General features: G+C 47.3%; 3 protein-coding genes across 10 annotated transcripts; 1 reads left to right on the top strand and 2 right to left on the bottom strand.

Moving 5' to 3' along the window:
- Positions 1-1116: 1116 nt before the first annotated feature.
- On the bottom strand, positions 1117-20505 carry PPOX (protoporphyrinogen oxidase). 8 transcript variants are annotated; one of them, XM_029580964.1, is made up of 13 exons: positions 20487-20505; positions 16401-16504; positions 13597-13731; positions 12077-12192; positions 11544-11676; positions 9084-9228; positions 8035-8228; positions 7791-7851; positions 6797-6915; positions 3966-4079; positions 3426-3575; positions 2414-2456; positions 1117-1787 (listed from the first exon to the last, which is right to left on the bottom strand). In XM_029580964.1, the coding sequence occupies exons 2-13, from the start codon at positions 16485-16487 to the stop codon at positions 1654-1656; spliced, it is 1431 nt and encodes a 476-aa protein (XP_029436824.1). In that variant the 5' UTR covers positions 16488-16504; positions 20487-20505; the 3' UTR covers positions 1117-1653. The 8 variants fall into 8 exon arrangements, with proteins under 8 accessions (XP_029436824.1, XP_029436819.1, XP_029436825.1 ...); XM_029580959.1 differs by lacking the exon at positions 20487-20505 and adding an exon at positions 19692-19750 and having other exon boundaries at positions 16401-16642; XM_029580965.1 differs by lacking the exon at positions 20487-20505 and adding an exon at positions 19692-19750 and having other exon boundaries at positions 8035-8225; positions 16401-16642.
- Positions 20506-22933: 2428 nt separating this feature from the next.
- On the top strand, positions 22934-57546 carry LOC115078194 (palmitoyltransferase ZDHHC3-like). The gene is made up of 9 exons (XM_029580938.1): positions 22934-23186; positions 30200-30288; positions 32785-32858; positions 47263-47375; positions 48089-48150; positions 50491-50599; positions 51054-51126; positions 51594-51723; positions 54993-57546. The coding sequence occupies exons 1-9, from the start codon at positions 22966-22968 to the stop codon at positions 55079-55081; spliced, it is 960 nt and encodes a 319-aa protein (XP_029436798.1). The 5' UTR covers positions 22934-22965; the 3' UTR covers positions 55082-57546.
- A 25741-nt stretch (positions 57547-83287) lies between these two features.
- LOC115078267 (A disintegrin and metalloproteinase with thrombospondin motifs 4-like) lies at positions 83288-93073 on the bottom strand. Its single transcript, XM_029581080.1, is given in 11 exon segments — positions 83288-85668; positions 86074-86249; positions 88030-88205; positions 88882-89028; positions 89031-89067; positions 89544-89830; positions 90231-90401; positions 91106-91238; positions 91697-91849; positions 91852-92034; positions 92993-93073. Coding segments are annotated over 11 exon segments (1980 nt in total). The 3' UTR covers positions 83288-85232.
- Positions 93074-121896: the final 28823 nt, after the last annotated feature.

Here is a 121896-nt window from a genome sequence, read left to right as displayed (position 1 = left end):
GAAGTAATGCCATCTCTAACATTATACGAAAGCACTGGTCGGCTTTGTCACTAAACACTGTCTCTAATACATCTCTCAGCTTTACAGATCGGAGGGGAAAAAACTTGAGAGGTAATGATTGTGCATTCAGGATACGATTCGAATATTACACAACCCCTCGTCATAAGTGGCCATGGACCTTGTGGCCATTGTTCCGGGTGCTCTTTAACAATGGCTATTTCAAAGTTTATACATCCGACCAGAAAGAGAACATTTATTTTGCACAGCTCTTCTGACTGCACATCCTCCGGGGTGGTGGATGTCATTAGTCGTCCCTGTCCGAAACTATATGTAGGCAAGACGTCAAGGATGATCAAAACCCATATTATTGAGCATCGTTCCAATATTAAAAATCATAGAGAAAATGCCCCCTAGTGGAATACTGGGTTCAGCATTCTCATACGGTATCTGATTTACAATTTTTTGTCATCAATGTGGTCCGACCTTCTACACGGGGAGGGAACTACCCCAAACAGTTGATTACAAGAGAACAAAAATGGATTTATTTATTGGACTCTATGGTACCTAATGGCTTGAATTGTGAGCTTGAATGGAGTTGGTTCACCTGAACGCATTCCGCTATGCTCTGATTGGCTACTCATTCCTGTATTCTGATTGGATAGTGTATTTCATGCCAAAACCTTGAAAGTTTACAGTTCCAGGCCTCTAAGTTTGGCGCACTTCCTGTAACCTGGCATCTTATATAGAGAAAGGTATGGGCGGCGATTGTTATATATATATATATATAAAATTTTTTTTAAATGTTGATATGTTTTGATGATACTGCCGGCCTTCTTCTGTTATGTTGGTCGTTTTCCTAAGCGGTTACTGTTTACATTTGTTTTTTACAGAATGATCTCTTAAATCGAGCTATCCCTCCCCACGCAGCCAGCTTGGCGAAACACGGGGTCCGTGTCGGGGGACCCTTGTATTTTCATTGAAACTTTTATATTCATCAGTGGAGTTGCCAGAATAAAGAATTGATTTTTTTGAATACAAAATCTGTGACCAACATGGAATCTGTCTGCTGTTATCGTATAATCAATCGACTTTTAGAGCGCAGCCTTAGCTTGTGTTTCGGTACCTTGTAACATATAACACCATAAACTCCAGCAGGAGGCTCTCTTTGGCACAATATTTGTATTAAGAAGAGCACACGCAGTACATTTGACATTGAGATAATCCCTACAATAGCCTGGCTTAGGACTGAGAATCATTCCTGTTGAGGTGTGCGCAAAACAAATGCATTTGGAGACAGTGCCCCCCCCCCCCCCCCCCAGCATAGTTACTTTTGCTCATTATTCCTCCAACTTCCTTCAACCGGCTCCACTGCCCTGAATGTAAGCAGACATCCTGGGAAAAATGGCTACTGCTGACATCACAGACAGAATGCATGCGCCTGTGTGTGTAATGTCATCGTAGGCTTGGGGAGTTTTTTGGCATCTGAGTATTAGTGTGGGAGAAATATCGACCATAGTGATGATCCTCAGCCATGGTGCTCCCTCCACCACCTCACACATTAAAATCTTCAATAATTGGAGACAGCAGGTCCTAGAGATGTCTATGGCATTTAACAGTCGAGAATGGATGGTAATGTGCTCGCCCCGTCTCTGCTCACTGCTGGCGGAGGAGCCGTCCCACCGCCTTCTGCGCGCTGGAGATACAGTCGTTCACAGAAACGCCCTCGTAGGATGCGCCCACAAGATTCAGAGGCAGCAGCTGGTATTCAAGGTACTTGGAAATATTCTCTGTCGAGACAAGGGAAGCTAGTGAGAAAAGCTTCAGTGAGGCATCAGTCCCTGGGGTGGAGAGGGGGAAAGCTTTATCTCCCTTCATGACTGAGGGAGCCGTACGGCCCAGGCGCTCTTATAGCAACTGGTTGCTCGGGACATGGTCCCATTGAAATCAGGGGTCCTGGGGCACTGTGGCCTCATCACAGCCAGGGGCCCCCTTCTGGTTAGGAGCGAGATATTCTCCACTGGACATAGAAGAGCAGAAGCGAAGAGAGAAGGTGAAGGACAAAGACCAGCAACAGAAAGACAGTGGGGGGGAGAGCAGTAAAGAAAGACAGAAGTGACGAGACAGTGAAAGATTTATTTTTTTTGACCTGGCAGTTTTGACCTGCTCCTCTTGTATTTCCAGCTCAACCGGAGCTGAGGCTGAGGTCCAGCTTTCTAGGAGACTTTACATGCAGCTGCCTGGATATTTTCTCCTAGTACATGTCCATCCCTCCCAGCCCCAACTCAACAGACCTAATCTGGCCATGTTATCAAAAGTGGGGAGTGGGGGGGGGGTGGGGGCCTTCTGCACGACAGCACGGCCTCTGCGCTACCAGCCGACTCATGCCCTTGAAGGGTTAATGGCGACTTTTTACCTATTCGTTTCCAGTGTCCAACGGTGTACTGCGGGAGGCAGTCCTAGAGGCAGAAAGGGAAGAGAAAAAGCAACTTGGGATCAGCTTTCCTATTTATAAATCCCTGTATCGGTTGTATTTACATAGAAATTAACTCTCTCCCATGCCCACAGCTGCGCACAAAGGGCTCTAGGTGGGCAGAGTGCGGCATTACGCCTGCAGAATGACCGAAAGCGCTAACGTCTATCAGGTGCCGAAAACTGTTCACGAGGACGAGTACATTTCCCACATTATAAAAAAAAACTACGTTGTTGAGGGGGAGGTTTTAAAGCGATTTGAAGCTACACACAACTTAAATTCTCAGAAAACATGCGCACGATCGGCAGGCCTATAACACGCATAGCTTATGCCGGCGTCCTGAAAAGACGAAAGTTCCCCGTGCACGTTTTGCGGCATTGCAATTCGATATTCGGACGCAGGCTCTCGCGGGGCCACTCACTTTTGCAAATCAGGTTGACTGTCAGCTTCTGCGCACATCAATAATCAGCCCCATAATCTGTAGGGTGTGTGCATCCTTCAGACAGCCCCCTCCCCATATCCTTCCTCACATGGCCCCAGGGGGACTCTTTTTCTCTCTGTGTACATTATATCCCATCGACCCCTTACGCCTTCAGCAGCCCCAATGGGCGAGGTAGTCTTACAGGAATAAGAGGATCTCGCTGCCCAGTCAGCCTTTAAAGTGCTGAAAGGACAAGCAGATATCCATTTTAGGCTCCTCGCCCCTCTCCCTCCCTTGCTGGAGTCCTGCTACAGGGAATGTGTCTCAGCTCAGTCCTAGTGCAGCTGGGAAAGGTTGCAGATGTTTTAAAAAGTATTCTAGAAGAAAATTCCCTCCCCCTCCAGCCATAGTGGAATACTCCAGCTGCTGATCCACTGTGCACAGGAATAGCTATACCAAAAGATAAAATTAGGGGGGCGACAACGTAAACAACGAACCAAGTAATACGATTGGCTGAGCAGCCCAGGACAATACCTTGTGCAGTTTAACGATAGCTCTTGTCGGCGTTGCGGACAAACCCAGGTGTGATGTCACTGCCTTGCTCGCCCTACGGAGCAACTGGTTGTGGGACACTTTATCTGGTTCTCCAATGCCTTTCTCAAACCAGGCTCCTCCCATCATCACCTGCAAAGAAGAGGACCCCACCCCCCCACAAAGAGAGATAACTATTAGCCAATGACCCAGGGGTCTGGGATTCCCGATTAAACACCGGATGCTATGTATGATGTGTCCCTGACAAGAGGCGGCGAGGACAGGGGAAGGAGAGTGAGTGCGCATTCCTCCCACACCTGGACGTCGAGTGGCAAGGAGAGTCAACCGGCAATGCGTGATGGTTCCCAGATAAGAGCTAGATGGGAAGGAGTAAGGAGACAGTCTGGGCATCACGGCTCCCTGATGAGAGATGGACAGACAGTCTGGGGCGTGATGGCGCCTCTCACAGCGATCTCCTGGCTGCCCGGTTCTGAGGCTCCTCTGGCTTCCTCTCTGTAAGTGGACGGGGTAAACGGTACTCACCGTCAGTCGGGTCGAGGGAGCGCCGTGACGGTTCTGATCCGGGAAGGCGACAGAGTCATACACAACACCTAAGATGGCGCTGTCCTCAGATGACGGGACCAGGTGGCCGAATCCCTGCAGTGAGACAGAACTGGAGGTCAGGGGGGGGGAGAGGAAAGATCTTGGATGCTGGTGTTCGGCCTCCCTGCGGGCACAGTATGCAGCCGGAGCAGGGCGAGGACGACTGATTTATCGGTGCCTGCCCACTGCAGAATGTGAATGACATCAGCTGAGTGTCTCCAGGTTGCACTGAGCGGCTACAGTCCTCTGGGTTTGCCCTCTGACACCCGGATCCCGTGGGCCGTTTTCTAGCGAGAATGAAGGGGTTAACCCTCTTGGTTCAGAGAAGGTCCTCGAGTGCCACAAACAGGCCAGGTTCTCAGGATATCCACAAGAATACGCACGAGATAGAACTGCAATCAATGGAGGCAGTGCCTGCAGATCTCTCTCCTGCATGTTCATTTAAATATCCTGAAAACTGCAACTGTTTGCAGCAGTCCAGGAACCAAATTCTCTGCCTCTGATTTAGAAAAAGCAGATTTCCCCCCCCCCGTTCATGATATTATCAATGGTTTGCTGATGTTAGAAGCAGAGAGAACCGGGGAGGGAGGAAGTCCCTTGTCCGTATGGAAGGACTGACAATGATCTGAAATGGCAAATTTGAGGAAGATGGTCTGGAAACCGCTGAGTGGGAACAGCAAGGCCCTGGTACGACCCAGCGGCCATTAGAAAGGTAAGGACACTGTGGCAGCTAATGGGCACAAAGGCGTCCCACTGAACAAGCATTCCTCATTTCCTGTTTGTACCCCAGATCAGTCCAGACCACTGGGCTTATGCGACCCTACCAGCAGATGAACAAAAACCTAGAGGCACTGCTACGCATCCGAGAGTGCCGCCTGCGGTCCCTCAGTATTTCTCTGACTCCAGCAGATGGGGGAGGTGCAAAACCTGCAGTCCTGAGGGAAAGGAGGGGATTCTGGGAAGGAAGATTCCTAGAGGTCGGCTCCCCCGAAGTGTTAGGTTCCTTCGTGGGCCATCCCTCAGGAAGAGCAGGGCAAGCAGGAGGTTGAATATCCCTGTCCTAGCTCGGCCCTTGTCTGCCCGGGGGGGGGGGGGGGGGGGGTGTCCCTAGTTCCCCCCTCTGGGTCCTTGCCCCTCGCAGTGATCAGCCAGAAGCAGGGAATTCATTTCTTTTATTCCCTTTTTGAAGTGCAGGAGGTACAGGCTGAAGCAGGGAAGTATTTTCTTTTATTCCCTTTTTGAAGTGCAGGAGGAGGTACAGGCCGAAGCAGGGAAGTATTTTCTTTTATTCCCTTTTTGAAGTGCAGGAGGAGGTACAGGCCGAAGCAGGGAAGTATTTTCTTTTATTCCCTTTTTGAAGTGCAGGAGGAGGTACAGGCTGAAGCAGGGAAGTATTTTCTTTTATTCCCTTTTTGAAGTGCAGGAGGAGGTACAGGCTGAAGCAGGGAAGTATTTTCTTTTATTCCCTTTTTGAAGTGCAGGAGGAGGTACAGGCTGAAGCAGGGAAGTATTTTCTTTTATTCCCTTTTTGAAGTGCAGGAGGAGGTACAGGCTGAAGCAGGGAAGTATTTTCTTTTATTCCCTTTTTGAAGTGCAGGAGGAGGTACAGGCCGAAGCAGGGAATTCATTTCTTTTATTCCCTTTTTGAAGTGCAGGAGGTACAGGCTGAAGCAGGGAAGTATTTTCTTTTATTCCCTTTTTGAAGTGCAGGAGGAGGTACAGGCTGAAGCAGGGAAGTATTTTCTTTTATTCCCTTTTTGAAGTGCAGGAGGAGGTACAGGCCGAAGCAGGGAAGTATTTTCTTTTATTCCCTTTTTGAAGTGCAGGAGATACAGGCTGAAGCAGGGAAGTATTTTCTTTTATTCCCTTTTTGAAGTGCAGGAGGAGGTACAGGCCGAAGCAGGGAAGTATTTTCTTTTATTCCCTTTTTGAAGTGCAGGAGATACAGGCTGAAGCAGGGCTCCGGCGGCTGGTCGCAGTGGGCCGTCAGGAGGCACTCTGAGGTGAGCGGGGCCAGATTGCCGGCGTGGTTGGGGCCGGGTATCAGAACCGGGACAGCGCCGCCGACCGCGTTGCAGGCGGGGGCTATTTTAGGCCCGATTTTTGCATCATGGCACCGCATGGCCACAGCATGGGAAAGTTTGCCGCGGCTGTGGGGAGAAGTGGGCGCGTCTCAGTGTAGATGCGTTTTGCTCCGAGTGTGTCTTCTTGGGGGGGGGGGGACACCTTCGAGGGGAATCGCTGGACAGTTGGCTGCCTCAGGAGTGATCGGTCCAGAGACCCCATCCCCTTCAATCGAAGACTTCCTCGCTTCTAGACATGGTTGAGGCAGTATACACTCATGTACAGGGTAATGAGAGCGTACCGATAGATGTATACGTTTATTCTTGGTGTTCATCAAGGGAGTCCTAGTTCTAGGAGCTCCAACTGGTTCTCTGCTGGCCCATTGTTTGTTGGGGTGTGTTAGTTTATTAGTTTGATCATCTTGGCTTGGGTGCAGATCAATGCTGAGGGTCTGCAGGTGGCACTCTTGGATATGAAGCAGGGTCTCAAAGTTTTGTTCTCTGCCTCCATCTGCTGGTAGGGATGCAAAACCCTACCAGCTGACCTGTGCTATTACAGGAGTGAAAATTAGCAGGTAAGAACCAATTTTCCTATATGGGACACTACCTCGTGAAGTAGGGGGGGTGGGGGACAGTTGGGCTTCTTGGTTCTCAACCAAACTTGCAGGAGGTGGCACGCGACGCGCCTCCGCCCAAACGGGCACTCACCGTGATGGGAAGCACTGCGCCATCATACTGCAGGTTCACCACGCCCACCGAGACAGCCTGAATCTGGCGCAGCTCTGCGGCCAACGGTTCCGCGGATGCCGGGAGAAGCCGCGAGAGAGCTGGAAGAAGCCACAAGGGCACTGAGATATTTCCCTCCTCGCGTCTGCCGGTGCGCCAAAGCATGAGCTGTGTCACCCCACCCCACCCCTCCTGCTCCTGAAAAGCAGAGACGAAGGCATGGAGGCTTACAGACCCCACAGAGTTCTGCAGGATAAAAATAACGTGCCCCCCGATCTCCCCACCCCCCCTTAACGCATGGGAAAACCAGCAGGGTGAGCGACCATAGAGCACGCTAGGCTTGGCTCTTCAGGAAGGGGGGGGATGGCATGTTGAAGGGTCTGGGATCCCAGGTCACGCGAGTCTGATCGCAAATCTCATCAGCCACAGGAAGCTGAAAGGGAAAAAGTAAAAAAAAAAAAAAAAAGACTGTCCTGTCTTAAAAGATCCTTACAGACCACATTTAAGGATCTGGCAGTAATGTAAACCCCCAAAACACATCTTCCACTGAACCGTGCCCTCTACCACCGCCCGTGGCCACCTCTGTGCCTCCCTCAGTTCCTCGGAAAGGACCCTGGCTAAAGCCAGCAAACAAATGCGGTCATAAATTCGTTAAATCAATGTTCCCGGCCAACTCCGAGGGTCTAATTTCCCACAGCGTCTCGGAGGAAGGAACCCCCCCCCCCCACACACACACACACAGAAATATTCTTGCGGGAAACAGCTTCCTGGGAATTATGAAGTGAGTAAACGCCCCCCACCAGCTTTGGCTGGCTCGAGTGGTCCTGAAGGGGCAGGGACTTAAAATCGCCGCTTGCCAGCCGCGCCATTTCAAAACTGAAGCCAGGGCGGGGGTTTGCAGGCGACTGATCAGAAGAAGAGCGCACTTACCCCCTCCCCCACCTCCCTTTGCCAAGGTGCCAGCTCCCCCGCCTACCTTGTGCTGGCACGGCGCTGATCAGGTGGTCGGCCACAACACTGCCCTCTGGAAGTGTGATCTCAAATAAAACAAAGATTTACACCATCACATTGTTTAAAATGAAAAAAAAGAAATCCCACCTATACATCTGCCTGCATGCACACCGTTCTCAATCTGTCTGTATCCGTAGCAACGTTCTGCGGGACTACGTTCCCCAGAATTCAGTGGGATTTCGTTTCCCGCCTGCCGCCTCTTGTCCTACCTTCCAGCAGTTGTCCACTGTCCTCTCCAGCCGCTGCAGAGGGGTGTCCCTGTGGATCTCCACCCCCCGGCCCCTCAGGAACTCCTCCATGGCCTCCGGTAGGGTCTCCATCCCCCTCCGCAGGGACCACTGGCTCCAGCGCTCCCTCTTTGCCCTGCGGGTCAGATCCGAATCGATGCGGGGTCCCTCGCCTTCTAGATACAAGGAAAAAAGGGGGGGGGGAGGGGGGGCCTGAGCAAGCTTCCTGCTAGACTTCGACCGATTTTCAGATCTGAATAACGCGAGGGAAGAGTTTATAAGCACCTGGTTGAGGGACACAATTTCATCCTTTTAGCCCAACGGTTCAGGCACGTTTTTGTCAGGCCCTCCAGCCTGGCATACAGGCAATCACTATGTACAGCAAAGGTTCATGACCTGGGTCCTCGAGGGCTCCACACAGGTCCAGGGAGCCAGCTTGCTTTTCACAGCACACCTACTACTAAAGGTGAAAAAAAAAAACCGCAGGGGCTGGTCTGGTCTGGTGGCTCGTGCGGAGGGAGCGGGGATCAATTTCTGGCTTGGGTTTTCTGCTCCCTGGGTCATTCAGCACTAGGGGTGCCGCAGAGGCAGCGTTCACAGTCCCCAGGGAGGGAGGGACTGATCGTGCAATGGCGACCTCTAGTTGTCAGATTTAGGAGCCCATGATTACAGGAATCCAGAAGGAGCTCTGGTGAATGCACCCCCCCTCCCCCCCAGCACCAGTGGTGGTAATGGCTGGACTAAGAGAGTTGGGGGCAGGACATAAAATAGGGCAAACCCCCCTCCCCCCCCCGAGTTGCAAATGAAGGCTCCTGGCTCCAACTGAGCTGGAAGCCCATATTTTGTAAAAAGGCAAAACCCCAGAAAATCCCAGTTTCATGCACGTACATAAAACTCTAAAAAAATAAACACTGAAATTCGTAACTTTATAAACACCCGCCCACACCCATTCTCGTTTTCAAAAGCTGTACTCTCAATCCAAAAAAGCAACCAAAGTACCTTCTCCCCTGTCCCCTCCCCCACTCTCTCACCTCCACCCAGGGCCAACCCCAGGATGATGGAGCGCCTCTTTCGCTCAGCTTCGTAAAGCGCGGGGAGGCAGGATCTCACGCTCAGCTGCCGGCAGTCTCCAGCAAACACGCCGCGGCACAGGCTGTCTATGGCGATGTCCGCTATCTGGGAAGTAAGGAGGCTGAGTTGGTGAAAGGCGCCCATCCCCTTTAAACAACAACAGTAACATAGCAGGTGACAGCAGAGAAGGACCTATTGGGACATCCAGCCTGCCCGGTTGTCTGGCCCTCTGGCTCTCTACCACTCTGGGGATTCTCATACTTAACCCAATACCAGGCTACCCCCTACCATGTCTTCACGCAACCTGATGAGTCCCAGGACTTAATCCAATACCCTGATCCCCTTCCATGTCTCAACAGCAAGCTTTGTAGTAATCGAAATCAGTCAGCAAAACTAGGGAAGCTGTTGTCTGACCATCCTCTGCCAGCCACCCTGTGCTTCTGGATGTTTGAGTTATAACCAAGGCAGATGCGTGCAGGTCACCCCAGCCTCACTGGATGCTCAGAGCGGCCATACCACAGCTTTTATTCTCCTCTCTTTGGTGCTCTTGTTCCACATGACCAGTGTCCCTAGCCTCCCTTGACTGTGTGAGGTGGGAGGGTGGAGGCACAATCCATATAATTAGCTTGTTGCTGCATAATTGACAACCTGCAGAAGAATCAACATTCCTTGAAGCTTTCCCACCTTTGAAGAAAGCTATTGGGTGCCTACCTGCCTGCCTTCAGTCTCAGCTCTCTCTCTCTGCTCCTGCCCCTCTCCTCACAAACAGCCTGTAGGGAACCCACTCCATCTGCGGTTCCCCATCCCCTTTCCTCCTCTTCTGAAGTGAACAGGAGGGCGGGCAGTGAAACTGGAGCAGATAGAGAAAGAAGTTAGAATGTTTGATCTCTCAAAGAGCTCTTAAATCCTTATCAAACCGAAATTGATTCTGATATAAATTCCTGGATGGAGTGATGCCCTTTTATACAAAGGTTCTTGCACCTGCATAGGTGGTCAACCATAAACCTATTACAAAGATCTGGATGCGCTTTTTGGAAGGCTGCAACTGCTGGTGTCCCACAGCTGGAGAAATGGGCATTGATTTGGATTCATAGAAGCCTTGATGACTGGCACTACTGCTGACAAGTTTCAAATGTGGACTAATTCAACGCCTTTTTGTGTCTGTTGCCCTGTGTCCAATATATGTATACATATTCCGTAGAGATGTGTATCGTTTGGGTTTTTTTGTTTGTTTCGTGGTTCGGTTCGGATCCCCTGTGGGTAATTTTGGTTTTTCTGCAGTTTGAGATTTTTTTTTTCATGGCTCACAAATCTCGTGTTAGCATGCACTAACACAAAATACAAATTTTTCCAAAATTTTGGAAAAATTTATTTCGTTTTAAAGCACTTCTGAACCATGACGAATTAGACAATTTCGTTGAAATTGTCTAATTCGTTTAAAACGAATGCACATCTCTAATATTCTGTATAATCAACAGCACCACAAACAGCTGATACTGAGGATATTTTCAGCACTATTTCGATTCAAAACAAAAGTGACATTTCAGTTAAAAGTTTGTAACTTGCATGTCTTTACTTGATAAATAGCTGAATTTGGTACTTGATAAATTTTGTATTTGTATATACTTTAAAAACAAACAACATGAAAGATTTTCAATTAAAAAAAATGACCTTTTTTTTTTTGCATAGTTGGGGGTGTGAATATGTATGCAAAATTATGCAAATCTGGCACAGAATCATGCAAATCTGGCACAGAATTATGCAAATCTGGCACAGAATTTGCTCACCCTTGCCGCAGAATCTTGAAAAATCTGCTGTGGGAAACAGAGGGCTCTGCATATGACTAAGCAAACGCTCAAGCCTCCTCCTTCCTTTCTTCTACCCATTTTCTCTCCTTGCCACCGCACTCTCTATCTGTCCTTGGCCTGTTTAAACTCTGCCACGTTTTGAGTTGCCTATCCCTCTGCTAGAGGCTATTCCACCACTTCTTGGCAAAGAAATACTTTCTCTGAACCTTCCCTTCCTGCAACGTCATATCGTGTCCCGCTCGTCTACGAACTGATTTTTTTTTCCTATGGAAAATTTTGCCTTTTTGTACTCCTTATTCAGATCATTTTGGTTCAAGTTAGTGCAGGGAAAAACACAGAGAAAAAGCCAAGGAAAAAAAAGAGATCCAGAAAAAAATAAAAGCAGACAGACGTGAGAACCAAAGGCAAGGTGAGAGGCAGACGGGCATGAGGAGACAGTGACAGGGCCCCAGCAGCTGCGGTTCGGCCTGTGGCTGAAATGAAAGGAAGTGGCAGTCCCAATGTTACTTTCCGTTTAGCTTTTGAACATCGGCATTGGATCCAACTTCAGCTGTGGTGTAGGAGGACCTCAGGTAAGTGCCGGTTGAGGGGGGGGGGTCAAAGGACTCTCACCTCCCGTCCCAGGCGGCGTGCTGCAAACTCATGGACGGTCTCATCAGGCTGCGTCCCTCGCTGGGCCGTCAAGTCGCGGAGGCCGCACCAGACCAACGGCTTGCTGAAGGGCGGGACAGTGCGTAAAACCCCACTGTGGGTCAGAGAAAGCAAGGGAGTGCATGAGGTCCGTGCGGTGCGAAGAGACTATTTTGGGGGTACGGGGGGAGGGGTCTGGGCTTGGGGCTTCGCTGTACCGCCCTTTGGAAATGGCTGCACCGATTTCATTTGTTAGCTGGAAACATAGCTGGCATTCTTTGACCACTGTCCAGCTGGAGAGTTCATGAGCAAGGAGAACTGCCCCAAATCATTCTCTCTTAAAAGAAAGTGACAATTTCACAGCTTCAAAGCACCGAGGGGGCTGCCTTAAAGCCTACAGAGGTGAACTGTGTATGAGAGAGAATTACTGGGAGGTGTGAGGGGTGACTGCCTTATAACGAGGGGGTCACTGGGAGGTGCTGGAGGGGAACCGCCTTATAATGAGGGGGCATTACCTGATACCGGAGGGTAACTTGTGCAACGTTTTGTTCACATACAGGTAGCGGTTTCTGGAGGCTGAATTGTCCCCTGGTACTGGAAGGATTTCGCTCTCTAGACCGAGCTCAGATAGCTAAAAATAATAATCAGAACCGTTTTAATAGCAGTGCCTGGTGAGGAAAAGGAAGCACAGACTTGGGGGGGGGAGGGGAGGGGGTGGATAAACCGAAGGCTCCTTTTTGGACGATATCTCCTGAATTCTAAGTTCTCCTGGCCAATCCCCTGCTGTGACGACAGTGCGACTGCATCATCTCAAGCCTGCACCAAGCCTGCCTAAATGTTCAAGGCTAAGCAGTGTGCGCGAGCTGATTTTGGCACAGTATATATAGGTGTGCCTTGCAGAAGTGGGTGCAGAATTATGCAAAGACTAACTTTCAAAGCATTCATTTTATGCCCGGAAATCTTTAACCTGAACTGCTTCCCAGATTGCCCCTTGAGGTGGATACAGTTTTGCCTGTAATTAACGTGTGTGTGAAAATCACCAGCGTGTGCATCGGGCTGAACTACACACACGCACACCTCCTGGTTTTCTGCCCATGTGAGTTCCAGCTCGGCTTTTGAAAATGGAGCCCCCGAGTCATATTTTGATATTATAAAAGGCTACGAGCAAGGACAAAACCTTGTTTCAATTAACAGAAGTAAAACAATGCTAAAGTCATTTTTTGGTATTAACAAAACATTTTGAAAGGATAGACACACACATACCTACCAGGTACAGCACAGGCAACAGCAGTGCAAGCTTCACACACACACTCACTCACACACACACACACTGACCCACCACAGAGCAGGTACAGCACAGGCAGCAGCAGTGCAAGCTTCACACACACACACACACACACCAGGTGCAGCACAGGCAACAGCAGTGCAAGCTTCACACACACACACACACACACACATCAGGTACAGCACAGGCAGCAGCAGTGCAAGCTTCACACACACACACACACACACACACACACACACACACACCAGGTGCAGGACAGGCAACAGCAGTGCAAGCTTCACACACACACACACACACACACACCAGGTGCAGGACAGGCAACAGCAGTGCAAGCTTCACACACATCAGGTACAGCACAGGCAGCAGCAGTGCAAGCTTCACACACACACACTCACACCAGGTGCAGCACAGGCAACAGCAGTGCAAGCTTCACACACACACACATCAGGTACAGCACAGGCAGCAGCAGTGCAAGCTTCACACACACACATACCAGGTATAGCACAGGCAGCAGGAGTGCAGGCTTCACACACACACACATCAGGTACAGCACTGGCAGCAGCAGTGCAAGCTTCACACACACACACATACCAGGTACAGCACAGGCAGCAGCAGTGCAAGCTTCACGCTCACACACTGCCCCATAACAGGCAGCAGCAGTGCAAAATGCATGCACACACACACACACTCAGTCCCACCGCAGAACAGGCAGCAGCAGTACAAGTGTCCCTCGCATCCTTGGCACCTTACCATGGTCAGGGTGTTCTTTCCCACAGATCCTGCAGGACGGATCCCCCGAGGTCCGTGTTCAAACACAGCCCCATCCTCTGTGCGGGTGGATTTTAACCATCCCCCCAATCGGCTGCTGCCTTCCAGCAGAATTATCTGTCAATATGCAATTAAAACATTAATCCTGGAACTGAGGAACTGGGGCAAACATAACACCAAATTAAGTTCTAGATGTAATGAAAAATCATTTCCTCTCAGGACAGGGATGGACTGGCAGAGCTCTGTGCATCAGGAGTCTCAGTACTGCAACAGCCAGGGGTGCCACAGGGCAGAATTGAGGTGCACTGCCAGATAAGACTTGCTCTCTTATACCAAGTGCTATGGGGTCAATATTCTTCTGCTATCCTGCTCAGCAAGTTAGCCAGATAAGTTATCTGGCCAAATTCAGACCAGCCGCATAGCAGGTCTAATCCAGATAACTTAGCTGGATAAGGCTGAATATCAGCACTTATCCGACTTGGGGGCCGATGCAATACACCGAGCGCACTGCTTAACCCACAGCTGGACGCGGCTTGTGTGGGTGCTACCTAATCCCCTCCACAACCCGCGTCAAACGCACGGTGAAACTAATAGCGCTCATCACATGCAAATGCAGTTTATGAGGCTATTAGGAAATCACCCACAATACAAAAAAAAAAAATGTGCATCTAAATTTGGCGTCCTTTTCTAAATTGGTGGACAGCTGACCACTCGCCATCTTCCGCTGTCAAGGAGGCGCTAGGGGCGTACAAGCGTCCCTAGCGCCTCCTTGACAGCACGACCCCTACTTTAAATCTTGCATGGCACCCCTAGGAGGGGTGAACACTCAGCGCCCACTTTCAGCATGTTTGAATTGCATCGGCCCCTAAGTTAGCCAGGTAATTAGCTCCCCCTAGAAACACCTCCTTCCCACCCCTCACTTATTCAGAGAAAAGGTTATCTGGATAGGTAGCAGATGCTCACAATGGCCAAACTTTGAAATCATGCCACTAAGACGGACAAGCCATGCTTATTCGGCTAAGTGGCGCTGAATATTGGCCCCCGTGAAGACAATTTCCGAAAATAATCCAGTTGTGCCGAAACGGATTAGCACGCCAGAGTGCCCTCTCTGAAAAATGCCCTCCTCAGCCCAGCTAAAACTACATGCAAGCCTCCACAGTGCCAGATTGTGAGGACATCATTAGGTCGGGATGGGGGGGGAATGTAGCGTGTGTACAAGACTTTTTCAAACACAGCCACACTGTTTTTTTGTTCTGGTCGCCCATGCAAAAGAGCAGGTATGAACTAAGCTGATGCTTTTCAACTTGCGTATTTTACTTTAATTTATCCAAGTCACTTCTCATTGAAAATTAGTGTAAATTACACACACTAAAAGCACTTACGTACTTTACAACTATGCAGGCTCTTTGAATATCGCCCCTTCCTATATAAGAACATGCCATACTGGGTCAGACCAAGGGTCCATCAAGCCTGGCATCCTGTTTCCAACAGAGGCCAATCCAGGCCATAAGAACCTGGCAAGTACCCAAACACTAAGTCTATAGCAGGTAATGGACTTCTCCTCCAAGAACTTATCCAATCCTTTTTTAAACCCAGCTACACTAACTGCACTAACCACATCCTCTGGCAACAAATTCCAGAGCTTAATTGTGCGTTGAGTGAAAAAGAACTTTCTCTGATTAGTCTTAAATGTGCTACTTGCCAACTTCATGGAATGCCCTCTAGTCCTTCTATTATCTGAGAGTAAATAACCGATTCACATCTACCCATTCAAGACCTCTCATGATTTTAAACACCTCTATCATATCCCCCCTCTGCCGTCTCTTCTCCCAGCTGAACAGCCCTGACCTCTTCAGCCTTTCCTCATAGGGAAGCTGTTCCATTCCCTTTATCATTTTGTTCGCCCTTCTCTGTACCTTCTCCATCGCAATTATATCTTTTTTGAGATGCGGTGACCAGAATTGTACACAGTATTCAAGGTGCGGTCTCACCATGGAGCGATACAGAGGCTTTACTACATTATTTTAAAACACAGGCCCAACAAAGTTTGGCGAGCTCTGAAGTTGGCGCCATTAGGGAGCACATGCGGCGTGGTCTGCCTGCCTGCCGTGCCATAAGTCATCTCAGTGACTGCTCCGAAATCAACGGGGGCACCGCTCCCCAACTCTTCTATCCCCTGAGCAGCAGCCTGCAACGCCTTAGGCCAGCAGGACCTCCGCTGCAAAATGTATATATTACCTGACTGTGCAAACGGCGCTTCTCTGCTACAGGACATACAAGGATACCAACTCCCTTCTTTCTTTTGTTTTTTTAAAGACACAGTCAGACAAAAAAAAACAAAAAACCCAGAAGAAAGGATTTACTTCCCTGCTGCTGCTCGCTGACTGAAGACTCGGGGAAGGAGGGAAGCAGGACCCTTGGTTTTCCTACCCCTGGATGCTGCGAGCTAAAGCCAAAACAGGGATTGCCAACCCTCCCGGTCGCCCAGCCCACGAAGGAACCTAACACCTCAGGGGGGGGGCGCCTCCTCTAATCTTCTTCTCCTCTATTATCTCTTTCTTTTTTCTCTAGGCTGCAGGTTTGCACCTCCACCATCTGCTGGAGAGGGACTGCAGGTGGCGCTCTCAGTTAAGCAGCAGAGCCTGCAAAGCTTTTTAGTTTTCTGCCTCCATCCGCTGGAAGGGATGCAATACCCCCACTTGTCTGGACTGATCTGGGGTACGAACAGTAAATATCTTTTTCTATTTTGTAGTAAAGATTGTAAAGCAGGATGGGGGGTTACTTACCTTGGACACACTGGCATTTTTGGCAAGGTAGTAGCAGGCTGCAAGCCCACTAATTCCACCCCCGGCCACCACCACTGTCTTCTGCATCCGCTTGGCTTTCCCACCTAGAAGAGCAGACAGACAGAAGGGGAGAGGCAGGGATGAAGAGAGAGTAAAACAGAGAAAGTGCGAGTGAGTGTTTGTGTGTGTGCAGGAGAGTTAAGAGGGAAAGGAGAGAAGAGAAAGGGAGAGTGAAAACATGTCTAGAAGCAAAGAAGGACGGAAGAAGAAAAGAGAAATGAATAGAAGAAAAAAAAAAAGGAAGGCATTTCAAATAAAACCGTCCCCACCGAGAGCCCTGTAAGTCACCAGGGAAACGCCCTGACAGGCAGGAGATAAGCGCCTGGGTCCCAAAGCACAGAAAAGGTCACCAGCTCCAGCTGTTACCCGGGATAAAAAAAACCCACCATGCTGAGAAGATAAAAACTTTTCCAAAGTAACCAAGGAAGAAACTGTAACCAGAAGTCACCCTCCCCAAACTGGACCGTGTCACTTCAGGGCTGCACTCTCACAGAGTTTGTTGAAGTCAATGTTTCTTTTCATTCTACGTAACTGCCTGTTCCCCCCTCCCCCCCCCCCCCCTCTATTTATTCTCATCTCAATTAACTTAAATGGCACCCCCCCCCCCCCCCAACATCTGGCTCTCTTCAGGGGAGTCATCCCCACAAAGCTTACCTTCTTACTGCTTCGCTTCTGGGACACATCATGGAAATTCACTCAGGTCAGGGATTTGGACAAGGCCAGCAGCTAACATGCCCCAGCCCATGAGGAGATAAGATTGGTTTCTCCAGCCTCCCCCGAGTTAGCAAGGAGAGCCCATATTATATCCCCCGGTCTAAAGGTGCTTGTCTCCCTCCTCCACCTCTATCGATCTTCCTGGGTCCTCAAAACCCCCCCCCCCCCCCCCCAAACACCCACACACACATCTTCAGAGTCCTGGAGAACCCACTTGTCTGTCTTGTACCAGGTATTTTAATTGGAGGGCCAGGGGAGGGAGGAACTGTGCCAGGCTACTCAAAGGATAATCTATAGAAAGACATGGACGCAGATATCAAATCTGGCACCAGTGCTAGGTTAAAAGGCAGGTGGTGTGACAACCACTAGAACCCTGCACCACCACCCAGTATACCCCTCCATTTCATTTAATTCAATTTTATATGCCGTCTTTCTGTACAAGCACTCAAAACGGATATCAAAACGGCAAGTACAATAAAATGCAGCCAGACATTTTGTCAATATGAAAGTCACAGACAAAACAACTCGTACAAACAGTGGGCGACCCCAGGTAACAAAATCCAGACATCACAAGCTCCCATCAGCCCAGGATCAAATATTACAATACTTGCCAAATACTTAAACATCAGTATAAATAATGTTGCCTATATGGTTACCAACCCCATCTGAATCACATCTAAATGTTTCAAGGTAAGGGCCACATCCTAACATGCATTCTCTTGATGCAATAAAATAGACTGCCTCCCCAGCATCAGTACCAGCTCCCAGATTCACAACACAGCACACCACACACACACCTAGCACTATATCCACATTATCCCTAAGCATTGCTCCCCCCAAACTAAAGAAAACAGCCAGGTTTTCCCTTGATATCCAAACATCAACAGCTCTTTCACATGGTGAAGATATTGGGGTAATTTAGAACAAGGGAGAAAGCCCGTTTCACCACCTCTGCTAGGCGGAGTACTCAGTTGTCTGAGATCATAGCATCTCCATCCTGGACCTCCTTCACTTCCCCAGGCATCATCCTTCTGTCACATTTTTGGTTCTCTGGTCTCTTAAGAACATAAGAAATTGCCAAACTGGGTCAGAACAAGAGTCCATCAAGCAGAGGCCAAACCAGGCCACAAGAACCTGGCAAGTACCCAAACACTAAGTAGATCCCATGCTACCGCTGCCAGCAATAGCAGTGGCTATTCCTCAAGTCAACCCGATCAATAGAAGTCAATGAACCTCTCCTCCAAGAACCTATCCAAACATTTATTAAACCCAGCTACACTAACTGCACTAACCACATCCTCTGGCAACAAATTCCAGAGATTAACTGTCCATTGAGTGAAAAATAATTTTCTCTGATTAGTTTTAAATGTGCTACTTGCTAACTGCATGGAGTGCCCCCTAGTCTTTTCTACTATCCGAAAGAGTAAACAACCGATTCACATCTACCCATTCTAGACCTCTCATGATTTTAAAGACCTCTATCACATCCCCCCTCAGCCATCTCTTCTCCAAGCTGAACAGCCCTAACCTCTTTAATCTTTCCTCATAGTGGAGCTGTTCCATCCCCTTTATCATTTTGGTCGCCCTTCTCTGTACCTTCTCCACTGCAACTATATCTTTTTTGAGATGCAGTAACCAGAACTGTACACAGTACTCAAGGTGTGGTCCAACCACGAAGCAATACAGAGGCACCATTTTATTCATCATTCCCAGCCTAATAATTCCTAACATTCTGTTTGCTTTTTTGACTGCCACAACCCACTGAGCTGAACACAATTTATTCTTGATGGCACAATTGCACTATTTCAGCCATATATGAACTGGTGTGGTCTGGCACCCAGTATCTGGACCTTCCATCTCAAGGTTATCCTTGCATTTACCTCTGTTTCTGGGCAACCCTCATTAGGTTGAGCAGCCAGAGGTTCCTAAACTCTTAGACTAATTTATGTTTAAACTTTTTATTTCAATACAATAGAACGCTTAGCTACGAACCAACACTTGGGATGCATTGTTCTTTGTGTACACTAAATCAAAGTATAGAAAGCAATTCACATTTTATTCCTTATTTTCTCCTCTCCCCCAAATAAGCAGATTGTCCATTGCTTATCAGCATTTAAAACGTATTACAAACATGAGTACTCATAGCAATAAAATAAAAATCATACAGAATAGATGCAAAATCCTAGCTATTTGATTTTGGAAGCCTCATTTATCTGGGTGGAGGTGCGGGAACACCAGTCTGGGAACCTGAGCATTACAAGGTGCCCAAGGCACCCATTCCAGTCTCCTGGAGAAGGAGGAAGAGTCTACCACTGTCACCTTGAATTAGACACCTGGTGACCTGCTCTGCCCAGCCTGAATGCACACTGCAAGCCTAGGATAAAGCAGTTTGAGAGAGCCCTCCTCCTTCCCCCCGATGCATGATTTAATAACATCCTGGCAATGCTCTGCTGATCTCAAGTAAAGGGAGGGGAGAGGAGGCAGCAGCGCGGTTCTGTGTGGCAGCGAGCCCCTTACCCAGAGCAAGAACAGCAGCAGCAACATCTGCCGACCCCTGCCCCGCCTCCTCCCTCAGCTGATTGGGAAGAAAGAGGGGGAAAGGGGCGTGGCTAGGAGTCCTTGCCCAATCAGACCTCTGCAACTCACATCCGGGCGGTTGGAAGCAGGTTGCCTACGGTGGGCGGAGAGGGACGGAAGAGTTCTGTCCTCCTACACAGAAACAGAATATGCATCTGTGCGAATAAAAAAGAAAGGCATCAGGAAGTGGAAAGCAAGCAGCAGGATCTTGAGGTTGGGGACGCTGACATTTATTCTCTGATCTTCGAGGTCTGAGATTGCAAAGCTACCTATACATGAATTATAGGCGGAGGGCAACATTTGTTTTATGTATATTCTGCTTTTCAGCACGTCAAAGCAGATTACATTCAGGTATTGTAGTTATTTCTTTGTGCCCAGATGTAACACAGAGGGCTCCCAATCTAAGTTTGTAGCTAAGGCAAAGGAGGTCAAAGTGACCTGCTCAAGGTCACAAGAAGCAGCAGTGGGAGTTGAATCCTCGTTCATAGCCTGCTTCTCTAACAACTATGCTACTCCTGCACTAATATAGTTTAGCAGTCAGTCAATCAGTCATAATGTAAACTGACAACCCAAAAAAATAAATATGAGTGCTAGCTATGTGCTGCTCTCTACCTCCCATCCTTCTGCCCCCATAATTATTGAAAACCACTCTCCAGCAGATCAAGAGCAATGTAAGTCTGCGTGCTGGGGCTCCAAATCAGGATCGGTGATGTAACCATGGGACTTTCTACTTACCTTCCCCAGGATGGTTTCTCTGACCCTTCCCAAACGCCTCTCACCAGAGGGTCACTATGCATGGCGGGCTTCTCTACCTCTTCTCTATAGCTGCTCCCACTGGAGCTATCCTTCTCCTCCTTTAGGTGTCGTCAGATCTATTGTAGACAACTTCTGTTATTTTTTCTTGATGTTCCAGCATTCCTAGTTTGGATCTTTAGCCCGCCTTTTAGCACTATTAGAGTGCAGGTACAATAAATCGCTGACCCAAAGAGTTTATAATCTAAGTGGGTGCTCGAGGCAACAGGAGATAAAGTGACTTTCCAAGCTCACAAGGAGTATCAGAGGTGGGGAGATGGGATTTGAACCCTTCTTCTCAGCCCATTGCTCTAACCGTTAGGCCATGCCTTTTTTCAATAACGCACAGTTAGTGCATGCATAAAATATAGGAAAGGTGGGTACTGCATAGTTCATAGACCACAGCTGCTTTCGATTTATCTTTCAACATCTTTATTAAACAAGAACAGAGACTAAAACAAAAGAAATTCACATTTCTATTTATGTTTTGTGATCTCTTTATTCTATATTTGTTTCCAACAGTTAACTGACATCTGTGGGTACATTTTGTGTAATAAATAAGGTGTTAAAACATCCTCTGTATGAGATCTTGTATCCATTTTCTATCCATTGATGCAATGCTGTCAGATGTTTTTAAAAAGTTTTGCTGGGCGGTTAAAACTGGCCAGGGCTTTCTTTATTGCATATTGGGCCTTAGGGGTGTTTCTTGTAATGTCTTATAGCCAGCTACAGGTAATGGCAGGCAGGGTATGCATAGTCTAGGGGTGCACTCTATTTGTTATTTAGACAAAATGTGAAATTTATGTTGGAGAATTTTGGGCTCAGTTCTGCTGGTGATCCAGGGATATGTGATGCAGCATTTCTATATTTAGAGAATGTGCATTTCTATTATTTCTGAGACCAGCACTGGAGTGGTGGTGGTGGGGAATGATGAGAGTGCTGAGGTCAGGGGGTGAGAGAAAGTGTGCTCACTGTCATTAATCCATGTCAATCTGAGGGGGGGGGGGGCAATGTTCACCCTTCTCCCCCCACCCCCCAGTCTGACTTCCTTACCCTTTACCCTGAGGAGCAGGGATCTGCTGGGGGGGGGGGGAGCATCAAAGGTTTACATTCAGTTCACCATTTGCCCTAGAGCTGGCCTTATATACACTTGTTTTTGTTGGAAGGTGAGGGGTGCTCCAGCTCTGTCGGTGATATTGGTGGATTTTAAAAGTAGACTTGTCAACAGATAACAGGGTTTAATGGCAAGGTATGATTTATTTATTTATGGATATTTGATATTCCAACTTTTCCCAAAGTTGGTCTCAAAGCATGGGATAAATATAGGGGATCTCTGAAAGTGTGGTAGGGATAGTAGAGCTAAATTAGTTGGGTGGATGGGCAGACTAGATAGGCCGTATGGTGTTTTTCTGCCAACACATTTCTCTATTTATAAATGAACAGAGGTATCTGAACAGCTTACAATCAATAGAATGCACAATACGAGTAGCATTGGGATCCAGCATGGGAAACGCAGGCAGCCATACCTGTGGCTTTCCTGAAAAGGAAGTATGGCTCATTGTGAGTGATGGCTGGATGGAAATCCAGATTTTCTCATAAAGTACTGAGTGGGGATGAGCAGGCCAAAATGGGGCTTCAGAAGATGCTCAAGACTACCCCATACACCAATGCCATCCCCTCAGGTCACATAAATATGATTGAATAGATTATTTCAGTGGGGTTACCAGAAAGCTCCATGCGACTGAAAGCAAACAGGTCCAATGCAAAATTGTTAACCCCCCCATGCAAGTGTGATTTTTCTGTGATCGTGACAAATCAGTCCCAAAAGCAAACCTTGACCAGTCTGGTTTGCAAGCTATTCACTGAATATGCATGAGAAGTACTAAGATGATAGATCAGATGAAAATGGAACAGAGAACATTTTCAAATGCCTGGTGTTCAGCATTTTCTCCCTCCCCCAGCCCGAACCTAGAAACCTTCATTCAGCTCAGCGCATCCTATGGCTTGTAGTCCACCCATCCCACTGACTCCCTATGGTGCACCTTCTCGGTCACCACTGAATCAGCACGGTAGCCTCCAGTCATACACCATCAGTAGTCCTCAAGTATATTATACGTACAATATACAGAGATGCATTAGAGACCCTCTAAAGCAGACTGGCCCACACATCTCGAGAATGCGTTTGGGAATCATGAAATGCAGGGACTACATCTCCCTGTATGCACTCTCCCAAAAACAGGGCTGGGTCAGCCGGTCCAGGGTGACAAGATGAATAACTCTGCCCCTTTTAGCTCCGCCTTCTTATGAGGTCAGAGATTCCGTCCTAACATCCGAGCCGAAACAGCATAAGGGAGGGTGATGGGGGAGCGGAGTACTAAAAAAAATGACGATTCTTCCAACGTGATCTATAGGGGCGTGGTCTATGAAGTCGGTTCCTCCTCCTCCGCCGGGGCACGCGCACGTGCGCGCTGGCTGCCCGGCGGAAGTGACGCAGCAAGATGTAACCGGCGGAGGGAGGCCGGCCATGGCGGCCTGCGTGAAGGACCCCTGCGGCCTGCTCTGTGTCTTCCTCACTTACCTGAGCGTGGCGTACGCGGACTATGTGATCTTGCGGCACATCCTCCTGCTCAGCTATGCCGGCAGGTACTTCCCCGCAAACCAATTCTGGGCGCCGAGCCCTCCTTGCCCACGCTCCTCCAGCACGGTGCACTCTGGGATTTGTAGTGCGGCAAAAACCTCCCGCGAGCACGTCCTGGGACAATAAGAACGGCTAAAATCTTCAAGGCCTGTCTAGTCTGCTTCTTGTCCTGGTACTGAGTCTGGAGAAAATTGGATTTGTAATTAATTTGCGTGGCACTCTTATCATTGGAGAGTCCTGACCCGGTCCTCGAAGCCCCGCTCAGCCAGTCTGGTGTTCCGGCGCTGAGTGTATTTATTTATTTTATTTTTAATTTTTATATACCGAAGTTCTTGTAGGGACTACAAATCACTCCGGTTTACATAAAACAATGAACTGCCCAACAGAGAGCGGAGCTTTACATAGAACAGTAGAACATATGGAACAATATAACTAGATGACAATTTAACATAGTGATAAATAAATATTATAGTTTAACTGGTAATACTAGATGACAATTTAACTAGATGACAATTTAACATAGTGATAAAATAAATTATAGTTTAACTGGTAATACATAAAAATTATATTATTTAATATAAGCAGTATAACTATTTAATGTAGAATAAAGGCGTATGTATGTATTACTGTGGCATAGGAACCTTCATTTTTATAGTATTTTGCCTGGGAATTTCAACGGTGTAACAGAAAGGTACTGGAAACATGACTGATACGACCCGCAGGAGGAAAATCAGTGGGAAATTGCATTTTTCCTCAACTACTTTTATGATCCCAGGCAAAATAAAATAAAAACGGAACATGACGGTCCCGACTGTGACAACACAGTCCTGTTCAATATCTTTGTGAGCGACAAAGATAACACAGTCCTGTTCAATATCTTTGTGAGCGACATTGCGGACGGGATAGAAGGTAAGGTTTGTCTTTTTGCGGACGACACTAAGATCTGCAACAGAGTGGACACGCCGGAAGGAGTGGAGAGAATGAGACGGGATTTAAGGAAGCTGGAAGAGTGGTCGAAGATATGGCAGCTGAAATTCAATGCCAAGAAGTGCAAAGTCATGCATTTGGGGAGTGGAAATCCGAATGAACTGTATTCGATGGGGGGGGAAAGGCTGATGTGCACGGAGCAGGAGAGAGACCTTGGGGTGATAGTGTCTAATGATATGAAGTCGGCGAAACAATGCGACAAGGCGATTGCAAAAGCCAGAAGAATGCTGGGATGCATAGAGAGAGGAATATCGAGTAAGAAAAGGGAAGTGATAATCCCCTTGTACAGGTCCTTGGTGAGGCCTCACCTGGAGTACTGTGTTCAGTTCTGGAGACCGTATCTACAAAGAGACAAGGACAAGTTGGAGGCGGTACAGAGAAGGGCGACCAGGAAGGTGGAGGGTCTTCATCGGTTGACATACGAGGAGAGATTGAAGAATCTAAATATGTACACCCTGGAGGAAAGGAGGAGCAGGGGTGATATGATTCAAACTTTCAGATACTTGAAAAACTTTAACGATCCAAAGACAATGACAAACCTTTTCCAACAGAAAAAAATCAGCAGAACCAGAGGTCACGAGCTGAGGCTCCAAGGAGGAAGACTAAGAACCAATGTCAGGAAGAATTTCTTCACGGAGAGAGTGGTGGATGCCTGGAATGCCCTTCCGGAGGAAGTGGTGAAGTCCAAAACTGTGAAGCACTTCAAAGGGGCATGGGATAAATATTGTGGATCCATCAGGTCCAGAGGACGCATATAAAGAGCAGGTAGTAAAATACTGCACGGAGCGGCAGTAGCCACAGAGGCATTCACGGAGCGGGATGCCAGTGGCCAGTGGTAGGTGTCCACCTTCATGGAGCGGAAGGATGTAGGGCTGTCATCTCCCAATTAAATAAAAAACAAAAACAAAAAACAAAACAGGGATGGGATCCATCAGGTCTAGAGGACACATATAAAGAGCAGGTAGTAAAATACTGCACGGAGCGGCAGTAGCCACAGAGGCATTCACGGAGCGGGATGCCAGTGGCCAGTGGTAGGTGTCCACCTTCACGGAGCGGAAGGATGGAGGGCTGTCATCTCCCAATTAAATAAATAATAAAAAAACCCAGGGATGGGATCCATCAGTTCTAGAGGACGCATATAAAGAGCAGGTAGTAAAACACTGCATGGAGCGGCAGTAGCCACAGAGGCATTAACGGAGCGGGATGCCAGTGGCCGGTGGTAGGTGTCCACCTTCACAGAGTAGAAGGATGAAGGGCATCCATCTCCCAATTAAAAAAAGAAAAGAAAAAAAGAAAAAAAAACAGGGATGGGTTCATGGGCTTATAGGTATTACCAATTATTAGGCTTTTCAATATTTGATGATAGTTAATGTGACTTTCAAGGCATTCTTCACTTTCGGTGCATGTCCGGCATGACTCCTTGCTTCAATGACAGGGGAAAAGAAAACTGATACTTCACACATTTCCAGCATTGCCCTCTGCTTCATGGCAGAGAGCTATGCTGCCGCTTACCCAACTAATCAAACTTAATATTTCACTTGGAAGCAGCTCCAGCACTGCTCTCTACATTAATGGTGGGGGTGAAAAGGGAATTAGAACATAAGGTTACTAAGAGCCAAGAGAAACAGTTAAGTATGAGAACAAATGTGTGAAGCTTGCTGGGCAGACTGGATGGACCGGTTGGTCTTCTTCTGCCGTCATTTCTATGTTTCTATGTTTCTATGTAACACATGTACACACCTGGGAGCTCTCAGGATTTCTCCCTGAGACTCTGGAAATTTGCATCAGTTGCAGGGTCTCAGGGGAAACACTAGAAACCTCGGGGCCTGCTCAGTTACGCCACTTCCTCAGTAAGCCTGCAGAGAACAGTCACCCTGGGGCAGACACTGTAAGCAGCATGTGGGGAGAAACTGGAGAGGGGCTGCAATACACACAAAACTAAGTCTGCAGCTGTGATTCCAGGACTTGGGAAACATTCAGATAAGGGTCGAATAAGGATGCATAAGTCATGGAGCTGTGATTTATAGAGGGAGGGAGCAAAGAGTGCCTGGGTGAGGAAGAGATGAAGGGGAAGTATGCTGGGTCATCTCGGGAGGGGGAACAGGTGATGGTGATGGGTGGGATAAAGCTAAAGTGTAGATTAGTCGGATGGTGGGTGATGAAAAAGAGAAAGCTGATACATATTATTCCATTCTTCCCCCTCTCCCACCTTCTGCTAATCAACAGCAATCTCAGGGGGACCACAGCTCAAAAATTCCCAGGTATGCACATGTAAAAAGATATGTCCATAAAGTTAATCTGAAATGATGTGAGGTTATCCACAATGATGAGCATACATAATATGGTTGGGCATGGACCAATATGCAAATAGATCGCCATGTAAATTAATGGCAGATGCCCTGCAAACCAGACTAGCAGGGTGAGACTCTCAAGGCCCGGGTTCTTTTTCTGAGACCTCCCTAAGACTTATCTGGAGATGGAGTGGTATCTGTGCTTTTGTGACCACTCAGATCCCAATTTCAGCTGTCCTATAGAATGCATTATGATATGACTACATGGGTGGATGGGTCTTAGTATAGCAACTCCCCAACCTAGTCTGACCCAGGCCGGTTTTAAAATTATGCATGAGATCAATTTGCATAAATCAGAGGTCTAGTATTTGCAGATTTATTTCTTGAAATATTCATTTCGGATAGCTTATTAATCAAGTTTACTTAGGGAATAGCCACTGCTATTAATTGCATCAGTAGCATGGGATCTTCTTGGTGTTTGGGTAATTGCCAGGTTCTTGAGGCCTGGTTTGGCCTCTGTTGGAAACAGGATGCTGGACTTGATGGACCCTTGGTCTGACCCAGCTTGGCAATTTCTTATGTACTTATGTTCTTATAGCTTGAAAACTAGATCTGTGAAGATGCCAGAACAGATCGGGGAAGCTCTGGATTAGCAGATATAGGTTGAGCCAGGCTTGATAAGTCAATTATAGGTTGTTAGCCAACTGAGTATGCAAAAATATACCACAAGAATATGAATGACTTACATTTTTATAACTGCAAGCAAAAAGATGCAAGGGAGCAGTCCAGTAGCAAGATCGGGGGTGGGGGGAATACCCTATCTTTTGCACTGGGTGTACCTGTGTTGATGGGAGGTCATAAATGTGAACTGGGGCACAATGCTAGCCCTAATGAAAATGCATGAGAGAGATTGACATGCACACTGCCTCAGTTATAGGCAAATCTGTGTCATGCATATTTATAGGAATACCCTGTGTAGCCCTCGAGGACTGGAGGTTCCTCTCACTTGATCTAAGCCAAAAGGATGAGAAGTGGAATGTGACTGAGAGCACGTGAAATATGTCAGTTCAGTAACGTGATTGCTGAATCCCACCCGAATTATCTGCCTTGTATGGCCCAGACCCATTTGGCAACATGTCAGGGTTTGCCAATGCTTTCCCTTTAGAAGGTGAAATCTTATTTCTGACCAAAAATGTCAACATTTTCATTGTCAAAATGTCATGATTCAACTCCAGCATTATTCATTTGGATTCTTTCAGGATCCTTGAGGGAATGAACATTTGCATATTAATCTGTTAAAATGTATGCAAATGTATTTACTGAATATTCAGCGTGGATCTTTGAGAATGGGAGCTAATACCCTTGTTCCAGAGCTACCAAGTGACCGACCCCCTATCCTGTTGCATTCTGGTACCTATAGTGGCTGATCTCGGAGAGTAGCAATATTTATTTAAAATTTATTTTATTTATTTTGGATTTTTATATACTGACCTTCTTGTAAAAATTACAAATCAGACCGGTTTACAATGAACACAACAATGCAAAAGAGCGTTACATGGAACATTGCAAGAGTACAAATGATTGAAAAGGAAAAACCGGGGCTATTAACTTGCCCAATGTAATAGGGCAAGTTAATAGCCCCGGTTTTTATAGGGACTGTAAATCCCCCAATGCTCTGTGATGCAAGTTCAAAAACTAGGAATGGAGGAAATGGGGTCAGTTGGCAGCTATGCTTGCTCTGATCCGGTTCAATAGGCAGTTAACTAGTTTCCATCTTTATGCCACCAAATCTTTCTTCAGATTCCTCAAATAAAATTTCCTTCCCCTGGAATTCCTTTAGCTTCCCAAGTAAGGTTTATATAAAATCTAGCTTCACGCCTTTGGGCTCAGAACCAAACTTAATGTGCATGGCAGGGTGATCAGAAAACCAGAACTCTTTGCCATCTTCCAGGGCCAAAGTTGTGCCACCACCCTAAAGCATGGTTTGTTTGTCTTTTATTTATTTATTTTTATGGAGATTTCCGATGCTGCTTCCAGCAGAGGGCATTCATTCTCCTTGAAAATGGTAAACCTTACCCTACTAGTCCAATCTCACAAACGTACAGGACCCACTCCCCCAGTCAGAAAATACAACACTGCTTCTTTGCCCTGGTCCTCTTCGGCCCTAAGTAGATTCGGATTTTCGAGGCAAACAAAATGAACCAGTTGTATGCCGATAGATCTCGTGCATATTTATAGTCGATATCCGGAAAACCCAAGCTGTGGTACTCTGACTATAGTGGTTGCAGGCCCACAGTTGTGGAGTCTTTGAGATCCCTGCAGCCTTTGTCCTTCCACTGCTGCGCAAGGAATATTTTAAGACTCCCACTGTGTAATTGTTAAACCAGTGGTTCTCAACCCAGTCCTCAAGAGACAGCCAAGCCAGTCTGGGTTTTCTGGATATCCACAATGAATGTGCTTGAAAGATACTTGCATCCATGAGAACCACTGAGTCAAAACCATTCCATCTTTTTCTATTAAGCTCCCTAGACACGCCCGATCTGGTAATGAAACCCAGATGTGCCCAGTTGTATGCCATGAAAGCTGAAATGGATTTAACTAATTAGGAATGGGAATCTTCAGTATTTTCCCACTCCTCTGTTGGGTAGAACGGAGTGAGTGAAATTGCTGGGAAGTTGTCATTCCGATGGTCTTGGATGACCTGGAACTTCCTGGCATTGCACATGAGTGATTCTTACCACTCATGAGTGGCTAGTGATGGCCTGTGGGGACAGTAGGTGGGATCCAGCTCAGTTCAACAACAGATACAGCTCTTTTAAAAACTTCATTACGTTGTGTCCGGCAGTGTCCTTTTGTTCCTTGGGGCTTTCATCTCAACTGGAGCCAGCCTGTTTTGGGCTATGGCGCCAAGAGACTTGATCTGCAACTACCCAAGATTTTTCTCTTATTTTGTAGCTCTCCTCCTTGCTTAGCTAGCCCAGCTATTTCAGCAGCAGTCTTGGTAGTCACATAGGACTGCCTCTGTTGCTGCATGATGTGATCTGGCTTAATAGCGTAGCTGGGCTTAAAAAAGATTTGGACAAGTTTCTGGAAGACATTAATGCTTATTAGCTAGGCAGGTGAATCAAGGAATGAACAGCAGGGAGGTGATATGGGATACTTCAAGGAACACAGACTGACCACCGTTGGAGACAGGACGCTGGGCTCAGTGGACCATTGGTCTGAGCCAGCGTGGCACCAGTTTTGTGCTGAATCCTGCAGCTGTGGTCCCTTCATCCAACCACTAGGTATCGCCATTGAGCAACGGGCAGGACTCCTTTCCTCCCAAAGGCTCTAACAACTGACCCAGGTAGCAGAAGCCTGGCCCATGAATCAAACCCAGGTCTTTGGATTGGCAATGCATAGTGCTTGCCACTGAGCTATGGGGATGGCCCAACAGACAAGCTCTGACAGAGTCAGATCTCCTGTTGGGCAGAGCTAAGAGCACATGTCAGGAACAGCAGAGTCCGCCCTTTTTTTCAACGCCTTTTTGAAAACCTTTCATGCTGAACCTGTCCCAAGTGCATGTTTGTTAAAGATTTTCCCTTGAGACACAAACCCTAGATAAATCGGGCTCTCTTCATTCTCTTAAAATGGAATTTGAAAGACCAGGACTGACCCTGGTATTGCTGAGAGACCTGGAGACGGGCTGCAAGTGTGGGATTGCACTGATGGGCTGTTTTGTATATCCTCTCTTCCAGTGTCTGGTGTCCATTCCATGCTGTTCTCTTTAACCTCATTGTCTTCATGCTTCTGGCTTGCCATACGAGGGCTGTCTTTTCTGACCCAGGTAAGTAGCTCCTCTTACGTTGGTACACATGACACACTCCTTAGCTCGTAATATTCAGCCTGCCTCTTGTCTAGCTGTGAGTGGGGGGGAAATGCAGTTTGGTTATCTGTAAGCGTAGCTGTTAATGTTTCAGTCCATGTCTGGCACTATACGGGTTAAACCCATTGCAGTAAGCAGATACAGGGTGCTGCTGTGCCTCAGGGATCAGTCCTGGGACCGGTTCTTTTCAACATTTTGCCAATGATACCAAAATTTGCAGCAGGGTAGACAGCCAGGAAGGTGTGAAAAACATGAGACAGGATCTAGTGAAGCTCGAGGAATAGTCTAGAGACTGGCAACTAAGATTTAATGTTAAAAAATGCAGAACCAATGCATTTGGACTGCAAAACCCCAAGGGCAAGGTACAACATTGAAGGTGAAATTCTTCTAAGCACAAAGGAAGAGCAGGATCTGGGGGTGATTGTATCTCATGATCTTAAGGTGGCCAAACAGATGTATAAAGTGATAATAAAAGCCAGAAAGATGCTTGGCTGCACAGGGAGAGGAATGATCAGCAGATAAAAGGAGGTGATATTGCCCCTGTATAGGTCCTGGTGAGACCTCACTGGGAATACTGTGCACAATTCTGGAGGCTACACCTTCAAAGGGATATAAACAGGATGGCATTGGTCCAGAGAGTGGCTACTAAATGGTCAGTGGTCTCTGTTCTAAAGCACATGGGGATAAAGATCTTTTCTTGGAATGACGGTATATAAAATGGCTAAATAAACATGTACATCCTGGAGGAAAGAAGAGATAGGGGGAGGTATGATGTAGTTGCAGTGGAGAAGGTACAGAGAAAGGGCAACCAAATGAGAAAGGGGATGGAACAGCTCCCCTATGAGAAAAGGCTAAAGAGTTTAGGGCTGTTCATCTTGGAGAAGAGACTGCTGAGGAGGGATATGATAGAGGTCTTTAAAATCGTGAGAGATCTATAATGGGTAGATGTGAATCGGTTATTTACACTTTCGAATAATAGAAGGACTAGGGGGCATTCCATGAAGTTAGCAAGTAGCACATTTAAAACAAATTGGGGAAAGTTCTTTTTCACTCAACGCACAATTAAGCTCTGGAATTTGTTGCCAGAGGATGTGGTTAGTGCAGTTAGTGTAGCTGGGTTTAAAAAAGATTTGGATAAGTTCTTGGAGGAGAAGTCCATTACCTGCTAATAATCAAGTTGACTTAGAAAATAGCCACTGCTATTACTGGCATCAGTAACATGGAATAGACTTAGTTTTTGGGTACTTGCCAGGTTCTTATGGCCTGGATTGGCCACTGTTGGAAACAGGATCCTGGGCTTGATGGACCCTTGGTCTGACCCAGTATGGCATGTTCTTAAGGTTCTGGAAGACTGGAGAGACTCGGGGACAGAACAGTCCAGGAAATATGTAGCAAGCTGTCTTAGTTGTGTGTGCAGTTACTATTTGTTTTTCTTAATATTTTTCATGATTTCTTACTTTAATTCTGTCATCACGTTTGTACATAGGGAGGGTGACTTTAAAAAAACAAGTGCGAGCATGCCCACATACGTGGATATGTGGACACATGCTCGCGCATGTATTTTATATTGTGCACACATAAGATATAAAATACGTGCAACTCTACCCAGTAACATATTTGTGTGTATAAAACATTTGCGGCATGTAATGCTAAACATAGCCGGATAAGTACTGTTAACACTTACGCACCGATCTTACTTAGCCAGATAACTAGCAGCAAGGTGCCACTTATCCAGATAAACTTTGACCCTGGGTAAGTGGCACAGATCAGCACCACTCGCATATTTGTGCACCTGATTTTAATCACTTGCATAGTATTCTTAGCAAATGTCGGCTTTTACGCTTGCACTTCCTCAAATTTTGTAATATGCAAGAAGGAAACTACCAGTTTTACCAATTACTCCCCCAGCTTGCCCTGCCTGTCTGCGGCTCGTGAAGTCTCTCCTGGCTCTTCAGCCTGAATTCTCCCCCCATGCCGCCCAGACCCCTCACCCAGTCATTCCTTTTCACTTTCAAGATGTTAACAGTCACTGCATCTGATATTGAGCGAGAGTGAATATACACAAGTAAAAGACCGATGCGCGTCATGTTGGCAGGTTTTAAAGTAGCAACTTACATGCATATGTGTTGGCCCCTTGTCTGCCCCTTTTTTCTATGCGCAAATTTACTTGCGCATACTTGTGTTGTGGATTTTAAAATGCAGTTTACCCGTGCATTGCTATTTTACGCACGCTCGCACGCTCGCAAGTGGTCTTTTTTTTTTTTGTGCACGCAGCTTTTTAAAATCTACCTCTTAGCCCAGAATGTGAAGAGCTGTAATTTGTATGTTATATACTGCACGTTAGCTTAGGGGGTGCGGTAGTAGATTGTATGGACTTACAGGGCTTGTATTCCCCGAAACCATAAAGAGCCTCAGTTGCTGCCCGGAGTTTGACATGTGTCCGTTTTATTCTCGCAGGCATGGTCCCCCTTCCTGACACTGCCATCGACTTCTCGGACCTGAGAAGTGGTACACAGCGCAAGAATGACCGGGTGAGGCTCTCCCTCCTGCTTCAACAGATCTGGGCACAGGAAAGACGCTCAGCAAACTTAAGAAGTTGATAGAAAACTCCTTTCCCACGTGTTCCCATTCAGGATTGCACTGCTATCAATCTCTCTCTCCATAGCAGAGAATGCTGCTGTGTAAAACCAAGTCTCTGTGACTTCCCACTCAGTTCTCCCCAGTTTATGGGTCAGGCTCTCTTTTTAGGCACTTTGGCGACCGTAGATCGGAAAGCTCAGGATGTGTTCTTTCTGCCGCCAGCTTCAGGGAGCGGGATAATCGCTGTGGAATGACAGCTAACTCTCTGATGCACATCAGCTGCACAAAGACCTCAGTGTTTTCTCCTTGCACTGCCCGAGTGCATAGAGAAGGGCTTTTCGCTAGCAGGGCCTGTGGTTGCGGACTGGCACTCGCAGAGAAGCTGTAGTACTTACAGGCTATTGGAAGCCGCTTGTACCAAACAGCCAACAGAAGTAACCTAGTGCAGGAAGGAGGCAGTGGCACAAGGTGGAGAGAAGAAAAGAGGGTTAGATGCACCAGATGGGAGGTAGACACAGAGGTGGCAGCGTGGATGCTCGCCTTGGAGTGGGAGAGTTGTAGAGCAGTGGCAGTGGTGCAGAAACATCAGTAGCAGAGGAGGGGTGGCACACAGAGATTTGGCACTTGCATAGCTTGCCCATGCCACCATGGCATATTTTGACAGAGGACAGACACACATCAAGCTTATGAGGATTCAAAGCATTTGCTTTCATAACCCTATACAGAAAGGGGGAGACACAGGAATAAGACCAAAAGAGGCAGCCAAGATCTAGGCAAGATGATGTGATGAGCCCCCGCTAGGACTGCTTTGACTCAACCATCTGTAAGAGACATCTCTATGAGGTGCCACATTGTCATTCCCTATATGTACCCGGATCAGTCCAGACTCCTGGGTTTTGCCTCCCCTCCAGCAGATGGAGACAGAGACGTTTTAACAAACTCTGCCTTATATCCTGAGGTGCCACCTACAGTCCATCAGTATTTCTCTGTCTCCAGCAGATGGTGGAGGTGCAAAACCTACAGTCTGTTCTGATTACCCGATTAAAAAAAAAAGACAGGATAAAAGATTTAGGAAGGTTAAGGGTTTGTATTCCTAAATTCTAATTAGGTTTAAAAAAAATAGAATCAAAGAAGTCAAGGACAAGGAAGTTGTCGACAGCCTCCCAAGAGGTTGTTAGGTCCTGAGGGGACCATCCCTCCTGGTGTTTAGAGGCAGCTCCTGGTAAGGGTCGAGGGCCCTGTAGCCAAGCTCAAGCAGCCCTGGGGTGATACCGGGGAGCCCGGCTCACTTACCCCAGCAGGACCAGAACCAAGGACAGCAATCGGGCAAGTTCTTTATTTAAAACAAAAAAAAAGTTTGTTGGACTTGGCGCGCCGACTCTCCCTGTCTCTGTGCACAGGCTTCTGTGGTTACGGAAATGCTCTGCAGATGTTTCTTGCAAAGGTCAGCTCGGCTCGTTGCCTTTTAAAGGAAAGGTGCTTTTTGGAAAAGACTTGGAGGACATGATTGAATCCCTGGGCGAAAATAAGGTTCATAGATTGCCAGAGGACCGGCCCAAGTCGAGGGGCTCCTTTGCAACTCTGTCTCGCTTTCAGGGGGAATAAGAGGTTCTGAACGTCTCGATCTACTGGTTCCTCATTTCGGCAAGGTTCGAGCAGACAACAGTCGTGGTCCCAGTCCTTTCAAGGCAGATGTTTCGGTAGGACCAGTAACTCCCAGTCTGCCCCTGGAGTTAAGTCATTGCAATGAAATGGAGTCAGTCCATTCCTCGGTTCCAGTAGTGGGGGGCAGACTATCATTCTTTTATGAGGAATGGACCAAATTGACGTCGGACCAGTAGGTCCTCACAGTAATAAGTCAAGGTTACACCTTAGATTTTGTACGGCGCCCTTGTGACAAGTTTCTGGTCTCTCCATGCGTGTACCAGGAGAAACGAGAGGAGGTTCTCGGTACACTACAACACCTGCTAGAGCTGGGAGCCATAACATCGGGTTTGGCCTTCAGAACAGAGAAGGGGCCACTATTCAATTTACTTTGTGGTCCCCAAAAAAGAAGGCACTTTCCGACCTATTTTAGATTTAAAAAGGGTCAACAGATGTCTTCTAGTGCCTCGTTTCCGAATGGAGACCCTGCGGTCCGTCATCGCCTCAGTGAGGAAGGGGGAGTTTCTGGCATCTCTGGACCTCACTGAGGCATATCTGCATATCGGCATCAGGGCCACCTACCAGAAGTTCCTGAGGTTTTTCATCTTGGGACATCACTATCAGTTCTGAACCCTGCCGTTCGGGCTTGCCACCGCACCCAGAACTTTCACCAAGGTAATGGTAGTGGTAGCAGCGCAACTTCGGAGGGAAGGATCGTTGGTGCATCTCTACCTAGATGACTGGCTGATTCGGGCCAAGTAAGAGGTACTTTGCCAGTCAGCAATACACAGGGTACTGCACTCTTGAGGTCACTCAGTTGGATGGTCAACCTTGCAGTCTGATTCTCTCTCAGTCCTTGGAATGTCTGGGAGCCCTGTTCAACACGCAGCGAGGGAGAGTCTTCCTCACCACGGAGCGCATGGGCAAGCTACAGGGTCAGATCCGAGACTTGCTGTCCAAGCATACTCCCAGAGTCCGGGATTACTTGAGAGTCCTAGGATCGATGACGTCCACTCTGGAGTTAGTGCCATAGGCTTTCACCCATATGCGTCCATTACAATCAGTGTTGCTTTCCCGGTGGAATCCAGTCTCCGAGCAATTTCATCTGCCCCTTCCTCTTACGGATTCTGCATGCTCCATCTGGACTGGTGGCTCATCTCCGACAATCTGGAATGCAGAGTTCCCTTGGTTAGTGCTCGAGTGGACAGTGCTTACCACAGATGCCAGTCTCTCGGGCAGGGGAGCAGTTTGTCTGGGGCGTCTGTACAGGGCCAGTGGTCCCAGGAGAATTCTCAATGGTCGATCAGTCGTTTGGAGACCAGCGTAGTGTGTCTAGCCTTACAAGCTTTCCTTTCACTTCTCCAGGGGAAGTCGGTCAGGGTGTTGTCGGACAATGCAACCATGGTGGCCTATATCAGTCGCCAAGGGGGAACCAAAAGCCGACCGGTGGCAGTGGAAGCTCAACAGTTGATACACTGGGCGGAACAGCACCTCATCAGCATTGTGGCATCCCACATAGCCGGCGTCGACAACGTTCAGGCAGACTTTCTCAGTCGTCACCGTCTCGATCCTGGGGAATGGGAGTTGTCCGACGAGGCCTTCCAGCTCATATGCGACACGTGGGGCACACCCTGCATGGATCTAATGGCAACGTTCAAGAATGCCAAGGCCCTCGCTTCCTCGGTCGCCACAGAAAAACAGGAGCCGAAGGAGTAGATGCTCTAGTTCTTCCCTGGCCAACAAACATCTTATTGTATGTGTTTCCTCCTTGGCCTCTGATAGGCAAAGTGATCTGGCGAATAGAGCTCCATCCGGCGGAGGTGATTCTAGGAGCTCCAGAGTGGCCGAGATGTCCTTGGTTTGCGGATCTGCTCAATCTATCCGCGGCAGAATCCCTTTGGTTTCGGGGTTTCCCGGCTCTTCTGCATCAGGGTCCTGTCTGTTTGGAAGAGGTGGATCGCTTTTGTCTAGCGGCTTGGCTTTTGAGAGGCAAGGGATATTCGGATGCGGTGGTGGCCACCCTTTTAAGATCCCGCAAACCATCTACTTCCCTGGGGTATGTCCGGGTGTGGAACGTTTTTGAAGCATGGTATGTAGAGCGCGATGTGGCTCCAACTCGAGCGTCTATGTCAGACATTTTGTGTTTTCTCCAAGCCGGACTCTCTAAAGGGTTATCCTGTAGTTCACTCAGGGTGCAGGTAGCAGCGCTTGGTTGTCTACGAGGTACAATTCAGGGAAAAGCATTTGCGATGCATCCGGATATGGTTCGTTTTCTTCGAGAAGCGAAGCACTTACAGCTCTGGTCCGACATCCGTGTCCTCCTTGGAGTCTGAATTTAGTCCTCACAGCTTTGTGTGCTCCGCCTTTTGAGCCTCTAAAAAGAGTGACGTTGAAGGATCTCACGTTAAAATGATATTTCTGGTAGCTATTTCTTCTGCCCGTCAGGTGTCAGAACTACAGGTGTTGTCTTGCAGAGAGCCTTTCTTAAGGATTTCGGATTCGGGGGTCTCCTTACGGACGGTTCCTTCCTTTCTTCCGAAAGTAGTTTCCGCATTTCACTTGAATCAGTCAGTGGAACTTTCGTCTTTTCCAGATTTGGACCGGACTGATCCAATTTCTAGGGACTTACGGAAATTGGATGTTCGCAGGGCTTTGCTGCGTTATTTGGAGGTGACGAATTCCTCCCGTGCATCAGAGCATCTCTTTGTTTTGTGGAGTGGTCCAAAAAGAGGTAATATGGCATCTAAGACTACAATAGCTCGCTGGTTGAAAAAGGCTATAAGTTCAGCTTATTTACTGCGTGGTAAAGCGGTACCGGTTGGACTTTGTGCTCATTCTACCCGTTCACAGGCTGCATCATGGGCAGAATGTCAACAAGTCTCTCCACAGAAGATTTGCAGGGCGGCGACATGGAAGTCTTTACACACCTTTGCGAGTCATTACAGGCTGAATGCCCAGGCTTCGGATTCCGGGGGATTTGGAGAAGCAGTGCTCCGAGCGGGCCTCTCCAGGTCCCAACCCTAGGTAAGTCAGCTCTGGTACATCCCAGGAGTCTGGACTGATCCGGGTATGTACAGGGAAAGGAAAATTAGTTCTTACCTGATAATGTTTATTCCTGTAGTACCACAGATCAGTCCAGTGTCTCCCGCCCGTTGTATGCAAAGGAGAGTCCGCTCGTTTAGCATTTGGTTTAATTTTGCTGGAATCTGAAGATCAATTGTTTCAAGTTGTTCATCCGGTTCTGTTCCCAGCTGGGGTTTCATGAGCCACTTTAGACAAAAATAATTCTGATTTGTAGATAGATAGTTTGGGTTTGAACCATTCTGCTTTGATACTGGATAATACTGACTGACTGTAGGTGGCACCTTAGGATATAGGGCAGAGTTTGTTAAAACGTCTCTGTCTCCATCTGCTGGAGGGGAGGCAAAAACCCAGGAGTCTGGACTGATCCGTGATACTACAGGAACGGAAATTATCAGGTAAGAACCAATTTTCCTTTAGAAAGTGAGAGATTATTTTGGATTTCTTTGTCATTTTTCATTTTACTGCAGGGCTCTGCAGTGCATCACGTTTGTGTTTACTTTACAGCCTCCCGAGACGCAGCTTATGAGGTTTCATGAGAATTTTCACAGGCTCTTTCATTTTCTGTTTTTAAAAAAAAAAAAAAACAACCCCAAAACCTCTGAAATCGGTTACTGCCTTTTCCCGCCACCCTCATAGACCAAAACCCTATCCCCGACAGTCGGGTCTGATCCGTGAAAAATCCTCACGGCGCGGCGCCGTCTCCAGTAACTTCCTGCGCTCGTTGGGAGAGAGGCCGCGTAAAAGCCAGAAGAAAAACCACATGGGGGTGATCAGAGATGCAACGCAGCCTTTGATTGCTCATTAAGAAGGGATCTGATTAATCCCCCATGAATCATCGTGGCTCCAAGTCTGAGACGGCAGGCCAGGACATGGGGTTTGGGGGGAAGGGCTGTCGTGTTGGCAAAGAGAAGGCATAGGCCACAAGGACAGAAGTTTCCCAGGGAAGCAAAATTTATAGCATGTGGCTTTCCATCACAATTTGGCAAAAGATTGAGATATTGAAAAATATTTACTGCTGTTGCATCTCCCAGCAGTTTATTGGTGGCTTTAAATCCTTTAGATTTGGGTAGCCAGAGCTGGAAATGACTTGCTTTGGATATGTCTGAGAGCTAGTGACAGCTGGAATTCAAAAGGTTTCCCCTTCCCTTTTTTTTTTTTTTCCCACTTTTGACTTCAATTACCAAATGACTTCACGTTCATAAACTGAGCCAGTCTTGGGGGGTTACCCTATTGCATTCAGGGAGGGTGGGGTAGTCCCTGCTTTTCTTAGGAGGAAAGCCAAAATAACGTGCAGGCAAAGAGGATAAAACCGGGGTCGGCTCAGCCTGTCCTAGGTGACTCGGGATCAGCTGGGGACCCTGTTCTTGATCCACTGATGAACTAAAATGGGAAAAGAAGCGAAGGTGCCGATGACAGAGAAGTGCGTTTATCTCTCTCTCTTTGCACACATTGCAGGTTTCACCCCTAAAGACAGCCAGTATTGTATGTTAGTGGGTTGGTTCCTCCACGGAGAGATCTGGGGCCTCCTTGTTCTTAATAGATTTTGAGAAAATGACTAGCGAATAGACTTCAGCCTAAGTCTGGTTCATTGCGTGCAGTGTAAAACTCTTATGGGTTTCCTTGAAAGAAAGTTGGATCCCTGTTGAGCTAAACGAAGCTCTGCCCCCTTGTCCTCCTAGCGGGAATGATCACACCCAGGGCTCCCAATGTGCTCAGAGTTAGGGCTTCCTCAGCCTTGACCCGGTAACTCCCTTGACCCGGTAACTCAGGTTTTCAGGATAGTAACTCCTTGATTTACCTTCTTGTTTCTCAGTGTTTTAACAGTCATGTTATGTGGCAGTGGTTTATTATTCTTAGTCTGAATTTCATGGATGTATCCTGCCCAGAATATCAGAGGATATGGAATAATGAGTCATTTTAAATAACTAAATATCCAGCATGAGAGGGATTTATATACATTGGAGAGACAGTATTGGCAAATTTATCTCATATATTTATTGTGGCTATCCTGAAAACCCTACTGGCTGAGGGCTCACCAGTACAGGCTTAGGAAGCCCTGGTTCCATGTACGTACCCGGATCAGTCCAGACCGTGGGTTGAGCCTCCTTTCCAGCAGATGGAGACAGACCAAAACTTGAAAGGCTTAGAGACTCACAGCTCTTAAAAGTTGCCATGTAAAATTTGCTCTCCTAGTTTAGGTCAGTTCAGGGCAGTGGGTTAAAATCCCACATGCACTTACTGCCTAGTGAGCTAGAATACAAAGCTCAGGGTGTTTGTTTTGTTGCAGCAGTTGTACGGTTAGCTGGCGTCATTCGGCAGTGGCTGTTCTCCATTGACAAGCAGGCATGAATCGACCATGAGGCACGGGTAATTGTCACCAAACTGTGCAGACACGAACCCAGCTCTCGGAGCTCGGTAAAAGTTGTACTGAGCATTCATTGGAGTTCCTGCACCCGCATGCAGCCTCGTGAGTCAGTCCATCTTCATCTGAGCTACCATGTGGTCATATTCTCGCTCTCTTGCTCTCTCTCTCTCAAGATTTGCTGGACCAATTCTTGCCTCATTGCATGTTCTTTTTTTTTTTTTTTAATTTAATCTTTATTAATTTTAAACATAACTTACAAAGCATCCACTTTGACATGAAATATGGTTAAGAACAAAGGAAACCAAAAAATTAAGGAAATTCCATTTTTACAATTACATATAGTAATTTATACATCTTACATTATTATTCTTAACCCTTTAGACCCCTAATAGTGGGAGGTGGAGTACATGCAAATTAAAGGGGATTACAAGCAATATATAACTTTATAGGAAAAAGGCAACCATTAAACCGGTTTTCCTTATATAGATGATATTAACTACTGCCTAATGCAGCGATGTTTTCTTTGCTTCAATAAAGCTTCTGAGTTGCTCAGGTTGGAAAAAAATATAATTATTGCTTTCAAACTTGACAATACATTTGCAGGGGAACCTTAAATAAAATGAGGCTCCCACTGCAAGTACTTCTTGTTTTAAGGCAAGAAAATTTTTCCTTTTAGCTTGAGTTGATTTCGTTAAATCTGGGAATATTCTCACATTTGAACCCAGAAACACAGCTTTGATTTTTTTGAAGTATGCACGCATGATTATTCCCAGATCATTTTCATTGAAACAGGAAATTAAAAGAGTAGATCTTTCTACAACTTCATATGTAGATGTTTCTAAGAATGCAGTTAAATTTTCTAACGCATTAGGAGGCACTTGTGTCTGCTGGCTACCTCGAATTGGTAAAAAGAATACTTTTTCCAGGGGTGGAGTCTGCTCGGGGGGAATTTCCAATACTTCGAAGAAATATCTTTTAATTGTCATCCTGGGAATTTCTCCAGCCACCCTGGGAAAGTTAAGTAGCCTCAGATTCAAATGTCTCAATTTGTTCTCTATATTTTCAATTTTCCTATTCATACCGTTACAGTCTTGTATGATCGTTGCCTGCACTTGTTTAATTTGATTAATCTCAGTCTCTATATTTTGAATTTTCCCATCAGTTTCTAATTTATATCCTTGAAAGTTCTTATTCAATGTTTCCATTTGTGAAGAAATGGTGTTTATTTTCCCTGAGGTAATCTCAAGAGCCTTTACTGTAGCAAGCGATAGATTCCATAATGAATCTAGAGTCACTACCTCCGGTCTTTGCATGGCCAAAACCACTTCGGGGGGAAGAGGGCAAATCACAGACTGCTCACCTTCTCCATTAGTCTGGTCTCTTCCTCTCTCCAGAACTGAATCTCCGTAATGGCTCTCTCCGTTGTCCATGGAGGATTGCACCGGTACTTCCATCGCCACCGCCCCCTCAGATCGGCTAGGCTGCTCACCCACTTCGGGGCTCAGCCCCAATCGCGGCGTTGAGGTTCCGCGCGCTGCCGGAGGCAGTCTATCATCCAAAGGACTTAGGGAAACTGCTTCCGAGGTCGGGTCACATTCCCCTTCCTGTGACCCGACAGCCGGACCTCCTAATTCCAATGTTGCCGGTTTCTCGACGCATTGTTTGATAGTCCTCTGTCCGGAGGGAAGTGCAGGTATCGAGGGGTAATTCCTGGTTTTCCCCTTACGCTTTGGTGGCATATTATTGGAAATATTTCAATAAAAAAAGAGAAAACGCCGGCACAGGTATGAACAGCGCGTCTGTCTATGGCGCCATCTTGACTCCACCCCTCATTGCATGTTCTTTGATTTTGCTACTGCCTCGATAGCCCTGCAAAATAATTTTTCAATTAAGAAAATTAGAAATGGAAAGAGCCATGTCCAAGAAGATTGTGGTCAGCAGTTTTAAAGTCTCTCTCTGTGGCTGCCAGATGTCCATTACTGATGCCCTTGCTGTTTGCTGTCATTTCCTAGGCTTGGATCACGATGCCCCCAACCATTACAGTTCTGGTAGGATATCCCTGAGGCCTGGAAGATGGAGGCCCTATGAAAGGTATCATCAGGTGGCGCAGCAGGGCCGTAGGTTTTTTTTTTTTTCCAAGCAAGGCATCAGTGGACTCAGTGCAAGAAGTTGAGGGACTCATTTTCCCCCGTCCTTCCTACAAGCCTGGGAAAACTTCCCCCCACCCCCTCGTGGTTCCGGTTCCCAGGTCTGTGACAAGTCAGAGGCTGAGCATGATGGAAAAGGTTAGAGTGCCAGCTGAGGTGCAGAGGAAGACGCTAAAGAGGCAGCAGGAACCCCCTTTGGAGCCATCTTCCTAGGCACCAAAGAAGCCAGTACAATCGATGTGGGGGATCCCAGTGAAGCAGCTCCATCCTCAGTGCAGGTGCCATTGTCATTCATGGCGCAGAGTATACCATAGTGCCAAGTTATTCATTCTATCTGGCTCTGACACAGACCAGATCAGGGCATCCCAGGTGGAATGCCTCGGAACTGGCCACTTCTAAATTTACTAGAGCAGCCTCTGAATTCCCATGCAGCACCACCAGTGAGGGAAATCCTGAGAGAGGGTGAGCCATTTTGAGTTTGAAGAGGATGTCTCTTCTACAATTCCAGCACAAAGTGTCTCTCAGTTTGTGGAAGCCCAGTATTAGGAGCCAGAGAGGAATTTCTTTGCCACCTCAAGTCCTGAAGACGGAGAGGGAGGTTGGAGCCTCCCCTGCCCAAGATGGAGGAAATCTTTCCACTTAGTTGGGCTTCTCAAATTGCTCCAGAGGCCCATGGTTTGTCTTAGGGTCTCCAAGCTGTGGGATAAAGCCCTTCCTCCCTGAAGTAGTATATTCACCTCCTTCAGGGAAGTCCCTTCATGAATCAGGAGGAAAAGAAGTAGGGTCAAGTCATTCTGCATTCCTATCAGAGGATTCACCCTTGGATTAGCAGAAGTCCCTTCCTCTATTGCCGTCGTCATTGTTGGAGTAATAGCTCAGCGTTCCTCTCTGGAGGAATAGGAGGAAGATTCCAAGTGGATTCCTTTAGATCGCCTTCCAGATTTACCTCAGCATTTCTCTCTTCTGGAAGATCTCAGCTACTTATGTTTCTTGGATAAGCTGGCAAAGATGCTGATCAGGAAGGAACAAGACCCAAGATCCATTCCAGTGCATAGATTCTACAGATGAGGGTGTGGCGGACTCCAATATCATAGCCTAAAAGCTTGACCTAAAGAATAGGATCCAGGCTTTGGGGTAGTCCAGTTACTGTACCACTCTGTGATATAGTGAAGTCGGCAGTGAAGCATGTGAAGTGCACTCATGATAGAAACATAGAAATGACTGCAGAAGAAGACCAAATGGCCCATCCAGTCTGCCCAGCAAGCTTTTCCACTTGTTTTTTTCTCATACTTATCTGTTACTCTTGGCCCTTAGTAACCTTTTGGTTCTATTTCCTTTCCACCCCTGCCATTAATGTAGAGAGCAGGTTTGGAACTGCATCACTCAAACATGCCTTCTGAGAAGGATTCAAAAACATTGGATGTGTTTGGAGGGAAAAAGATCTTCCAGGATCTATGCTTAGCACTCAGATCACAGCTCATCACCTGTGTATGGTGCAGTGGAAGGCATGGAAGAATATGAGAAATATCTGATCCACTTTTGATACCTTGGCCAGGACTTCAGCTGCTTCCACAGAAGCTTGAAAACTTGCATGATGTGAGTGATTGGCCTTCATGAAGATTTACATGAATGTCTAGCCGATGTTCCCTGTACAGGGGACAACTTGTTTGGCAACAAGGAGATGGTAGCTCTGATTAAGGAGCATCAGTACACCCTATAGCTGTAATTAGTGGCAGCAGCAGGGCACTTGCTCAATGCCGGAACTTTTCCTTTAAATGCTTATTCTTCCAAAGGCATCCCTTCTGCTTTTTTCAATATCATCGAGCTCATCCCACTCTTCAGCAGTAGCAATTGCCTGCAAGAAGTCAGGTGAAGGAAAGGCATCAACCAAAGACCTAGCAGCTGTTGCAGCCTCAGCCTGGAACCATTTCGATATCCTTGATGGTCTGTCTCCTCTGGTGGGGGGAAAAGGTCCAGTTCTTCCTTCCTTCTAGAATAGTTCCACATCACCAGGAACCAGTTGATCCTGAGAATTGTGTAGTGTGGTACTGCTTATGTTTCTCTCACCTTCCTCTGACCCAGTGAATTTCAGTCTTCAACTCTGACCTCTCTTAGTCTGTTGGTAGAGTTTTATTCTATAGAGCTTGTTCTTTTTCAGGAATGTGGTCAGGAGTGCCTCTCCTGGTATTTTCCAGTCCCCAAGAAGTTAGGGGGATTGAGATCTATCCTGGACTTGCAAAGGCTGAACAAGTTGTTGGTTCGCGAGAGGTTCAAGATGAATTCCAACTAGATGATTCTTTCCTACATTCAGTACAGGGATTGAATGTGTGCGTTGGATCTGGAATATGCTTATGTACGTGTTCCTGCCAGTCGGAAGTTCCTCCAGGTTGCAATGAAGGATGTGCATGTAATTACTCTGACATGCCTACATATGCTGGGCCTTTAGTGGGACCTCCAAAGCCAATGGGATCAGCTTTATCAACCATTGTTCCTCCAAATTTCTATAATCCCATAGATGAGCGCATACCTTTATTGGTGGATGAATCCAAAGATTCTAAATGTGAATCTTTCGCTGTGCATCCTGGAGCATCAAATGTCCCTGTTTGATGCCTCAGCCAAAGGATGGGGGCATACCGTTATGATATGGACCCAAGGGTCATGATCTCTACTGGAGAGTTATCTGCAGATCAACCTTCTGGAACTGTCATACGCTATGCGCCAAGAGCTTTCTACGACTCTCTGCCAAGAAAATCTTGATTCAGGTGGACAAGAAGTGGCCATGTTTTATGTAAACAAACAGGAAGGCATGGGCTTGAATGCCTTCTGCTAGGAGGGCTTCTGAATCTGATAGTGGGCTCTTATAATACCCATCTCCAAGGGACCTACCTTCCAGGAATTCAGAATATGTTGGCAAACAACCTCAGTGCTGCCCCTATATGAGTAGCCCTTGGATCAAAAGGTCATGGATAACTTGCTCAATCACTGGGGAATGCAGGTGAACAGAGGACAGCGGAAAGGTTGAAGTCTACTCCTTGCATCCAGGCAGCTACAGATCAACTTCTGATGCTTTTCTGCTAAACTGGAGCATCAGTCTACTCCCATGCGTACCTGTCAGTTCCTCTTATTGTCAGGGTTATCTTGAAGATCCTTCAGGACAAAGTGAGGATGAGCCTCGTAACACTGGCCTGGCCATGACATGTATGGGTATCCCATACCTTGTCTGTTTTTCAGTCCAGTCTTTGACTTTAGTTACACAAGAGGACAGCAGGCTCTTCCAGCCAAAACCTGCCATCTCTGTCCCTCATTGCATAGATGTTGAACTCATTGTAGTCTCCCTCGTATTCCTTCTGAAAGGAGTGGCGGGCATGCTGATTTTAGCTAGAAAGTTTTCAACCAGAAGATCCTACAGTTTCAAGAGGAAGAGGTTTTCAATATAGTGTGGATCCAGTGAGCTTGATTCCTTCTATGCCCTGAGAGATCTACTTTAGTGTCTCTTTTTTTCTATTGTCTTCAGACCTTAGTACCTTTTCAGTTGAGGTCCCTCTAAGTGCCATTGCAGCATATCACCAGCAAGTGGATGGAGCCCTGATATCTTACTCCACCTTTTAGTGTCGAAATTCATGAGGTCTGCGGCATTCTGTCTATGGTTAGTTGACCTCAGCATAGTTCTAGCTCTACTTATGAAGTCTTCCTTCAACCCTCTCAAGTTAGTGGACTTGAAATTCCTCATCTAGAAAGGTTTTATTGTGACCATCACCTTGGCATAAAGAGTAAGTGACTTAAGGTTCTGGTTTCATATTCACTGTACCTGAATTTTTTTCACAACAGGGTTTTATGATTCAAACAGAGGACCTAGACAGATCTGGCTGAAAACATCCAAAAGGTGATTATCAGTGATTTTAATCTGCTGGGTATGGCTTGAGTATCCCTTCTCCAGAAGCTGCAAGAAGTAGAGAAATTGTGGATGCCTTGCAAGGGGCTCTAATTAGGAAAATGGTGATGGACCCACCAAGGGGAGAAGCAATACTGGACACCAGACATCAAAACGCAGTTTGTCAGGCCTAAACATCTTTTTGGGTCCAGCGAATTTCAGTATAATGCAATCTAAAATATTTTTTAAAATGGGGGAGACATATGATTAAGAGCTATTTTTAAAACTTTAGTGACAAGTATTAGTCACAGTGAGATAGTGTTTGTGAAGCTTTTTATTCGACAGTTCTCCAAATATCAATCTGAGGTACTCAATTGATGACGAATTCTTTTGACATTTGGAAAGCTTTTACTTGGTTAGCTGTTCACATCTTCATTTCCTACGACATTTTGGACAAAATGCCCCGAGGAGATAATAACTTTGGACAAGCAGTTCTGCACAACTTGTTCTCTCAATGGTCTACTCCACTGGTGGGATCTGGTCAGTAATTGATCTGCAATGAAACCCTTGGCATGGGACTCCCCACATGTTATGACTACTTGTCGACAGAGAAAGCAAGTTATCTTACCTGTTGAGAGCGGGACAAATCCGCCATACTTAGTACCCACCCAGCTCTCTGGAGAGTCAACTACACCCCTAAAGCTTAAAGCTCTGGAAGAGACTGAGGGGCTCACGAAGCAGCGTGCATGGGTGAGAACTCCCGCACATGCTCAGTAAAACTGCTGCTGATCTGAGAGATGGCTCCTTGGTGTCGTCAGATGACACCACCTACACATTACGGCTGATTCATCCTTCTGCCTATGGAGAACCCTGTTTGCAGATAAGCAAACTTGCTACATCCTACAAGGAATATTTTAAGCCTCCCGTTACATAGCTGTTTGAGCCATTCCAGCTTTTACTATAGGCTTAATTAGGTACCCACGAGTTTTTATCTGATAGCCTTGGGTTAGTAGCAAAAGCTGAAATGGCTCAAAACTGTTAAATAATGGGAGTACAAACGTTCCCTGATGTCATTGGCAGAATGTGCTCTCCAGCTGTGTGGCAGGGGTTGAGTTATGTTAGAGGCTGCACGCTGGCTCCGTAGCAGGACGTCGGGAAAAGAATGGATCTCATTAATTGCTCTTTCTGTAGTCCGGGCTCTTGTTTTTCTTTTTCACTCTTACACTCTGTTCTTTTGTTGGCAGGGAAATGAAGACTGGACGGTCTGCAACCGCTGTGAGACCTATCGGCCCCCGCGAGCTCACCACTGCCGCATCTGTCACCGCTGTGTCCGCCGCATGGATCACCACTGCCCCTGGTATGTACCTGCTGCCCTCTGTTAGTGCCATATCTTCCATGAGGGATCACCACTGTGTTCACTGCATGGATCAGCACTGCCTCTAGTAAGAACCCACTGCTATCCGCCCCCCATGAAGGTGTATTGCCGTATCTGTTCTCTCAGTGACCCTGTAAGTGTGTTTTGTTTCTCAAAATGCTTTATTATTCCATCTGTTATAAAAATGTTTTTTTTTTTCTTTTCCCGCTAAGTAACCATAGTCTACCGATGTTCACCCCCCAGCACGGTGTTAACAGTTGCATGTAAAGCTGGCAACCTCTGGTGAACGCAGTCTGCTGGGCACAGATCATTTTAAATTCTCCCTTTAGGTGGCAGAAGTCACTGTGCAGAAATTTACAGTTGACCTCTTGGTTCAGTTCAACCTGGGTTACTGGCTTAAATCAGGTCGCCTTTCACGTTCCAGTCAGGCAGAACGTAATTGGAATAGAAAGCTGAAAATGTGTTCTTGGACAGCTGATACCGTTAAGACTTACCTTTTTCAGACCCAGTTGGAGGGGACACATCCTGAACTTTTCTGTTTCGTAGTGACCATGCAGGAACAGAGCACACGTCATTCCCCCCCTCCCCAGCAGTCAATAGCAATGGCTTCTGCCTCCCGTGGTGTAGGATAGCCCATTCCTCTACTTTTTAATGCCCTCCGAACCAAACCTCATCCTCTTTCTCTTCCTATCTAGGATAAATAATTGTGTCGGAGAGCTGAACCAGAAATACTTCATCCAGTTTCTTTTCTATACAGGTACGTAAGGTTTCCAGCGAGAGAGAGTTGTAATAGATGGAAGAGTTTTGGGGTTAGCGTGGATATCTTCCCGTGTAAGTTAGGGGGCACCTCTGGGATGTGAGTTCCTATCCCAGCATTACCACCCACTCTCTGGCTGCCTTAGCTTCCCGAATTGTAATTGAACGACAGCAACGTTTGTTCCCTCCCTTTGGAAGTTTCATGCATCACAGGCTCCAATAAATACGGCTAGGCTGACCCTCCCAGACCTACCTGCTCATCCCTCTCGGAGCTGTGTTGGGGTCACCACAAGGGCAATATTCAAAGATCTAAACCAACCCCCCCATATTTGGGGTGGGGGATGCCGATAGATTGGGCCATTTAAAATTTCTCCCCTGCTTTGCAGGTAAAGAGTATGCAGACTTATCCTACTGTGTGTACTTTCTCAGAGGAGAAAATGGCTCGGGTATAATTGCAAATTGTCAGTTGTGCGCACATAGTTCCGCTGTGTACCTCGCCCACCGATAACAGCGATACACAGGGCTGCGCTTTGTGTCTCTGTCCCTTGTGCCCAATTCTCCGATGGCGATCCAGGCAGCGTTTCTTTTTGAAAATGAAATAGGGGGTGTCACACAGTCGCAAAAGGTTCCTGTGTACCCTGCCCCCTTGCTCTATTTGTGGGCAGGGTACGCGGCGGAAACCGCCTGTGCCCAACCGATAAATCGATGGTACACGAGACAACTCGGTAACGGCCCTCTGCGGGGCAGATGGGCCATGGAAGGGACACCGCTCTGTGCCGGGGGAGGGTGGTATTAAGCGGACCTTGGCAGGACATGCATATGGGGGGGAGGGCCGAGAGCCCCTTCCCCTTTGAGAGGGGGTTCCTCAGAGCAAATATATATATATTAGACCCAAAAGACCCTTACCTCTTGGCTCCAAAGTGCAGCTTGTCTAGGAATCGAACCCTGGTCTCTGTGCCCTTGAGTTTGTCAACAGAAAGTTTGTTTTCTCTGATCTGGATGCCATGATCCTGATCCTCTGTTTGGGCTTAGCAGGCAGGTTACATTGTTGGGGGGGGGGGGGGGGGCTGTGGAAAGTTTCCCAATCTCTATGTCCCGCCTGATTATAGAAACCCCCCCCCCCCAAAAAAAATACCCTCTTCCAACGAGAGGTGAGCAGAACTGGGTTGAGCAAGTAATGCAATAGCTGGAAGTCCTAGTGGAAAAGCAGACACGTAGCCAGGTTTGTCTGGCAGGCTACCTAAGGGGCCTGGGAGGCCCAGGAGGGTAATGGTGGCTATTTAGGTCAAGCTAGCAACTGGTTCCCTCTGACGCTCTGGAGGGTCTGTGCTTAACTCGCAGTGCTAAAGAGTCTGCAGGAGGGGACCTGGGAGGCCGGCTGCTTGGGCAAATGCCACGCTGGTATTGCTGGCTGTTTAGATTGTTTACAGAGCCTTGGTGGCCAGGCACGGGAAAAGTTGCTTTTCCCCCCAGAAGTTGAGCCGGGGATCTTGCATGGAGTACGACAAAAAAAAAAAAAGAAGACGCTTCTGCATGGCGTGGTCACGCTCTTAGCGGCGCGGGCAGATGGGAGCCGGCGATCACTTACGTTCCTCCAAGCACCGTCCGCTGTTGGAGAGGCGCAGGTCAGCAGTGCTGAAACATTGCTTTTGAAAGCTTGAGGGGGCGGTGTGGTCTGGCAGTGAGTCAGGAGAGCCAGACGGCGACCGTCGGGAGTCCCGTGATGTGGTTGCCTGATTCAGCAGAATTGTCCGTGTGGACTGGTTCCTTTGTTGTGGATGTAATCATTTCCACTTCATGTCAGACATTGTTTCATTGCTAGTTTACAGTTCTTTGTATTTTTTGTCTGACCGGGAAAACAAGATTAAGGCTAGCTCTTTGTTGCTGAAGGGGCATGGGGAGGTGGTGGTGATTAATAGGTCTAGCAGTTACAGCGTGCCTTACATTAGAGTGCTTTTCAGCAAATGAAAGGCAGGTATAAGTCGTCCCTTCCCCAGAGAGCTTACAGTCTTACGTGAATTCCAGAGGCAATGGCAGATGGTGATTTGCCCAAGGTCACGTGGTCAGTTGCAGAGAGGGAGCTGTGAATGCGTACCCCCAAGTCTTTACAGCACTAAGAATGCACGGCTACAGCACAATGACTGTTTCCTCCAGCTGGGGATGCCTGAATTTGGACTTCGAGCCCATTTGCTTTACGCCAGTTGTTTATTTCCCCCCCCGTCGCAGTGTGTGCACGTGCGTCTGTGTGTTTTGTGCGTGCCACGGCGGTTTCGCTTTGCAATGTCCCACGCTGCTGACCCAGGAAGGAGTGTAAGCTTTCTTTTTTGGCATTCTGTTTCAGGGCTGACCAGCCTGTACGCCCTGGGCCTGGTCCTCACCACCTGGCTGTGGCCCTTGGAGAAGGGGGCAGAGACGGAGGAGGGAGGGCCGGTCCACAACCACATCCAGATGTGAGTTGCGCGAGGAGGTGTGCGGTCCCGGGAGCACAGGGAACGGCGCTGGCCCTGCCGCCCCTGTGGGCTTTTCGCTGGGTGTTTGCCGCGAGGTTCCAGGTCACAGCCTGGGGGCACTGAAGATTTTGTAAAAAGACGTTTCGGTGGTTTCCAGAGCCTGAGATGAGGTGGATGATGGGGAGGGGGAGGGATACCGTGGCATAACTAAGAGGGCAGAGCTGGGCCAGTGCAGAGACTTTTAGACCTGAGTGATTGTCGCACATCAGCTGCCGACCTGGTGAAAGGGGGGAGGTGATGTTTGGTGCCTGGACTATTTCCCAGGCCGGGAATATATCTGCCACCAGTCCTCTGTGACATTTATACCCTGCCGGATATAAAAGCATGGAAAGGGGCTTTTCTCTCCCAGCCTCTCTGCGTTTCTAACCTGCTGCGTCTCCCTCTCTCTTTTCAGCGCTCATTGTATCATCCTGCTGGTAGAAGCTATTCTCTTCGGCCTCTTTGTTACTGTCGTATTTTACGATCAGGTTGGTCTGAAAGGCATCCTAAAACCTTCCATTTCGAAGTAAACTTTAAGACGTTCCCCCCCACAGCGCCTACTGCTGGAAGAGACTGGGGCTGTAGGAACTGTGAGCTCCTCCCCCGCACTCCTCTGCCACTCTCTGCAGCACCGTCTCCTTGGAGAGGCTGGCACTGTAGGAGCAGTAACCTCTCACAGCCAGCACGCCTGCGCCACTCTCTGCAGCACCTCCTGCTGGAAGAAGCAGGGACTGCATGAGCTGTGAGACACCCCCCCCCCCCCCCCCCCCCCACATTCAGTGATCTCCTAGAGTGCCTCCTGCTGGGAGAGGCCGGGATTGCAAGAGCTGGAGGTCTTTCCACCCCCCACATCATTGCCTACAGTGCCTCCTGCTGGGTGAGGCTGGGACTGCAGGAGCTGAGAATGTGTTCCTGCGGACACAGTAAACTGAAGTGTTTAATTGACATTGCCTAGATTGTCTCCATAATTACGGACGAGACGCCGATTGAGCAGCTCAGGAACAGGCTGCTGAAAGAAGCCCGTCGTGAAGTGAGCCACACTCGGAAACCAAAAATAGCATTGTTACGGGAAGTGTTTGGAAGAGGTGAGTCCCGACTTCTTCCTCCTCACTACTCTCTACTCGTTCCGAAATAACAGCGCTGCCTTTCCAGTAGGGCCAGAGTTGCCTCTGCTTTTTTTTTTTTTTTTTTAATGGATCACCTATAACTTATGTGAGGGGGGGGGGGGGGGCATAGATGTTCTGCACTAACGGACCTTCTGAGGATCTAGATGATGATGATGTTTGATACAAGCTTCCCTGTACGTACCCGGATCAGCCCAAACTCCTGGGCTTTACCTCCCCTCCAGCAGGCAGAGACAGAGAAGTTTGAGAATAAAACCCTGAGGTGCCACCTAGAGTCTGTCAGTATTCTTCTGTCTCCAGCAGGTGGAAGAGGGGCTTTCCTTGAGCCTGATGGTTTCTGTCAGGATTTAGGTTTTCGGTTTGTGAATTTAATAGTCCTGATTGTTAGAAAAAGGTCAGGTTTTGGTCTTTAGGTTACTTTCCCCTTTTTTCAGCCTCCCAGGGAGTTGTCAAGTCCTGGTGGGGCCATCCCCCCTGGTATTAGAGGGTTGAGGACTCTGTAACTGCTCACTGAGGGTGATCCCGGGGGTCTCGGGCTCTCACCTTCAGTCAGACCTTGCACAGGTTAAAACAAAAAAAAAAAAGGGTGGTACTGTGTTTTTAAATTCTCCTGCTCTGCTGGCCTAGCGTGTGTAGCGTGCGATCGGCTTCAGACTGCGGACAGCTCCCGATCGGGTAATTCTTTGTTTTTCACCGCTCCTCTCTCCTGCCGGGCTAAATTTAGGCCGCTGCTTATGCCACGTGGTGCGGCCTGTGCTGCATGCGGCAGCACCCACGCACAACTCTCCCATGCCGGCATTTGCACAGGGTGTTTGTCGGGGGAGAGGGGTCTTCGGGGGTTGCTGCACTGGCGAAATCAAGGGGCAGTGACTCGCGATCGCGTCGGGGTTCCGGTTTTGGCACGGCAGGCCCCGGATCCGTTCCTGCTCAGCGCGGGAACGGAGGCCATTTTGAGGACCTTTCGAGAGCTGCTATGGGGGAAGGGCCTCAATTCCGGAGGTTCTGGAATTTCTACAGGTGGGATTGTCCAAGGGTTTGGCCTCTAATTCCCTGCGACTTCAGGTGGCGGCGTTAGGTTGTTTTCGAGGTAAGGTGCAGGGGGTTGCGCTGGCTTCGCATCCCGATGTGGCTAGGTTTCTCAGAGGGGTTAAGCACTTGCACCTCCGGTTCGAAATCCCTGCCCTTCCGGGAAACGTAATTTGGTTCTCCGCGCCCTTTGTACGGCTTCCTTTGAACCCCTGAAGCGGACGACTCTGAAGGACCTCACTTTGAAAATGGTGTTTCTAGTAGCTATTGCATCGGCGAGGCGTATTTCAGAGCTCCAGGCTTTATCTTGCAGAGAGCCTTAAGGATTTCGGAAGCAGGTGTTCCATTACGAACGGTTACCTCCTTTCTCCCGAAGGTCGTCTCTGCTTTTCATTTGAATCAGTCAGTGGAGCTTCCTTCCTTTGCAGGTCTGGACTCCTCTATGCCAGAGGCCAGGGGTTTGCGGAACCTGAATGTAAAGAGGGTGTTGTTACGTTACCTGGAGGTTACGAACAGTTTTAGTCTTGCGGACCATCTTGTTTGTCTTTTATGGAGTGGACCCAGAAGGGGTCAGAAAGCTTCCAAGGCAACTATCGCCCGTTGGCTGAAGGAGGCTATTGCGTTGGCATACCTTGTACAGGGGTCATCCGATTCCGGTCGGGCTTAAGGCTCATTCAACGCGCTCGCAGTCGACTTCCTGGGCTGAATGCCAACAGGTCGCGCCGCAAGAGATTTGTAGGGCGGCTACCTGGAAATCTACACATACTTTCGCGAGACATTATCAACTTGATGTCCGGGCACCAGAGCCCAGTTCATTCGGAGCTAGTGGTCTCCGAGCGGGACTCTCGCAGTGCCACCCTGGTTAGGGAAGCTTGGGTACATCTCAGAAGTCTGGGCTGATCCGGGTACGACCAGGGAAAGGAAAATTGGTTCTTACCTGCTAATTTTTGTTCCTGTAGTACCACGGATCAGCCCAGGGAGAGTCCGCTCGGCCGGTGGTTAGCCAATTGTTGCTGTAAGATACATAATGCCCCCCCTTTCCAGGGTAAGGATTCTAGGGCATAGTTTGGTTTTCGTCAGTTACATGTTTTTCATTGCCTCTGCTCTTCGGGGGGGGAGGTTGTTCAGGAAAAGTTGTGAATCTTTATTATCGTTCTGCTTGGGCTCAGTGGAATACTGACAGACTCTAGGGGGCACCTCAGGGGGTATACGACAGAGCGTCCACAAATATTTCTCTGTCTCCGCCTGCCGGCAGGGAGGTACAACCCAGGAGTCTGGGCTGATCCGTGGTACTACAGGAACAAAAATTAGCAGGTAAGAGCCAGTTTTCCTAGACCTGATGGGTATTTTGGTTTTAGAAGCTCGTGTACTTCCAGAGATGAGTCACAGTGTAAAACTGAGACTTTGATTTTCCGCTCTGCCTCTCCCCCGGCTTCCGCCTTGAGCGTGTTGCTGCTTGTCAGTCAGCAGGAGCTGTGGTTTCACTCAGGATTTAGAGGCCCAGCTTTCAGAGTTGGGCGCCTAATTTTTTTCCCCCCTTGAAAACTGATTTTGGCTGAATCCGTAAATTTAAGTCCATAAAAAAAAAATGGACGGGTCCAGGGCAGGGATAGTAAGTTAGGCAGTGCTAGGCTTTAAGTGAATAAATTGCTGGGTTGGAATTAGATGTGTTTTGTGTCCCTATCAGCACCAAATTTTCTGGACAGCTTAGTAAGCCCAAGGCTTGCTTTTTTTTTTTTTTTTGGAGATGGGGCATTAGGTGTGGATCAAACTTATAAGCCCAACTGCACATGTGAACGTTCCAGAAAGTAGGTTGCATTAGTTTTGCATGGCATTTCGTGGTGGGGGCGATTTTGCAATCTTGAGCGATGGCGTGTTGCTTCCTGTTCCCATGGTTATCCTGAGCCAATGACACGTCCCAGCACCACCTCTGTGGTGCCCGGAGGTGGAAAGGGGGCACTGGGCCTTATCCAATAAAGATTTTTCTGTAACCACAGAATAGGAGAAAAAGTCTCTTTTTGAATAAAGCCTATTGTGTATTCTTAAATTACTACATAGCCATCGCAAAACAATCCAGTATCCTAGCAATGACTTAACCTCCCTTCAGACAGCAAAGCTAGCAATGATATAAAAAACAAGGTATTGTACGGTTTTGATAAGTCATATTCTTATTTCTGTGTTTTTGCTTTTTTTTTTTTTTAAAGGTTACATTATCTGTTGGTTTTTCCCATGCAACAGCCCTCCCTCATCGGGGGGCCCAGCCTACAGTTATCTTCCGAACTACGACGTGTGACCTTGCATCCTCTGACCGCCACCATCTTCATGACTTCGTTTCCCTGCGAGGACACCGGGTGGGGGCTGCTGACCGCCCGCCATCCTCCCGTTTCCCGCAGACCTTTCTCGGATTCTTGTCACCTTGCTTCCCATTTTCGGGTAGGAGGGGGGTGGGGGGAGGGTAGATTTTAGTTTCTGGTTACATTCGGCGGACTGCCGCTAGGCTTGGCGGAGAGGCGCGAGCCACTGCAGCGACCGCTGTGGCTCACGCCGTCGCCGCGCCCACTGTGACTGTTCACACCGCCATCAAGGTGCTTTTACATTGGTGCCTTTCAGCAGGGCCGGGCCGTGGTCTGTCACCGAGGTTTCATTTGCACAGAGCCTCGGCAGCGGAGAGGAGGGTCCAACGCACGTCTTTCTGACCTGTTTTTTCCCATCTTGCTTGGCCTGACTGTGTTTATCGGGGGACGCCGGCACTCATCTGTAGGGTCCCACACCACTGAGAAAACGAAAGAAAGATGCACTTTAATCACTCGGCGTGTTCCCCCGGTGTGCACAGTTGTGCGAGAAACGTTCCCACGTTCGGAGCGTCTTTTTTTTTTTTTTTTATCTTTTTCATTCCAAACCCTCCCCACCCCCTCACGCGCACACCTAGAATTTGTTGTTCCCTGCAGTGCCTCCTTCCTTGCTCCTCACCTGGCTCACGCCGGAGAGTCCTCTCAGCTGGCTACAGCGCAGTTTGGTGTGAAGGTCCTGGTTCCTGATCAGAACGGGACGGCTTGAAGGGAGCGGGGCGGGGAATGGCTCCCAAGGAGTCTTAAATCCCTGATTGGGAGTGTAGGAGTCAGGGGTTCTAATCCCAGCTCTGGCGCTGCAAGACCTTGGGCGAGGCACTGTAATCTCCGTTTGCCTGGGTTTACTCCCTTGAGGTCGGGCACAAAAGCAACGGAAGAAAGGAAAATAGATTTGTAATTGCTGAAAAAAAATCACGTATGGATTTTTAGCCCGTCTTTCCATGACAATTTATACCATTATTATAATTCAGTGCAGTCATTTCCTGCCCCAAAGAGCTTATGATCTAAATGAGTACCCGAGGCAGCAGAAGATAGAGACTTGCCCAAGGTCACAAGGGGTTTCACTCGGGGGGGGGGAGCGGGATTGGAACCCGGGACTTCCTGGGGTTCAGCCGGCGTATACAGCGCCATCCTTTCTGGAAAAGGCAGTAGCACCCTCCTCTTTCCCCTTTCTTCACCTCCAGCTTGCTGCCTGAGCTGCCACCGATGGGGTTCGGGGAGGGGGGGGTGCCTGTTGATTGCCAGGAAGCGGGCACGGGCCCTCGCCCAACTCTGTGGGTACAGTGGGCGCTCGAGAACCCCTAGAAGCAAAGATTCCCCTTCTCTATGTCCGGCGCGAAGTCATTTTGGTTGACTCATCTTGAAAAGATGCTTCCTGTGCAGCCATTGCTTCTTGATGGCCACGGTTTAGCTACCCCCTGGGTGGGATGGGGGGAGGGGTTGCTCTTTCTCCCAGAGCCTGCGCCGTGGGACACGTTGGTCGTATTATGTGTGTGTGTGTGTTCAGAGTATTTTCTTTTCACTTTTAGTGAAACAAGTATTTTCACCTGCACTTTATCAAACAAAAGAGATTAGTGGATGGATCGTGAGCCACCGCTGGGTGAGAGACCATCTCCCGCGGGGAGGTTAAAATCTCTCTCCTTAAAAGTAAAATAATTGTTTTCATGTGGTCTCCCGCCCCCTTCACACTGCCTTATTACTGTTTTGTTTTGGTTTTTTTTCTTTAGCGGGAGGGATGAATGTTACTTGGCAACCTCTTGCCGGTGTTGAGGACCCACAGCACCCTGGGATGGGTGGCTGTGAGGAGGGGATCGACCTTCTGCCATCCTGAGTTTTGAATGTGCTCATTATATGCTTAAGGACTCCGCAGTTTAACCTGTTCACACCCCTGAAAAGCTGACCCGCTGTGGTACGGACCCGTGTGTGTGTGTGTGGAGTTTTTACGGGTCTCAGCCTGTGCTGTTTATTATTTATTTTGAGTGTGTCTGTACTGTTGTGCTGGGGAGCTGCCTGCCCAGGTATCTGTGAATACAGCGGTTCCAGCTGTGACGCCTGGAATGCTGTTTTAACCACTATGCTGCTAACCTCTCTAACATCTTTTCTTTTTTTGGGGGGGGGGAGGGGATAAAGATTTCACAGTGAGCTCATCCAGAAAACAGTATGTAATTCAGCGTTGATAGTTTTGTTTGATTTTGTTAGAAACAAATCCTTCACTAATTAATTCTTTTATCAGCTTCATGTACCCCTAGTTTCAGTGTTTGGACAGGACTGTTCCCTGACTTGTACACGTTCTAAAAAATTATCAGTTTTAGGGAAGGTGATGGGTTGCCTTTGCATGCTAGGATGCATGACCTAGCGTGCAAAAGCATCTTATTTCTGTAAGATGGGCTTATGCTCCAGTCGCGGATGTCCCAGCTGATGACTGGGAAGGGGGACTAGAAGTGGCCAAACCTGACCAGGAAGCTTCTTCCTTACCTAGCTTTATTCCCTGGATGGCCGGAGACCCGCTGGTCTTCTAGTTCACTCTCCCTAGACACTTTCTGACATCAAAACCTCTCTGTGTGTTTTGCCACTTCTAAAGCCTGGTGTGTGAGACCCGGGGCGCTGCCTTGGTGTGCAGGGAGCGGCAGGTCGGCATATTCAAAATGAATATGCAGGAAGCTAATTTGCCTCCCAGTCTCCATTGTAACTTTGGATGGTGTTGATCTAATCACATAGCTTGGCCGTTTTGGCTATCTTAACTGGCCTTTGGCACTCAAGGACCATTAACGTGCTCGCTTGTCGGTTACAAATTCAGTTTTTCTGCTCCTGGATGCTGCTGAGCAGAAGTGTCTTCTGAAGCCTAAGCTGCCTCCCTCTTCTGTGGGTGGGAAGAGGGCAGGGGGGCAGGTCGGTCCAGCAGCACAGGAAAGAAGTGCCAGTCCCCCCCACACACATGCAAGAGGTCAGTTTGCTTACGTAATACAGTTTCTTTTATGATAAAAGATTTTCTAAATGCAATTTGTTGTAAATTATTTGTTGCAGTCTGTGTGAATGTATATAAAAATCTATAATTATTATGTACATTTCTTGCCATCGGTCTTAAAGGATCCTGACACTAATATATTGGCTTATGACTCTTTATTTTTCGGCCTCTTGTACTTCTGCTCCATTGTAATTCCTAAACGTAAGCTTTCTTCCGTTTCGCGGGGGACACAAGTTTAATCCTGCTCGGTTCTTAACGCCTGAAATTTCTCGGGCGAGCTGGCGGAGATTGGGAAAGGAAAAGGAGCCACAGCCGTCGCAGACTCCGTGGAATATCTGTCCCCAGGCCATCCCCCAAAGCCCTCCCGAGGTTTCCCTGGCTGCAGACTCCGCAGGTGTGCCCCTGTGCACAGAGTTCTCTTTAAATGCAGCGTGGACCTGCGGAGGGGTTTTTGGTTTTTTTTAAACGTTTCTCGGGAACAGTCACCTTGCTGCCATTGTGCACTGGGTAGCCCCTGCTCCATCCGTAATCGTCTGGTTGTGGACGGGTGCAGGTCCATCTGGAGGAAGGGGAACAGTCTCTGGCTCGCTGTGCTCAGCCTGCAGGCCGAGCTGGCTGGGCAGCGTCCCTTCTGTTTACATAGCCGGGTTGCGTGACTGCTGTGCCACTCTCTTCTTTATCCCTGTGCGTGAAGATTTTCTTTTTTCTGTACGTGGCAAACCCTCCCCGCGTAATCAGTTTGGGGCATCGCTGGGGCACCTCTCATGGGATATGGTAGCCGAGGCTGCAGCCGCGTGGCCACCACCCTCCCACCCTGTGAAGGAAAGGGGACCAGTAAGCCAGGCCTGTCCTGGATCATCTGCAAGGTCCGATATCTTTTTTTATCAGTGTCCAGAGCACACGGGTTCCTGCTTCGTACGTGACTCCCAGGAAAGGGCCCTTCAAGGTGACCTGAAAACCACAGCACCTTTTGGTAATTATGTTGATTTGATAACAGGCGGCAAGAAAAGACTGAGAAGAAGTCTCACTATAGAAAGAACAATTAGAACAAGCCAGGCTGGCAAGCTTGACTTTTTTTCCTTTTGTAATTTACAGCAAGTAACCCGGTGTCCGTATTTTTCTGCTGCCGTTCTTGCTAACGTTCTTTCAACACTGCAAAACTGACGAGTTTTGTCACCCGCCATCCCGTCTTGTAGACTCTCTTAGTCTTCTAACTAAAATATATTTAGGATTTTCTGCCATAATCACCTTGGGAGCAGAGCTGGCGGTCACCCCTCCCCCGATCTTTCAGATGATGATTTTTTTTGTTTTTCATTTCCCAAAAACGAGAGAGGTGAATCTCTTCGGAGCTGCTTCACTTGGTAATGTGAGTTTGCTTTGACTCGGTCCAAATCTGACTCCAATTATTTTTTTGAGGTGTGTTTTATTTAATCTGTATCTGGACCGGACTCAGGATGGTTTGGGGTTTTTTTGTGTGTCTGCTCCCAGATTCAAAGTGCCAGAAGGTAGCGCCAATCTCCGAATATCCGGATGGTGCTCTTTGAGCCTTCTAACAAACCAACCAGGAAGCAGGCAGCAACTGAAGGCTCAAATGGGCCGGACTTATCTAGTCTGCTTCGTGAATCCGTCTCAATTCGACTCGGAGAGTCCAATGCCCACCTATTGAAAAAGTGGGTTGAGTTCAGTAAGAAACTGATCACTCCTTCCCGTCCACCTGGTGTAAAAACCCAAGGAAATACAAGTAATTGGCTCTCAAAAAAATACTCCAATTTCTTTTAAGAACTGGTGCTTTAACTCCTAAAATAAAACGCAAGGTTATTTCCAAATGTAATTACCCAGAATTATTTCTTTTGACCTGTGTATTGACGTTGCTGGCAGGAAACATCTTCAGACTCATCCAGTGCAGCTTTTCTCAGGACCTGAACAGGTAGAAAAGTGTTCAGCAGTGTCTCTGCACGGGGTATGTTCCAGCGCCGCCCCTAGTGCTGCTCCATACAGTGCTTGAGACCCTAAATCTTAGTTTTTGGAGGTTTTATTTTAGATAGGCCTAGTTGTTTCCTCCTGCTCCTCCAGCTGAGTAATAGTGAAAGCCCTCTGTGTTGCCTTTTGCAGCAGGAGGACCACTGAACCCCCAGTGGGGATTTGAGAGGAGGGCTATAGTGCGAAAGGAAGCTGGCATTGCTGCAAGGGGGGGGGGGGACAGGAAAACTCAGGGTCCCCTTCCATCTGCTACTTAGATTGGAAGCCAGTGGGGGATATAGGTGAGGAGGATAGGCCTCACTAGCACTTCCTCCTGATGCTGCGTCTTCACTTACCAGACAACTCTGCCCGGCCCGCTGCCAGAAACAACCTACAGACCCATCCCTCCCACCCCCTCAACTGCTCCCAGGGGCTTTCAGTCAGGCTTTCTTTTCACCAGTCTGTGGTCGTTGGGACTAAAAACAGCTGTGCAAAGCATCCTCTCCAGCCTGGCTTCCTCTAATTCCTCTTTCAGTAAGGCCTATGGGGGAGGGAGGGAGGTGGGAAAGAAGAAACCAGCAAAGGAGATCACAGCAAGGAGAGGGAAGGAGGAGAAGTAACAGGGCCCAATAGGTGCACAGTTGAGAAGAAGGGGGGAGGGGGGGGGTCTGGGTCACAGGTATTATCCTACCTGAGCCCGCTGGAAACCTTTTTTTTTTTTTTTCCTGGGCTTTTGATTTTTCTGTGGTAATGGGGAAACGATTCCTGAACACTGTAAAGTGGGTGAGGATTTCTTGGTGGTTTCCGCTACTTTCTTTATTGCAGCTAATCCAGCTTTAACTTGAGCCAACTCCTTTTTCATGGAAGAGGGTTCCACACTCGATGTCATCTACTTAGATTTTAGCAAAGCTTTTGATACAGTCCCGCACAGGAGGCTTGTGAATAAAATGAGAAGCTTAGGAGTGGGTGCCAAGATGGTGGCCTGGATTGCAAACTGGTTGAAGGACAGAAGACAATGTGATGGTAAATGGAACTTACTCTGAAGAGAGAGCGGTGTTAAGCAGAGTGCCCCAAGGATCGATGTTCAATATCTTTGTGAGCGACATTGCGGACGGGATAGAAGGTAAGGTTTGTCTTTTTGCAGATGACACTAAGATCTGCAACAGAGTGGACACACCTGAAGAAGTGGAGAGAATGAGACAGGATATAAGGAAGCTGGAAGAGTGGTCAAAGATATGGCAGCTGAGATTCAATGCCAAGAAGTGCAGAGTCCTGCATATGGGGGTGTGGAAATCCGAAAGAACTGTATTCGATGGAGGGTGAAGAACTGATGTGCACGAAGCAGGAGAGAGACCTTGGGGTGATAGTGTCTAACAATCTGAAGTCGGCGAAGAATGCTGGGCTGCATTAGAGAGAGGAATATCAAGTAAGAGAAAGGAAGTGATGATCCCCTTGTACAGAGCCTTGGTGAGGCTCCACCTGGAGTACTGTGTTCAGTTCTGGAGACCGTATCTCCAAAGGGACAGAGACAGGATGGAGGCGGTCCAGAGAAGGGCGACCAAAAAGGTGGATGGTCTTCATAAAATGACTTGTGAGGAGAGATTGAAGAACCTAAATATGTACACCCTGGAGGAGAGGAGGAGCAGGGGTGATATGATACTGACTTTCAGATACTTGAAAGGTTTTAATGATCCATGTCAACAACAAACCTTTTTCGCTGGGAAAAAAAATCAGTAGAAGTAGAGGTCACGATTTGAAGCTCCAGGGAGGAAGACTCGGAACCTATGTCAGGAAGTATTTCTTCACGGAGAAGGGTGGTGGATGCCTGCAATGCTCTTCTGGAGGAAGTGGTGAAGACTAAAACTGTGAAGGATTTCAAAGGGGCGTGAGATAAACACTGTGGATCCATAAAGGCTAGAGGATGGGAATGGAAAGTAGAGCCATGGTAGTTGGCTACTACCTTGTGATTACTACCCTTATTCAAAAAGCCTTTGCACGGTTAATGCAACCCCAACATTGCTCTCTGCTTCAACGGCAAGGGGAAATGTGGACTAGAAGATTTGCATTCAGATAACAACCAAAAAGTACTGAACTTCACATTCTGGGTAAAGCATGGGGGTAGCTTGCTTATTACGGCGGTTACTACCCTAAACCAGTTTAGCCTGATACATCACTTTGAATACATATACAGCGTTGCTGTCTGCTTCAACGGTAAGGGGAAATGAGGAAAAAAGGATTTACATTCAGACAACATCCAACAAAGCATCAATCTGTGCAGTCTGGGCAAACAAGCATCGAGATAACTTGCTGGATGCGGCAATTACTACCCTTAACCATAAGCCTTATGCTCACCTTTGATGCAACTCCAACATTGCTCTCTGCATCAATGAAAGGGGATGGCAGGAAATTTGAATCAAACAGTTACCAACAAGGTTGATGAAACAGATAAGTATGGGAAAATAAGTGTGGAAGCTTGCTGGGCAGACTAGATGGGCCAAGTGGTCTTTTTCTGCCGCATTTTCTATGTTTCTAAATGAGGCAGGCCCTAAGCTTCCAGATGATTTGCCTCAAAATAAATGTTACATTGCATAGACCTCATTTTGCTCAATTGATTTGATGGAGAACACCTAAGGAATTACCAAATTTCCAAATTAACTTGTTTCCAATTATGTATCAAGACAGACTATATTAGAAGAACAAACCCAGATTGGATGTATAGAGGGGTAGGATGGGAGGGAATTAAACAGTTAACACTTGCCCACGGCTGTTCTGCTATTCAGTTTGAACAGCCACTCCCCCAGACAAGCTATCTAGAAAGATAGATTACAGGGCGTGCAGTACAGAAATGCAGAAGAATATCACCAAGTAAGCAGTCTAAAATAAGGCTAACTTTAACTTTTTTACTTAACTGGCCACGAGAATCTGTAGTTATGGCTGTCTCCTTTCAATCCAAATCAGACTGAGGAGTTCTTAATGGCCCCCTGCAATGAATGGAGTTACCTGCCCCAAAGGAAAGATGCCCTTTTTTTTTTGGTTAAATATACACACAGCTCGTTAATACAGACTTGCAATATCAATACCTAGAAAAATAGAGGTTCCAATAATATGAAAAGTAGTCCATGTGCCTACAAGTAAAGAATCACCTGAGCTAAAAGATTCCAAATTATCCCTATCAACTGAAAAGCAGAATGATAATACATACAAAAAACACATTTTGGAATGTTTGTATGCTATTGCCAGAAGTCTAAGAAGTAAGATGGGAGAATTAGAGTATATAGCAGTGAATGATGACATAGACTTAATTGGCAACTCAGAGACATGGTGGAAGGAGGATAACCAGTGGGACAGTGTTGTATCAGGGTACAAATTATATCGCAATGATAGGAGCAAATTTGGTGACGGGGTGGCGCTTTATGTCCGGGATGGCGCAGAGTCCAACAGAATAAAGATCCTGCAAGAGACTAAATGCACAATCGAATCTTTGTGGGTACAAATCCCTTGTGTTTTGGGGAAGAGTATAGCAATAGGAATAAACTACCATCCACCTGGCCAAAATGATGAAATGGACAGTGAAATGCTAAGAGAAATTAGGGAAGCTCACCAAATTGGTAGTGGAGTAATAATGGGAGATTTTAATTACCCAGGAACACTGGTGCAGGATAGAATTCTCACTTCCACTCAATTCAGTTGCTTTTATTAGGAAAAGTTCAAATAACAAATGTTCAATACGGCAACTCCATCAATAATAACAGAAATTTCTTAAAGTCCCCCGACACGGTCCCGTGTTTCGTGATGGCTGCATCGGGAGGGACCAAGTAACAGTATCAATCTGCAATATAACAAAGTGTGTAAGAAGTGGAACAAATGAGGCTGCGGTTAAACATTATAGTACAAACACATACCTTTAAAGTGATCTCTGGAGCGCAAGCGCCCTCAAAGTTGACAACCATTTAAAGCACAAAAAGGCGCGAAAGAGGACCTCTCGCGAGATGCTGTTACTGACAGATCTCCTTGCTCAGTAAAACAGGTGCCACTATGTCTTTATTAAGACCTTTGGGAAAGACAGTATCAAGGGTGAAGATCCATCGCTGCTCCCTCCGACCCAGTATACCGGGGAAATCCCCTCCCCGGTGGGGGTGTGGGACCACCTCTAACACTAGGAAGGAGAGAGCAGAGATGGGATGGCCGGATTGTGACCAGTGAGTGACCAGGGGCTTGTCCACTCTAAGGGACCTGATGTTCGAACAATGTTCTATTATTCTTGTTTTGATCATGTGGGAGGTTTTACCAATATACAGGAGGGCACAGGGGCATTTAATAACATAAATCACCCCTTTTGTTGTACAATCAGATTGGGAATGTAATTTAAACACACGTCCAGTCATAGGGTGTACAAACTCTGTCAAAGTATCAGTATGGCTGCACATTGTGCAGTGGCCGCAGGGTCTATGCAAACCTCTATCATTTGGCAAGCTGTCTGAGAGGGGAGCAGCCGTATGTACAAGCCGATCCCATACGTTTCTCCCTCTCCTGAATGTAAAGCGTAGAGGGCCCTGAAACAGGTCTGTGAGTGATAGAGCTGACCAGTGGCGCCGTATCATATTCGCTAGCGTTCTTCCTACAATTGAGAAGGGAAGGATACAGTTATTTGCCGTGTCCTCTGAGCTAGAAGGTGATGTAAAGAGCCATTCCCGGTGTGTGGATGACTTCGAAACTACACACATCTACCCTTCAGACTGGTCACAATTCATTCACCTTTGGCTGCGCTACATCGATGATGTATTTATTATTTGGACGGGTTCTGATATTCAGTTTTTCATGTTCTTAGATTGGGTCAATTCTTTAAATTCTAACATCCAGTTTAACTCTTGCATTCACCCTACGCAGATTGCTTTTCTAGATATTTTAATCTCCTGGGCAGGAGACCATTTTGAGACCACGCTGTTCCGTAAGGCAACTGACCGTAACACACTGTTATCCTATTATAGTTGTCACCTTAGGGCTCTTCGAGATAACATACCTACAGGCCAATTCTTAAGGCTACGCCGCCTGTGCTCCACTCGAACTGAATTTATTCATCAAGCTCAGACTATGACTGCCCGCTTCTTGGACCGAAGTTACCCAGCACGGGTAATCAAGAAGGCATTTAAACGAGCTTTATACACACACCGGGAATGTCAGTAGTCACCTTGAGGACCTGCTCCCTAGGACCTGGCAGAGAATCTTATAATATTGCGCAAACAAATATATATATATATAAGCAAAAGATTTTCAGTGGAACAGCATTCTTGTTACATGGATAATTATGTGTTTAAAATTCCAAGGGTTATGTCAGGGTGCCCGAAGAGAATGGGGACTGATAAAAATGCTGCTAGTGAAACCAAATGGGACCTGTGGAAGATTTGTCAGAGGCCTTGCTTAAAGAGCTTACAAGGGCGGTTTCCGCTGCTGCTACTGACCAACTACAAAAATTGCAATCATCTGTTGACGAGCTGAGAGACAAGGTGGATAACTATAACACAACCTTGACGGGGCTTAGTACGGCGGGATCTGAACAGTGCCTGTCTGCACTGGATCGCACGACCGCAGATCTTGTAACGCGGAATTGGTCTCCGGAAGATAAGTTAGACAACCTTGAGAATCGTAGAAGGTGTAATAACCTGCAAATATTGGGAGTGCTGGAAAACGCTACAAGACGAAGCTTTGCTTAGGTTCTGTGAAACATGGCTGCCTTAACATCTGCCCTTAACATCTGCATCACAGAAAGACCTAACTTGGCAGAACGGACACATTGACAGGGAGTTGGAGGTATGGAATTGAATAGGCCCTGCCAGGTGATTGTCAAATATCTGAATTATGCAGATACTGACAGCATATTGTAAGCAGCAGAGCTTAAATGTGAAGGCAGCAAGCTCTTATTTGGCAAAATTTCTGGCCCGTCTCAAAGAATTTACCCCGTATTGTACTCTGTTATATTGTAAGGGGGTTTAATTTTCCCTGCAATTTCCAGCCAAATTACGTTTATCATAATGAAGAAAATAAAATCTTCCTCACCGGCATGGAAGCAAAAAGCTTCGTGGACTCTCTTGGCTGATATGAATGACAAATTCTGATTTTTTTTTTTGCTCCTTATTGGCCATCGCTGTGGCTGATTAAATAATTGCATGTTGGATTTTTTTTTTTCTTTTTTACATTTTACAGTTTGGATGTACTTGCAGAATATCCTTGGTATTGCCACTATTTGGATCATATGTGAGATCAAGAAGCACACTGTTCATCAAAATGTGCATTTTTCTTCTTGTGCTTTTAATTATGTTTACATATTTGTTGTAATTTTTTCATGCTAATTGCTATGAGGTTTCATGAGAAGATGGGGTTTTTTTTTTCCTTGAAAGCTGTGCCGACATGTTTGTTCAGCAAGATCTTGCTATGTTATGTAACCGCTGATGGTGGGAGATCTTTGGAAGTGAACGAGCCGGAGACCCTTGGTGAGGAGAGAAGAAAACACCTTGTTGCTGGGGGAACAAGGCAGTGCTTTCACTCCGTGGAGTTGAGATTTTTGTTCTTTTGATTGTGTTGGGGTCCAGGGAGTAAAACTGCGAGAGTGTTTGTTTGTATGGATGATCTTATTCAGTATGTTATGATGAAAGGGGTTTTGGTGTGGTTGGTGTATGAATTCAGCAGCATCTCTCTGACTGCTATATATTGGTACTCGATACAGTGAGTGGTCTTGGGATAAGATGCCTCGGCTGGGGGGGTTCCCTTACTACAGATGTTGGATTATTTTCTGGGTGTCTCTTCTCATCTTTTTACTTTCTGGCTAAGACGGTGATCTGTTCTCGTAACGTAGATGGATTGCACGCGCCTGTTAAATGGAAAAATTTCTTGACAGACCTTAGGAAAAACAATGCTGACATTCTCTTCTCCAAGAAACCCATCTCGAAAATCTTGAACATGCAAAATTAAAAAGAGAATAGGTGGGTCAAGTTTTTTTTTTTCTCTTCCTTTTCAAATCGTCAAAGGAGGGTTGCAATTTTAGTATTTATTTATATATACCGGTGTTCATGAGAACATATCACATCGGTTTACATTTGTTATCAAATATTCATTTAAAAATATTTGCATTTCCAAAATTAAAAGAAAAGATATAAATACATAATTTCTTAATAAAAATAAAATAATAAGATAGTTAAAGTATTAAAATTGTAGTACATAAAAGATTGACTTTCCAGCTTGAATGTCAATACAAAGACCCACCAGGGCGATTGATTATGGTGACAGGTTCTCTGGATGGGGTCAGAGTACTCCTATCTTATATGTATGTTCCAAACAAATACACAGTTTTTTCACAAATATAATTACAAAATTGGTTTCTCTGCAGGGATGTATTCCTTTGATTGGGGGTGATTTTAATATTACTGACAATCCTTTGCTGGATTGTTTACCTTTTAAGGCACCAAAAAGATCAAATAGATATTGGAGTTGGGCTCTTATGTCAAGAACTACAGTTGATAGATAAATGGTGTCTCTTACACTCACTTGTACATATACCGTAAGATATATTCTCGTATGGACTCTTGTTATCAGAATTATGGTTTGACAAGATTGTGTAATTTTTCAGGACCCTTTCTCAGACTATGCTATGTTTAAGTTGCATCTAGAATTAGCTAAAAGGGGAGGGAAGCCTCCAAGCTGGAGAATGTCAGAGTCACTTTATCATGCTCGCGATTTTGTTAAGTTTTTAAGGCAGCAATGGGAAGATTATGTACAATTTAATCATGATGGAGACCTTCGTGCCCTTACCTTTTGGAATGCTGGAAGAGCAGTAATGAGAAGTTGCGTTATTGCCTACAATTAACTTGCTCTGGTAGGATCTTGGCCCTTTCCAAAAAATTATCACAGCTCAGAAGATCTCATTTCAGTTCTTCTGATCCTCATATACAACAGCAAATTATGGAAACACGAAAGAAATTAGATGAGCTTTTAACTCACGAGGCCAAGCAGAACATTCTTTATTTTCAATACAGACTCTTTCTATGGAGTAATAAATCTGGCAAGCTACTTGCAATTTTAATTAGAAATACTGAAACGAAAATAATAAATTGTCCTATAGAAGCGTTATGCACTGTAACACTTCTATACTAGAGGCATTTCAGCATTTGTTTCAAAAATTGTAATCAAGTGAGGGTTCTTCTGAGGAGACACAGGAGATTTGTTTCCAGGATCTTCCTCTCCCTCGGTTAACTGGTGAGGATAAAGTTGTTTAGAGGAATCTATCACAGAAGAAGACATTAAGAGAGTTATTAATAAATTACATTTGGGAAAATCACCTGGTCCGGATGGATTTGGTGGAGAATTTTATAAAATCTTGGGGGATATGTTCTTTGCGGCTAGAGAAACGGGTTATTTTGAAGTATGCCATAATCTTGCTATAGTATTGCTACTCCCCAAACCAGGAAAAGATATATTTTGTATCCTGAATCCTATCGATCAATATCCTTACTGAATCAGGATATCAAGATTTTAGCAGCTGTCCTTGCTAGTCGACTAAATTGTTGTATCCCATCTTTGGGGAGACCAGATCAAACTAGCTTTATTGCAGGAAGGTATTTTTTCAGCTAATCTCTTAAAGGCCTTAATGGCTCTCTGTTCTGGTAATAATGAACAAAATGATAATATTCTTGTAAGTTTGGATGCAGAAAAGGCCTTTGACCATGTAGAGAATGGTCTTTGATGTGATAGATATCGAGTCGCTGTAACTTTGGGGATGAGTTCTTACATTGGATTCAACTTTTCTATGCTGATCCTTGTACTCAATTTTTGGTCAATTCCATTTCTGATGCTTTTTTGTTATGCAAAGGGACATGCCAGGAGTGCCCATTATCCCCTTTGCTATATGTTTTGGTGTTAGAACCCCGGCTATTAAATTGCGATCCCTGCATGTTTTTCAAGGAGTGGCTGTCAAAAGCAAATAGGTTAAGCTCAGCCTTTTTGCAAATGGCATGTTATTCTTTATAAGCAATCCAAAATCTATCTTATCTGCAATTATTGATACCATACAATTATTTGGATCTTTTTCGGGGCTCAGAATTAATTATCATAAATCTGAGGCATTTCCTTTAGATCCGACTTTACCAACTAAATGGGTATTTGGCTTGCTTGCACTGTTCAAGACCTTTATACCTACAAACATTTCTGAGAGTTTACTTAAAATCAAGGATCTCTGTAAATGGGTGACTTTTCCTTTTAATTTGCTGGGACAATATGCAGTTTTAAAAATGGCTATTCTTCCAAAAATGTTTTATTATATATTAATGTTGCCTCTTTGGATTCAAAGCAAAGACATGAGTAGCTTTAGAGCTAAGCTTAATTCCTTTCTTTGGAGAGGTAAGTAGATGCTTTAACCTGTGATAAGACTGTAGGTGTATTCACTCTGCCCGATTTGCTTCTCTAGCATGCCTTATGAGAGAGATGCAGGATTGGGTGTCTTTACAAAATAAATATGATTGTGAAGGCCTACTACAAGAGTGGTTTTATCAGTATTATCAGTCTCTTGCAGAGACCCAAGGCAGTGCCTCATTCCTTACAGGTCTCTGGATTTTGGCTATGGCCTTCTGGAGAGGGTGGAGAAGTAATGCCCCACCGATCTTGTACTATATCCCTGTTTGGTTTTTTTCCCGGGTAATGATGCCTTCCCTGCTGGGTTAAACAGTGCTCTTTTTAACTCTTGGATGCAGAAAGGGCTGTACTGTCTGAGTCAGCTGGTGCATCCAGATCTGGGTGTTTTATGCTCATTTCAACAGCTGCAGAATTAATGGACCCTTTCTGGCCGACAGGGTTTTTTTTTTTGGGGGGGGGGGGGGGGTTGCCTATCTACAGCTTAGACACTATGTGCTTGGTATCTGTAAAGGGAATATGGGGGGAAATTACCTGTTCTGAGAATGAGGAAAATTCTGAAAACAGTTCCCAAATTTAACAAAGTTGGAATTTAGATGATGTCCCTTAAAAGCAAATAAAGATGGTGTGATTTATCAAAATTAATGGAAGGCTGAATTTTGGATATCGGCTAGAGGATGGCGACCTTACTGCTGCATTTGTTGCAATTTAGACTTTTACTTCCAGCTAAATTTCTGTGACGTTCACTATAAGATAGCATGTCCTACTTGTAACACCAGAACCCAGAGGGGTTCCTCTCCGTTCATGGAGTTCGGATATTTGTCTGACATGCAGGCAACTGCCCTGGCTCTTTGGGCCATATGTTTACTCAGTGTGCCAAGTTACAAACCTTTTGGAAATCAATAATGAATCCAGTTGAAAGCTTACTTAGTGCTGCTGTAGGCTGGAACAATGAGCGATTATATTTTCCTCTGGTGGATAGGAGCGCTGGGTTACCAGCAGAGGGGCTGAGATTTTTTGCGGTGTCTGTCATACTGGCGAAGAAGTTAATTCTTCCGTATTGGAAGGATGAACAGGCACCATCTGTTCCAAGAACAGAAGCGAGCAATGTTGCATCAGGCTGCCATGGAAAGACTGAGGAGTAAAGACATGGTTTGCTTTAATAAACGCGAGCGGTTATTTTCGTGTGTGGGATTAGAGTATCCTCAATCCTAGGAGGGCGGATAATAGCTGCTGATACCCGCTGCGGGCTGGTGATGTGCTGAAGTGTTTTTAGGTTTTGTATGCTGCTTCTTTGTGTGTGGGAGGGATGTTAGGGTTGAATGATGTCGTTTTGGGGCGTTCTTAAAAGGTACAAACTGGAAACGGGTGAACGCAACCTAAGACAAATCTTGTGATCTTCTTGTTCAGATTCTTTTCATTTAGTATGCTGTGTCCAATGTTGATGATGGTTTGGCTGCTTTGCTTTTGTCGCTGTTTCACCTTAATAAAAAGGAATGTTTAAAAAAAAAAAAAGTATTAATTTTAAAGCAGCAGTGCTCTTCACAGACAGCACAATAAGTTTCTCCTCTGTGTGCCTCCCCTTTTGGTTGTACTCCTAGTTCTCTGCTTTTTTTTGTTTGAGCATCTTATGGATTTCTTCTGCTGTTCTAAGCCAGTTTTAAAAAGTGCATAGGTTTTGTAATGACTCTGCCCCCTTCCCCTGCTGTAAAAATAATTTCCCTGAGTGTCAGGAGTCAGGACTGAATGTCTTAGCTCTGTACGAGGAGAGAAGTGGCTGCTGAGGGAGCCCCAGTGGCACTAAGTGCGGAGAGGATTTAGGATGGGAAGCTGGCAAGGAAAGACTCCCCCACGTCTGGGGGGGTTCTCTGCTCAGTTCCCTCTACAACTGCAGCCCGCCCTCCTCCTCCTGCCCAGGAGCAAACTGCTGCTGTGACCTAATAGGCGTATGATGGGCTCTCACCCCTATCAGTTACAGTCACTGAGCCCGGGGGGCAGGGACCCTGTGCTCTCCTCTACTTATGAGAACAGAATCTGAAGAACCTTGTTGCTGGGATTTAGGAAGTAACTGGGAGAAAGGTTTGGGCCAAGAACCAGAAGATTCGGGACTGTAAAACGTGAAATGATGGATCATGCTTTGCCCCTCTTTCTGATTTTCATTTCAGACCTGTGAAGAAATATGGCAGGAGAAGGGAGTCAGCTGATGGTTTCAGCTCTGCTGGGGATTAACTGCTGGGGTGGATCCACAGGTGACCCTTATGGCAATTACTGTTGGATCACACCTACGTTTGGTTGGTTACCCTCCAAAAACGTACTTGAGTTGGCTCTGATCCCCCATAAGGTCACAATTGAGCTGGGTCAGTCTTGCCTCAAGGGTTAAGGACATGAGAACCACAATACTGGGTCAAACCACCATATCCTTTTACAACAGTAGCCAATCCAGGGCACAGGTACCTGGCAGGATCCGTAAAGGTTGATAGATTCCACGCTGCTTATCTCAGGGGTTGGCAATGGCTTTCCTCAAGCCTTATTTGGTTAATAGTTGATCAACTTTTGAGAAAATGGCCAAACCTTTTTTTAAATCCAGCTCTGCTTACTGCCTTTACCACATCTTCTGGAAATGAATTCTGACGCTTAATTATGTGTTGAGTGAAAATATATTTTCTCTGATTTTGTGTGAAATGTGCTACTTAGTAAATTCCTGGAGTGTCTCCTGATCTTTTTATTTTTTTAAAGAATAAAATTCAAGCCAGCAGAATACAAAACAGCAGAGCAAGAACAACCAGTGCTGATAATGTCAGAGGAAGTGGTAAAATGTTTAAGAAAATATGTGCCTCTGGAATCAAGCTTGTGAACTTCCAGTTTACAAGGGAGGAATTCATAGACGACATGAATACAATGCCAGGATAATTGTGAAAGAACACAAACTGTTGGAACACAAAATCACAGTGGAAAATTTGTGATCACACCTATGAGCAATGCAGAAAAAAAAACTGAACGAAAATACTATCAGGAGCATGAGAGGTGACATGACAATATTAGGCCTATAGAAATTCCTGAAATGATTAAAGGATTGTGAGAGAGAATGTTTATGTGAAATGGTTCTACCAGAAAAATTGGGCTTACGGCTCAAATAACTGGCGTTTGAAATATGAATGCATTCACAGATTGTCTTTTAGAATTGGGGTCATGCAAGACCATGAATTCTCAATTCTGCTGACAGAAATCTGCTCTTCCCAGTATACCGAACAAAGAATTTTAGAATATGAAGGCAAAAAGGTTCTGTTTTTCCAATATTTCTCTGCAAGCGAAGCTGCCAAGCGATGAGAGAGAATGGAACAGGAATCAAATTTGCAATTGAGTAGCCAGTAAAATTTAATATATTTCATCAAGCAGACAGCAAAACTTTCAATAATGCGACAGAACTAAATAAAGACTGTGATGGTGACACAGAACGGCTTGGAGATGATACATGCCCAAGAACACACACACGAGCTATCATGGTTTATAGGTTGTGAGACTTGAGCTTAGGACAAAACCAGCATCGAGCAGGATGAAAGCAAAATCGGAGATAACAGACTTGGAGCATTGAATGTGATGTAGGTTAAGCCTTACAGGTTAGAGAGGGTAAAAGATCCAAATACGGAGGAATGTTAGATATAGATGTGCTGCGGTTTTGATGGGGAAAAGGAGAACTGCCAGTTGTTAATATGATATTAAATTCTCCCAAAGATTCAAGGTGTGGCTGATAAATGGAGTCAAGATGGTAGTGAAGAAGACATAGCGATGTAGCTGAAAATAGCAGCGTTGCTAGAGTAGTCCATTTGCACCGGAAGTAGAACATGCATGTCTAGTTGGAAACCTGTTATTGATAACCCATCCAATGGTATGCACAATGAGAAGACTATTGGAGATTTTGGGGAGAGCGTCCTCCTAAAGGAGGCATGTTTAATACGGGGTGAGATGTATAACACACAATGCAGATGGGATAACAGCAAGCAATGCGGGATGGTGCAGTTGAAGTGGTTAATTCTACATCAAGCACAGTACTTATGAGCAACGGGGAAAATTATTACAGAAAGTCTTTTGAGAGCATGGAGTCTCTGGAGCTCTTTGCAAGATTATCACGTTAAGGGGCAAGACATTGTAGAGTATGCAGTGCAATGTAAACTATGCATTTATAATGACATGGAGACTATTGAGAATACAAATTATATGTGATAGAGGTGTTTGAATGATCAGTGATAACTTGATATATATGATGCAGCCTGATAACACATGTCCAATTTAAGTTTGGTATTTCTGGAGCGTGTTTGATAGCAAACTGTCTTACGTTATTGAATGATTTGAAAATGGGGAAACAGGGAGGGGGTAGCTAAACTAATAAGAATGTGTTATATGAATGAATGGAAGGGAATCTTAAAATGGATAAATAAAGACACTTTAAATAATATACGCTTTAGAAAACTATACAGCACAGCTTTATTGTATTGGACAGGCCAAAATGTATGCTATCTGCCTAGGCTGGGAGGCACTGGTGAGATATTAATAAATAATATTCAGATTTTAGTGTCATCTCAGTGACAGTAACACAGCTCCCTCTGCTAAAAATATATCAGGAACATTGTGAAGTAATCTAAAACTGCAAAAAAAAAAAAACCACACACAGAAAAGTAGCAGAAAACTGCATAAAACACATGCATAATCTGCAGAGCACACCTGCCACTCTGTTACACACCCACTGCCAGACTCAAACAGTAAGAGCCCTACCTGTGAAAAGGCAGAATTGCAAATATTACACCAGGGCATGGGAAAACGAAAGAACCGAACTGTAGAATACCTCGCCTGTGTCACAGAGCCACTCACCAAATACAGAATAAAGGACCACACACTGTAAAAGTGCAGACAGAAATCGGAGAGGCCATGCAGTGCAGCACCAGAGAACAAGAAAGAGAAACACGATTCCCCCTGAAGTCAGCAGAATGCAAAGAGACCAGAGACGTAGATCGCAAAGGTTGACCTATTCCAGTCCCTCTAACAGCAGCACTAGCAGTGTAAAAGCTCTGACAGCATCGTTAGGCGCACTAGCGTTGCTGTTAGAGCAACGGAGGACACTGCCAGGGGTGCAGCGCAGACACTCCCAGCTCTTGGAGTAGCCTCAGGGGCAGTGTGTGGAGAGAGAAGGGTCTGGAGCTCCTCCTCAAACTGTAATTGCTTGGGTTTTGGCATGGGCTGCTGAACTGGGGGATGGAGGAAAGGTGGGGGAAGGGCTTTCTGGCCGACGTTTGATTTTTGTTTTCTTCCTTAACTGGCTATATACTTACTTGGAAATGAATTTGACTGTATTATCTGGGCAGACATCTACCTGGATAAGTTTCGGATTGCTGTCCCCACAAGCAGATTTAGTCAGCTACACTTAGACGGCTAAGTTTAAACCCTGCCCCTGGAGTGCACCTGCACTGCCCTTTTATGTTTTTTTATCGGGCTAAGTTTTAGCCAGGAAATGATTTAACCAGCTAAAGCTTAGCTGGTCAGTGATGGGGGGGGGGGGGGTGGAATGTTTAAACCCTAGGTTTGTCCAGTTGACCTTTGACTATATAGTTGTATGTACATGCCCCTCATATTCCAGAAAGAAAAGGACAGTACCAAGTCTTAGACATAAGAATTTCCCATCCGTGACCAAAAAGATGATTTAAGAATCCTCAGCGTCAGATAAATGGAATAAAACGGATGCCCCAAATAAATATTAGCTTCATTTCTTTTCCTAAATAGCAATATGTGTGTTGCAGGTTGAAGAATATAAAAGAGTACCTTTAGCAGGAGATTTCACTGTAGCTCCTGATGCGACTGCATCTCCTCCACATTGTGTAAGTGCATTGCATGCAAAAAAAGCAGGTGGCTTTTATGATGAGAGCATTGGACCTGTGGGACATGGGGAGGGTATTGTACCCTGAGGATCAGGTGCAAGCTTTCACACCAGTGTACGTGGGACAGATGCAGAAATAGATTTTTGCATTGATCAGGCATGTTTGATAAAATATCATCTGCTGAATCCTTTGGATTATTGTGCAGGAATACACATTGCTATAAAGATACATAGAGGTATGAAATGACCGTTTTCCTGCAAAATGAATCCAGTTTTATATCAGGATGTAGAATTTAGAGACACCATTTCAGCCAGATGGAAAAGATGAGAGAACCAACTTTAAAAAGTTTTTTTTTCCTCGTTTTACAAATTCTGTTGCTTCTTTTCCCATGTATGATGGTAAATTACCACTCCTTCCTTTTATTTATCAGAATGCTTGTCCATGTTTAAGGATGGAGGCCAATTTAGGCCATTCACTGTTTATCCTGTTAGGTGTGCCTGAAGGCCTATTATAGCAGCTTTAGATTTGTAATCTACTTCTATAAGGCTCATTCTGCCTTCAGCTCTTGGACTGTACAATCTCATCATGCACCGGTTCTTAAGATTACCTGGTGAGTATGAAGAGGTTTTCTTGTTCTAACCTCTAACTGTTCAAGATCTCTGTGGGGCCAGTCTACAATTCCAAAACCAGGAAAATGCAAAGATTGCAAGTTGGTTGATAGCTTGTATCTTATTCCATGCTGTTAAAGCACTTTTCAGTATCAGTTTGACTCCTTATTCTTTGCTGATCTTTTCTCTCAGTAACTCGGGATGGAGTGTTGCATCTTTCTCTACTCCTAAATATATGTATACAACTTCCTGTTGAAATTCTTTTAAATGACATTGCTCAGTCAAAGTGGTGATCTTAGTTTTACTTAACTTTCCTTTTAAAGAATGTCGCCTTAGCAGATGTCATCTGAAACCCCCTTCACTACTCTGAGTTGTTTCACTAAGTGAAGATCAAAGAAAATATTAAGCTTCAAGTCATCTGCAAATAGTAGGTGCCATGTTATCTGTGGATCATTAGTCTCTCAAGGAATAAGATTAAATCTGTAGCCCAATGAATTAATAAGAAGTGCTCAGTGATTCAGTGCCAGAAAGAGAAAAAAAGAGGAGTGGTGACAAGGAATCTCTCTAAAATAATCCTGCTGAGTCTTGATGCTAGGAATGAAATATTGTCCATCTTCATAATTCAGATGGTGTGTAGTCTGCCAAAATTTCATGGTAAATTTTATGTACGTGATCAATCTGGGGTTCACACTGTATATTTCAAGGTGATTTATTAATCCAAGAGCTCCCTCCCTGCTGAGTTAGCCCAGCTATTTCAGTCACACATCAGGACTCTCTCTGTTGCCAGAGGATGTGGTCAAGGTTAATAGCATAGCTGAGCTTAGAAAAGGTTTGGTCAAGTTTCTGGAGGCCCATTAACATAAGAACATAAGAAATTGCCATGCTGGGTCAGACCAAGGGTCCATCAAGCCCAGCATCCTGTTTCCAACAGAGGCCAAACCAGGCCACAAGAACCTGGCAATTATCCAAACACTAAGAAGATCCCATGTTACTGATGCAATTAATAGCAGTGGCTATTCCCTAAGTAAACTTGATTAGTAGCAGTTAATGGACTTCTCCTCCAAGAACTTATCCAAACCTTTTTTGAACCCAGCTACACTAACTGCACTAACCACATCCTCTAGCAACAAATTCCAGAGCTTTATTGTGCATTGAGTGAAAAAGAATTTTCTCCAATTTGTCTTAAATGTGCTACTTGCTAACTTCATGGAATGCCCCCTAGTCCTTCTATTATTCGAATACAGATACAGGGATTGCTGCCTCCTACATATGGGAATGAGCAACTGTGAAGTGATCTGAATTCTTCCAAGGGACACGGACTGGCCGCTGTCAAAGTCAGAACATTGATCTGACCCAATGTGGCACCACTTATGTTCTTAAGAGTGTGGAATGCTATCGAAAGCTTTCTTATAGTCAATCCATGCTATACTGAGGTTTTGATTTTTCTTGCAGCTGGGAATGGCTTTATTCAGTATCCACTGGTCTTTGCCTCTTTATGCTCCTCTTTTACTGCCCTTCTGTTCTGTCACCATGATGTTATTATTCTGTCTGCATCTATTGCAGTGAATAGCTTGTAGGTTGTAGGTAGGCATGTCATTAGTTGAAGATGTTGTTGGGGTCTCCCTTTGGAAGGAGTCGCGTTGGGTAGCCATTATGGTATTAGTTCTGGCTGTCTGATCAATTGCTTTTTTCAGTTTGCCAGGTCTTGATGGAAGGCTGTTAAATATTTGGGCCAAAGTTGGGTGCTCCAGGACCAGGGCTCTTCTTAACCTGTTTTCCAGCGCTTCCGTTGTTTGTTCAGGACCTTCCATTGTTGTAATATTTCTCTTTCATGTTTTCCTGCATGCCAGGCAGCCATTTTGCTTCTCCGTCGTGTCTCATATGGGATCTTCATAGAAATCTATCCAAACTTTTCTGTTGGAGCGTCAGTTGGTGTTTTAAACTGCACTAATGTTCGTTCCCAGTCCTCTGTAGAATTGCTTTGGGTTCTGTCTAAATGTCTTATTTTGATGTCTCTCATTTCTGCTTTCTTCATATCTCCACAGCTTTTGTGCATTTGCTGTTTTCCATTTGTTATTGGAGAACATGGAATTAAGGTCATCTTCTGTTAGTGCAGGATTTTTCTTATTATTTATTGCACTCTTGATCCTTTTGATGTACTCATCTACTGGTGTCACCTCTGTACGCAGGGATTTTATTTTTTTGCTGTGTATGTTTATTTTTCCAAGGAGGGGTTGTTCTCTGCCTTGTATTCTTATTGGTTAGATACTCCCGGTAATAATTTTCACTGCACAATATTGTATCTAATTTATTTGTGTGCTATCAATAGAAGGTCCCTTTTGCACAGATGATGGCTGTGTTGATCTTACAGATGATGCTTTTTTACTTTGGGTGTCAAGTTTATCTTAGATAGTCTTTCCCTCTCCTGGACCCTAGCATTACCCACTCAGCTCTACATAGAGCAGGAACTCAAAGCATTTAACTCCTCCTAGTCTCTCTCCTGCCTTTCCGCTTCACTCTGGTCTCGTCCTCCTGTATTGCACCATTATCATTCACATCTCACCCATTACCTCCTCCAGCTGCTCAGTCCTTGTCTCTCTTTTCCGGGGCTCTGGCTGTCCCAGCAGCTCTCTTCTGGAGCTTCTCTCCTAATCTCCTCTTTCTGTTTCTCGTTCTGCATCAGCCCTCAGTTGTGTTAAAATGTTATCACTTAGGCACTTCTTCACCTTTCTTTTTTTTATTTTTTTTTTTTAGTTAGAGATCTTAAATTTGCCTCCGTTGCTTTTTGCAGCTTTTCCTTTGACAGTTTTCCTCTTTCTTTCAGTTTTTGGGGTGCTCTCTTTTTGTAAACGCTCTTGAATTACACACAGAGTTTGTGGCATAAAAATAGCAATCCATTTTTTTTTTTTCATCTTCGGGGGTCCACGTATCTGTAACTCTTCCTCTTTTTTTCATTAGGTTCTTTGGTCTGTCTGCTGCTGCTGCAGTGGGTCCATGAACAGCGTCGCCATGGCCTGTAACTGCACCATCATTAGCCCTTTTGATTTTGGGCAATGTGCGGCCAGGCTGAATTTATTTTTTCCTTCCTTTCATAAGTCAGTGGCAGTGGTCGCCTTGCTGAGATTTGGTCCAGATGTTATACAAGGTTGCTGTGTGAAGGTACCCAGCAGTGCTTAGCAAGAGACCTTTCCTGTATTCTCCCCTGCCTTGGAAACCCACAGCAATTGCTGCTCACTGATATCACCGCAGATCTCTCTTTCCTATTTAACTGTTCACCTCCAAAAAGGTATTTCACCCTTTGATTTCTGCATCCTAAATGCATGATTTAGCTTTTTTAAAAATTTTTATTAAAGCATAGTTGCCATATTTTGTACTTTTTTATAACTTAACAATTATCCTTTATCTTATTTACCCATTCTGGCATGTATTGCACATTTTCATGTCATCTGCAGATGATCCTTCCCCAATGTCACTTATAATGACATTGAAGAGGACTGGATTTAGTCTTGATCCTTGTGCTGATACCCCTGAGAAATTTTGTCTTCTGCTCACCCTGAGATTGGCATGGATTAGCAGAAAGGGGGTGCATACACAAATTTGTATTACCTCCTACTCATAATTCAGATTAGTTTCAATCGGGGATGGGGGTGGCATGAGGAGGAAATGGTATTCATCCCATTCTCATGCTCCTCTTTACCACCTCCGTTATTCATCCCTTCACCCTCTCCTCCTCTTACCCTGTCCCTTTCAGCATTTACCTCCTCTCCCTCCCCATCAATCATTTACAGTTCCTTGACTTGTGCACCAGGGTGTGTCCTTCCTCAGCTGAGGCCTGGTATCACAAAGAGCTGCCCCCCCCCACTGTCTGATCCAGCCCCCTCCCTCCTGTTCCCCCCCTCTAGGTGGTGCCTGTTCCCACAGGAACAAGAGGGGAAGAGGTGAGGCTGGAGAGAACACAGCAGAACAGAACCCAATTGCTCTGCTCCATTCTCCAGCCCTCTCTTCCTGTTCCCTGCAGGCTTCCTGGGGTGGGAGGGGGGATGGGCTGGAGCAGGAAGCAGAGGGCTGTTTGTTGTTTGCCTGAGATTCGGAGTATTGGTCAGTAGGTCAGGGCATGAGCCCATTATGCCCCTGTGCAACAACTCCCTGGTGTTTGAGTTCCCAGGCATGCCCATGGACTACCACTCTTCTGAATTCTCTTGCTCGACCAATTTATCAGCCAGTTGATCATTTTTGTTCCAACTTCCTGACTGGCTGGCTTTCTCACTAGTACACAGGGTTTCACTGAAATCCAGTTAGGCCACATCTACTGCACCCCTCTGGTCACTTCAAAGAAATGAAATTTATTTGGCAAGGTTTTCCTCACAATGCAAAAAACTTAAGACCTGGCTTTTCCGCCAAGCCTTCTCAGATACCCATGACACACAATAGTCGACAGAACTTCCTTCAGGAGCAATGGATCTCCATATTACCCATGTCCAGAATAAGAGCCCCCTGACTCTGCTTTGTTTATACTAATAATTCCTTCGCTATCTCAAGCCTTTCCTTCCTTCCAGCAGCCTATGCTTCCAAGTTTAATTTCCCTGTTAAATGTAACTTTGTTTTTTCATGCTCAACCTATTGTTTTTGGTTAATGTTCTTGGTTCAGTTCCCCAATTCGAAGTAAACCGATCTGATATGGTCTCTACCATGAAGGTCGGTATAGAAAAGTGTTAAATAAATAAATAGCTGTAAGGGACTGCATTAGCCATTAATGGACTTCTCCTCCAAGAACTTATCCAAACCTTTTTTGAACCCAGCTACACCAACTGCATTAACCACATCCTCTGGCAACAAATTCCAGAGCTTTATTGTGCGTTGAGTGAAAAAGAATTTTGTCTGATTAGTCTTAAATGTGCTACTTGCTAACTTCATGAAATGCCCTCTAGTCCTTCTATTATTCGAAAGTGAAAATAACCGAGTCACATCTACTCGTTCAAGACCTCTCATGATCTTAAAGACCTTTATCATATCCCCCCTCAGCCGTCTCTTCTCCAAGCTGAACAGCCCTAATCTCTTCAGCCTTTCCTCATAGGGAAGCTGTTCCATCCCCTTTATCATTTTGGTTGCCCTTCTCTGTACCTTCTCCATCGCAACTATATCTTTTTTGAGATGCGGCGACCAGAATTGTACACAGTATTCAAGGTGTGGTCTCACCATGGAGCGATATAGAGGTATTATGACATTTTCCGTTTTATTAACCATTCCCTTCCTAATAATTCCTAACATTCTATTTGCTTTTTTGACTGCTGCAGCACACTGAGCTGACGATTTTAAAGTATTATCCACTATGATGCCTAGATCTTTTTCCTGGGTGGTAGCTCCTAATATGGAACCTAACACTGATGTTAAAAGAACAGTTCTGTAACTTCCCACGTCTTCCTCGTTCCCACCCCTCTTGGAACCTTTCCTGTTCCACATGCTAAACTGAATAGTGCTGAGAGCAGTTGTCAGTACCTGCTTTTACTCCTTCACTGTTTACCTTCAGTTTATCCATCCCAATAAGAACCTTACAAGCTGTAACCTCTTCAAGCCCCACTTTTAACCTTTTATCTGCTGTATTGTAGAGACATACATTGACCATAGATGCCCAAGCCAGGGGCCTTCTACATGGAAGAAGGGTTAAATAGATCTCCATTCAAATAAATAAATGCCACAGTATTAATGTGATATAAATAGTTTTAAATAATTTTGCAGAATTTTATTACAAAAAAAATACAATAATTAATACAAAAAGGCACTTATGCAATATTTATAATAAACAAATAAATGAGACTGGGGGACTTGCCCTCATCCCAACCCTCAAACTCAATTTAACTTCCATAATTTAACCTATTAACCTTCCAAAAGGAACAACTGGCTATCTGAATGAAAGGGGAGACCACTGAATGCCTAAAATCTCAGCTGTCAAAGTCATGACAGTATGGGTATATGAGAGACTGTGATCATTCTGGGTGGGGCCATGGAGGCGAGGAACAGTGTAGAGTGTGGTTGGGTCAGATGTGATGGAGTTTATAGTTTTATGTTTTGATATGACATTCCACACATTGGCAAATTGGGTCCTTGGTGTGTAAACTTCTACAGTGGACCATGAAGGAATATGTACCCAACTCAAGAGTAGGGGGCCCATCCAACAGAACGTCTTGAACCATCGGGTTATGGAGGTTTGGCATAGTAGGTCTTGTGCTGGATTCCCTTCCCTTCCCTTGCCCGCATCTCCTGCGTGGCCTTAGTAAGCTTGCCAAACTAGTTTCAGAAATTCTCCCATATAAATACCCTGAAAGGAGCATGCCTGCCCAATGTACAATGTATATTGATTAAAGCTAAAGATTTTGGGGGACGTACGTGTGGAGGGGGAAGGGGAGAAAGACGTGCAAGAAAGCAAGCAGTGTCCTAAATCGTTGTCAAGCTATCATCATGCTTATGCACCTGATAATCTTTACTGTACTTTCTCTTATGGATCACATGGAAATATTGGGGGGAAAAAAGCCTTAAGCCCATGACTACTTTACCCCCCATCGACAATTCTGTTAACTCTTTCCAACAAACATTGATAATTATGGGCTCTCCCTTTCCTTTGATGGCTTCTGTCCTAGCCTAACACCCAACCAAGAGTCGAAAGAATCAAGGCTTAGAGGCCTCTAGAATTTCCTTTAAATAGTTAAGAGGAATACTGAGCTTAACCCCTGGTGGACCTAAACTGACCTTTAAAATCCGAGGGAGCAGCAAGACAATAGAAGAAGTACATCAACTTTATCTGTCACAAATATGACCTGTTTACACTGACAAGCAAACCATGCAGCGGTAGAATTCCCTTCAAGGGCCAAAACTATTAACTGCAGCTTTTCGTGGATTTGCCTGCCTTTATTCCTTCTCAATAGGCTTTAATTTATCAAAGGGGATTTTTCTCATAGGCACAGAATAAAGGAAGACAGTTGGTAACTTGTCAGGCTCCCAACTCTTAAAAAAAAAAATAACAAAACCACAGAAAATGATGGTGCAGATTAATAAGAGTTATAGTTTCCTATGCTGACCACCACAAATATCTTTTCAGGTTCAGCGGATCCCCCAATGTTCCTAAATCTGTAAAGTTGTTCAATCAAAAACCTTTTTACAATTTGTCTTTTCTGAGGTAGACAGCTGATGTTGCTTCATGAAAATGGCTTTTTGTTTTGTGGATAAACTCAGTGACACTGATACACATATTCGAGGTTTTGCAAGCTTCGACCTGGGTTGACAGTTTGGTGCATTTTTTATTTTGAAGGCAGGCATCAATATTGGTATGCAAACCCCCCCCCCCCCCCCCGACCACCCCCTCCCAAAAAAAAAAACCCCTAACTAAAGCCACAAATCAATAAATAATCAATAAATACAGGGTATCATTCTGCGCAACGAACAGGATCTTGGAGAGTTATAAAGGACCACAACAATTCTCTCAAATGTCTTCTAGCCCCCCCTTGTTAAAAAAAAATAAATTAAAGTTTGACCCAGAATGTATGATTTCAGACTAAATTAATTCAGGGAATTTGCTATATAGGTAATAATGAACATATTTTTTTCAGGGGGGGGGGGGGGGAGGAGGCCACTCTTTTCCTCCTGTTCCTTTGGGCTACCACACCAGTTGGAACTAAAGCTGGGATCCATCACCGTGACCCTTCATTCGCAACTACCTGGGAATTTTTTTCTCTCTATTTTGTATCCCTTAATTCACCAAGCCCAGTCATTGCATTGACAATCCTCAGCCGGGGGCCACATGCTAGGACTACTTCCGGAACTCTACGAACGAAGGCCCTAAAACTGGCCTGGCCGGTAGATGTCACTGTTGTGGGATGACTAAGATTCCCCTTTTTTCCCCAGGGGCAGTGAATGCTGCCTCTGCAGCATCCCAGCTCCAACCAGCCCAGGGGAGCGGGAGACCTGACCGTGAAATCAAATCCAGGTCTTTCACATGGTGGCACGCAACCTGCCACCGAACCACCTGGCTGGTCTTCCTGAACACTTTCACTTGGTCGGTATTAAAGTGACTTGCTACGCTGTCCTTTGACCTTTTCTATTGCCTCCCTCAGGCATCGTTCAGAGCCGTCAACATGCAAGTTTGGCTGGTACCCTAAGCAGATGTCTCTTTAACATCCTTAATGAACATAGCAAGGTCCCTTCTTTGCACATCAGCTCCATCTATTATCGCTTGCCAATGCAAGCATAAATTTATCCTTTCTTTTTCACTAAAAGTTGATTTTGTAGACCTTCCTCTTGACCATTGCACAATTTTTGGTCCAACCTGCTTGCTGTTCATCTGCAGCATAAGGCATTGTGATACTTGTAGTCCACAGGCCATCACTTATAAACAAACCAAGCAGGACTGGACTGAAGTGTTCCTGACAGACCTGGAGATGGTTGAAAGCCCTGGATATTCAAGAGCACCATACTTGTTAGTTTGCATTGCATGAGTCCTTCTTTAACCTTAACCTCCTTTCCTTTCCCACTCACTTTATATTGAATAAGAAGGGTTGCCAGACCCCCAGTTCTATTAAGAAGATATTGACATCTTCGGATCAAACCACACTGAAGCTTCTCTGAGCCTCACTTGAATTAACATTGTGTCTGAAATAAGTTTGTAGGGTGCTCGCGCTGCCACCAGCCAATATGCCACTGAGCCTGCTCATGGGTCCATTTGCATAAGAGAAAACTGAAGGGGCAACAGGGGCACTTTGGTCCTTAGCCAGCAAAGACACTGTCTTGTGACTCATCTCCCTTCGTCTTGTGACCATAGAATACCCAAGTTGGCTTGAAGGTGCAAGGCGTACAGATTCCACCATGGTGGTTGTCACATGGAGGTGGAAAAATAAAATAGGAAATGCAGAGCAAATGACTGGATGAAGATCCACCTCAGCTGAACCAGCCAACAAAAGTGGTACATTCTGACCATCCACCTGGGTATCTGTTTTTTGCCTCATCCAAAGTGTTTTAGTCTCCAAGTCTGTGCAGGCCCTGTGAAACACCATAGCCTACTATCAAAGAAATGGTGCAAGACCCAAAGGGAAGTTAATGAGCGCATAGCCTACAAAAGGGTAACTGTCAATAAGGCACCTTGAAATTCAGCTGAAACCTGAGGAACCAGGCACATGCTAAGGTACAATACTTGATCTGTCGGCCAAGCACCTTTTTTTTGAAATCCATCTTAAGTCAAAGTTTAACGAGGCATGTCTGGTCAGCCTGGTGCAGAAATTGCTTTTCCAGATCTCGAGTTCCATATTACGGGCTCCTATTTGTGACTGCTTCTACTCCTCCTCAGGATCTCCAGAATCTGGGCTCGACGTTTAAGCCACTCCTCCATCGACTTCCTGGGCGGTGGAGCCCGGGTGGTGCTTTTCGGGATGAAGAACGTGTACTTGAGCCTAGGAGCGTTCTTGTCAGTCACCACCAGGGCTTGGACAGTAAGTGGCTCTTTCAGTGGCCCCCGACCGATAATGGTCTCCATGGCTTTTGTGGCGCCACTGTAGCGAAGTGACACTCCTCCCCCTATGCTGATGTCCACTTCCGAAGGCACCAGGACGTAATTGCCGTTGAGGGCGTAGGAGCCATCCTGCCTCTTAATGGCCAAATAGATTCCATCGCTGCTTGTGGCAGACCCACTGTTCTGACGGATCAGGATATTGGTGGCTCCAGCCGGAATGGTGATGACATCATTGTAGCCATATCTGTAACAGATAGAGAGGACAGCATGAATACAAAAGAACGTCCTAAGGAGCAATGGAAGACCATTAAACTGCAGATTCTCAGGCCTGCTATATGCCCAGCCCAGCCCTGGTTACATGCAGCGATGTACTGCCGAGATTGTACAGATCGCACCTCCACAGCGAGAAACTCTACCAACTCGTAGATCAACCCCCCCAAGAACACTGTATGATCTGCTTTCCGGTCAGCCTTCCATCCGATCGCCGTGATGCCAGATAGGCGGGCTGGTTAGATGTGTGTAGCCAGCCTCACAGGGGAGGGGGGGGGAAGGTGTGATTCCCAGGACCGCTTTCATTTTATGTTCGTAAGGGGCCCGGAAAACATCGGGCCCCCCATCCCTCCTGTTAGGGACTGAGCTCCCTTCTCACCGGGGTTTGGTGAAGGATCCGTAGGTCTTGCTGCAGGTGGATGCATCCCCTCCACACACCATGCACTTGTCAAACTTCTTCTTGGAGCCGATAACGCGGTCGCAGCCTGCGTGGACGCAGCGGCCCTGGACGCACACGGAAGTGGTGTCTGGAGAACAGGGAGTGCCGTCGGCTACCTGCATGGAGGAGGAAGCAAGAGGCGTGAGCCACGCCCTTCTTACGTGTTTTTTGGCAAGCACAGTTAAAGCCCCCATGGTATGTTTTAAGAATGCCTTCACGATTTTCTTTCTTTTTTTTTGTATTATAAAATGGGAGTAGCTCTGTGAAATGAAGTGGAACTGAATGGGTAGTGAAAGGACTATTTTATATTATGTTTATTTTTTCTTGTAACTGCCTTGAGATTTTGAATAAGAAGGTGAGATATCGGATCTAAATAAGAGTTATAGATGTCAGAAAGCAAGTGCGGCCGGCTTAACCATTAGGCAAACTAGGCATTCAGCTAGGGCGGCGGCAGCTCGGGGGTGCCAAAGAGTAGCTGCAGCCACAAGAAAACAATCCCGCTGTTTTGGTTATAGAGGCTCTGACTGCCTTTTTTTTTTCAGGGTTTTGTGTTACTTCTCAAAGGATCTGGGAATGGAGGGAATTTGAGGTGACACCAGAATTTGACATTTTTTTAATTGTATAGCATCCTTGTTCAGCCCGGCCAACCATTTCAGAGATTACCTTTAACCAATGTGGTATGGCTTTCTTGTAATTTTATAAATATATCTTGTCTTTATTTGCAGTCTGTCCCCAACAATCACAGATACATTCATCAGACCACTGTGACATGAGTTCTGAAACCTATTTATATTGTATATTGTGTTTATAGATATATAAATAGATTACAGATATATTTGCAACAAAGTTGAATACTTAAAAGGCTGATGGCCAATAATCTGTTTTTACAAGATAAATCGGGGAGAGTTGGAAGTGATCAGGACTGTTGAATTTAATTATTAAAATCTCAGATGGGCCTAAGGGTCTGAAAGTTAATTGGAGGGGGATGTCAAGCTGAAGGTTTGGCTAAGAGCGCCTAATCCCATTGCCTTGGCCCAAAATGTTTCACACCCTGTCCCATTTCTTTCACAAACCTAGAGGAAGACAAGACGTGCAGCCACCACTGGGATGTAATCAAAGCTGCAATAAGAGTACACTGGGCCGAAAGTGCAGGGCTGTCAGAGCGACAGGCTGCGCAGGTATATTCCATCCATGCACCGTTAATGGTGACAGCTGGGGACCTGAGTGATGCTTGAGACCATGGAGCAGAAGTGGGGCAAATCCCAGCTCCCGATCAGCCTGTTTGGTTAGCCTGGGATGAAATGGTGACCATAAGCGGAAGGGAGGATGACAGGGAAAGGAAGTGGGGAGCTCCCTAGTAACGATGTTTCCTAAGCCAGCCCCTCGGGTTTTGGGGATTGCTACAGTGAATGTGCGTGAGATTGAGCCGCATTCGCTGGGTCTCCGAGTTATGCAAATCTATCTGGTGCGTGTTCGTTGCAGACCACTGAGGCCATGCCTCCGGAAGAGAGGCGGGAAACAGTGGGCTGAGAAGCTGTGCAGCGGAGGTTCAAATCCTTCATGTCCCTCGGACATTCCTTGTGACCTTGGATAAGTCCTTTAGCCCCCCATTGCCTCTGGGGACAGGGCAATATCCAATTCTAGCTCCCCCTCAGCTCAGATTTAGAAAGGCAAGTAAATACCTGTAAAATCCAAATCCTAGCAGGGGGCGATGATGCACCTGCCCCTTCCTTTTTAAAATCCTAAGCCTGCATATGTTGTGTCATGTACGAAATTCGTAATATTTCTTTTTCTCTTTATGGCCAAAATGAAAACCAGGGCAATTGTGCCCTTCCTGCTTAAGCAGGATGTGGCATTCTAGGCGCCCCCCCGGTCTGTCTCCTGAAAGTTGCTCACCCTTGGCTCCAGGACGTAGTAATAGCCCAGCGGCCTAGACTGGCAGGTGAGTTTGCACAGGTCCTTCTCGGCCACCCCGCTGTAGCGGGGCACCCAGTCCATGGGGGAAGGGAAGCCCTTAAACAGGTCCGTCCTGTGGTTGTAGATGGCGCACTGCTGCTCCCGGAAAGTAAGAGCTGCAAAGGAACAAGAAAACAAATGCAAAGGTAAAATTAGGGTTTTATTTATTTCTTACAGTTTTAAGAGTTACGTAGGAGCCAGCTGCTCTCCCGTTAGCTGAAGTAAAACCTGTAACAGCAAGAGCTGTTCTCTTATTGGCTGAAGTGAAACCCTTGTGCTATAGGAGTTGTTTCCTTATTGGCTGCAGTACACTGTGCAATGCATGAGCTGTTTTACTATTGCCTTCCGTACACAATATGAGCTGTTCTTTTATTGGTTGAAGTATAACCTATACCTTAGAAACTGGAGATTAGTTTAAGGGGAGAACTGCCGTCTACGTGTGTAGGGTCTAATCGTGTGGACCGTGAAAAGAAATGGCAACAGAATTCATCTTTGTCCTTCATGGCCTGGAGCTATAGTGGCCATCTGGCCCAGGTCAGCAGTGAAGGTCTGGCTTTGCTGCACTGCATGCTGGGATTTCCAGTCCCTGCCTTTCCAAGAGATAAAGTGGAAGAGACAAGTCTAGGTATACGAGGACAAAACCGAGGCCCGGATCCGCCTATCGGCGTTGCCCTAGGGCGGCAGCATCAGCCCTGCCTGAATCTGGCTGGGCCTGACTCATCCGTGGCTGGTGGTAAACGTGGGTGTTAAGTCGCGCCACCGTCATTTTCGCTCAGCACGTCTGGCACTTACCATTGTTGCCGGGGCAGTCTTTGGTGTTGCAGGAGCGGTACTGGGTCCTCTTCCCCTCGCAGTACTTTCCTCCGTTTCGTGGCATGGGCTTGTTGCATTCCCGGGTGGAGAACTGCACCCCGCCCCCACACGTCCTGGAGCACTCACCCAGGATCCCCAAGAGCCCCAGCCGCCGTTTAGAGGAGTCTGTGTAAAGAAGAGAGAGACACAGAAAATGACAATCCCAAAGGGTTTCTCAAAGCCAGAGATGGACAGGTACGGCAGCAAAGAAGGGGTGGGTGGAGGAGGTTTGATCTAGTGTTCAGCCAATCAGATTCTCTGGCTGACGCACCCACTCGCAGGTTTTGCCACACTAGCTTGCCTGCCCTTGGGCCATGGCATAGATTATAGTGGGCGTGAGCAGCTTTCCTCCTATGCTCTTTTACTGTCTGTTGGCTGGCTACGTTACACTTTGTCCAGATCCTTTTACAGAAAATTAATAGCTGCTGTATGGAGCACCTCTTATCCCATAAGAGCATTACATTACACAAAACCTCCCTTTCCTCTTCTTGCAATCCCCATGCCCAAAACTCTCACGTGCTTGAGACACTCCTAAAGTGATAAAAGGCACCATGTGCGACACCCAACTCATAGGCTGGGGCGTCCATGCACAGGGCACTCACGTTGTAAGCTTTCATCTCCACCCGGCTGATGCAGCGTCCGTTCATGCAGGTCTTTCCTGCCCCGCAGTGCGTGCCATCCGCCCAGGGAAAGTGCTTGGTCTGGCACATGAAATGCCCATCAATCCTGCCCGTGCACCAGAGGGAAGAGCAGGGCGTTTGCAGGTTCGGGCAGTGACGCGAGTCTGGTCCGAAAGTCAGCTGGCACTGGCGGTCGGAGTCATAGTCATTGCCAGGAAACGGCACCGGAAGGCGTAAGGGTGCGTGGGGCTTGTCCAGGAGGCAGTGACCTGCAAGGGATAGGGAAAAAACTATGAATAACGATAGAGGTCAACATTGCTTGATGAACAGGATGCAGAAAAGTGAGAACCTAAGTTACTACAGTATCACTGTCCAATCAGACAGAACCTGAATGTATTTTGCAAGCAACAGCACTGAAAAAAAACGGACAGCACATGGTTGATGCCTGGAATTGGCACCTTTCTGAATCTGAGGAGTTGCACTAGTATCACTAAAGCACGGGCAGTTGGGTAATGGCATGCCAAAGCAATACAGAGAGGGCGGGCAGAGCCGGGATTGGAGCCCAGGAATTGCTGCCATTGCCTCCTCGTTTCAAGCTGCAGGCACAGACCTGCGTTCTGCAAAGGCAGAAAGAAGCTGGGTGACTGGGAACGCTGAAGGCTGTCTTACCGTGGCCATTATCCAAGAAGTCTGTGATGAAGCGGGCACTGCAGGGGGACCACAGCTCTTCAGGGTCCACGTAGGACATCACCGGGGCCATCATGTGGCGGGTGTTGCCGGCTTGCTGGTTCATATCCAGGCACGGCTTGGCGTTATCGTGCAGCATGTTGAAGACATGGCCTAATGAGGATTTAAAAAAAACAGGCAAATAGTGAACCAGAACCACCCAACGCAGTTGAAGGAATGTAGGCGGTTTCTTCCACTGCGCCTATCAAGCCACGTTACGTGTTGTCCACAGGCTGAATCTATTCCCTCGGGTGGTCCGAGGGCAGCTGGGAGATGAAATCCAGTATCTTTTTCATTATGTTTTCTATTGCAAGGTTTCTCTTGCAGAAACGTACAACGTTATTTCCAGTAATAGGATGGGGTGGCTTTAAACTTTTCCGATGTCAGGAAGTCTTTATTAGCTGAATTTATCTAGCTCTTTCTTTGCCAAAGTTCAATAATAAACTGAAGTCAGTAGGAGCATGCAGCATTGTGGCTGAGATATTAGGGGGATTATCAGGATCCCGTTACCGCTGAGCAATGAAACAGCTGCTTACTAGGTCCAAGTGGTAACAACTTCATGCCGTGTTGGCAGCTCCCTTTTCTGGAGGCTTCATGGTTCTCTTTCTTACTTTTGGGGATAAATACCCTGGCGAGCTAGGGATAAGCACAGAGGGACCCCCTAGTTTGTGAAGAAGTGAAAGGAAAGCCAGAGCTCAGCTGGGGGTCTATGGTGCTGCACCAGGAGGTAAACTGGCCAGCTTAGATGGGTCCTTGGGGGGGGTCCTTATCTGTTATCATATTCTATATTTCTTTGTTTTTATGAGGCTGGTTCTCACCAAGTTCATGGGCCGCGGTGAATGCAGACTGCAAGCCATCATCTTCCACGATGGAGCAGCTCCGCGAAGGGTCGCAGACTGTGCCCACGTCGGCCATTCCTAGCGTGTCGCAGGTTGAGACGCCGCACAGGTCCTGCAGGAAATTGAGAAAGTGAATTGGATCATTAGAATCACGAAGAACAGTGGACCAATGGGTTCTGGCAGCAACTTGATTAGAGCAATGAGCGCGAAGCCGCACAACTCTTGTGGGGGTTCTGTAGACCATGCAGGTTCTGTATTCCCTGCAGCGCCTTGCACTACACCACCTATGTTCCAGCCAGGGATCTCAGGCTCTAAACCTGTAATTTTTTGGCTCCAAGCCAAAGACTCTAATGCTGAGCTAAAGGGTCAGGTCCCCTCACTAGGAGAGTACAACCCTCCCAAATCTGGTGGCTTCACCATCCCATCCATCCCATGTTCAATACTCACTGCCAGAAAGTTGAGTACTACAGTGACTCACAAAAACATCTCATAGTTAGATTAGTAATCTGCAGGCTCCAGACCCAGGCCTTCTACCCAAGTCCATCAAAGTGAAATAGGACGTCCCCGTACCTCTCTGGTGAAAAAGATGGCCGTGTCGAAATGTTCGGAGTCGGAGTCATTGGGCTTGTTCAGGCCCTTCTGCCACTCACAGAAGTTCCGCAGCATCGCGGCGGCATTGGAAGTCACCTTCAGGCCCCCGTGGGTCCGGCCTTTCTCGGCTCGGCAATCACCACTAGCCGTGTCACCACCACGTTGACCGGATTCCTCAGGCTCGGGTGCCGGAAGAATTTGGCAGCGGCGGCCATGACGGTCAGCAGGTAACGCTTCAGCCCTGCCCCGTGGAATGTGGCCATGCTCTCGTCTGCCACCACCAGGGTCTCCACGTAGTGAGGGACAGAGGCAAAGCGCTGCAGGAAAGGGAAGAGAGAGAGCGAGAGGGGACAATCAAGACATGGAAACCGCTTTTTTCTCTCATCACAGCTGATGCAGTTGCGCTGGAATTTTTGGATGTAACTTGAGAATACATCTTATGCCCAAGACAAGAGGACTCAGGCTAGGGTTGGCTAACAAGTTCCCTGTCATAAGAAGCAGAGGGAGACCCATTCCTTCAATGGACAGAACTACATATCATTGCAATGGCTCAGCCTGCACCTTCTGTTATGGAGCCGTCTGGTCATGGTACACTTATGTCAATGGTTAGGTTGTTGAGCTTCTCCTGTTCCATCTTTAGTCATTATCATGGCCAGTCAGGGAAGACGAGGAATCCATAAACACACACGTACATGAGTTAGTTGCCACCCTCATCCAGGCCAACCCGAAAAAGCTGAGTCAGTCCTGGTCTTGCCCCATTCCTTCTTGGAGAAATCCAAACTATGATTCCATGCCTTCATCAGAGCAAAACCAAGACTGACTCAGACTCTTTGGGTTAACCTGGGTGAGAGGGCTGAGAATCAAATTTTAAAGTCTCACATTGCAACAACTCTCATCAACCCGAGGAGTGACTTTACTAGTGACACAGAGCTGGTGAGAGGCCGAGCCTCTTGATAAGGAATTGGCACCCTCTCATTGTAGGGAGAGGATAATGAAGAGATTTATGTATCCACTGGGCCATCTGGCAGAAAATATGTTTACATCTGATCACCTGGAGTATGCTGCAACATGGTAAGTGACACTAGTTAAAGAACAAAATGTCCCATTCAGGCTGTTTAGAATGTAACTGCCACTCTGTGCATGTTACCCCGTGCACGGAAAGTCTGGGGAAGGGAGGGAAGAGACTTGTAGGAGAGGTTTTAAAATGCCACACACAGAGATCTGCGTGAATCGGGCAGGAGAAAGTTTAATGATGACGCATGGTGTCTCTCTTACACACAACAGGAATCCACATTCAGCAGCAGCGACAGAGGAGGCAATCTCCGGACTTTGAATGCTGTTGGCCTGCAGTCTCATGAGCGAAAGGCTTTCGTGATGTTTGGATAAAAAAAAAAGGTGATGCGTCTTCGCTGTTAGCATGGGCTTCCTGAGGGGGGGGGGGGGGTGTGAAAGTGTCAGCGGGAGAGGAGGGTAATCTGTCTGCTGTGGGGCCTCTTGGAGTTCAGCCTCTGCCGCGCTTCCTACGTCACCAGGGCTCTGACTGTATCTTGCCAGAGCCCCCCCGTCGCTCGGACAGCTCACGCCAGATTCACTCAAAGACGCTCCGTGCCAGGAGAATCCAACGTGACGGGCTTCCGCCGACGCTGTTTCCTCTCCCATAAACAAGGCAGAGAGGTTTTGTTGTGGGTTGTGTTTTTTTTTTTTTAATCTTTTAGTCATAAATAATTTCTTGAGGATGACTCTAAAGTCTTACGCAAATGGACCGCCTGATCGTGTAAATAGTACGTCCAGGCCAGGACGCAGCTGTTTTAAAAGCGAAGAATTGCAGGGAGCAGTAATACTCCTGCTTGGCCGGCTCCCAGGCAGAGAAGTTCCAGTAAGTGATTAAGATAAGACTCTCACGCATGGTGGCCACTGACTTGGCCCCTCTTAGAGGGTCCCGAGAGACTCCACATCACCTACTTTTCAAGTGTGGACCACTGGCATAAGGTGGCAAGGGGCTTTGGATAGTCCTTCACAGTTTCTTTTGTTTTGCTGAATACATTGCATTAAACAATACTTCTTAGGAGGCTGAGATAACAAAAAAAAGTGAGCAGTTTGTGACTGTCAGTAATTGTAGTGGGATAGTGCTAACCTTTAAGAAGGTGAATGACCCAGGGAAGAGAGATTTAAGAGGGGTGAGGCCCACTGAGATGAATGGAGGGTGACAGACCTGGTTAGGAGGGCGACTGTCCTGGACATAAGGAATGGCCTCCTCCTCCTCATGGAGGCATAACCCAGTAACAGAATTCAGGAGCGCCTGGGATAACCACAGAGGGAGCCGCAAAGAGGTGAAGAGAAAGGCAGGCGTCAACTGGGGTCTGTGGCGTTGTATCGGAAAATAAATCGGGCAGGGCTCAGGGCTGGTGCCAAGGGTATTAGATGCCCTAGGTGAATCTCCCAGCCTTGTGCCCTCCCTGGCCCCCGCCCTCACCACAAAATTAAAAAAATGAGGCATTTATAATAAGACGTTTTACAGGGGGTCTGGGGATGGCGTAGCGATGGCATCGCCGCCTTGCTGCCTGCATGAGCCCCTGTCGCCACTTCCTCTTTGGGGGGGGGGAGAGCCCCATGGGTGGGAGGATGGCACCAGATAAGAGCAGGCCGCCGCATCGGCATGCACCAGACGGAGCAAGAGGCAGAGCAGCATTGGCTGCACAAGCCAAAAGAGAGAGAGAGAGAGCGCGTGGCATTGGCCACGTGGTCAAACAAAGGAGCAGGAGCAGCATCTGTCCCCAAGGCCCAAAGAAAAGAGGAGTCATCCCGTTAGCTGCAGGGGCTGAGGGAGGAGGCTGCTGACGACGAGCAGGACCGGAGAGTGAAATTCCCCTGCACATCAGAGACGGGGAGAAAGAGGAAGCCAGAGGGCCACAACGCAGCTGATAAGCGGCCTTAAAGCAAGCAGAAGCAGGCTCCTCTTTGCCCAAATGTTTGGCACCTTCAAAATTTGGTGCCTTAGGCTGTTGCTTGTATTGCTTATGCCTAAATCCATGCCTGGCTGCTACCTGTGCTTCACGGAGAAGAGTGAGTGAAAAGTGCATGTGTGTCTGTGTGTCTGTGTGTGTGTGTGTGAGTGAATGAGCATGTGTGTGTGTGAGTGAGCATGTGTGTGTGTGAGTGAAGAGAGAGGATATGTGAGTGAGGAGGATATGTGAGTGAAGGAGGGTGTGAGTGAAGGAGAATGTGCCTCCACAACAATTTCAGGGCCCTTGGGAATCAAAAGATTCTAGGTATGGAGAGCTGTGGGATTTTTTTTTAATTAGTTTTAATTAGGGTGTTATATGATGGGTCTGCTGTTTGGAAATATTTTATGGGTTTTTGGAAAATGTTTAATGAGTTTGTAATCATTGGATATTATTCTGTTTGTCAGCTGTTTTGAAATGTGTATTCTTTTTATTACTATACTTTTAATATAATGATTGATGTATTATGAGGAATGGGAATGTTTCTGTTTTTCCATTCTTGTACTGCATCCAGAGTCTGAGACATTGCAATTTCCAGTTTTTAGTTTTTGTCTGCATGTGTGATCAAGGTGAAGTATTCTGCTAACACATAGTTCCTCTATAGGAATCTATAGCAGCCCAGCTTATTTTATTTTCCTAAGAGGAGGTATATTGGTGTTTTAGGACCCGATGCTGCCTTTTCATAGAAACATAGAAATGGCGGCAGAAGAAGACCAAACGGCCCATCCAGTCTGCCCTGCAAGCTTTCACAGTTATTTTTCTCATACTTATCTGTTACTCTGACCGCTGAGGACAGGGCCCTTATTGATAACGTTTTGATTCTAATTTCCTTCCACCCCTGCCATTGATGTAGACAGCAGTGCTGGAGCTGCATAAAAGTGAAGTATGAAGCCTAATTGGTTAGGGGTAGTAACAGTCGCAACAAGCAAGCTACTCCCACGCTTATTTGTTTACCCAGACTATGCAATTCAGTCCATTGTTGGTAGTTGTTTGAATGTAAATCCTCTTATCTTCATTCCCCCCCCTACCGTTGAAACAGTGAGCTGCGCTGTATATGTATTCAAAGTGAAGTATCAGGCTTAACTGGTTCGGGGTAGTAACTGCCGCAACAAGCAAGCTACTGCCACGCTTATTTGTTTACCCAGACTATGCAATTCAGTCCATTGTTGGTAGTTGTCTGAATGTAAATCCTCTTATCTTCATTCCCCCCTTGCCGTTGAAATAGTGAGCTGCGCTATATATGTATTCAAAGTGAAGCATCATAGGGAGGGTTGTTACTGTTTGAGTGCTGGCAGTTGGTGCAGTTTTGGTATGGGAGGTTTACTATATTGTAATTGTAATTCAGTTTACTCTTGGCTTTCTAGAGGGCCAAGCCCACACCCAAGAAGTGTTACAATAGGCCAAATACCTTATACTGTTTTGCAGCATTTTCTGATTGGCACCACAGCCATGTATATAAATATAATATACATGTTATAGTAAGTTATATTTTTACCGCGGAAGACTACTTTGAATGCCCTTTTTTTAATATCAAATCCGCAATTATAAATGCATAATTGTTAATTATGGGTGAGGAGAGCAGGGCTGGGTGGGGGAGGGGGGGGCACACAGACCTGTAAGGTTCGCCTAGGCACCTAACACTCTTCCACCCATCCTGTCCACGCCTGGTTTCACCCCAGCAAGCATGGACTTGCGGTCCTGCCAGTGGCAAGGAAATCAGAGCAAGTCATGGAGCAAAACCAGGAGTGGATCAGCCTTGTCCTGTGGGAATGGGGGGGAAACAGAGCCAGCTGGCCACTCTGATTGAGCATAACATTTGATCAGTTGGTAAATGACGTGCATAGGCAAGAAAGCCATCCGTAGGACCCAGAAAGGATGGCCTTGTCAGACTGAGGTGCTCTGCTAAGCACAGTTTGCAGTTTTCAGCCTGGTGGGAGGCTAGAGGGAGCTGGGCTAAACTTCAAAGAGGTGAGAACAAAAGGGAGGTGGGGGAGCAGTGTGGGAAGACTGTGTCGTCCCCCCCAGCCCCTGCCAGCATGCTTCCTGTGTGCCCCAGGGACGCTTTCAAACAAAAGACCTCCTCATCAGTGTGTGAATTCCCCCATTGCTAGGGCAGAGGGAGAGGATGAGTGGGCCAGCACAGGCCGGCTGCCATGAAACCTCTGCTGGCATTGCAAACCCCTTCCTGGCACCAGCGGCTGAGTCTTTCCTGTACACCTGCGCTGCTCTGTGCTAGGGACCGGAGTTAACACTGGCTGGCTAGAGTGCTGTACAGGAGACCCATCTGACACTCCCCCCCCCCAGATAAAACAGATCCTGCCACGGAACTAGTTGTAGTCATTTATCTTGAGAAGAAAAAAAAAAAAGTATGGGTTTGCCCCTTGAAACAAAATCGTCCTACATTTCCCATCGTTTCACGTGGCTCTCTGTGGCAGACGCGCTTCATTTCCAAGTCGCTCCCAGCCCTGCCAGCCTCCTTGAGTTGACTTTTTCACTCTACGTTCTCCTTCTCAGATGCCCCCTGCCCCTCCAAGGGATCTAAATAGCCAGGAAAGGGCAGCCTCGAGGCAAGAGGTGCTCGCTAGAGAAGGGGGAATTCCCAACATACATGCAGTAAAAATGTGGGGACATAAGAACATGCCACACTGGGTCAGACCAAGGGTCCATCAAGCCCAGCATCCTGTTTCCAACAGTGGCCAATCCAGGCCACAAGAACCTGGCAAGTACCCAAAAACTAAGTCATCATGAGACTTAAAAGAAAGGAGACCAAGGAGTAGCACGAGAGCCACGCACTCAGGTTGATAATATGAGGTACACAGAGGGAAAGCTGATGCTTTCTGAGTGCGAGTCAGGGTTACTGACATGCAGGAAGATGTCATTCCTGCTTTTCTCAGGGAAGGGCTTCTCAAACCCGTGCTGAGGACCCCCACACACACCGGGATATCCGCAATGAATAGGCCCGAGATACATTTGCCTGTACTGGGTCTCCAGTGTATGCAGATTTATCTCCTGAATATTCATTGCATTTGCCCTGAAAACCAGGACTGGAAAAGCCACTTTGGCTTGGCCTGAGTTAGCGTCTCAAAATGCCTGTGCTGTCGGGCGAGCCACTCCTGCCGCTTTGTTTTGGATACCACCCTCCGTGCCGCTTTTTGGTGCAAGTGAAAGAAGCAGGGAAATACAAGACCCAGCATGCACCAGGGGTGTGGAACTAGGTCACTTGGCAGCTCTGGGATAGCCTTTGAAAGTTGGCTGGCCTAGCGGGCCGGCACCAATCTGCTCAAGTTACAAGCTGGGAAGAGGCTGCAAAGCTTGGCTGAACCTCCGCCAACCTTACCACGGAGCCTCCTGCCTCCTTGGCTGGAGAGGGGGGCTACAACTGGCTTCACCCCCCTGGACCTCAAAAAAACCAAGAGCAATCAGTGCCGATAGTTATGGTTTTAGAAAATAACACACACAGAGAAAACTGGGCTTTCCACATTAAAGCTTGTGTGTGCGCCTGTGTGCAAAGGAGGGAGGAAAGGCACGGAAATATCCGAGCCCAGCCAAGAAAATGAATGCCAGCAACAGCTGGGGTGCTTTCGGAGCCTGCCAGAGGCACGAGGAAAACCCCAAACCCTATTCCGTGCTGGCCCAGGCCCAGGCCCAGAATGGTAGAATTAAGGGGAACAATGTAAAAGGGCGTTTGTTCTGGGAAAAGTTTGCAAAAAAAAAAAAAAAAAGTTTGCACCCCAAGCAGCCAAGCAACGCAGCGTAATTAGCAGGTCGCAGCCTGGATTTTGACTTCCTGGCTTGGGCTGGAATTCTGCGAGAGCATTCAAAAGAGTTTTGCTGCGCGATACCTTTTGTGAAAAGCTTTTTTCTTATCCAGCCAACATCGACTGCGAATGGCACTGTTAAGCAAAAGAAAAATCACTGAGAACAAGATGGTTTGATTTAGGGAAAATCCGTGCCTGGCCCCCAAGGCCCAGAGCTGCTGCGCTGTCACTCCTTACGGTACGGGCTGTTGTCTGGAAGAGTTTCAAATCCAGGCAGAAATTATACAAGGAAAATGTGGGGGGGGAACTTTCTCTTGGAAAGAGACATTAACCTTGGCTGCTGTAATGAAAACTGAGTCTTGGATTCCTAGATGGCTCCGTCTGATAGAGAACAGGCTGAGCCAATCCTGGTTTTCCCTCCACTGCAGCGCTGGAGTAAGGACAGCTGGGACAATAGGTCCGTAGATGTAATGGGGGGTAAAACCAGGACCGGACCAGTTTGTCCCGGATGACATGGAAGCCCCCTGGTGATCTCCTTTGATCGTTAAAAGGTCCTACTCACACAAAGCCAGTTTCCAGTCTGGCGGCAACAGCTAACTGAAATCGAGTAACTTGTTTAATAATCGGATTTCTAAAATTAACAGAGCCCAATACCCATCACCCACTCTTTTTCCTACCTTTGCTCTCCTGCTGGAATCCATCCTGAAATGAGGATTGCTTCCAACTTGTTGAGGTGCTCTAGGGAGTCCTGCAGCTGCCGTGGCCCCCTGGGGGTCCCACATTGCACATGGGGCCACTTGCTTCATCTGGCACCTTTCTCCGTATCAAGTGGGCTTCCGACCCCCTCCGCGCTGTTGGGGCTCCCTCCTTCCAGCGGCTGGATGTGGTACTCGGCTCCGTGATACTGCAGCACGCCCAGCAGGGATACCCCGTTGTAACTCAACCGCTGCAATGGATTCCGGGTCAGAGTTCACTGTGCCGGTGAAGTAGGCTCCAGATTCAACCAAGCCATCAGCATCTGGTTGGCCATTTCTGCCTAGATATTGAACTGTCAGATCCTCAGAGAGGAAGCTGGGTCTTTCTCCAAGTCCAAAGACAGCTCTTCCCCAAAAGCTCTGAAACGCACCAGTAGGCGAGTCTCCGAGTGACTCCCGAGTTCGTTTCTGGCCCAACCTGCCTCTTCCTGGTCCGGCGGGCGGAAGCTGGAATTTACTCTTTCCGGGAAGACAATTTCATCTCTATAACCGGCATGGGCTTGCTCTTCCAACATGAACACCAAGGGAAGCCAACCAGGGCTACACACAAAAGACAAGGCATGGTAGATGAACCTTTCCTTCTTACTCAGAAATAACTGATCTCGCCTTGCCTTGCTTTGCCTTGTTAGGCAATCAAAAAAAGGTTGTACTCAAAGGACCTTTGGTCTTCTTTCAACCGAAATCAACTTTGGCACTAAGGTATAGCAACAGAATGAATCAATTAAATTGTTTTAAATAAGTGTTCTTTTTTCAGGTTATTGAACTTTTCTTCAATTTAGAAACTGTACTGAAATGAAATTTTACTTAAAATAAAAAATAGCACCTCAACAAAAAACAAAATACAGCAATGCTCTTCTTTTGCACAATTTTTTTTTTTAAGAACAGCCTTAGAAATAAAGGATGTTACCTTCAGTCTCACAATCACAGTACCTGAGGCTGTAGCAAAATATATATAGAAAACTTTACAAATAATCTACAATTTTGTTGAAAAAAAAAACTGAGGTTGTAATGGTATTAGGGGGTTTTTCACCCTTTCTTTTCAGTTAAGAAGTGGTGATGACAGGAAATGTCACAGCTAGCCAGAATTATTCTGGTTTTGCAACAAAGTCTTTAAAAACGAAAAGTCCCTTATGGAAAAAATATGGTTTTCTTGCAAAATATATAATAAATATAAAAATATATAAGATGTTTCTGTTTTAATTATCTCCTTTAAAACAAAAAAAATACTCTGATTCTTTGTCTTTCAAGACTGCAGGTTTTCTTCCTGTGAGTGTAGAAGTCCTGTAGGAAGTGGGGACGGGAGGAACAACTGTGTGGAAACCCTCTTTCTTCCTTCTCCTCTGATGCCGAATGAGCCACTGGGAGTCTGCTCTGTGGTTTCTTCTTTGTCGCTGTGTCCTCTTTCGCCCTCCCTGTCTGATTCTCTCAGAGTTCTGGCTCCTCATCTGGGCTCTGGGCTGCTTATAACAGCTGGCCCAGCTGTGCAGCTATTGGCTGAGGTGTTTCTTTTTTTTTTTTTTAATTCTTTTAACACGTTGCTGTAATCTTTCTTTCTCTTGATGATGTATATCTAGACGTAGATTAGGAACCGGCAGCCCCCTCCCTTTTTAAATTTTTTTTTTCTATAGGATAAATTATGGTAATTTTTTTTTTTAATTTGACTTTATTTTTTTTTTTTGCTAAAAAGAAAAAAACTAGGGGAATGGAAGAGGGGGGAGAGATGAGTGTGTGTTCTTTTATCTGGCCTGTTTCCAGAGCTATATTATCTGGGGGTAGGGTGGGGGGAGACAGGCTGACAGTTTTCTGACCCAGCTCTTTTACTGGATTTTGGCTCCCCTCCTCTCCCCCAACTTTCACCCCCCTGTTACTTGAAATATGACTTTACTGTACATAGTTTGGCAGCGGTAGCCGACTCGGCTGGTTACAGGACAGAAAGAGAAGCCGAGTGAAGGATGAGCGGGCTTAGACTGCTGCAGGACTGTCCGCTTTCTCTTATTTGTTTTGTGCATTGATTGTCCAGCTTTAAGTTCCTTCTCTTCCCCCTCCCTCTACTCTGTCAGCCCTCCTGGTGGCTCCCTGAAGGACCCCCTACCCAACCCCCTTGGTGATCCAGGTTCTTACAGGATGGATAAAATGTGCCTTCATTGCTCCCCCCCCCCCCCCCCCCCCCACACACACACACCCAATGAATCAAGTCCATAGAGGTGGCCCAGGTCTTTAATGACCATATGCTGTGTGCCCCCATCCCACCCTTATTGATCTGGATCCTCACAGTGTATGTATGCTGTGTGCCCCCATCCCACCCTTATTGATCTGGATCCTCACAGTGTATGTATGCTGTGTGCCCCCACCCCGCCCTTATTGATCTGGATCCTCACAGTGTATGTATGCCGTATGCCCCCACCCCGCCCTTAGTGATCTGGATCCTCACAGTGTATGTATGCCGTGTGCCCCCACCCCGCCCTTAGTGATCCGGATCCTCACAGTGTATGTATGCCGTGTGCCCCCACCCCACCCTTAGTGATCCGGATCCTCACAGTGTATGTATGCTGTGTGCCCCCACCCCACCCTTAGTGATCTGGATCCTCACAGTGTATGTATGCCGTGTGCCCCCACTCCATCCTTATTGATCCGGATCCTCACAGTGTATGTATGCTGTGTGCCCCCACCTCACCCTTAGTGATCTGGATCCTCACAGTGTATGTATGCCGTGTGCCCCCACTCCACCCTTATTGATCCGGATCCTCACAGTGTATGTATGCCGTGTGCCCCCACTCCACCCTTAGTGATCCGGATCCTCACAGTGTATGTATGCCGTGTGCCCCCACCCCACCCTTAGTGATCCGGATCCTCACAGTGTATGTATGCCGTGTGCCCCCACCCCACCCTTAGTGATCCGGATCCTCACAGTGTATGTATGCCGTGTGCCCCCACCCCACCCTTAGTGATCCGGATCCTCACAGTGTATGTATACCGTGTGCCCCCACCCCACCCTTATTGATCTGGATCCTCACAGTGTATGTATGCCGTGTGCCCCCACCCCACCCTTCGTGATCCGGATCCTCACAGTGTATGTATGCCTTGTGCCCCCACCCCACCCTTCGTGATCCGGATCCTCACAGTGTATGTATGCCGTGTGCCCCCACCCCCACCCTTCGTGATCCGGATCCTCACAGTGTATGTATGCCGTGTGCCCCCACCCCACCCTTATTGATCCGGATCCTCACAGTGTATGTATGCCGTGTGCCCCCACCCCACCCTTATTGATCTGGATCCTCACAGTGTATGTATGCCGTGTGCCCCCACTCCACCCTTATTGATCTGGATCCTCACAGTGTATGTATGCCGTGTGCCCCCACCCTACCCTTAGTGATCCGGATCCTCACAGTGTATGTATGCTGTGTGCCCCCACCCTACCCTTATTGATCTGGATCCTCACAGTGTATGTATGCTGTGTGCCCCACCCCACCCTTATTGATCTGGATCCTCACAGTGTATGTATGCCGTGTGCCCCCACCCCACCCTTAGTGATCTGGATCCTCACAGTGTATGTATGCCGTGTGCCCCCACTCCACCCTTATTGATCCGGATCCTCACAGTGTATGTATGCTGTGTGCCCCCACCCCACCCTTATTGATCTGGATCCTCACATTGTATGTATGCTGTGTGCCCCCACCCCACCCTTAGTGATCTGGATCCTCACAGTGTATGTATGCCGTGTGCCCCCACTCCACCCTTATTGATCTGGATCCTCACAGTGTATGTATGCCGTGTGCCCCCACCCCACCCTTAGTGATCCGGATCCTCACAATGTATGTATGCCGTGTGCCCCCACCCCACCCTTCGTGATCCGGATCCTCACAGTGTATGTATGCCGTGTGCCCCCACCCCACCCTTATTGATCTGGATCCTCACAGTGTATGTATGCCGTGTGCCCCCACCCCACCCTTATTGATCTGGATCCTCACAGTGTATGTATGCCGTGTGCCCCCCACCCCACCCTTATTGATCTGGATCCTCACAGTGTATGTATGCCGTGTGCCCCCACGCCACCCTTATTGATCTGGATCCTCACAGTGTATGTATGCATGCTGTGTGCCCCCACCCCACCCTTATTGATCTGGATCCTCACAGTGTATGTATGCTGTGTGCCCCCACCTCACCCTTAGTGATCTGGATCCTCACACTGTATGTATGCTGTGTGCCCCCCCACCCTTATTGATCCGGATCCTCACACTGTATGTATGCTGTGTGCCCCCACCCCGCCCTTATTGATCTGGATCCTCACAGTGTATGTATGCCGTGTGCCCCCACCCCACCCTTATTGATCTGGATCCTCACAGTGTATGTATGCCGTGTGCCCCCACCCCACCCTTATTGATCTGGATCCTCACAGTGTATGCATGCCGTGTGCCCCCACCCCACCCTTATTGATCTGGATCCTCACAGTGTATGTATGCCGTGTGCCCCCACCCCACCCTTATTGATCTGGATCCTCACAGTGTATGTATGCCGTGTGCCCCAACCCCACCCTAAGTGATCCGGATCCTCACACTGTATGTACGCTGTGTTCCCTCACCCTTATTGATCCGGATCCTCACAGTGTTTGTATGCTGTGTGCCCCCACCCCACCCTTATTGATCCAGATCCTCACACTGTATGTATGCTGTGTGCCCCCACCCCGCCCTTAGTGATCTGGATCCTCACAGTGTAAGTATGCCGTGTGCCCCCACCCCACCCTTATTGATCTGGATCCTCACAGTGTATGTATGCCGTGTGCCCCCACCCCACCCTTATTGATCTGGATCCTCACAGTGTATGTATGCCGTGTGCCCCAACCCCACCCTTAGTGATCCAGATCCTCACACTGTATGTATGCTGTGTTCCCTCACCCTTATTGATCCGGATCCTCACAGTGTATGTATGCCGTGTGCCCGCACCCCACCCTTATTGATCTGGATCCTCACATGTGTATGTATGCCATGTGCCCCCACCCCACCCTTATTGATCTGGATCCTCACAGTGTATGTATGCCGTGTGCCCCCACCCCACCCTTATTGATCTGGATCCTCACAGTGTATGTATGCCGTGTGCCCCCACCCCACCCTTAGTGATCTGGATCCTCACAGTGTATGTATGCCGTGTGCCCCCACTCCACCCTTATTGATCCGGATCCTCACAGTGTATGTATGCTGTGTGCCCCCACCCCACCCTTAGTGATCTGGATCCTCACAGTGTATGTATGCTGTGTGCCCCCACCCCACCCTTAGTGATCCGGATCCTCACAGTGTATGTATGCCGTGTGCCCCCACCCCACCCTTAGTGATCCGGATCCTCACAGTGTATGTATGCCGTGTGCCCCAACCCCACCCTTATTGATCCGGATCCTCACAGTGTATGTATGCTGTGTGCCCCCACCCTACCCTTATTGATCCGGATCCTCACAGTGTATGTATGCCGTGTGCCCCCACCCCGCCCTTAGTGACCTGGATCCTCACAGTGTATGTATGCTGTGTGCCCCCACCCCACCCTTATTGATCTGGATCCTCACAGTGTATGTATGCCGTGTGCCCCCACCCCGACCTTAGTGATCTGGATCCTCACAGTGTATGTATGCTGTGTGCCCCCACCCCACCCTTATTGATCTGGATCCTCACAGTGTATGTATGCCGTGTGCCCCCACTCCACCCTTAGTGATCCGGATCCTCACACTGTATGTACGCTGTGTTCCCTCACCCTTATTGATCCGGATCCTCACAGTGTTTGTATGCTGTGTGCACCCACCCCACCCTTATTGATCCGGATCCTCACACTGTATGTATGCTGTGTGCCCCCACCCCGCCCTTAGTGATCTGGATCCTCACAGTGTATGTATGCCGTGTGCCCCCACCCCACCCTTATTGATCTGGATCCTCACAGTGTATGTATGCCGTGTGCCCCCACCCCACCCTTATTGATCTGGATCCTCACAGTGTATGTATGCCGTGTGCCCCAACCCCACCCTTAGTGATCCGGATCCTCACACTGTATGTATGCTGTGTTCCCTCACCCTTATTGATCCGGATCCTCACAGTGTATGTATGCCGTGTGCCCGCACCCCACCCTTATTGATCTGGATCCTCACAGTGTATGTATGCCGTGTGCCCCCACCCCACCCTTATTGATCTGGATCCTCACAGTGTATGTATGCCGTGTGCCCCCACCCCACCCTTATTGATCTGGATCCTCACAGTGTATGTATGCCGTGTGCCCCCACCCCGACCTTAGTGATCCGGATCCTCACAGTGTATGTATGCCGTGTGCCCCCACCCCACCCTTATTGATCTGGATCCTCACAGTGTATGTATGCCGTGTGCCCCAACCCCACCCTTATTGATCTGGATCCTCACAGTGTATGTATGCCGTGTGCCCCAACCCCACCCTTATTGATCCGGATCCTCACAGTGTATGTATGCTGTGTGCCCCCACCCTACCCTTATTGATCCGGATCCTCACAGTGTATGTATGCCGTGTGCCCCCACTCCGCCCTTAGTGATCTGGATCCTCACAGTGTATGTATGCCGTGTGCCCCCACCCCACCCTTATTGATCTGGATCCTCACAGTGTATGTATGCCGTGTGCCCCCACCCCGCCCTTAGTGATCTGGATCCTCACAGTGTATGTATGCTGTGTGCCCCCACCCCACCCTTATTGATCTGGATCCTCACACTGTATGTATGCTGTGTGCCCCCCACCCCACCCTTATTGATCTGGATCCTCACAGTGTATGTATGCCGTGTGCCCCCACCCTTAGTGATCCGGATCCTCACAGTGTATGTATGCTGTGTGCCCCCACCCCACCCTTATTGATCTGGATCCTCACAGTGTATGTATGCTGTGTGCCCCCACCCCACCCTTAGTGATCCGGATCCTCACAGTGTATGTATGCCGTGTGCCCCCACCCCACCCTTATTGATCTGGATCCTCACAGTGTATGTATGCTGTGTGCCCCCACCCCACCCTTATTGATCTGGATCCTCACACTGTATGTATGCTGTGTGCCCCCACCCCACCCTTATTGATCTGGATCCTCACAGTGTATGTATGCCGTGTGCCCCCACCCTTAGTGATCCGGATCCTCACAGTGTATGTATGCTGTGTGCCCCCATCCCACCCTTATTGATCTGGATCCTCACAGTGTATGTATGCTGTGTGCCCCCACCCCACCCTTAGTGATCTGGATCCTCACAGTGTATGTATGCTGTGTGCCCCCACCCCACCCTTAGTGATCTGGATCCTCACAGTGTATGTATGCTGTGTGCCCCCACCCTTGGTGATCCGGATCCTCACAATGTATGTATGCTGTGTGCCCCCACCCTTGGTGATCCGGATCCTCACAGAGGATGTATGCTGTGTGCCCCCACCCTTGGTGATCCGGATCCTCACAGTGTATGTATGCTGTGTTCCCTCACCCTTGGTGATCTGGATCCTCACAGTGTATGTATGCTGTGTTCCCTCACCCTTGGTGATCTGGATCCTCACAGTGTATGTATGCTGTGTTCCCTCACCCTTGGTGATCTGGATCCTCACAGTGTATGTATGCTGTGTGCCCCCACCCTTGGTGATCTGGATCCTCACAGTGTATGTATGCTGTGTGCCCCCACCCCACCCTTAGTGATCTGGATCCTCACAGTGTATGTATGCTGTGTGCCCCCACCCTTGGTGATCTGGATCCTCATAGTGTATGTATGCTGTGTGCCCCCACCCTTGGTGATCTGGATCCTCACAGTGTATGTATGCTGTGTGCCCCCACCCTTGGTGATCTGGATCCTCACAGTGTATGTATGCTGTGTGCCCCCACCCTTGGTGATCTGGATCCTCACAGTGTATGTATGCTACCTGGCCCCACCCCATCCTTCTTGACTCAGATTCTTACAGGTGTATATGGCGTCCCTTCTCCTTAGTGAGTTCACCCAGGTCGTTACAGTGAATATATGTCTTGTGCTGCCTCCGTGGGGGCTCAGGTGCTTAAAATGTGTGTATGGTATCACTGTCCCTCCCCCCACCGTTGGTGGCCTGGGTCCTCAGTGTGTATATGATGTTGCCCTCCTCTCATACACCCTTAATGGCTTGGGTCCTCACAGTGTGTATGTGGTGTGGTCTTGCCCCTCCTTGGTGACCCAGGTCCTTACGGCGTGCATGGTGCCACCTCCTTAGGTGAGCCGAGTCCTTAAGGTGTCTGTCTGATCTGTGCACCCCCCCCAGTAGTGACTCTGCAATGTCACCAACCTGGAACCTTCCTGGAGCTTACCAAATCAGGAGTGGAAAGTGGAGGCCACTGCTGCCCCCCACACCCTGGCCTTTTATTTTGTTTGAGAAAATGACCGCTCTGCCCCCCACCCCTTCCAGTGTGTGCATGGTGTCGTCTGCCCCAAATCCCTCGTAATCAGGCCGATGCAATGCAGCGCGCTCAGCCGAGGGCACTGTTTAACCCAGGGTTGGACGCGGGATTTGGACGCACATCCGCAGCCCCTTGTGCTATAAGGGGATTAGTGCGTCCAAAACGCGCGTCCAACCCCCACGAGAAACTAACCGCTCACCACATGCAAATGCGTGTCGATGAGACTATTAGCTATTCTCCCGAGATCCAAAAAAAAAAAAAAGTGCACCGGACCCACACATCTTTACACTCAGAAATGAGCGCCTGCCCTCAGCTGGCGCTAATTTTCTAAGCAGCCCAAAAAAGTGTACAGAAAAGCAGAAACTACAGCTTTTCTGTACATCCTCCGGCTTAATGTCCTTGTGATATTAAATTGGTGGAGCCAAACGGGTCTCAGTTAAGGAGCGTTCATTTCCCTAACCCGCTGACAGCCGCCTCTCCTGGGCGCACGATTGTCCCTGTTGCCTCCTTGGCAGCCTGCCCTCCCCCCCTTAAATATTCTGTCGCACGCCCAGGAGAGGCGGCTGTGTGCGCATTAGGAAAGCGGGCGCCGAACACTGAGCGCCCGTTTTCTGCGTCGGCTTGAATGTGAGCACGGTGTCAGTGCCTCGGGGATTTATGTAGCAGTGAAATCATTTATCAGTTAATAGGACTGAAAATCGACAAACGGCTTGTAGACAATATCTCTGCATCCCCCCCCCCCCTAGTGAATCAATGTATCTCTCTCAGCATCTGCAATGTCATTTTTAGGATGCAGTTAGGATAAATAGTTGAATGTCTGTCTGGGAAGAGGGGGTGGGTCAGTATGTGCTCTTTGTACCTGTGTCTTTAGTTACAGATGCCTGCAGTGGTATCTCGGAAGCCCCCGGTTACCTGATGTGAGGATGAAGGCAGGGGAGAGAGAAGCAGAGCTGGTGGGAACCCCTGCCCTGTGCCTGTACTGTGTTCAGCTGTCTCCTGCATGCCTGGTGGCATCACAGCCCCCCTCCCTGCCCCTAGGGAATGTGTGTCAGCCATTCCCCCCCCCCCCCCCCCCATCGCCACAAAACGTCCTGTTCCCTGAGTCACACAGCAGGCGGGAAAGGCAGAGTCAGAGCCTGCTGCCCCCCCCCCCCCCTTTAATGGTCACTAAAGACCAGAGGCAAGAGGTTATTTATTTATTTTATTTATTTAAGGGTTTTTTATATACCGAGCCGGTGGCTCATTCCACTGGACTACAAGAGGTTAATGACTCGCCCCATCTCCTCCTCCTTTTGCCCTCTCCCCTTCCTCTTTACCAGAGATAAACCTCTCTAGCTGTTCCTCCCCCCCACTACAATCTGCAGTTTAATCTGCCCGGCTGCAATCTCCCCTCTCCTCCTTCCCTCAGGCTTTCCTGCTTTCCTCCTCCAAGTCCCTCCCCCCCCCCCCCCTTTTCCTCTTTAGCTTTTGCAGATCAGATTTTGTTGGGGTTGGGTTTTTTTTTGGGGGGGGGGGGTGTTGCAGATTTTCCTGTTTCTTTATTTCCCACCGCCACTCTCTCCCTTTTCTAATTTCTCTCCTCTCTCTGTCCCGTAAGTCCCTCCTCCTCAGGGCTCCAGAAGCTGTCACTGACACCAGTATGCCCCCCCCCCATCCCCAGTGCCGCTGCTCTCCTTCTCGCCAGCCCTCAGTTACCGGAGGGACCTCGCTGGTTACATTTCCTGACCCAGAAGACTTGGGCACACGGGCTCCGCTCCCTTCCAGATCCCGGCAGGAAAGCTGTATGGTCATGGGGGGAGGAGAGGGGGTGGGGGGGACAGGGCATGTGCCTCCCCTCTGGTCATCCCAGGCTGGTGTCTCATGGGAGATGGAGTTCCAGGTCGGCACTACAGATTGGGGTGGGTGGCATTTTAAAAAGCAGGCTTGGCCTGAAGTCTTGCTTCTGGAGCAGGATCATTTGGCTCCTCTGTTAGAACACGATGGGCAGCCAGCGCCGTAATCCGGTCCTGGTTTTATTCGTGGTGCATACAGGAACTTGTAGTTTCTGACAGTTTGGGGGGTTTTTTTGTTTTTTTTTTTCAAATGAGGCTCGAGGCAGCTTACAGTATGATTAGAATGCAGGTACATGAACACCCTGTCCCTAAGAGCTTACAAGGGGAGATCGCAGTGCCACAGGACCCCTCCCCAATACCTCTCTCTCTCTCTTTTTTTTTTTTTTTTGAGAAACATTCTTGGCTGTTCTGGTTTTTCAGGACTTGAACAAGGAAACATTTCTCCATCCTATAGACTTCCTGGGCTTGACAATATATATATTAAAAAAAGGGGGTCAATCGTTAAAGACAGTCACACGTTATGCAGGTTAAAAAAAAAAAAAAAGATAATAAAATAACATTCTATAGTACACATAGGTAGATAACTAGGCCCATTCCCAGATTCTGGGCTGGTGCTGGCCAGCCCCGTCAGATTACCTTTCTGGCCCGTGGCAGAACTCAGCTTTGCTGCTTTTTCTCTTAATTTCCCAAGATTTGACAGGGTTTTTTCTGCTCGTTCTGTAGTGGACAGTCTTTGATGGTCTCTGTCAGCTCTGAGAAATGTGAACCTCTGATATCTTTTCTTTTTTTTTTTTTCTTTTATTTTGCACAGTACAGGAGGAAATGCATTCCTGTTTCTCTCTCTCCATGCAATTCTCCACTATCTGGCACTTTCACCTCCCCCACTACATTTTAAAAGTTACTGCGGTTAAACTGCAGTTAAGTTTTGTCATCTTTTCCCTTCTTAACCAGACATCCATTCATTCCCTCTTCCTGCCCTCCCCCTTCTTCTTCTTATGTCCCCCTACAAAACACTTATCCAGCTCCCAAAGATGGAATTCCCAGGAGCTGGGGGGGAATCAGAGACAGTGGCCCTCCCCTCCTCCACCAGGACGAAGACAGAGCTGGCACCGGAGATCTAAGCCCTGGCTAACTCATTACCCTTCATTTCCACCCTCCTCCCCATCCACTGCTGTGTGAGCAGCTGAGCCATGTGGGCCAAAATCCGATCATTGTGTGTGTGGGGTTCCTCCAAGAAACCCAACACACAGAGAGGCTTCCGAAGGCAGTTTTTAAAATATAGCACCATGCAGCCACTGTGGGCATACTAGAGGTTTGGAATAAGATTTCCAACTGGCTCCATGGCATAAGAGAACAGGGCATGGGCCGATCCAGTCCTGGTTTTATTCCAAGGCATGCACGGAGTTGTAATTCTTGGAGAAATGCCTAGGAAAAATCAGAACTACAAATGCATGCAATGCCTTGGGATAAAGCCTTAGACTTCATCTAAACTGGCAAATACCTCTGTGTTACCGTCAAATATCTAGATTAGACAGAGGCTTAGAGAGAAACAAGAAATCAAGGCCTTTAAATATGGGGGTGAAAATTTTAGATGGTGGGTCTGACAAAGTTCCGGACTTAGCCAGATAAAGCTGTGGGTTTCAAATTTGCCGCTGGTCTGGGCAGCTCTGGTGTAGCTGGCTAACCTGTTTAGCCAGATAAAAACCAGCTACAGAGGAGGTGTTCCAGGCGGAGTTAGGTTGGCCGGTGAAGTTACGCAGCTAAGTCTGGTCATGCCCGAGAGTAAATTCTAAACTTAGCCAGCTAAGTCTATCCTGCTCTATCCACTGGCGCGCTGAATTGGCAGCGCTCTGCAAAATATTAGGGACAATTTAGGGAGCTAACCGTAGCCGAATAAATTGGACGCCATGCTTCTGAATATCGATCTGATAGTTTTTAAAAACGTTTCTTGGGGTGGGTTTTTTTTTTAATGGCGCAGTCATTTTCACCTACCTTCTTTACTTCTCCAGCTGAGACAGAAGGCAACTACCCCTGTTTTATATCCATCTCCCCCCATGTAGGCCATCCTCAGCTGGGGAGGGGGGGTGTCACACCACCTTTCTTTGGGGGCACGCAGCGATGGTCCCCAAGCCTGACTGCCAGAAGTCGCTTTTGACCAATGTCCTGGCCAAGATGTCTGCTCTTCCCCCCCCCCTCCCCCAAAGGGAGCTGTGAACACCGCGGCCGTTTAAAAATTGTCTTTAATTCGTGTTGTAGCCGCTCAGCTATGAACCGGCTTTGTCAGATCTCCTGAGCAGAAACCCGTCTGCACGTTCTGGCTCACAAATAAATCTTAATTTTTTTCTTTTTCATTAGAAAATGCAACGGAAAGAGAACGGGTCTGGGCCAGAGACTTGGAACCGGTCTCTGTTCCTCCCACAAAGCACCACGCAGCGTTCCAGAAGCCCCAACCCTACGCCACAGAACCAAAGCGATGGGCTTTAATGAGTCACCAAAGTTATTTTGTGATTTTTTTTTCAGAAAATTAGTTATTGTACCCCTCAGGTTTTATTCTTTGGGGGTCTTGTGCTGCTGTCTCCTCCTGGAGGTATCGCCTCAGCCCCCCCCCCCGTGAAGTATCTCAGGGTGCAGCAGTCCCATGAATTCTCATCATCTGTTCCTGCTGCATCAGACGTTGAGCGTCTCAGGTTATTGCTGTCACAGATTTCCAATGACAATTGGCAGGTAACGTTGACTACCTGAGATCCCATACGAACTGTTGGTGGTTGTGTGCCTTTTGGGTCTGTTGTCCCTCTTCCTCTGGTGACAGAGGTCCGTTCTCTGCTGCTTGGTAGTCACTCTCCTACCCGAAGAGTGGCCTACGGTCCTGGGGGCTACAACGAAAGCTCTTCCTCAGTAGTTGGGCAATCTCTTGAACTTAAATCACAAGACTCGGGGGCTAAGATCCCCGATGATTCGCTCTCCTGGCTGTGACATCATTCACAGAAATAGGAAGACCGCTGAGGAGCGCAAGATTCGTCTGTGCCGCCCCAGTCTCGGGCTGTACCGCTCACAGCTGGCCCAGGCTTTCATGAATTCTGTTCCAGTTAAGCAGGATCACTGCAGACCTCTGCCACAGCAAAGGTGGTAAATGGGATGAGGTATTTGCAGAGTGAGTCGTGGCTTCTGCCAATGCGTCCTCTCACTGCTTTCTGAGATCATTTTTCCAAGTCAGGCATATGATGGCCTGCGGCTAGTGGTCCCCCCCCACCCCCTGGCTGTCATTATAACCACACGCACCCGCCCCAGGCTAGTGAAAGGCACTTAGCTTTTGCGTTTTGACCCGCGGCGTGCTGCGGCCCGGTGGTGACGTGGTGCGGCTTATCTCACACCCTGTCGGGCCTCCTCGCTGGTCGGCTTATGTCAGGCTCTCTCCACTGGCACGGAAACAAACGTTTTCCCTGTGCCACACTGATTCAATTTGACATCCTCATGGAGGAAAATAAGCAGTCATTTATCATTATCTATGGAGGACCACAATGTTATAATTAAACTCAGGCTCGTTGGAGACACCAGGGTGGAAATGGCTTATGAATGCAATGTCTCTATCAGTAAAATGCACTTTATAGGGGTCTCGAGCGATGTTTCTTAGAGTGTGCAACACGCTCGTCAGCACAAGGGATGTGTCTTATGGTGTATGGTATGCTAACAGGCACGCTCAGTGATGTCTCTTGTGATATACATTATGGTGGTCAACTCTGCAAATATTTCAAGAGTTAATTAACCACTAATCCCCATGGAGGTTAAAGTCTGAAGCTTTGGCATAACAGAGCTGGAAGACCAGGCTTGACCTGCCTGCTCCTCCTGACCTGGAGTCAAACCAGCTCTAGGTGTGCTGTGTTAACACCCTAACACCCCGGGGAGGACATCTCTTAATATGTGCATGGAAGCTGTAGCAGGGAGATATGATAGCACTTTGAACACAAAGAATACAAGTCAGCTTCTTAGAGAGCGACTCTTAGTATTAATTATGCCGCTTAGAGCAGTTTCCAACAAACGAAAATGCATCCAGATAGCAACGCTGCAGGCATTTGGTCACCCTGTCTCTCAGAGATGCCTCTTATGGCATAAGAGACACATTGGACTGAGGGATGTAAAGTGAGGCAGGGCGGTCCCCGCTGGCTAGGCAAGGAGGGCAACTGGGGCTGCCGCTCATAGCTGCCAAACATGGCCAATTTCAGCCGCTTTTTCTGTGCATGATACCCCTATGTAAAGTGCTACAGCTTTATATGGAGTAAGGTGCTACCATTATACATGCGCTAGAATTATCCAGAGATGATGTTCCTGGGGTTTCAGGATCACAGAGGTCCTTTCTCGATATGCCAGATGGAAAAAGCACCAACAAATGAAACACAGACTGATTGTTTCTCAGTTAAAATGACCAGGACTTGGGCCAGCTGGGTGGCAACAGGTCCCGAGGTCAAGGGGAGGCTGCTGAGGCAGTGTTCGTAGCCCACGGTGGGGAGAGGGAGTCATGGCCAAAAGGTGGCATCTAGTAGCCTGATTCAGGGCCCATGACTCTAGGGATCTGGAAGAGGCACCCTGGTGCATGGCCCAGAACTGTGATGTAAGGTGGGAGGGGGCAGAAAACCAGGGTGAAAAAAAACTCCCCTGCCAGTTGCAGATGGAAGGCTTCTGGCACCAGATCCCAGCCCTGGTTCTGACAGCTGGTAATACAAAGGAGCAGGAGGAAACTGCCAATTCAGGAAAAAGAAAAGATTATAATAAAACCCCTCCTCTTTATCCAAGTTTTTACAATCAAAATTGGAAGCTCCCCCACCCTTCCCTTTTGCATGATCCTAACGACAGGCACAGTGTAATAATAATCCGTTATTAAAGCTCCCACCCTACAGAGCCCTTAGTGGCACAGCCACCGATCTCCAGAGGGGGAGGTGTCCTGGAGGCTCCCACAGAGCCCGGGGGGGAGAAAGAACACTGCATGGGGGAAGGGGAGGAGGACAGGAGATGAGTTGGTGGGCAGATGTGCTTTATTCTCTGCCTGGAGCAAGGAAATCCGGCAGGAAGAGCCATTTCCTCGCTCCCTCCCCCTCCTTTTCCTCTCAAGCACAAATCCAGAGGCAGGGTTTGGGGATTGTTTCTGCAGATGGTGGTGCAAGGAAGGGAGGGAGAAGGGCAGGGAAAAAGTGCCCCACCCTCTCACTTAACTGTGACATCACTTCCTTTTCCTGGCCCCCATTGTTGAGGCCCCTTCACTCACCCTTAAAAGGTGATGAAAGGCCCTGACTCACAGTGGTGACAACGTTCCTGTCGAACATGGCTTTCGTGTACGTGTCTACTCACACTCAGTTTGCAAATGATATGATTACATAGGATCTGATCCCTCTTCTCCCACCAGGTGTCACAGGACTTTCTCTTTAATTTATAATCTCTGTGTCTGCAGCTGGGGTGAGGGGATGGGTGTGGACCTATAAGCTACCGCTCTCTCGCCTTACCATAGATGCCAGGGTTCAAGCCCTAATTTAGGCAAGGAACAGCACTGAGAAGAGAGCAAAGGGGGAGGAGGGGACACAGGTGGGAAGGGAGGTCACAATAAGGGGAAATGAAGTATTGAAGTGGCGAGGGGCCAGGGTGTGGGTGAAAGAAGCAGCCAAAAAGGAGTGTGGGAAGGGGGCATGAGAAGGAGAAGGTTGGGGTGTCCATGGGGAGAGAAGGGGGTCATTAGGAATTGAGAACCCCATCCATCCTCTCTCTTTCCTTCGTGCTTCCCCAATTGACCCTTCCACCTTCCTTTTAAGACAGTGCATGTAATATGGCTGGTGTCGGGCCAGCCCTTGGGGTATGAGACCAGAGAGGGTGCCATGCCCTTCCTTTTTCAGTGCCATGGGCTCGCTGTAACACTGCTGGCAGACTTTCAGTTCTGTCTTCCATCGGTCCCCGGGGCACGGTCCTCCCAGTGGCAGGTTCTAAACAGCTGCCAAGAAGGGACCATCTCAGCTCTTGGCGTGATGTTAGCTTTAGACACATAGAACATGATGACGGCCCATCCTCATCTTTATTGTCCCTTCCTCTCCCTCTGAGATCCGCTATGTTTCTCCCACGGTTTCTTGAATTCTGAGAAGGTCCTCATCCCCACCACCTCCACTAGAAGGCAGTTCCATGCATCCACCAGCCTCTCCGTAGTGAAATATTTCCTTAGATTACAACTACCCATTTCTCCCTCATCCCATCTTCCAGAGCCATTCAAAGAGCTTGCCTCCTCCTGTGCATTTATTCCTTGGAGGACTTTAAATGCCTCTGTTATATCTCCCCTATCCTGCCTTTTCTCTAGGACAGCGGTTCTCCATTGCTATGTTGTGATACACCAGTGGGTCGCCTCACTTCCTGGTCCCCCACTGGCCAAGCTGCTCCCCCTGACCCAGCGAGATACGAACTCTTCCTCCGCCCAGGCTCGAAATGCTCATAGCCTGGGCGGAACATGGCAGGAGAGCTGGAGTCAGTGGCGCTAGCAGCTTGCTCTCGTCTTCCCGCCCCCGCGGCCCGGAAGAGGAAGTGGTGAGCAGCGGCCACGTGCCTGGGAAGAAGAGACCATGCTAAGGTACAATTTTTGCAGCATCAGCCCGCAGTAGAAGAGCAGCGCAGCCCGGAACGATGTCAGCCCCCCCCCCCCCCCCCCCGCGGTTGATGGGACTCCTTTCTTGAGGCCGCGAAGGTTGTAAGAAAAGTCTCTTGCTGCTGCCACTATCAGTGGGGGGGAGAGAGTGAGTGAGTAAGCGAGCGAGCATGTGTGTTTGAGACCGTGTGTGTGTGTGAAACCACATGTATGTAAGTGTGTGACTGAGAGCCTGCATGTGTAAGTGTGTGATTGAGAACCTGTATGTGTGAGAGAGAGCATGTGTTTATGTGATTAAGAGCCTGTGTGTATGTGTGAGAGAGAGAGCATGTGTGTATGTGATTGAGAGCCTGTGTGTATGTGTGAGAGAGAGAGCATGTGTTTATGTGATTGAGAGCCTGTGTGTATGTGTGAGAGAGAGAGCATGTGTTTATGTGATTGAGAGCCTGTGTGTATGTGTGAGAGAGAGAGCATGTGTTTATGTGATTGAGAGCCTGTGTGTATGTGTGAGAGAGAGAGCATGTGTTTATGTGATTGAGAGCCTGTGTGTATGTGTGAGAGAGCATGTGTTTATGTGATTGAGAGCCTGTGTGTATGTGAGAGAGAGAGAGCATGTGTATATGTGATTGAGAGCCTGTGTGTATGTGTGAGAGAGAGCATGTGTTTATGTGATTGAGAGCCTGTGTGTATGTGAGAGAGAGAGAGCATGTGTATATGTGTGTGATTGAAAGCCTGTCAGGCCAATTCTGTAAAGTGCACGGGAAAGCAGGTGCTCAGTGTTGAGCGCCCGCTTCCCTAGCACGTGCCCAGCCACCTCTCCTGGGCGCGCGATACCGTATTTAATGAGGGGGGGGGGGGTGTCGCACTGAAAAGGAGGCACTAGGATCAATAGCGCGACCCTCACGCCTCCTTAGCAGCGGGAAGCCCAAGAGAGGTGGCTGTCAGCAGGTTTGCAATTTTACAAGCCTCCGTTTTCCTAACCTGACCCGCCGGCACTTTTTTTTTTTTTTTAAACCTGTTGGTTCTTTTGACTTAATGTCACCACAGTATTGAGTCAGAGGATGTACAGAAAAGCAGTATTTTCTGCTTTTCTCTACACTTTTCCGGGTGATCGGGCACACGTTGTTTTCTGTATCCTGGGCGAATAACTGATAGCCTCAGCAACATGCATTTGCATGTGCTGAGAGGTATTAGATTCGGGGGGGGGGGGGGGGGGGGGGCGGTGTTTGGCCGCACGTTATGGACGCGCTAAGCCCCGTATTGTATAAGGGGATGTGGACACGCGTCCAGCCAGTGCTGAGCGCACTGTACAGCATTGGACTGTATGTAAGTGAGAAAGAGAGCATGTATGTGACTGAGAGAAAGGAGAAATTTGCATACAACCCCCCTCCTCCTCCTAATTCACAACAATCTCAGGGTGCACCTGGAAATCAAACATTTCCAGGTATGGAAAACAGAGCATTTTTTTTAATCCTTATTATTTTTAATTATTGGGTCTTTGTGTCTGCTGTTTGGAAATATTTTTTTGGTATCTAGAAATTTTTTTATGAGTTTTTAATTATTGGATATTCCATTCATCAGCTGTTTTGAAATAATCTGTTCTTTGTGTTAGTATGGTTTTATTGCTATTGACTTTATATTTCTTGATTTGTTTTATGAGGACTGGTGAAGTTTTTCTTTTTCCTTTGTTGCACTGCATACAGTCTCTCTGGCTTGTTGCAGTTTCCAGTTCAGTTTTGTCTGCATGCTTCTAGGTGTGAGGGTCTGCACATGTAATTCAGGTGAGGTATTCTGCTGGCGAGTAGTTCCTGTGTAGGGCTCTATAGCAGCCTGGCTTGGTCCGTTTTCCTCATAGGAGGAGTATTGCAGTTTTCGTCACTGGTGTAATATTCTCAGTGTTGCCTTTTCTTAGGTAAAATGGTGACTGTTTGAGCGCTGGAAGTTGGTGCTGCTCTGGTATGGGAGGTTTATTATTTATGTAATATCTGTTCAGAGAGAGTACTCTTATCTTTCCCCTGTGTCATTCTTAACAATAAAAGTAATACGGGGCCTTTTTTTTTTTTTTTTATTTCCACCGTGGATTGTATTGAGCAGTGTGTCACACATGCGAGCAGTGTCCGTAAGGTGTGTCACAATGGGAAAAAGGTTGAAAACCACTGCTCTGGAGTATCCATGTTCAGATCTTTAAATCTGTCTCCATATGCTTTATGATGACGACCGTGGCCATTTCAGTAGCCAGATTCTGGACCAATCAATTCCTGTTCCTTTTGAAGGTGCGGCCTCCAGAATTGTACACCGTGTTCCAAATGAGATCTCACCATACCCAGGGGCCGTCTCGCCTCCTTTTACCTGCTGGCCATTCCTCTCATGCTGCACCAGACAGTGTGTCTGTTTGGCCATCAAGATATGATGACCCCCAGATCCTGCTCTTGTTTAGCACTCAGATCTTGACCCCCCTATATTTTGTCGCTCCCTTGGCTTTTTGTAATCAAACACATGAACTCTGCATTTTGTAGCAATTAAATCTTAGGTGCCAGTCTCTGGGCCATTCCTCAAGCTTCTTTGGATCCCGCCTCGTGTTTTCCACCACCTTCCAGCTTTGCTCCGGACCTGATTTAGCAAAGGTCCAGATTTTAACCAGCATTCAGACCCATTCCTTCTGTATAACGTGAACAATGAAAGGTCAGATTCTGGTGTTGCTCCAACATTTCTCCAGGTCAGCAGCTCAGGATAGGTGGGGCTGGGGAGCAGAGTGAGGGGGAGGGGGGAGTGGGGTCAGATTATGGACTGGGAGGGCAGTAAGTGGTAGAACTGGTAGGTGGGATGAGAGGAGGAAAGAGGGAGATGCTGGAGGGGAGGTCGGCCATCATGGAAGCAGGGGCCTCCACCCAACCTCTGCGGGAGGAGGAAACCAGCACCTTGGAGCCTTGCTGGGAAGGGGAGATGGAAAACACATTAAGGACAGGGAGGGCTACAGAGAGGGGTTGATGGAGGCAATCAGTCAAACTGACAGCTTGTCCCAGGATGCAAATTCCTTGGCTGCGGCCCTCGTGACAAAGAGGCAGCACGGCTAGGGCCCTGTCTTCCTTGCAGGAGAGAGGCAGCAGACTGCACCATGGGGCTCGGCGAGGTGCATGGAAATGCCAATACCACGTGTTCTCCTTTTCTCCTCTAATTATTTCTGTGGAGAGATCCAGGTAAGAAGGCACTGCAGCTGCTCTCCTGCTGCTGGGAGAGAGAAGAGGCGAGAGACCCAGGGGAGAGAGATGTTAGTGCCGGCCAGAGGGACTGATGGATGGGAGCTGCAGAGAGCTTTGCAGCTCAGGCCCCTTCCCGCATGGCCTGCAGCTTTGTCCCCGTGGGTCTCCTTAGCCTGTGGGAGATTCCTGTGAGATGTGGCAGCCGTGCCTTCCGCACTCTCTTGGGCAAATCTTATTGAGGCCTCTGGATCCTAGGAGTGGAGTTACCCCTGGGTAATGCTCTCCTGACCACCAAAGCCTCAACCCTTTCCTGACATGTCCCCTTCTCATCTTTCAGTATTCACAGATCTGACCCCATGCTTGCAAACTCCCCAGGTTATTGTGATTGACATCAAGCCATGGTGACATCGCTTATACCAGCTCTAAGCCTTTGTGATTGAGTTACCATTGCTAATGTTAGTGCAATTATTATTATTATTATTGTGATGTCGCTCCCAAAATAAGACGTTGTGACAAAGCGTGTATTGTGCCATCACACCTGTGAATTGTAAATCGCTGTGACATCGTGCCAGTGAATTACAGGATTTCCCCCCCTGATTGGATGCAAATATTCTTGGGGGACATCTGTCATATGCGGGGGTAGAGCTGGTATTGTGACAACGAAGCTTGGTTGGTTCATGATGGTCACATGAGCCATTCTGAAAATGCCAATCGGTCTCCCGAGGATGCTTTTTTAAACTTTTTTTTGCGAGATGGAAATATCCGGCCTGCATTTTGCTGCCAAGTCACACTTTAATTTAAATGTCATTTGTCCTTTTAATTCTGAAAGTCTGGGAGTGAGTGATAGTTTCTTAGCTTCATGGTCCTTTTCTCTGCCTGGTTATACCAAAACCCTGTGCGATGATATGTCTATTGCATGTGGATGGGGTAGCCTGCTCATGTGTTTTATATACAAGGATGTATTTGTGCATCTGCTGGTGCATGCATATGTGGGTACTCTGCTTGCGTGCAAAGATGTGTGTGTGTGTGAACATGTGGATGTGAATAGCCTGCTTGCATGTAGAGATGTATACGTGTTTGACGGGATGTATGGATGGGTGTGGGCAGCCTGTTGCGTGCATAGATGCATGTGTTTGTAGATTCCTAGATGGCTAGCCTGCCATGGGTGTGTAAATGCGCGTGTGAGCACCTGCGCCCCTAGGCACACATGAATAAAAGAACCGCACAAAGTTAGAGCCATGCTGGCAAAAACGCTGTCTGATGCAGATAGGCTGGTGTGAAGCCAAAACACAGATCCCATATGGCCTGGATGCAGCCCAGCTCGGAGAATGCTCTCCGGGCTCTGCTCTCTGCATTTCCCTTATGAACAATTCCTTGCCTTGCAGACAAGTATTGTCCTCAAAGTACCCTCTGTCCCTTTCAATCCAGCTCACTTCTCCCAAGTGCATCTGATCGGTTCTCTCCTGGACACGTTTCTGGATCACCCGCTGGGGTTTTTACTGTGACTCACTTGGCCCTGTCCGAGATTGGAATTCTCTGCCTCCATAACCGAGGTGATAATTCTCCAGCAAGGGGGAGAAGATTGAGTGCTGTCTGCTAACTAGAAACAGATCTCCTGAATGCGTTCTGCGCGCTTCTCTATGTGCCTAGTGAACTACTAACCCAGATTGTCTTCCTTGGAGCTTGCATGTTTATTTAATCAGCCTTGTTCTTCGTTTCCGAATGCTGTCCAAAATAACTGTAGATTCCTGCTTTTTAAACTGCCTTCCTCTCTTAGGCCCCTTGCTGGGGCTACAGCTCCAAAAGCAAAGGCTGTTCATGCAGCTAACGGCTAATGTCCTTTAGTTCAGATGCTAGTGATCCTGTTATGCATGGGTGGGTTTTCCATTTTTCTAGATATGGATGCTAACAGGCGCCCAGGAGCTAAATAACTGTAATTTTAAACGGCTGGGGTGCAGTAATCCAAAAGGGCTGTATGTGATGGGCGGTGAAAGATTAATGTGCATGGACTGGGAGAGGGACCTTGGGGTGAAAGTGTCTGGTGATCTGAATTCAGCAAAGCAATGTGACAAAATGATAGCTAAAGCCAGAAGAATGCTGAGCTGCATAGAAAGAGGAATAACCAGTAAGAAAAAGGTGATAATGCCCTTGTTCAGGTCCTTGGTGAGGCCTCACCTGAAGTACTTTGATCAGTACTGGAGCCCGTAACTCAAAAGGGTCAGAGACAGGATGGAGGTGGTCAACAGAAGGGCGACCAAAATGGTGTGGGGTCTCCATCAAATGACTTATGAGGAGAGGTTGAAGGATCTGAATATGTACAGCCTGGAGGAGAGGAGGTGCAGGGGAGACAGGGTACAGACCTTCAGATACCTGAAAGGAATCAATGATGCACGGAGTTCAAACCTTCTCCATTGGAAAGGAAACAGTGGAACTAGGGGTCATGAAATGAAACTCCAGGAGAGACGACTCAGAACCAACGTCAGGAAATATGGGTTTGACAGGTGGTTGGTTTTGATTGATTTTAAATATTACTACCCTTAACAGAAAGCATGGGGGTAGCTAGTAAGGAGTGGCAGTTACTACCCTTAACATAAGGCTTGGGGAAAACCTGCAAGGAGTATACTACTGAGCACCTGGCCAAG

The sequence above is a fragment of the Rhinatrema bivittatum genome, chromosome 16, assembly GCF_901001135.1.
Source record: "Rhinatrema bivittatum chromosome 16, aRhiBiv1.1, whole genome shotgun sequence".
NCBI classification, from domain to species: domain Eukaryota; kingdom Metazoa; phylum Chordata; class Amphibia; order Gymnophiona; family Rhinatrematidae; genus Rhinatrema; species Rhinatrema bivittatum.
This window is presented reverse-complemented; position numbering and strand designations above follow the sequence as displayed.

Bases quoted from the DNA above. Each gene is read 5' to 3' on its own strand.
- PPOX (XM_029580964.1), bottom strand. From the start codon at position 16,487: ATGCAGAAGACAGTGGTGGTGGCCGGGGGTGGAATTAGTGGGCTTGCA. The intron at 7,852-8,034 runs GTAGGACAAGAG...GTTTTATTTGAG, and splicing joins CAGTGGACAACTGCTGGAAG to ATCACACTTCCAGAGGGCAG. The intron at 6,916-7,790 runs GTAGGCGGGGGA...GGCTTCTTCCAG, and splicing joins CAGCGCCGTGCCAGCACAAG to CTCTCTCGCGGCTTCTCCCG.
- LOC115078194 (XM_029580938.1), top strand. From the start codon at position 22,966: ATGAAGTCGGTTCCTCCTCCTCCGCCGGGGCACGCGCACGTGCGCGCT. The intron at 32,859-47,262 runs GTGAGGCTCTCC...TTTTGTTGGCAG, and splicing joins CACAGCGCAAGAATGACCGG to GGAAATGAAGACTGGACGGT. The intron at 50,600-51,053 runs GTGAGTTGCGCG...CTCTCTTTTCAG, and splicing joins GTCCACAACCACATCCAGAT to CGCTCATTGTATCATCCTGC.